At 43.5% G+C, this 115,205-nt stretch overlaps 5 protein-coding genes across 6 annotated transcripts; 2 read left to right on the top strand and 3 right to left on the bottom strand.

Annotated features, from left to right (window-relative positions):
* The first annotated feature begins 33,432 nt into the window (after positions 1–33,432).
* Positions 33,433–58,261, top strand: col1a1a (collagen, type I, alpha 1a). The gene is made up of 49 exons (XM_033645844.2): positions 33,433–33,660; positions 35,532–35,723; positions 36,177–36,199; positions 36,469–36,504; positions 37,687–37,779; positions 40,683–40,751; positions 40,874–40,918; positions 42,762–42,815; positions 42,904–42,957; positions 43,059–43,112; positions 43,213–43,266; positions 43,360–43,413; positions 44,307–44,351; positions 44,463–44,516; positions 44,625–44,669; positions 44,785–44,838; positions 45,397–45,495; positions 45,617–45,661; positions 45,833–45,931; positions 46,164–46,217; positions 46,322–46,429; positions 47,679–47,732; positions 47,852–47,950; positions 48,053–48,106; positions 48,194–48,292; positions 48,412–48,465; positions 48,575–48,628; positions 48,770–48,877; positions 48,978–49,022; positions 50,350–50,448; positions 50,554–50,661; positions 50,748–50,909; positions 50,994–51,047; positions 51,148–51,255; positions 51,346–51,399; positions 51,641–51,694; positions 51,791–51,952; positions 52,194–52,301; positions 52,630–52,737; positions 52,839–52,892; positions 53,649–53,756; positions 53,944–53,997; positions 54,102–54,209; positions 54,301–54,354; positions 54,477–54,584; positions 54,724–55,003; positions 55,097–55,287; positions 55,415–55,657; positions 56,693–58,261. Exons 1-49 carry the CDS (start codon positions 33,579–33,581, stop codon positions 56,837–56,839), a joined length of 4,344 nt encoding a protein of 1,447 aa, XP_033501735.1. The 5' UTR covers positions 33,433–33,578; the 3' UTR covers positions 56,840–58,261.
* Positions 58,262–67,042: 8,781 nt separating this feature from the next.
* LOC117268720 (T cell receptor beta chain MC.7.G5-like) lies at positions 67,043–72,372 on the top strand. The gene is made up of 6 exons (XM_078161062.1): positions 67,043–67,066; positions 67,363–67,399; positions 70,225–70,572; positions 70,666–70,689; positions 70,779–70,885; positions 71,832–72,372. Exons 1-6 carry the CDS (start codon positions 67,043–67,045, stop codon positions 71,856–71,858), a joined length of 567 nt encoding a protein of 188 aa, XP_078017188.1. The 3' UTR covers positions 71,859–72,372.
* A 2,151-nt stretch (positions 72,373–74,523) lies between these two features.
* LOC117268886 (complement C1q-like protein 4) lies at positions 74,524–79,105 on the bottom strand. Its single transcript, XM_033645630.2, has 5 exons — positions 78,975–79,105; positions 78,768–78,839; positions 78,004–78,034; positions 77,559–77,803; positions 74,524–75,953 (listed from the first exon to the last, which is right to left on the bottom strand). Exons 1-5 carry the CDS (start codon positions 78,987–78,989, stop codon positions 75,648–75,650), a joined length of 669 nt encoding a protein of 222 aa, XP_033501521.1. The 5' UTR covers positions 78,990–79,105; the 3' UTR covers positions 74,524–75,647.
* Positions 79,106–82,555: 3,450 nt separating this feature from the next.
* On the bottom strand, positions 82,556–93,770 carry LOC117268966 (uncharacterized). The gene is made up of 6 exons (XM_033645761.2): positions 93,672–93,770; positions 88,252–88,668; positions 86,673–86,818; positions 86,115–86,283; positions 85,673–85,835; positions 82,556–83,771 (listed from the first exon to the last, which is right to left on the bottom strand). The coding sequence occupies exons 2-6, from the start codon at positions 88,555–88,557 to the stop codon at positions 83,479–83,481; spliced, it is 1,077 nt and encodes a 358-aa protein (XP_033501652.1). The 5' UTR covers positions 88,558–88,668; positions 93,672–93,770; the 3' UTR covers positions 82,556–83,478.
* Positions 93,771–95,804: 2,034 nt separating this feature from the next.
* On the bottom strand, positions 95,805–108,771 carry cyb561 (cytochrome b561). Of its 2 annotated transcripts, none has more exons than XM_033644381.2 (6): positions 108,650–108,771; positions 105,923–106,130; positions 100,765–100,863; positions 100,496–100,599; positions 100,246–100,403; positions 95,805–99,771 (listed from the first exon to the last, which is right to left on the bottom strand). In XM_033644381.2, exons 2-6 carry the CDS (start codon positions 106,125–106,127, stop codon positions 99,579–99,581), a joined length of 759 nt encoding a protein of 252 aa, XP_033500272.2. In that variant the 5' UTR covers positions 106,128–106,130; positions 108,650–108,771; the 3' UTR covers positions 95,805–99,578. The 2 variants fall into 2 exon arrangements, with proteins under 2 accessions (XP_033500272.2, XP_078017861.1); XM_078161735.1 differs by lacking the exon at positions 108,650–108,771 and adding an exon at positions 108,473–108,491.
* Between the last annotated feature and the right edge of the window lie 6,434 nt (positions 108,772–115,205).

A 115,205-nucleotide genomic window follows, 5' to 3' on the forward strand; every position in this document is an offset into this window, starting at 1 on the left:
TCCACAACCCACACCATTTATAATATTTTAGTCGTAGTGATTTTGAAAGGTTTCAGGTTGAGGTGAGGGTCCAGAGGAGCACACAGACAGACAGACAGACCCCTTATGAAAACTCCTGTGACGGTGAACACAGAGGGTGTTGTGGTTATTTACACGTTTGCAGCAGAGCTCCGCCCATCTGGTACTCCAGGGGTGATAAAAAGAACACCTCAGATTTAATGGCGTCGTCCTGAGCCTGGAGCTGAGGCAGCTGGGAAAGCTTTCACCGTGTCAGACGGAGCAACTGTTCCACCCCCACCAACATTTACCAGCCCTGACCTTTGACCTCCGACAGGGGATGAGCAGTGATGTCTCTCACAGTGACCTCTGCTCTCATGTGGAAGTTTGTAGACACACACACACACACACACACAACGTCTCGTTCCTCTTCTCTAACCAGGACCCTCATCATCATCATCATCCGGGGACAGGAGCAGAGGCGGATTTACACCGCCACTTTGTCCATCGCCTGGTTGTAACCGTGGCAACGCGGGGCTGAGCGTTTCCAGATGTTCTACAAACAAAACCTTTGAGAAAAAAAGTCAACAAAGCGATGCTGTTGTGTTTCTCTGCAGCGGCTGAAGAGACAGAGAACTAATAAAGGCCAGAATACACTCAGGGAGGAACGAGGAAGTGACCCCAGATTATAACACACTCACACACTGTCAGCAGGCTCCTGTGGATCCTTTAAAAGTCTTCATTAATCCAAACATTTAGACCTTAGCCAGAGTTAAAATGTCTTAAATCACCTTTACAAAATGCTCAGACATGTGAAGTAGGATTTTATGAATAGTTTTCTTCTGGTGTTGCGTCGTCAAATCTCAAAATGAAGTCCTCTCACATGACATCACACAGAGCAGCACAGTGGGACCGAGGGGTGGGCGATACCACGAAATGTGGTTTCAGTTCAACACCAAGTAAAATGTAGCCAGAATCACCGATATCAACACTGAAACTTTTTATTATCAAAAGTATTGTAGGGGAAAGCAGTGTGTCGTGATTTATGGGGTGAATAATTGAAATAATTGAACTGTTAAATTTACCAATGCTGAAGATCTGATTTGACGAAAATATTAATTTCCGTACCATCCCTGCTGACAGCCAACATCATTACATACTGATATATTGTGAGGTCTGGTGAAACAAAATTCAATGTCAGGACGTTTAATGCCGCCTTCAATTAGACGTAGAACACTGACAACAGATGATATTTTGTTGGTTGTAAGTTGTGCTGTCAAGCAACCAAAATCCAGCATCTTCCGGGCGTCTCATGCTGACGTCATCTTGACATAGAATAACAACCTTTAGACGTAAGTTATGGAGACAAAACCCAACTTCTGCAAAACATCATAATGTCCACACAATGTAAAATTCTAACGTGTTAGACATTTAAAATATTGTCAATGTGATTTCCATCGTCATATTGACGTCCGGTACCAGCTGGGATACACCTGGATGTTTTGGTTGCCTGAGCCTCTGTGAACAGACTCGTACCAGTGGACTCTGTCTCTGTGTTGGGGGTCTGGATGCTGATGTATTTCCCTCCTTTCTCTGTTGCAGCTCGAAGTTCGAATCCTCATGTTTTTTCACTCCTTCGTTCTGCTATCATTGCATTGATGTGATGCACTAGATGTGTTCATGACAGCAGAACACTGCTTAGTTTTACTCTTGAAATGCAAACAGGTAAAACGTAGAAGAGAGAAACTGATCCCATTTTTAGTATCGATCCTATTGACGCTAGAATTGATCCTTAAAATCAAAACATAGTATCTGGGGTATCGATATTTTGGTATTGATCTGCCCTCCCCTTGTGGAACCAACAACACACATATTTTGTTTCTGACTGGGATGCTCAGAGCAGACGAGCTGTTGTCGAGACAAGGCCATGCATGAGGAGGCGTCAACATGATGTCAGAAAGATGTTGGACTCTTATATCAGACAGATGTTAAAGTTTGTTTGGAATTAAAATCGAGTTGAAGGTATTTTAAATGTCTAACAGCGTTAGTGTGGACGTTAACATTGTGACATTATGCAGGTGTTGGGTTTTGTTCTTTATACCTGACAACTGGGTGTTGTTGTTCTACGACAAGATGACGTTGACATGAGACATTTGGAAGATGTTGGATTTTAGTTTACAGCCCAACCTAGAGCCAGCAAATTATCAGCTTCATCTGTCATTCAAGCTTTGAGGTCTTTCTGGCAGCTGTTGCTGAGCCACCAGCTCATCCTGCAGGACAACACGACACAGCCAGGCTCTGTTGTTAGGGAGCAGGTCGAAGTCTGAAGCCCTTTTTAAACAGGAGTTGTGCAAATTTGCAGTAAAGTCCAATCAGTGTTTTTTCAGCATTGGCAGTATAAAAACAAAATCGGGGAGTGCAGCAAAATGCCGCCTACCTACTTTTGTTTATACAGAATGTGCCTTTTTCAGGGCAATGGGGGGCGTGAGCAAGTAACAAAACGTGTAGCTCAGCGTGTGACGTAAACAGTGACGTGGGAGGGAAGCCGCGGCTGGTCAGTCCTTCGGTGATTCTCTCATAAGTCGGCCCGTCCTTCATCGTCCCCGTCATCTGACGGTTAACGGCCTCTTCGTTTGCGAGGACAAGGAGGGCGCGCAATTCCTTGTCTCCCCAGTTGCTCATCTTTACAGTGTCTGTCAGGTTTGTGTTTCCCTCTTGCTACTAGCTGCTCGCTAATTCCTGCTATCAGCTGTTTCCTGTTTATCCACCGCCAGTGGCTCGCACATGCAGTGTCATCAACAGCTCCTCCCACAAGTCATCAACAGCTCCTCCCACAAGTCATCAACAGCCCCTCCCGTTGCAGAAGGCCGCCTCGGTCTGTTTAAACTAAAAGGGTTCCGCCAATATGTCTACCCTATGAGGCGGAAAATTGGGCACCTCGGATCAACTCACCAATCCAGCTCTGTGTGTCTAAATGCTCGCAGCTTGCCGGTAAAATGGCCCAACATTCGCCGAAAATCTGGCAGTGTAAAAGGGGCTAATGTCTGCTAATTGTTGAGTGTGCAGATGACGTAGTGAGCATTGTCCATAACCACAAACTCTGTGCAGTTGTTCAGTTTGTCAGACTCTTGCAGCTGGGGTCAGTTTATCCTCTGGGTTTCGGAGTGCAGGTAGAAAGCGCTTATCTGTACTGAACGGCTGAACAGAAGCCTAATGTCTATTTCATCTACTTTATCACAGAAACTGTTGAACAAATTAAATTAAAATATATGTAAATGTTTCTATGTTTGACCAGTTAAAGAGTTTTATTAAATCCAGACTTCTGTGATCAGGATCTGATTGTTTGGATCAAAGGTTTGACCAACACATGCTGAAGGTTTGATCCTGGTTTACATGATCTTATCTGATTTCTGAATCTTTTTGTTCCTTTAACAAACAACCCATTCTTAAGATTTCTTTCTGAACAACTGGGCCCTGGAGAACTACACAGACAGAGAGCAGCAGTATTTTATATCTACAGAATATAATGGTTGATTTGATCCAACACACAGATTCAGGTACCATAAACATTAAAACATGTGCTGACAGACACACTCTCTGTCAGCCGACATTAAAATCACTCATCACTTTTTGTTACCTGCTGCTTTGACTGTTATCTGCTGATGACGGGATACGTGTGTGTGTGTGTGTGTGTGTGAGTCTTATCTGTGTTTGTTTGGGTGCAATAGGTGTGTAACCACAGAGGTGCTGCAGATAAATGTTGCTGTGTCTCTTCCTCATCCTGCGCTGTGGGTTTGGCGAGCAGCCAGGGGAACAACATGAGCTAACGGAGCAGCGGGGCGCTGGAGAGCTGCAGCTCTGCAGACTGGCCTCCGACCGTGGAGGAGTTATCTGATCTGAATGTAGGGGACGGTTTAGCTCCGCCCACTCCTGCTCCACTTCGTCCTGCTTCTTCTAAAATGGCCCAGAGAGTGATGATACAACACTCCAACACTCCAGCCTCACATGAAATGACTGAGTTATGTGTCACCTTATTGAGTCTCTCTACTGGCTGCTGAGTCCTCAAAGCTTTCCTGAGATGTTCATCCACTAAATACTACAACAGACTGTAACATACAGAACACACAGGCCTGTCAGAGACATGATGTTGATGTGGTAAAATAAAATGAAATAAAGTCCTAAATCTACGAGAATAAAGTCACAATATTTCAAGAACAACATGGAACAACAAGGCCCAATCCCAATACCCCCCCTTGTCCACTACCCCTTGGCCCTCGAAATGAAGCAACGAGGGGTAGGGGTAGAAATCTTTCCCTAGGAATTGGGACACCACTCTCTACGTCACCGCGTCGGTTACGTTCACGCATATGTAACTATTAAACAGGAAGCTGCGAGCCATCTACATTTCCAACCGGCATCTACAATGGAGTCTCCAGTTGAGTTCATCCTACTGATCCCGTTTGCTGCATTCATCATACTTCGTTTAATGAACGACAGACAACAGGGGACTTCTGCCAGCTAGCTAAGCAGCTAACATTACGAGGCAGCATAGTTATGCTAGCTGGCGTGTTATCGTAATGTGAAAAGTCTGACAATTTTGCAGAACAGGACAGATGACAGACGCCAGATAGTACGAGCTAGCTAGCTAGCTAACAAGCAACCTGACGACGGTAACGTGAGCTATGTATGAACTTTTTTCCCTGTCTCTTGCTCGATGGTAGCCATGGCGACATCTACCCCTCGCTGGCAAGTCAGCATCTGAAATCCCACGCTCTTAAGGGCTAGTTTCATACCCACTACCCCTCGTTATGCCCCCTACACCTACACGCAAAAAGGAATTGGGACACCACTACCCCTCGTGGGAACGCCCAAATGTAGGGGTAGGGCTAAGGGGGAGTATTGGGACGGGCCCTAAATCTATAAGAATAAAGATGTAAATCTAAGAGGACATATTTGTAAATCTATGTGAATAACGTCATAATATTTCAAGAATAAGATCGTAAATCTCCTAGAATTAAGTCAAAGTATAACAAGATATAACTCGTTATTTTATGAATAAAAAGTCACAAATTAAGACCTTAAGTCGGTAACATGGTGTAAAAAGTGACAAAGTGTGTACAAACATGTACATGTACATAAACAAGAGTGAAAAATACCAATACATTAAAATAATGATAATGATTTTAATAATATTTTTTTAAACACATAAATAATACTCAAATAATTCTAGTGAATTAAAAAAAATAAATAAAAATGTTTTGGAAAAACAAAAAGTAGAAATAATTATCAAATGTATGATTTTATTGTTGGAGTGATTTCAAAGGGTTTTTCTTGTCTTTTCTGCAGCAGTAAAAATCACCACCTGCAGCTTCTGACCTACTGATGTGCAGCAGTCCCTCATTCTTTGGTTGATTGGAGGTTTTTCAGATCACCTGCTGCACAGGTAGGAATTGAGAGCAGCTTGGTGCATTTCCCCTCTGGACCAATCAGAGTGTGACGACACCCTTTCTCAAGGCTTATGAGAGGTGAGGAAACGCAGGTAGTGTGAGTGAAATGTTCCTGCAGTGAATGTGTCACAGTGGGACTAACACACCCAGATCATGTGACTCCTGCATGTATACAGTCAATCAGAACCAAACTGGCCGAGGCGCTCTGAGCATGCTCCACAGTTTCCGCCCCGGGCTTTGACCCGGAAGTCCAATAGCATTAAATGTGTAAGAGAAGAAGAAGCCGGTAACAACATGGAGAAATCTACATCCAGAGCCGTGACTTTTTGGACGGACCAAATGTACAGAGCTGTAAAGTTGTCCACCATGGTAGCAGTTAGCTGCTAGCTAACCGTAGCTAACTTGTTTGTCCATTGTTTGGTCTGTGACGTAATAGGTCAACAGGAAAAAGGTCCAATACTAACAAGCTGAAAGGGGGCATATCTCCACCTATCGTAGAGGAGTCGCACATACTTGGCTCAATAAATGGATTCCCCTCCCGTGCTTGTGTACTGGGACAAGGACAGTTTTCGGCCTCAGAGGCTGCTTGAGAGTGTTTCAACTGTTTGTCACTTCTGCTGAGATTATAAAATGATTGTGGCCGTTTCCAGAGTTCATCCATCGCTCAGATTACTGGATCTTAATCTGATCACTGTTTCCTCCAACAACTCACCTGAAGCCTTGCAGCCTCTGGAGTTTTTAACCACAGTTCTGTTGCATGGTTAGCTTAGCCTCATCAGCTAAACCCGAATTTAACATCACCTCTGCAGTCTGCACACAGCGGGACTGCCTTTGTAAACGCATGCAAATGGCGCCTGAATGCACCATGAGGTGAAGACACACGTAAACACACACACACACACACACACACACACACACACACAGGTGTGACGGGAGACTGGAGGCTGTGGATTTACTGCACAGGAAATGAAGGGCGGCAGGAGGTTATGACACGTCATTAACACACACACACACACACACGTCTAATTTGCTCTTCCTTTCTGTCACACACATTCACAGTGTTAATACAGAGTGATGCAGAGCTACAGATAATAAAATGTGATGTAAATTAATTTATCGGAGCATGTTACATTAAGCTGCATCATCAGAGGACAGATGGACTGTTGACCTGTTGACAACATCCGTATATGTGTTTGTTTGATGCATGACGACCGGAGCAGCAGACTCCACTCTCTCTGAATGAAGACACACTGATTGCATGCTTGTATTTCATACCAATTAACATCACCTTATCATTACCATCATTACGCTCTGCCTGGAGGTGTGTCTGTCTGTCCCGGGGGCGCGTGCTGTCTGCACACGCAGCCAGATCTGTTAAAGGGATAGTTTGGATTTTTTGAAGTGGGGTTGGATGAGGAATTTATCCACAGTCGGTGTGTTACGTACAGGAGGGGGTGGTCGGTATGACTCCAGTTTGGAGCAGCAGGAGGCTCAGCGATGTGTTTCAGCTTTACCCCACTGTGCTCTTTCTCTACCTCCAGTTTGCGGAGAAGTTTCCCCTCTTTCTGTCTCAGCCTGTTCAGCCTCTGTCTGCAAAAGTCCTTCTTCTGCTTCATAAAAGTTTCCTCCTGTCTTCACAGTGAGCTGCATTTTGTCTTTGCTGTCATAGTCACTCTTTTTTATTTTCTTGGATTCGCCTCTTCAGTAAACGGCTCAAAGTCGGATCCAAACAACCGATCTGCAGCGTAATAAAGTGCACGGCACAGCTGTGCTTATGTGTAAGAATATGGAAGTTCTACAGTTAAGAAAATGTGGTGCCAAAGAACAGGGCTGTCTGACGGCAAAAAAATAGCATCCACCTAAAGTTACATGGACTTATTTCCTCCCTTTCCTCCCTTATACCCTTTTCCAACCAAAATTAGCGCATGTATTTTTAAACATTTTGAGTTAGCTGCTAACTGCTAACAGCTACTCTTTAAAGCTCCTGCGGTGGCTTGCACTCATGACACGTAGTCAAAACATCACACCCGAGTCTGTTCTCATTCTGGAGTCATCAAATACCACTGCTTTGTCAGTGATTTCAGTGACAGACACCGACACCAAAAGCCACCTCTCACATTGATATGCCGCCAGGTGGTGTCACTTTGTAACGCAGCTGGATAGAACCTTTCGCTGTGTTGTGAAACGCTACCAACCTGGAAAGTCCTTACAGGGCAGACGGGGTGGTGGATGGCCCCAACAAAACCCGGACCCCATATGACAAGCCATGATGTCCTTGTCTTAACCTTAACCAGGTGCTTTTGTTGATGTCCCTGCGTTGGTAGAATAAAAGCGAGACAACTCTGTCCCTTCACTCTGCAATAGGACCTTTTATACAGAACAGTGGGGCAACATAACGGCATGAAAGTCTTGCCTTGAAGAGGCGGTGTAAACAGGGGCGTCTGTCTCTTTCAAACTTCGTACAGACTACATTTGAAATGATGTTTGAGCACTGCTTGGATGAAGACGGATTAAATTTGTTGCCGTGCGTCAGTGTATTGAGCCAGAAAAGGGGTGAAAAGTTAATGTCCATCCAGGTGTTGTCTTTCCTTCACTACCAGTGGGAGATGATCGACACTGGAGCCAATAAACACCCGTAACTACTGCGAAGTTTTTTGGAGTGAATGCTGATTATAACCTTTACCATTAAACAAAAAGAGCAGATGTTAGCAGGTGTTGGTGGGTTTTTTGTCCATTGTCTTCCGTCCACAGCAGGACATTGCTTAGCTTCCTGTGTGCTTCTCCAAACTGGAGGCGTGTTGACTGACATCTGCTGTAGGTAACACACTGACTGTGGACAAATAACCACAGTCAATACATCTGAACTGCCCCTTCAACATACAGACGGATTCAACTCCAAACAAATCCCATTTTAATGTCACCACAATCTGATCAAACCTCAGCTCACGTTTACTCTGAGTCCACGTCACTCCTTTTCTTGAATCAGAAAAGTAGAATAGAATAGAAGAGAAGAGAAGAGAAGAACCTGAGTCAGAGCTTTACTGGATATTTTCCTTCTGTGGATCATTTCTCTCTCTGCTGTCTGGCAGCAGCTCTGTGCTCATAGTTTCCATCCTCAGCCCGTCTGCTCTGAGTGTGTGTGTGTGTCAGGAGTGGGGGATGGGTCTGATATTCTTTGCATGTTGGGAAACAGAGAAAGTTAAGTGCAACAGAGAGACCTAAAGTGTGTTAAACATTCCCCTCTCTCTCTCTGAGTCACTCCTCCGTCTGCTTTTCCATCCATCCGTCCGTTCGCTCTCAGCCGGCCTCCTCTCCTCTTTTTAATCCGTCCCATCCTTTACTCAGGACTTTCCTTCTTCATTCCATTGTCTCTCTTTCACATTTGATTTTTATCACCGGCCTCTCACTGTACAGGGAAACTGTGATGACTGCGGCGTTACTGTCGGAGCGTCACGCCTCACAGCTGAGCCAACATGTCCTGCCAATGTAAAGCATTCTAAACATTTACTGCGAGCATGTGATTGGCTGCAGATGGGTGATGTCACTCGTGTTGCATTGTGACCAGAGGGTCTCCCCATCCTGATGTAGAGCCTGTGAGGAGTTTACATGTTCTCCCCGTGTCAGCGCGGGTTTCCTCCAGGTGCTCCAGCTTCCTCCCACAGTCCAAAGACATGCAGGTTAACTGGTGACTCTAAACTGTCCGTAGGTGTGAGTGTGAATGGTTGTCTGTCTCTATGGCCCTTTTTAAACAGGAGTTGTGCAAATTTGCAGGAAAGTCCAATCAGTGTTTTTTCAGCATTGGCAGTATAAAAACAAAATTGGGGAGTGCAGCAAAATGCCGCCTACCTACTTTTGTTTATACAGAATGTGCCTTTTTCGGGGCAATGGGGGGCGTGAGCAAGTAACAAAACGTGTAGCTCAGCGTGTGACGTAAACAGTGACGTGGGAGGGAAGCCGCGGCTGGTCAGTCCTTTGGCGATTCTCTCATAAGTCGGCCCGTCCTTCACCGTCCCCGTCATCTGACGGTTAATGGCCTCTTCGTTTGCGAGGACAAGGAGGGCGCGCAATTCCTTGTCTCCTCAGTTGCTCATCTTTACAGTGTCTGTCAGGTTTGTGTTTCCCTCTTGCTACTAGCTGCTCGCTAATTCCTGCTATCAGCTGTTTCCTGTTTATCCACCGCCAGTGGCTCGCACGTGCAGCGTCATCAACAGCTCTTCCCACAAGTCATCAACAGCTCCTCCCGCTGCAGAAGGCCGCCTCAGTCTGTTTAAACTAAAAGGGTTCCACCAATATGTCTACCCTACGAGGGGGAAAATTGGGCACCTCGGATCAACTCGCCAATCCGGCTCTGTGTGTCTAAACGCTCGCAGCTTGCCGGCAACATTCACCACGAGGACGACATTCACATTTGGCCCATGGACACACATGTTGAACATCACTGTTGCACCATGACTTTTTCTTGCACACCAAGCTGCCAGGAGTGTTTCTGTCCTCTCCATATTGTGTTTTCTGGGTAATTCATAATAATCTGCAGAGACAAAAGAGGTCTTTTTTGCTATACGTTATGGTCTTGGTGTAAACGTATCTCCTTCTCAAAGGAAAACTGTTTTGTTACGTCATCAAGCTTGGAAATCAATCTCATACCCACTCTGTGTCTCTGTCTGTTTGACAGGTTTGAGAAAGCCAAGAAACACTGAAGATTAATCTTTCAAAGAGAGAGAGAGATTTCCATACAGGAACAATTTGAATACAGGGATTTTTTTTATTATTTATTGTTTCTTATCTGTGAAATTATAGTAAATCAAAGCTTTGATTTAGCTTGGAGTTGCATTTCTGGGGAGGTGCACGTCAGGCCTAGGGCGTAGGTACAGGGTTAATTTGACGCAGAAGTATAAACCCAGCTTTAGACCCATCCACCATCTCTCACACCTGCTCTTATGGGACTTCCCAGCTCCTCACATTATGTCGTCACCTGCAGCATTTCAAACTGACGATACCTGGTGGCGTATCTCACCAATGCAACAGGTGATGTCTGACCAACTGGTGGCATATCAGAACAGTGCGAATGCTTCCTTCTGGAAAACTGACGATGCCTGGTGGTGTATCACACCAATGCAAAAGGTGGCTTTGGCGGTGGAGTCTGACACCAAAGCCACTGACAGAGCGGCAGCGTCTGATGACTTTGGGATGAGAACAGGCTGAAAACTCACCTTGTATTCAACCTGAACGCACTTTTCATGTATTCTCTTAAAGTCAGTCGTGCCCTTTTAATTTAGTTGTTTTATGTCTTGAGTCTGTTTCAGTCATTTCTCAAGGCGCATTTGCCACACACACACACACACACACACACATATATTTAGATGCCAGACACCCCCCTCCAGCCTGTCTGGGTTTACCTTGGCAGGAACATCAAAAACACACCGTGGTTAACAGAGAGGGAACCAGCTCCTCTTCAGGGGACACTCACACACACTCTTTACTACAGTGATAATTACTGCAGTCATAAGTTATGACACCACATCTATACTGTGTTCCTCCTGATTCAACGACTACAGCGGGAAGCATTGATACTACTGTGATCAGTAAACAGTATTTTCTGTGAAACTGTTGCAGCTCTGAGTTCAGTTTGACCTCGTTGACAGAGACAGCAAGCGGCGGAGCGTCACAGAGTTGTGGAGCAGAGGGAGGGAAGCAGAGTGACTCATACATGTGGACGTGGCTTCCCTCTCTCTCTCTCTCTCTCTCTCCCTCTCTCTCCCTCCTCTCCTCTCGATCGCTGCGTCTTGCTCTGCGTCCGGCCCTCCTCCTGCTTCCCAAACCAGAGCGAGGCCTTCAATTAGCAGTTTTTAGGGCAGAGAGAGAGGAAGAGGAAGAGTGTGGACTAACCAGCCTTCATCTCAGCACTGCCCCTCTCCCTCTCTCTCTCTGCGTGTCTCAGCTCAGGAAATTCCTCGATAATGTTCTTTGAGATTAAACTGATTTCCCCTCCCTCTCAGTCAGCTGTAATTCTAGTAGATGGTTTTAATGACAGGTGGCAGCAGCGTGTCGCCCGTCTGGCCCACAGGCTGCACTCTCACACCCTCTGAATTCACTTAATACATCATTACGGCAATTTGATGTCTTTCTATAGCATTTTTCATGTCTGTCACTCGTCTGTCTCATGCAGCACATATGTCTCAGTGTCTATAAATGTAACCCTGAGACATGCGTGTGACACGACACGACTCCCTGCTCTGTCTAGTCTTCCTACTTTCCCCCTCTACCATGTTTACACGTATACAGACAGTCAGATATATACAGCAGTCAGAGACCACAGCACAGAGGCACCTTCCCCACCAGTATGATACGTATCAGGTGCGACAGGTTTAGAGGCAGCAGGCAACAACCCCAGTCGTTAAATTCTGCTGTTTCGCCAGTGAACGTAGGCAGAGTTTGTTGTTTTGCACGTCACAAGTAAGTCTTAAGTCTTTGCGCTCAGGTCCCAAGTCCTAAACTTTGAGTTTCAAGTCCTAAACAAGTCCTCCAGGTGCTCCGACATGTTCTCACATTTAGCATACAGACATAACAGTCGTCTCATCTACCTTTCAGTAGACCACTTTAGACCAGAGAGCACGTCTTCATACGCAGGTCTCCACTTGGAGTTAGAAATGAAAAGAGCTAACAGTCCCTCTCCTGTGGTGATTGTGACATCATAACCAACCTGTCATGGTTTGTTTTCTTTGAAGAAGCTGAAGAACGTTTACGAAGAGGAACTTATGCACTGGCACCACGCTGGAGGAAACAGCAGACGAAGAACGGCCAGTTAACAGGTGGTCACTTCCTGTCCACCACTCAACACACACACCCAGGTGAAACATGATGATTAGGTGTAAAACTCTGTTTCTACCAAACACACACTGGAAGTAAATGATTATTAGCAGGGTCACACACACACACACACACACACACACACACACACACACACCGCATAAAACCCTAAAATCCTCTCCTCCTGTCTTTGCCAGTAGCATAAACTTCAAACAGCCAATAGCTTCCGTTCATAAAGAGCCCGTTACACACACACACACACACACACACACACACCTTTGCAGAGGCTCTGAAAGGCAGTAATGAGAAAGCAGCAGGTAGGCGATCCTTTTCATCCTCTCTCTCTCTCACACACACACACACACACACACATGCACACACAGAGGCCGTCTTGCTGTGTGTGATGACAGACAGCTGTGTGTTCAGGTTTTACAACCTGAGAGGAAGTGCAAAGTCGACAACGGAGCGACATCAAAGCAGCTGCTCAGTGTACAGTGAAGTTACAGTTTGATTCTGCACAGGCTCAGTTTGGGTCAGCTTCATCTCAAACTGTGAGATTCACCACAAACTAACAAACATTAAAGCATACAGTGACGACCGATTCAATTCGGACTTGGACCTCTGCCCTCTCCCCAGCTGACCTCTGACTAAATTGACCTATGGCTAAGCCACGCCCCCTCCACTCACCTGGACAAACTATCAACATTCAGTGAGCGGTGCTATGGCAGGTGTCACAGTACACGACATTTCACAGGAGGCAACTGATGATTTTTGGAGACATAACGATCAGATGTCATTGAGAAGTAACCAAAAGGGCCTAAACTACGCATTGGAGGGATATATTCATCATTTTATTGTTGAGAAGGTCGATGAAAAGCTTAAATTACAAGCCAACATTTACAGGTCACAGTGTACGCTTGTGAACCGCATCTGGTTGCCGTCACCATCAAAGACAACAAGTTAAAGTGCCACTGAAGTTAAGGTTTTTGGCTCAGAATATGAGAAAAGGATAACGGCCTTTTTACCATCTTTACCAAGAGTGTCTCTCCGTTAGTTTGGTGCTACAGTATTTACACTGAATCATTCAGCATAACGTTTGCCAACCTTTGTTATCTCTGCCATTATAGATAAGTTAATGAAGCTAAGCTCCAGAAGTTAACGTTAGCTTAACTAGAGCCCTTTGGACAACAGCTAACAATGATGTACGATCACCAAAGTACAAAACTAGAACAAAATAGGCTAATGAACTCCCAGCAAACAAGGTGACATGATGAACAACGCAGCTAGGAACTAATGTTAGGCTAACTTTAGCTAATGTTAGGCTAACACACAAGGTCAAAATAAACGTTAGCTAACGTTACAAAATAGGCTAATGAACTCCCAGCAAACAAGGTGACATGATGAACAACGCAGCTAGGAGCTAACGTTAGGCTAACACACAAGGCCAAAATAAAAGTTAGCCTAACGTTAGCTAATGTTAGCTAGCTACAATAAGGGCAATACCCACACTTCCCCTAGAAATACCCACTTGCACTTGGTTGTGCGTGTTCACGTTTAGGCTAGTGGTGTCCCAAAACAGAACGGAGGCAGTGGAAGAGGTTTCCAACACTTAAAACCCGCCCTAGATTCCAAGGGAGCCACGACCCACATTTTAAAAGAAGTGGAAGATGAAATTTCCTGAACCCTTTGTGAAGTCAGCAACTTCGGCAAGTTTTGGAAAACAATTTGTTACTGTATGATCGTAATGTAGGCTCTACAAACAACAGGTTGAACACAGCGCCAAAATATATAAACAAATCGACTTACCAGAACAAAATCAATCAGAACTAGAAGACGTCGTAGGCGCCTCCTGTTTTCAGCATTTTATTCTCCGTTGATTCATCAGATGAAGAATAACATAGCACACGCCACAACACAAGTGCTGGAGCCGGCATTTTCAAACCTGAATGACTACCGGTATCTTGCGTCGCTACTACGCGTGACGTATGCCTGCACGTCGGCCACGCCGATTTGCATGAAGTGGTGTCTTGTTTCTTAGGGAAAGATCTCTACCCTAATATTTCTCACTTCCCTCATCAGGGTTATCTCGCAAGCGAGGGCACTCAATACCAAGTGGAAGATTTAAGGGGTAGAAATGGGATCGTGCCTAAGTTACAAAAGCAAGGTTTAGAGAAAGAAACATGGTGACACAGTTCTGAGCGCTGGTCTCCTGTGGGAAAGTCCTGTGTTTTGTTACCCATCCAACCGCCTGCCTCTTCACAGTATCGCTTCTGACTTTACTCCCGTCAGCAAATTGATAACGTGATTGCAGCCTTCCCAAGTACGTGGGTGATGCATGAATTACTGCCTCATGATATACAAATATTGGTACATAACTTTTTGTGGGGAAATGTATGAGCAGTGCACGAGAACAGCCTGGTTGGTGAAATTCTTATGTAAACTGACAATCGTGCAAACCCATGTAATAATCGTGACAGACCTATGGACACAATAATCTCACCACAAGGTCCACTGAGGAGAAAACTATGGAAAGCACCAGAGCAGCTGTTCAGGGGTCCTTGTGCTGAGAATATTTTGATCACCGCTGTTTCCAAGGTCAAAATAAATTTGATCACCAATCAATTATTTGTCATCCATCAAACAAAACTTTATTTTTTCAGATTGTTAAATGTGAGAACGTGTTGCATCTCTCTTTTTGGATCTCTTTGGGTTTTGGACTCAAACTTTTTGACTCTTTTACCATCAATGAAAATAATCATGAGCTTTGTTTGATTTGTTAGCTGACACCAGAGGCCACCACGTCTCCACCCCTCATGATGTCATGTTGCACAGCTCCTCCATCACTCAGGTGTGTTTAGGTGTTGATGATCACAGTAGTAAAATGTGACGCTGCTCCTCCGGTTTGTGCCTCACCGAAATTCAAGAGTCAGATCTGCTTTGTTTGCTTTTACTTGTTGCAGCATCCTGACTGAACTGAGACTGAAGCTGCCAACTGTGTGTGTGTGTGTGTGTGTGTGTGTGTGTGTGTGTGTGTGTGGTTACAGTGAAGGCAGCTCCACCCTGCAGTCTGACTGACCACAGGACATCATGAATACAGCAAGAGAGGCAGACAGACAGTCAGTGAGAGGGACGGACAGATGGACAGGCAGGCAGACAGGCAGTAGGTCGGTCAGTTAACAGTCGCAGCACTACAGGAAGTAATGACTGCTTCTATTTCTGCTTCTGTTTGGACAACACACAGCCGAGGACACGCACGCCCTTTTCTTACTTTGAATCTGTCTTTTTGTCGTCCATCTTGATTTATTCTCTTTCGGTCCTTCTTACCTGCTTTCCTTCATCTTCCTCCTTCTTCCTCCACCACCTCCTCTCCTCCTCATCGCCATCTCCTGATACACGTCCCTTTTTTACCCTCCTCACAGCACTCCACTTTCTTTTGGCATCATCCTCCTCTTCATCAGTCCTCTCTCCTCCTTCTTCTTCTAATCTCTATTACTCTTCTTCTTTCAGCTGTGGTCTTTTCCATGTCCCTGCCCAACACAAATGATGCAGCATTTAATATGTTGATGTGTCAGTTATTTAAAATGTAGATAAAGGTAAATATGTTTTAAAGAAGTTACAAGAGTGTCAGGGAATGTCACCATCTCATTTTCCAGGCCTGAAAAAGTCACAGTATTCATAAAAATGATTGAAAGTTTTTGAAGACCGTGATGAAGTTAATTGTTACAGTAACCTTCCACATGATGTAACACACTGGTGAATTTGTTTTTTGTCAGTTAGCCGTTGACTTAGCGTAGCTCTGATATGCGTCAATGTAGGGCTGCATGATGTTTTAGTTCCAGAACTGACGTTGCAACGTGCAAAAGTCACATCGCAGACCGTGCAATGTCAAGTAAGGCAAATGAACTCGACTTATTTGATGCCTGGTCCAAATGGAAAACCTGCACAGTTCTCATTTTCCAGGACTTATACTGGCCGAGCCCTCTGCTTTTACATGTTACTTGTACATTTGATGTGGTTTTGCATTTGTGGTGAGACTCTCCTGCGTGTGTGTGTGTAGAAAAGTACCGTAACCTCGCCGCCAAGTGCAGCAGACACAGTGAAGTGCATGCTGTACGGAAATGAAATTTTTTATCATGGGTCCTTGAAAAGTCACAGAAAAGTATAGAAATTTTGGGCTCTACTTGACATGTTCAGCCTCACCAAGGGAAGATTTATTCTGGGTGAAGGAATACTCAGAGTTCCCACAGTCAAGGAACAGACATGATCAGTTACTTAAGGTCAGGGAAAAAATGTGCCTAAATATTAATTGTAGCATCAAAAATGAGTTCTTTGTTGGGTTGCAGTGACGAGGGTGGAAAGAACTGGAGGATATGTTGCATTTGTGAGTGAGTTTCTGTAGCATTTTGTCTTACTTGATTTTAGTCCTGGCAAGTTCAAAAGATTTTTTTGCATCAAATGCACCAGTCTTGTATGCAATGCCTTGTACCGGTTTCAGCCATGTTGCAACATCTTCGTTAAACAGACAATTTTGCTTGTATTTGCACCTTCCCATGTGGTCTGGGGAGCAGTTGGTAGCTAGCAGACAGTGGATCCTCTGCTGTGAGCATCGCGCCCAGAAGGTGTTGTTAATTCTACTGTCCTGATCTGAGTGATGTTAATGTGAGAGACGTTCGGTACGAATGTTATGAATTCTTTAAGCATTTTAAAGACTATTGAAAGATGATTTAAGACATTTAATACCAATTAATTCCTTATTTTCAGATGAATTTAATCAGTTCCTTTGAAGACTTTTTAAGGATCTTCGGGTACCTGATGGGAATAACTCTCCATGATGGTCATTAGGACACACTATGTTCCTGCACACTAAAATCCCTCCAAACCCAAACTCAGCTGGCACCAGACATCAAAATGAGATGAAGGACTCACATCGAAAAGACGTTAAAATTTGGTTGGAATGAAAATCAGGTTGAGGATATTTTAACAAACATGATCCACCTGCAGGCTCAGACCAAGAGGGAAATATTTAATCATCACTCCCCAATATTCTCATATAAACAGACCTGCAGGAAGTGTTGAGGCCAGAGTCTCGACGCCAAACTCTAACTATGATCTGCTGTTGAAATAAACATTTAAAACGTCAGTTGTCTGGTGCACTGAATGTCAAGATGACTTCAAGATGACGTTGGCATGAAACATTTGTAAGACACTGGATTTTGGTTACTTAGGGCCCGTCCCAATACTCCCCCTTGGCCCTACCCCTACATTCGCGTGTTCCCGCGAGGGGTAGTGGTGTCCCAATTCCTTTTTGCGTGTAGGGGTAGGGGGCATAACGAGGGGTAGTGGGTATGAAACTAGCCCTTCGGAGCGAGGGATTTCAGATGCTGACTTGCCAGCAAGGGGTAGATGTCGCCACGGCTACCACCGAGCAAGAGACGGGGAAAAAGTTCATACATAGCTAACGTTACCATCGTCAGGTTGCTTGTTAGCTAGTTAGCTAGCTCGCACTATCTGGCATCTGTCATCTGTCCTGTTCTGCAAAATTTTTGGACTTTTCACATTACAATAACACGCCAGCTAGTATAACTATGCTGCCTCGTAATGTTAGCTGGTTAGCTAGCTAGCAGAAGTCCCCTGTTGTCTGTTGTTCATCAAACGAAGCATGATGAATGCAGCAAACGCGATAGGTAGGATGAACTCAACTGGAGACTCCATTGTAGATGCCGGTTGGAAATGTAGATGGCTCGCAGCTTCCTGTTTAAAATAGTTATGTATGTGTGAACGTAATCAACGCAGTGACGTAGTGAGTGGTGTCCCAATTCCCAGGGAAAGATTTTAACCGCTACCCCTCGTTGCTTTATTTTGAGGGCCAAGGGGTAGTGGACAAGGGGGGGTATTGGGATTGGGCCTTACAGAATTTAAAACATCACCTGTTGTCAGTATTCTACATCAACTGATGCTAGCATCAGATGTTGTCCTGACATTGACCAACCTAAATTCAACCACATATTAACTTCAGACATCGTTGGTGACCAGATAACTCTCCATTATACAACACTACACACACACACCAGTGTAGCTCTCCGTCTACATTATCCTCAGAGTCTTGGTTCCAAACTAGAGGGATAAAAATATATTTGTGAGGAATTTTAAATGTTAAAATGAGGGACCCGCCGGTACAACTTCCTCTCAGTCCCAGCCAATAAGGACTCAGAGCCAAGTGGGAGCTAATCTGAGAGTGTTAACTGTGCTGTTTTGTGGATTTCAGGAATTCTAAGACAGATTTAGTTCTTCAGTCAGATCGCCGCTTGATATTACAGTAAACTTCATGTTACAGCTCACTCCACCCGTCACCCTGTCTGAAAGGTGGAGAGAAAGTGCATGTACTGTACGTCAGGTTACACAACAGGTTGATGGAGGAGGGTCGAGGACACGTGGGTAATGATACTGTTCAAACATCTCCATCTGTAACTGTGATTTATTGGGAACAACTGAATCCTTCCAGCTCCTCTTCCTCCATCCCTCCTCTCTGCATCCTGCTGTCATCCCTCCATCACTTCTCTCACATTCTTCCTCCCGCCTCCTCGCCTCCGCTCAATCTGGTTTTTAACGACACAGTCGACAACCAATGCCGGGAAGAGCCTCGCTCCCAGGGGGGAAACAGCTGGAAGTGACACAAGATGAAGGTTTAGGACCCCGGCCCCTCCTCATGCCTGCTGAAAGAAGAGCAGCAGAAACCAAACAGCGCTCACACCTGGACTGACAGCCGCCCGTCAGTTAAACATGTGTGTGTATGTTCTGTTTCAATGTGTTGAAGATACAGGTGCACTCGCACTCACAACACAGCTACGGAAACATGAATACATTTCATATTTTAAAATGCAGGTAATCAGGAAAGGAGTAAATAATCATGATCATGATTAGGCTCTACATTCATACGAAAAGTGAACACCTGGCTCCAGGGTGAAAGTCCAGGGTTTGTTGGACCCATACACTCCCCACCCCGCCGCCCTGTGGGGTCTTTACAGCTCCTTATATTATCTTATTACTGACAGCATTTCAAACTGACACAATCCTGTGGTTGAACAAACTGCTGCAGCAGGGAGCTTTTGGCGTTGGTGTGTGACGCCAGATCACTGACAAAACAGTGGTATTCTACGACTCTGGTCCTTTACATAAACGTCAGTCCAAAGGCTGCTGTAGGCGACTGAGAAAGTCAATGAAGGTGTCAGTTTTTAAGTCACGTTACAATCCATTCACTCGTTGGCAATAAAAAATTATTAAAACATGTAAAAAGTTATGAACAGAAACTTTAATTCTATTAAACTTAGTAAATGAATGAGAGGAATCAAATCATGTTTTATGCCTCCGCATCAGTGATAGCCGTGGCTGGATGCATTATGTTTTTGGGTTTACCGTGGGTCCATCCCATCCTTGTGAACACGATATCTCGAGAACGCCTCAAGGGAATGCCTTCAACTTTGGCACAAACGTCCACTTGGACTGAAGAATGAGCTGAATTTTGTGGTCGTAAGGTAAAATGTTAAATGGTTTTACCATTACTCAAGAATTCATACACTATGACAAAACTTGACACAAATGTCTATCAGATGTCTAATGAAGGTCAAAAGGTCAAAGGTCAGCTTGACTGTGACATCATCATGTTTTAACGTCATATCTCAGGAACAGAAGGGGAGACATTTGGTCAGATACTGAATTGGTGACTGAATTTTAATGTTCATAGGTCTCAAAGGTCACTGTAACCTTGTCTGTCTCATTCATGTGATGGCAAAATCTCAAGGGCACTGAGAGAGAATTTCTTCAAATTTGGCACAAACGTCCACTTAGTATCAACAATGAACTGATTCAGTTTTAGTGGTCAAAGGTCAACGTGACCTCATCTGTCTCACTCTCGTGAACGCGATATTTTAAGAACACATGGAGGGAATTTCTTCAAATTTGGCACAAACGTCCTCTTGGGTTCAACGATGAACTGATTAGATTTAGGTGGTCAAAGGTCAGAAAATATGTATTTGGCCATAACTCAAGAATTCATATGCTAATTCTGACAAAACTTGACAAGGTCAAAAGGTCAAAGGTCAGGTTGACTGTGACATCATCATGTTTTAACGTCATATCTCAGGAACAGAAGGGGAGACATTTGCTCAGATACTGAATTGGTGACTCTAATCTTGAAACTGTGCTGATTGTATAGATCTTCTGTCTGTGAAGCATCCATGTACAACCACAGGGTGGACTGGTGGGCGGAGTCATATAACCACAGGGTGGACTGGTGGGCGGAGTCATACACCTATGGGGCGGTAATTTAAGTTTGTTGCATACTGAAATAACCAAAAATCAAATTCTGGCCTACAGTGTAAATCCTGTCTAATGGACAAACAGAAGCTTCACGTTCTCTCCTCACTGGATATGTGGCACGCTGCGTACTGGAGGAGGTTTGTGACCTCTTTAACTCGTTAAGTCCTGATCATTATTATTATGACTGGTGGCACTATGACTGTTATTAGTCTCTGCTCTCCAAGAAGAACCCCTCATTTCCCCAAAGCTCAGTGTTTCTGGAATTCTGAGGCAGTTTTATGATGGATGAGTGAGTGAGTATTTCTAAAGTTACATAACAATCTTTGGACAAGATTCATGACCGTGAAACATACCTGTAAGATTTGTCTCCATGCAGCTCACAGTGTCTCTGCCTACTGAGCGTTTGCCTCCAGATGTCTGCAGTAAGCTGTTATCTCTTCAAGGGACAAGGCTGACTTACAGTTGAGCCTCCACACAGAGTCTAGGCTGCTGTGAGCGTCTAGTCTTGTGTGGTAGTGTGTCTGCATCGCTCTGCAATTACACCTCCAGGATGCTAGTTGGTGTTTCTATACCACTGTGTTGAAGTGCGGTAAAGTTTGATTGATCCAACTAACACACCGAAAACACCAATAAAAGACAACATTCAACAGAAGTACAAAGTTTGGCTCCATTATAACTCACAAGGTTCACAATTGTCAATACAATTGTCTTATAATGCTAATGTTATTAGCATACGCCAAGACATTTTAGACTGCATAAATTAGCTTGGAGGCTAGCTGACTCATCATCATCCTCACTGTGACCTCGTCACATGTCCACGTTTGCTCATGGACTTTCCACGTCCACATATGACGTCCAAGGTACCCTGGGTGTGTTGGTTGTTGACGTTCTGGGACGCCGTGTCAACTTCAGCCTGTTACATGCATTGTCTGTTTTCAAAATACACTTCTGTTTTCACAGGAAATGTACAGTTTGATACAGTCTCTTTCAAAATAAAAGCACTATGTCGGTACAACACCGCCAATGGTTGAGTTTAGGAAAAAGAAGAACTGGGTTTGGCTTTAGAATCTTACAGGAAGTGAACACCGGCCTCCTGGGTGAAAGTCAGTGGTTGTTGGACCCATCTAACACCCCTCCCACCCACCATACTTGGACTTTCACCCCCTTAACTTGTGCTGTTGTCCAGCTGGGTTTATTGAGGTCCCTGGGTGCTGTTACAGAACTGGTTACGTATAATATCAACATGGAAGGACGGCTTTTATTCGTCAGTGTCTGATGCCAGAAGTCACTGACCAAGCGCCAGAATTCGTCGACTTCAGAGTGAGACCAGGTTGCATTTTACCATCATTACTACTTTTTGTTTCTTACATGCGAAATTGAAGCAAATCAAGCCTTGGTTTTCACTGAGGAAAATGGTTTTCACTTTATGACAATCAGCAGAAGGTCGCTATGATATGTAGTTAGGTAAACATCAGGCGACAGTAGGGTACACCTTTACACAGAGCCTTCGTTGTAGGTACGGCATTGATTTACCACAGAAATATAATGTGTTCACACCAAATGCGACTTTTCGCATCTCGTTGCTCGTTTGAGTTTGAACACTAGAATTTTTTGTGCTGACTCACTTCATATGCACGAATAAGTCACGTCATACATGCATAAAAACAGCTGAATCAATGACTGAACTTCGGCTGGTACGTCCTCAGCGTCGTACATCCCTGGAGGATCTCAATGCTGATTGGCTATCGTGATGCAAATGATGTGCTGAAGTTTCAACCCTAGTGAATAAGCGTATGACTGAAATCGCACTACTTCCTTCATTTCACATCATTCACGTTGCGTCCATCGCGCTGCCTGGCGGGACTTTGTGTCTAATGGCGTCTTTATATTGACTTTACATACTTGAGCAAAAATTCATGTAGGAGATACGACTCTGCGCTTTTTCACGCACTGCAACTATTCTTTATTTAATTGATTGTAATTGATGTCTCCCTTACCTTAACCAAATGTTTAAGTAGTTGTTGAAATAAATTTTCGTGTCTCTAACCTGAAGTGAACCTTCTTCTAACTTCATTGAGACCAGCAGGTGAATCTTGTGAGGAACCAAACAACCGCTCGTCCGTCTGTCACCACGACAGTCACATTACTATCAGCAACAGAAGCACCAGTAATGACAGCACAAGTTGCTCAACTAATATGAGGCCTAAAAGAAAAACACTTATAACTTGCAGCTCTTAAGGAAGCAGGAAGCATGTCATTTGTCTGTTTGTCGGGAACTGAGGGGACGCTGTGTTAGCATGAGAAAATATTCGAAGCATCCTCGAGTCAATGACTGTAATCTGCACACACTCGTGTTAGCAACAGGTTTGAGACGTTTGACACAGAGAGCATGAGCTGAATTATTCCTGCAGCACAGAAATAGTATGCATACTTTTAATAAGTTTTTTAAAGTTATGACTAAGAGACAAGCTTTATTTTTATTGTGTTAATCACAGCTCTGAATTCAGGTCCAGAGTCATTCTGTGGCCTTGTCATGTTCCAGTGGGAGCCCATGTTGGTCTGTGGCGATGATGTGGCAGTGATGCCATCGCAGCGTTCATGTCATACAGAGAAAAAGACGGATAGGAAATACAGTTGTGTTCAGCTTTCAGAGGGGGAGAGGGTTTCTACATTGGGTTTGTGAAACATCTGAAAGGGACTCTGATTTGCAAAGACTTCAATACTTCACTGATTCATTTGTAATGACTTTCAACTTGTGAATGCATTCTGTAAAGTGTGCATCTGTAAAGATGTTGTATCACTTCTTAGTGTGGAACTCTTGCTGTTATCTAATAGTGGAGGTATCTTATGAACCATCTTTGGGTTCTAACCTCTCCTGAACAATGTCCTTACTTTAGATTTCTTCTACCTTAACAGTTGTAGAACTCCCTTTTGCCTCTCGTCCCTCCATCAGTGGTGACGTGGAGCCGAGCTGATAACACTCAGCAGTCAGATACAGCTGCTCCTCTTTCACCATTTATGGATGTAAGCTTCTCTAATGACACCTGAGCATTTACTGAAGTCGTAAGAAAAGTTGTTGTACAACTAACATGAGTGGGTTAAAGAGACTGGTTGCCATGGACACAGACACACAGACCAAGTACATTTATTTATTCAGTTTATTTTCTTGTTTGCACACACACAAAGCTGCATAAAATCCCAATAGTAAAAAAGAAAAAAAATTAGAGATGTGTCAGGAGAGGTGGAGGAGGCCACAGATTTATACAGACGCACCTCTCCTCAACTTCAGGAGACAGTCAGTGTCAAAAAAGGTAAAAAAGTAGAAAAGAAACTAAACTAACTTTATACAGAAAAATACAACAAAAGATAAATGGCAACGGGAAACACACCGAGCAGTCAGTGAAAAATAATCCAATAAAAAAACAATAAATACATAAAACAAACAGCAGAGAGAAAAGAAAAAAGGGGGGAAAATATATATTATATTTATTTATATACGAGTCATAATTAGACTAACTTGATCCTGTTTATGGGTTAGCCATAGACCTTCCCATGGACTCAAATCCAGCTGTTAGCAGCTGTTTGCAGTGGCATGGATGCAGACTGAACACTGTGTGTTGACGTCAAGGTGTCAGATGTATTAACAGGTAAAAGTGAAACAAAGTTCTCAGCTTGTTAACAGTTGTCTCTGCCATTTTCTCACTTTCACTGCAGACTGTGAATGTGCAGAGTGTGTGTGTGTGTGTGTGCTGCGCCTTTTTATTGTTGCCAGGCAACCACGCCATCACCTCCTCACCCTAACCTTCCTGTGTCATCACTCTACAGTTTGTGTATCCTGCAGTAATCAGTGTGTAGCTGCTGCCATGTTGAGGCAGAGGGTGCTGTGTGTAGCTCTGGTTGAGGGTGAGAGGCTGTCAGCAGATAAACAGAGATCTGTGTGGGTACATGAGACCCTAAAAAAGAGGCTGGATCATGGGGAGTACCACCAGTTGGTCCAGGAGCTTCTCCTCCATCATGGACGTTTACAGGCAGATTTTAGGATGACTCAGGGGCAGTTTGACAACCTATAGCTCTGGGTATCCAGCAACCACTACCACCAGTTTCTCCTCCATTGTTTACCAACTGTGAACTTGTTGTCGTGACCACCACAGAAGCCCCGCCTCTCAGATCATCCCATTGGACAATGGGGGGAAAGCGGAGATGACGTGGGGCTCTTTTCTGCTCTGGGTTGATGTTTTTTAACTTGAGGAGTTCAGAGCGCTCTGGCGAAAACGCCAGGAGCTTAGAGCGCAGAAACTGGACCTGCTGACTAACTTTTCACACACTCAGATTTATTTATTTATTTATTTCAATAATGTTTCATTTTTGTTATAATAAAAATATAATAAACTTGTTGATTTTATTACATCTCACTTTATTTTTCCGATCAGTCCAGAGGGTGACCACCTTTTTCCATACACTGTCCTCACACATTTACACACAACCACACTTTTTAAATCTACTTTCACCTTTTAATTCCACCAATCTCAAAATAAGCAATATGAATTAATGAAATACCAAACTAACTAGTTTCCTCCTACTTTTAAAATATAAGAAATGAGGCCATTTCCAATGAATATCCCTCAGACTTCTTTATACGTTAACTATCTAATACTTTAAAGGTCAAATTGTGTCTGTTGGATTTCATTATGCTGCATATTTCTGTGAATTAAGGGGAGTTTATCGGTGTGTCAGTGTTGAAGGAAATGATTTGAAAACGTGTCGTGGCTTCTCGAGTTTGTCCTCGAGATTTTCCATGAAAAAGAATTTGACTCTTCTTCTTTTCAAAGACATTCAGCCAACATTTCCCTCACCTCACTCTGTGCCAGCGTTCAACCTGTGCACGATTCCTGCGTTATATAACGAGTCACTTCACTGCAGATAAATGTGAATAAATGACAGAGTTTTGTTACCTTTTCGTAGCATTTAAAACCGACCAAGAATAAACATAAAACTTCATAAAGTCCTTCCTCAGTGCGCAGCCTTCCCTCTGGACACTTTGTCTGTCATATAAATTAGTTATGGTGGTTGCAGTCTTTGCAGAGAAAAGTCTTCGTCTAATGTTTAATAAATTTGATAATGAGTTGTCATTTAATAACGAGATGTTTGCACATAAACCCAGTAAAATCATTCATCTCTTCTTCCTCTTCCTCTTGTGCAGGAATCCCAAACATTTTCATGGTTTTTCTGCAGCTCCGCTCTGCCAGGGAAATTACAGAGTTGGACATTTTGCTCCACTGATCACTCAGACTTTATTGCTATACGGCTGTGCAATGTGCTTTAATTAGATCTTACATGATCTTACATGATGAGCATCTGCAGAGCTGTGTCCCTCTCTGGGGCCAAATGTGCTGTTCTGCATGAGCAAACTGATCTGACCTCCCAACATGCTAAACTTAAACCTCTTCAAACTCTGAACCAGCCAATCAACTCGCAACTAATTACCGACAGCTCTGTGAATGCAGCGTCCGCTCGGAAGGGCTTTTCAGGAACCAAAGCCTTTGTGTACATTTATAGAGCTGAGGAGAAAATGCTCATGATTCTGCACCCTCTAATTTAAGTCCCATTATTTTTTAGGTTCAATCATCAGCTTCACAACAGCGACGTATTTAGTTCGGACTTCACAGAGAGAGAAAACATCATTGTATTGTGCTGGATCTGAACCCATGGGCTTTATTATCAATCAATCAATCAATCAATCAATCAATCAATTGTATTTATAAAGCCCAATATCACAAATCACAATTTGCCTCACAGGGCTTTACAGCATACGACATCCCTCTGTCCTTATGACCCTCACAGCTGATCAGGAAAAACTCCCCAAAAAACCCTTTAGCAGGGAAAAAACGGTAGAAACCTCAGGAAGAGCAACTGAGGAGGGATCCCTCTTCCAGGACGGACAGACGTGCAATAGATGTCGTACAGAACAGATCATCCAGGTGCTCATCCAGGTTTTTATGTCTTTAAGGCAGTTATGGAGTTTAGTTAATTGATTACTTTCTTCTGGCTTCATCGATAAATACAACTGTGTATCATCCGCATAACAATGGAAATTTATAGAGTGATTTCTAATGATGTTACCTAAAGGAAGCATATATAGAGTAAATAGGATTGGTCCGAGCACAGAACCTTGCGGAACTCCAAAACAAACTTTAGTACGTAAGGATGATTCATTATGAACGTCAACAAACTGAAAACAATCACATAAATAAGATTTAAACCAGCTTAGTGCAGAACCTTTTAGGCCAATTATTAGAGCGTGTAAAGAAAACGCTGCTCATATTTTAGCATCTCTTTATTTCAGACTGTTTTAATCTGCACAAACTTTAATTACAGCGAGTTTATTCACACACACTTTATTCTAAACATCATAGAAGCTTCGTTCTAATTTAGTCAGAACAGTGTCAGAATTTTGATATTAAGATTCAAGACAATTATTTTCACCGTTTCATGTTGCATTTAGAGGCAGGGGAAGATGTAGTGGTTGCTTTCACACTTCTTTAATTCCTGCTCAGATCGGCCAAGAGAGGGTCACCAACATGGGGTCCTTTGATCAGATGTGTGCTCGGTACCCAGTATCCTTCCACTTGTATAACACATCAATTTCGAAGAGTAGAACAAAGCTGATTAATTACAAAACTCTATTAAAGACTTCCTCTAGTGGAAATGTCACGTGTCAACTGCCAGAGATGCCACCTGCAACTGCTGTAGTATAAAGAGCAAGAAGGGTGGGTGGGAGGTGGATGTGTCAAACTTTCACCTGAGAACCCGCTGGTCATATTCTGTGTGAAAGCAAAAGTCAGTGGACGTGACCTTACATCAGCAACAACCGTAACAACCACATTCTTTTGCTGCCTGAACGTAAAGAAATAATCCCAATAATCAAATGATTCTGTATGTTGTGAGTTTATTTTGAAACAGACTGTATGCATGTAACAAGCATTAACTGAGGTGCCGTCTATGAACGTTCAAAACTGACACAAGGTACCTAGTGTGTCATATTTTGATGTTCAGGTGGTATTTGACGAGTTGGGATGAGAACATGTTGGTGAGGCCGCTGTTTGAAAGGCGTAGTAACTCAACAGCGGGGGTTAAGTGTAGGCAACAAAACTACTTGGTTAGGTTTCAAAAATATATGTTTTGGAGAAGCGAAGTGAAGAGAAGAGAAGAGAAGAGAAGAGATGATGACCATGGGTCGAGGGAGCGTCCCAGGACAGAGTTGGTCCTCTTATCAGTCTGAGTCTCTTCCTGTCAGCTGTCGAGATGCTGCTGCCTCAGCAGACCACTCCATAGAAGATGGCTGAAGCCACAGAGTCTTAGAAGGTCCTCAGGAGTGTCCCCTGTCCTCCAAAGGACCTGAGTCTCCTCAGCAGATACAGTCTGCTCTGTCCTCTCTCGTGTATCAAAGCTGTCTGTTCAGTCCAGTTTATAGCTCAGGTGAACACCCAGGTGCTTGTATGATTTCACCATCTCAGTGTCCATTATCGGGATTAAAATAAGTTCTTATATCACAGGGTTAAACACATCATGACGTGAGAAACGTAATCTCATGATAATGTTACATTAAAACTATTTTGACTTTGGTTTCACGTGGGACACAAACAACAATCTCCTGGATCAAAGTCCTGTGTTTGTTTGACCCGTTTACTTTCTATTACCTTTACATTATGAGGGATGAGCAGCTGAGGATGCGCAGGTACGCTTGAGCTGCAGGATAGCGGCTGAAGGAGACGGAGGCGGGGTCTAATTTGTACGTTCATCGATCTTGTGGGGCAGCAGTAGCTCACTCCACAGGGACCTGTGCTACTGCTGCCCCACACTGGCTCAGGAGCCCATCCAGACCAAATATGGAGGGTGGACTGGTAGCTGGAGAGGTGGCAGTTTGCCTCCTGGGCACTGCAGAGGTGCCCTTGAGCAAGGCACCAAACCCCAAACTGCTGGGCGCCTGTCCTTGGCCAGTCCTTTCACTATGACGTCTCTGCATTTAATGCATGTGTAGATCCTGTTTGTGCATGTGTGTGTGTGTATTTCAGGTGTGTGTGTGACAACAGAGTAAAAAAGGTGCAGAGTTTTTAGGGGTTGCATCAAAATTAATTTCATGATTATGAATGTCCCAAATTTGTAAGCCAACACAAGTGATGATGTCATCAGCCTCATCGTAACACGACTCAAAACAGTTTCCTAACACGTTCTATAAGAATAAACAGTATAAGATACAGTAAGTGTTTCTATACGCCTAAACTCATTTACTTAACGTGCTGTAACTCGACTGTGCGTCTGAACTGCAGTTATTATGATGTATAATTGACTGAAAACACCACACAGTGAAGACACTGTAGCTGTGAGTAAAGTCCATGTGGAGCGCTGCTGAAATGGGACTGATGTGTTTTTTTCATCAGAAACACTCTGGAACAAAAGCTAAATGTGTGTATATGAGTGTGTGTGACGCTCCGAGGATCCGATCAGAGCTGGAGGTCGATCCGGGGAATGATGAGGTGGCGCTTTCCTCCCTTTCTTCTTCTTTTCTGCCTCGTTTTCTTCCTGAAAGACAGATTGCATTCCATCCCCTTCCCTGTAAAAAAAGGAACAGGCAGACACATGGATAATGTGAAGGTATCTGCAGTGTGTGTGTGTGTGTGTGTGTGTGTGTGTGTGAGGGAGGGAGAGAGAGAGAGAGAGGAGGAGTGAATTAGAGGCTTGCTTGGCCAGCTTCAGACTGTGCAACGTGTCTGCTGCTGCTGGATCAGATGGCAGAAAGCTGCTGCTCTGTGTCTCCCTGCAGATCTTCTGCTCCATAATGGCTGCTTTCTGCCTAATTACAGCTCACCTGCAGCCCGGCCGGCGCTGCACTCAGCCTGCAGCGGGGGGGCAGGCCAGAGAATCGCCCATATAAACCTTTATTTGGACTGGGGGGGAAATGCAGCTGCTAAAAAAGGGCTTTTATTATTGAGAGCCAATAACAATCATAATGTGTCCAAACCCACAATTGTGCAGGTATTTCAAAGCCGACTGCGGCCCCTCGCTCCGAAACATCTGGTTCACTCAGGCGAAACTGTGAAGCTCTTTTACAGTCTCTACATGTCGATCTATCTATGTTGGATGTGACTATGTGGAGATAAAGGTGCAGCACTTGTCACCGTGCACTAAACAGAAGGGTCAGTCTGGTGTTGGATCTTAACAGGAAGTGTTTCCTCTCGTCACTATACCATCTACATGAGTTTCCTTCAGCTTCAGTCTGCAGGTTCTCACCAAGTAACAAGTTTCTTCACATTAAGTCTCTGCACCGACTAAAATACTTCCAGTGTAAGCATGTGGTCGACTTAAAAGCCAAATAACCTGCAGTAAGTTTATGTCCGTGCATCGTCTGTCCAAAAGCAACAAGCTGGAGCACTGAACTTTGGGTCGTGTGTTCACCGGGATGTAAACTGTGAACCTGCTGAATTAAAAATGAGCCGTAGTTTGTTGACCTCTGGTTAAATTCTTAGGATCATAATATCGTCAGTGTGGTCCACTGATTTCAGACTGTGGGGGGTTCAAACCTTCAGGTCACTTAAAGGACTTTTTGTTTTGTTGTGTCAGTGATTCAAAGATTTGCAACCCAGGTGCCAGAAAAGTGTTGGCATTGTATGTTTCTGCAAACCATGTGGATATTTTGACACTTGAGGTTTTAACAACTCCATGGTTAATGTGGTGTTAGGTTCAGTGTCACGCAATCCACCATCCCCTCCACCTCCTGACGACAGAGTCACTTTAGAAACGTTGATATGACACGTATGAAACATACAAATGTAACATACTTGTGGAAACGTACCATGTCAACATTTTCTTCTGGCAACTGGGCTGAAATTTGTGTTGTGCTAAAAATCGGAACTCCCACCGAACCAGTTTTACACATCAGAGTGCGAGGGAGTGCTACTGTGTGTGAAAAAGTTGTACGAAGCTTTTTGTGACTCCAGGGGGAGCTCTGCTTGAGTTAGCAGCAACTAGCGTAACAGAGTGGAATCCCCAGAATTGGCCACTGACGTCATTAGACTGTGATATTTGGTTAAATTTAGGTTGTGATGTCAGGTGACCAAAAGTCAGCGTCTAATGCCAATGTCAATTTGACGTAGAATATTGACAACACATGATGTTGATATTTTGTTGGTTTTAAGTTGTGTTTCTATGTAACCAATCCAACATCTTCTAAACGTCTCATGCTGATGTCATCGTGACATAGATGGCAAACATTTAGTAATGAGGTATGGACAACAAAACCCAGCGTCTGCAAAATGACAACATCATAATGATACGTCCACACAACATGAAATCCTAACGTCATTAGACATTTAAACTATCGTCATCGGATTTTCATTCCAACCAAAATTTAACATATATCTGACGCAAGAGTCCAAAATCTCGTTGACGTGTCATGGATGTCCAGTAACAGCTGGGTCCGACCAACCGGTCAAGTTGCATTGTGGGTAATGTAGGTGGCATTTTTTGACAAGGAAGAAGAATGTGACATAGAAAGACGATATCTCTGGTTCTGCTGCATTGATTTTAGTAATAACTGACCATTGACAAACGTCCCCATCTTTAGCCCCACTCTTTACACAACACTAAAACCTCCGCTTCACCAGATTAGCTCTGGTTCTTGAACCAGTTCTGTTCAGGATTCTTAGAACCTCGGTGCCATCAAATGGACAAGCCCACATTTCCACTCAGCAGAATCATTGTAATCAAGAATGTGTTATCACAGGGGGCGTTGCATGATGCACAGTGGAAAGTAATCAGTAGTAGCCAGGTGGTGGATCACATTTACCACCTGTCTAACTTTTGTTCTGTTTCTACAGATATTTGTTTTACCCCAAAACATGCATCCACCAACTATTAATGATAAGATGATTCCTCATTTCCATCCTCTCTTTCCAACCTGTAGACGATGTCATGCCCACTGATGTCATCAAGGTTCACACTTCAGCTCAAGGAACGTGCTGTTGTTTTGGTTCCAGCTGGGAACCAACTTTTCAGAATCCAAACCAATGTATTTTTGGTCCAAAGGCTCCAAATGATTTAAAAGTAGGTGTGGGAACTGGAATGGAACCAGTTCCATGTTGGTGGGAAAGGGTTATACGTGCTGTAGTAACCAGCTGAACGTAACCTGGTTCCAAAACCAGAACTTGAAGCCCACCTTGGCTCAGGTCACATGACAAGGAAGCTCACATACTGGTATCAAACCCCCAGGAACAGCACCAGGCTCTGAAGCCAATTTGACGTTAAGATTTTGACTTCTAGGTCCTTTGCATGATGCCATGTGGCCCAAAAAGACTGTTTCCCATTGACTTACATTGTGAATCAGGGGATACATTTTTTATTTGTGCATCTCAAAGTGCGAAATGGCTTGATTCACTATCCAGATTTGATCCATTTGGTCTGATAACATTTCAAGAAGAGCCGCACCCATTCAAGTTAGCAAGGGGCTAAACAGGAAGTTAGCCGTTCAGCTGGCAGAAGTCCCCCATACGTCTACATTATGGGCCCAACAATTCAGAAGATCTTGGTAATTTTACACCCAGGAAGTTGAACCTTTTTGGCTTCAGGCGCCACTGAGGCCCCGCCTCCAACTCTTTATCTAGTTCTCTTCAAACATCCATGGCTAATATGGATCTGAGAGATCAATAAGAAGATCTCGGCTACACAATTAACATAACGGTCCTGTTCTCTTACAGAAACTCGCTGTTGATGAGTCACTGATCAAGATCGGAGTTTCCGATGTACGATCCGGCGACATCTTGTCAGATGGCAGTTAAAGGGGCACTGCAGCAATTTAGAAGAAGAAGAAGAGGCCGAGATGTCCTGACTCTCTGTCCCTAGTATGTGCAACTCTGAAAATGCTGGACCCTACAATTCCCATGATGCAACTTGATGGTGTCTTTTCATTTGACCCTCCCTATCTAATAATGCCTACTTGTCTCTAACTCTCTCACGCCATGTTTGTGATGCACAGATGGAAAGTAAAGCAAACATTTTGTCAGTATGGTGAGAGAAATGTCATAAACTGAAAATATACAGACACGTTAGTTTTGGTGCTGAGCCTGTCACATGATGACAATCCTGAACATGATACCGGGTCATCTGAAGTCATTAAACAATGCAAACAAGGAGGCTTTCCAAAGCAGAGGTCAAACTTTTACCCTGAGCAGAAATAAGCTCAGCTAACTCTACTAAAGAAACCAAACACTTCAGAGCCCTCAGACATGTTCAGCACATGTTCACAGACTGTCACCTAAAACTATAAAAGCAGTTTGGAAACCTAAAACAACAAATCTACAACCCAAAGCTCATTTAAAACATTCAGGAACCAAAACTGGACGAAAGCTGTGATCCGCTCAGACATTAGTTTGTCAACTAACCCTAAAGCTGAAGCTCCAGAAGCTCTACAGCTCCACTGAAATCAAAGTGAATCAGGAAGTAGAAATATAAAATGTGGATTAAAGCCGTGGCTGCTGGAGAGAGGAGAGGAGATCCTCCTCCGACCCTCCGATGCTCTTCAGGATCAGGTTTCCTCCGGCTCAGCCCCCCTTTCCTCCTCTGATCCAAGCTCCAACCCTTCCACTGTAGAATTATGGAAGGAGGGACCTGCTGTTTTTTCTCCTTCTTTTCTTCTGTGTGTGTTTTTTTTTCTTTGAAGGAGGGGTCCATTCTTGTCTTCCCTAAACGTGAGCGGCAGCAGCAGGGTAATGAGGGTGCGTCCCCGGTCGGTCCAGTCCCCAGCACCTCCCAGTTCTTCAGGCTCCCATATAAAAACCCTGGTGGAAAGTGAGTGTAGGCAGTAGGGAGTTTTCTGCTGGGGTCAGGAGGACTGTGAACAGACGAGCGGACCCTGCCCCAAACACCCGTGTATGAGTGGAGTGTAGCAGGAAGAGAAAACATCCCCAACTTTTTTCCTCTCTTGCCTCAAAGAGTCTACATGTCTAGTGGCATCTAGACATGTTCAGCTTTGTGGATTTGCGGCTGGCGCTGCTGCTCAGCGCAGCGGTGCTCCTGGTCAGAGCCCAGGGCGAGGACGACCGTAAGTCTCATCACTGTTTACTGGAGCTTCTCAAGCCTTTTTTTTTTTTAAACTGGTTTTTGAAAATGGATTTTCTCTTCATGGGTGGACGGCTGCTGAGAACTTAGACAGAGAGAAGAAGAAAGGAAAAAGTTTGACTCAGAAATAAGAACTTTGATGTGTGCTGCTCGTTTGTCTTTAGACAGATCAGTAGGTAGATGAGTGTGTGCAGCAGTGTGAACAGTACAGGGTGTACATAATGCATTCTCCAGAAGGCCCCCCTCTTCCTCTCTCCTTGCATTTGTCTCTGTCTCCCCCCCCCCCACCTCCCCCATGCATGCAGAGCGAGTTGCTGCAGGTTTTCCAGGCTTTCCTCCAGGCGAAGCTTTCTAACGGAGACTAGCACAAATGCATGTTTGATCCCATTTGAGCCCCAAAAAAGAGTTGTATTCTCAGAAAAACATGCACCTTATATCCGACTAGCCTGATCCTCCCCTGGCATTTTATCAATTCGACACCCTTAACTTCACTGGCGGCCCCCCCGACCATCTCAGCCTTGAAACTCTACAGTTCTGGATGTAAGACTGGAGGGGAAACGTCTTTTGTGCACCAGCAGCAGCAAAGATTCCCCTCTCCTCTCGCCGCTGACAGATAGGGAAAGCTTTCCACAGGCCTGGTTGATGTGGCAGTAATTCACAGCCTGGAGCCAAGTGTCGAGTTGGCCAGGTGAGCTAAAGAAAGGAGGCAGGCGTAGTCTTGTCTGCTGGAAACATTTGACCTCTGCAGCTTCAGGGAGCCTCCACTCTCTGCTCTGTGGCAGTTTAAAAAGAGTGTCGGGCTCCGTCAGGCCTCTGTCGGGGTTTTTAGACTCATCGTGCACAGAGACAAAGAAAATCAGCTCAGCTCTGGAAACAAGAAGCGAGGAGCTGAAGTTCAGTTTTTCCAGATGTTCCTGCTGTCTGGAAACGACTCAGCTGTCTATGTGAAGCAGATGTGGTTTGACCCTCTGAACGGTCTCCCAGCGCCACCTAGAGGCCTCATTCCGCACCTGCAGGCACATCTGGCCGCCACGTCCCCCACACCGCCTCCTTGCCCCTCCTCCTCCTCCTCTTCTTCTTTTTTCCACTCTTTTTTTTTTGTTTCCTTTAATTACAAACACATGCGGACCGTGTTTCCACCAGCTGTTGCCAAGCCGACAGTCTGCAGCGGCGCAGCTTTTCCCTCTGAGCTCAGCGCTTTGGCACGCTGGGAGACTGAACCCCCTAAAAGGAGCCCCAGCCTGGGTTCACTTTTGAGCCACAGCAGCAGCAGTGATGCAACTCAGGTCGGAAAATGTGACTTTCAGTCTGAGCAGAGGGGGGGTCGGTTTTTACTGTTCTTAGAGTCGGGGACGTGTTTGCTCCGTGCGTAACGCTGATGTGACCTGCATCCAGACGCAGCACGTCGGTGTCCTCTCCGTCACCTCAGCCTGTGCTCCCTCTGGTCTGATTCTGAGGCCTTTCACTTCCTGTCCAAACCTCTCACAGCACTCAGTCGTCCTCCTGCTCGGTGTCTTGATGTCACTGCCACGACTCTGTGGTTTTGGGTCATTTGTGTTAAAATATGAATTCTTTATGTGCATTTTCTCACTTTAAACTTTCTTTAAATGCTTAAGGGGCTGAACAGAACGAACACTGAAAATATGATAATAAAATATATGAAAAATAGACATTATTTAAATTATATTCTGATTTAATTTCAGGAAATTCTCAAATTTGCTGAAAGACAACTAAAAATTTAGTTTGTTGTCTTTTTATTTATATATTTCTCACTTCCATCCTGGTCTTTTCACTAGTTCTTTTTGTGCGTGTGTGTGTGTCTCACCTGTGTCTCACCTGTGTCGCCCCCTTCAGAATTGGCCGGAAGCTGTACCTTGGACGGCCAGGTGTTTGCGGACCGGGATGTATGGAAACCAGAGCCATGCCAGATCTGTGTGTGTGACAGCGGAACGGTGATGTGCGATGAGGTCATCTGCGAGGACACAACTGACTGCCCCAACCCCGTCATCCCCCATGACGAGTGCTGCCCCATCTGCCCCGACGACGGTATGATCTCCCTCTCTGCACCTCTCCTTCCTTCTCCTTCTACATCCTTTATCCTGACTGTCACCTGCTTTAATTCTTCATTTATAAGAATAATTCTTATTTTTTATTTTTTCTGGTTTCTTGTTAAGAAAAGTCAAATCCAAACATTCAGACACTTCCAGTGCTGCTCATCCATCTCTCACACCTCTCCTCACCTCCTTCACATGTTGCTCCAACATGATTGAACATGTCTGCCCTCCATTCATCCCCCAAATACACACAAACACACTCACTCTGCTCCACCATCAGACACACACCTCCCTGCTGCTGCAGTAAAGTCCTCCTCTCCAGGACTCGTTTTGAGGGATTATGCTTTAAATTTTTTGCCTCTACATTTATTAGAAAAGATTTTTTTGTGAGATCCTTTCCGTGTGTGTGTTTCCTGACCTAACTTTGTGTGTCCTCTCTCTGCAGGCTTCACGGAGCCTCAGGTTGAGGTAAATATCTATTATTTCATTGATCACCATTCATTTAGTGATGCTGTAAATTGGAAATAATATATTTATCATCGTCACACGAACACTATCAGGCAGTGAAACAGAAATACATATATCACAACCTGTAACTGTGACGATGAGGTGCAAGATTATAATTCTTTAAATCTTAAAAATCTTAAAATGATCTGAGATCGGACACATCATCAATCACGTGAATCATATTCTGACAGATTAATGATGCCACCTTTTTCTGTTCTCCTCTCTCACAGGGACCCAAGGGAGAGCGTGGACCCAAGGGAGACAGGGTAGGTTGACACTCTCCTCCGTCTGTCACTCACTCACTAAATCTCCTGATCTCTGGTCACCATGTGGTGCGTTCACTGTCTGGCACTCTGAGAGGATTCCTGTGTGTTCATGGTTGCAGTTGAAGCATCGATACTGTCACGTGTTGTCAGTCCAGAATCTGACGTCAAAGTAGCTGAGTGAAGGATGAAAAGTTACTGATGGACTTGAGTACTTGTTGGCAAATAGCGTCATGTTTAATAATGGATTTTGCATTTAAATATTTTATTTCTGGCACAGACGGAGGTGAAAGTCCCAGAAAATAGTGATGCAAAAGTAAAGCTGCACTGCAGAGTTCAGCAGTTTGTAACCTCCTCCTCTGAATGAGGTCAGCGTCTCCGCTCTAGAAACCGTTCTGAAGCAGCAAAGTGAAATAAGGGCACGAAATTTGCTGGACTGAAAACACGCAGAGGTCAGGTCGGAACATGCAGACTGAGGAAGTGAAGGGAAGTTAAAAGGTGGGAGGACTTTTATGTCAGTAAATTGAATTACAGTCTCAAAAAAATTAAAGATGGCGTAATGTGAGTTGGGTTGGGGTTGCTTTTGAAGTTATTGAAATCTATGGAATCAAATTAAATATTGAAATTTAATTATTTATATTTTTTGCAGCCCTTTATATGTAATAATCATTGTTATCATAGTGGGAGCTGATTCAGGAGCAGAGTTCAGCTCTGAAACCCTAGAGAACACTTTATTTTGAAAACTGTAACTGAGCTGTGGAGGGTACTCAAAATTATTTCTTTTATAATCTCATAATCTTATCCAACTATCAGTCATGATTATTAAACTATATTGAATTTATTATTTATTTTGATGATGTAATTCACTGCAGAATGTGCAGTTTCTGACTGTCCTTACCCACTTCCTGTATCTTGATGTCACATGATCAGTCTCATGGGGGGTAAACTGCACCTCCTCCAGGTTTAGTGCTGCTCTGAGCCTGCCAGGACACACATAGGAGATTAAACATTATACACCAGGATCTGTTGATGATGATGTAACAGGCAGTCATGTGACTCGTTGTTTAAACAAATCAATTCTCAATCAAATCATCTCGTTGTCTCCGAGCGAGTTAGTATCCAGGTGAGCCTTTCATTCAGACTCTTGAGCCTGACTCTTCTTTGTTTCTGTCTCCTGATCTGCAGGGTCCTGCTGGTCCCCCCGGTAACGATGGTATCCCCGGCCAGCCTGGTCTGCCTGGACCTCCCGGCCCCCCTGGACCCCCCGGCCTCGGTGGAGTAAGTTGGAGATTTTTATTTTGTGTTTCTGGGTTTGACCTCCGTGTTAGCGTCCAAACTGAGCAGTTCTGAACCTCTGTCAGTTGTTCGGGTCCCATCCTGACCCCAAATCAGGTTTCTGCTACAGATCGAGCAGTAACAGTCAGCCCCTGTTCAGCGTAGTTTTCCTTCTGACCCCCAGAACTCATATCCCACTACCCATAAGTCCCACTGTCTCCTGTTGCATTCCCACACCACCTCAGTGCTCCTGTTAGAAATGTTAGAGACTCTAAAATGTCTTTTTTGTGATGTTTTAACTGACGTGATGGTCCCTCTGACTTTGGCTCTCAGTCTGGGGTCAGAAGGTCAGAAGGTCATGAGGTCATGAGGGTAGATGCTCAGGAAGTGGAAGCTGACATGTTCTGCATGCTGGTCTTTGTTTATCAATTTGTTGTAGAGTGGACAGATTGACCATGCTAATAATGTGTAGAGCTCGTCAGTGATGCCCATTGACTTCTTTTATTACTCTGAGCAGGCTACGCTAACAGTCCTAAGGACTCACAATCTAATTTAGCATGCAGTGATTCAGATGACCATTGACTTCCATCATAATTTAGCATTCTAAACCAACATTCCCACTGATTCCCATTGTAGATTAGCATTCTGAGCTAACATTCCCAGACTACTTTTGCATTCCTATGTAGAATTTGTCATTGACCCACATGCTAACTGACTAGGCTAAGCTAACACGACATATCATCCCAGTTTAATTGACCATGCTAATGTAGGAGGTGTCATTGTCTAACATATTTCTTTCACATATGGCTAATAGTGTTGCAGTCTGATTTAGCATGCTATGATGCAGTTTGCTGCTGACGTCTTTCCTATTGTTTTGCCTTCTGAAGAAGAATTTATCATTGACTCACATGCTAGTTCACTGGGCTAACATGACATATCACAGTTTAATTGACCATGCTGATGTAGCAGCTATCGTTGACTAACATCTTTCTTTAGAGGCTAACCAGTAGCATCATAGTCTAATTTAGCATGCTTTGATTTTGTTTTTCCATTGACTTCTTTCCTAATTTGTGTTCTCATGTAGAATTTGTTATTGACCCACAAGCTAATTTATTAAGCTATAATTACGTGTCATCAAATTTAATTGATGATGCTAATGTAGAAGCTATCATTGGCTAACAAGCTTCTTCCAGTTATGGCTGATAGCATTAAAATCTAGTCAGTTTATCATTGACTTGTTTCCCATAATTTTGCATTCTTATGAAGAATCTATCACTGACTCACAGGCTAATTCACTAGGCTACGTTAACATGACGCATCATCCCAGTTTAACTGACCATGCTAACGTATCACTATCATTGACTAACATGCTTCTTTACCATAAAGGCTATCGAATAGCATCTAACGGAGCATGCTTTGATTCTGTTCCCATTGACTTCTGTCCTGATTTTGCATACTTATGTAGAATTTGTTATTGACACACATGCTAATGTTGAAGCTATCATTGACTACCTTCTTTGTTACATATAGCTAGCAAATAGTATCACAATTTGATTTAGCATGCTACAAGTCAGTGTGCCATTGACTTCTTTTCTTTAATTTTGCATTTTATGTGAATTTGTCATTGACTCATATGCTAATTCGCTAATATAACATGACATTACCAAAGTTCAATTGAACATGCTAATGTAGAAGCTATCATTGACTCACATCCTTTATCACACAAGCACAAATTAAGGATGTTCTGATTTAGTTTACATTGACTTCTTCACACTAATTACCCATAATTTTGATTTAATTCACCATGCTAATGTATTTTTGTATTCTCACATAGAGTTAGTCATTGACACACATGCTAATTCACCAGGCTAAGCTAATATGACATACCATCCCAGCCTAATTAAGCATCCTTGTGTAGAATTTACCATAGACTCCAATGCTTTTTGCCACATGTAGCTTGGAGGTTTAGAATCTAATTAAGCATGCTATGGTTCACTTTGCTCTTGACCTCCATCTTAAGTTACCACACCAACTGACCACAACAGACTTCATGCTAATTAACCATGCTAAGCTAACAGAGACTCTAAAGCTAACATTTCCCGAGATGCACCTCACTTCAGAGTGCGTATTGTCAACGTCCTGTAGAGCTCAACAAATCCTGCAGCAACAGAGTGATGAGGTCAAAGGTCGTGGGATGATCCTGGTTTAAGCGTAGTTGTCGAGCGAAGTAGAGAACAGGAGACAGCGTTAGACAGAAACCAGCTGCAGCAGACCAAACTACAGATACTGGATCTGACATGTTTTGCATGGATCTTAATTTTCAGGATTCAATTGATATATAATGGAGGATGTTTTGGCTGCAAAGCCCCAAAATCTAATATCATATTTAGTGGTGTTGTGTAACTACTAACTAATGAGGTGGATGTACTAGTAGGTAGATGAGTATACCCATATATCTGCGTATAGCCTCCACTAAACCACCGAATTTAGTTAGATTTAATATAAACCTGACACTTCTTGCACGAGGCAGCTTCTGCATGAATCTTAATTTTCAGGATTTAACCAAATAATTGAGGATCAACAGGAAGCCACTCCAGAAATATAGAAAGCCAGGAAGGAAATATTAAAAACCCTTTAAAATCATTGGAAGAGCCGATATATTTCGACCACTGCAGGTCTTCCTCAGGGCTTAAAAACATACAACACAGGTATGGCCACACCTATGTAGTAGCAGGAACCAGTAGGAGGCCATCACATGACCCAGATGATAACACGACAGGTGAAACAAATAGACAATAATGGAAAAATAGGAGGGATGTTTTGGCTGAGATGCCCCAAACTCTATCTATCTGTCTTCAACATTTTCAGACTGGAATATTTATATTTCTGTTTGCTTTTCTTTCCAGAACTTCTCCCCTCAGATGTCTGCAGGCTACGATGACAAATCACCTGCCATGCCTGTGCCTGGACCTATGGTACGTCTCCCACACACACACACACACACACACATACACACACACACACACACACACATACCATGACTCCACTGTCAGTGTTGGTGATGCAGTAACTGACCTCGCCTCTGTTTGACTGACAGGGCCCAATGGGACCCCGTGGACCTCCTGGATCTCCTGGTGCTAGCGTGAGTACACCACTTCCTTCTCCCTCAACTCAAAATGTTTAATGTCATTTACAATGTCATGTGGTTGCACACAAAGTCAATGGAAAGACGTGAGTAGACGTGGATTCTCAGTTCAGCCAGAGACTGAGCTGAACACGAAACACAACGAGCTTCACTTGTTTCCCGCTAACGTCCGTCGGTTGGTGCTGGAGATACTAGACATTTTTGTTGGGAATCCTGTCTGTCACGGGATTCCCACGGGACAGTTTAACTATTCATCACATGACTGGGACGGGACAGGAAACAAGTCAACGGAAGCGTGCAGGGAGGGAATCACCATCAGTCTGCAGTTCTAATATGAATAACACAACATGGGACAGGACTGGACGGGAATTATTTTGTGGGAGGACATTTGTCATTCATTTTCAGTTTGAACACAATTCATTTGCACCAGTAGCTCGCACAGGCTGAGCCGAGACATGAGGCCAGATAAGTGTGCACGCTGCAGCTTCAGCCAAAATGCCAGTCAAACAGTATTTTGTCTGCACCTTGCAGTGTATATCCTCCATGCTTCTCACTAAGATGCAGTCTGTCTGCACCAGGAGGTATCATTCAATTAAATCAAATAAACACAAGAAGTTTGTGCTCTAGAGAAAGGATCAGCACTCAGTGAATAACCTCCTAAGCCCTATGATAAGCTAATATGGCAAGGCTTAACTATACAGACCAGTGAGCAGTGATAACTAACATGTCTTTGGGGTCATCAGGTGGGAACCTCCTTTCACCAGTGTTTCATCTAGTTGGTCCCACGACACCTCCAGGAGGCTAGACAGTGATCTCTGGCGTCCCAGAGACACTCCCCTAATGCCAGGTCTCACTGCTCCCCACACTAACCCAACAACCTCCTTTACCTTACTTACACATGGCTTTCTCAGCCCAAACAGCACTGCCACCTTCAACAAACCCAGGCTCCGTACATGCGAGCTCCAGGTAGAGACGGTGCTGATACTACCTTTCCTAGCACATTCACCATACTCTATTTCACACGCTACATAGCATAACTACAATATAAGCTAAAGTTAAAGGAGATAAATAAACTCACAGGATCAGCAAACACACTCACCTTTAATGTGGAAGCAGATGACTGACTGCACCTACAGGACTCTTTTTCTTTAGTGTGTGTTTCCACAGTTTGGTTGTTGCACTGTCGAGCATTTCCCCTACTGGGGAAAGTAACTGCAGAGAACTTGAACTGATGCTCTTTGGTAACTGCAGATAGTTACCAGGAGGAAAAGAAACTCTCTCCTCTTCCTGGTTTTGTTTCACAATGGTTGACGCACTTCTTTTGTGCCGTAAATGAAACCAGAGAGATTGTACCTGGTGCCAGACAGAACTGGATGTTGACACCTTTATTATTATCCTATAGCCATTACATTGTGCTGCAGACTCCATGATGCTAAGCTAAAGCAAAACAACGTGTTTATTTCCACTTTATGCTAGTGTGTTAGCTTTGAGCTTCTGTGATTCACCTACAAAATCCAAGGCATTTCTTGAGGCAGGACCAAACCTGGACTCTGAATGTAGTTGAAGCGAGCCAGGACTCACTCCAAATATATACAAATGATTTACATAACAGGTCACCGAAAGAGAGTCCTGCCATAAAAGGAGAGAGACAGTTCTTCTCCTCACAGCTCCGTTTAAAGTTCTGCTACTGTTCCCACCCGAGAGAGCTGATGAAACAAAGACACCCCGCTGACTCGCAGACACATAGATGCTTGCATGTGCAAGCATGGATGAACATTTGTGTAAAGTTTGGTGGCATAAGCGTGGTACTGATGGTGTTTGTGTGTGTCTCCACCTACAGGGACCTCAGGGATTCACTGGCCCCCCTGGTGAGCCCGGAGAGGCTGGACCTGCTGTGAGTAATAGGAACATGGATACACACCTATGTTGCACCTTGGTAATCTGTCGTCATCCTCACCTTGAGTGTGTCTTTTTCTCCACAGGGTGCCATGGGTCCCCGTGGCCCCGCCGGCCCCCCTGGAAAGAACGGAGAGGATGTAAGTGGGCTGGACCTACTCATATTCACCGTCTACATCTCAGGTTAAAGTACAGAATGACTTCATATCTACATTCATCCCCTTCTGCCTCTTTCTCTCAGGGTGAGTCTGGCAAACCCGGTCGCAGTGGTGAGCGTGGACCCCCTGGCCCTCAGGTAGGTTGTCATGGCGGTGTAATTCTTAGTGATGTCATTTCCCCCCAAAAAATGAAAATATGTGATACATTGTGCCTTCTGTCTCTTTTCTTTCCCTCAGGGAGCTCGTGGTTTCCCAGGAACCCCCGGACTTCCCGGCATCAAGGGACACAGAGTGAGTCACAGCTCCCCGTTCGACAAACCACCGCTGCAGCATCTCCTCTCACTGCGACTGACCTAAACTGTGTGTGTCTCTGTCTCTCTGTAGGGCTTCAGCGGTCTGGATGGTGCTAAGGGAGATTCTGGCCCCGCTGGTCCCAAGGTGACTGCCACTCTTTGTTACCTCACTCTACCAAGCTTCGTCTCAGTGATGACAAATGCCCGGCAGTAGCTGTAAAAGTAGCAGTCATAGTGGTGCTAACAGTACCGCAGAGCTTGTAGTAGAAGTCCTAGTCATAGTGTCAGTGTGGTGCTCTGCACTTCCTTGAAGGCACTGTACTCGCAAGAGACAGATCTTTAAATGGATGATACAAATGAAAGGTGAGCTGAGTTTTAGTCCCAAAAACTGGCTAAAAGACTTGCCCTGCCTGGTAAATACCCATCTCTTACGAACTCCCTAACCATATTTTAGGGTTTGAACCCTAAAATACTTTAAGACTGTGGAAGTTGACTTTGCTGAATTGGAAGTTAGAGGCTTGAAATTGGAAGTATTCTTATTTAAATTCGCCTCCCATATTTAGAAGCTGGGTCAGGGTCCATCATGATCAAACCTTTTTCTTAACCTGTTGCCCCAAGTGTGCAGTACCTTCAGAACCCTATCCAAAATGTTAATGTTCATGGGGCTCTTCCGACCCCTATTGGGACTCATGCAAGGACATTTTTAAGTAGATCCCATTTAACCAGTCCCCTAGAGCCTGAGCCCCTCCAGGAACTCTTTTCAGAGTGTTGTGTTTTAACCCCAACTCCAACCTGACCCTGACCCAATACAGGTTCTTGGGAATAAAGTGACTATATGTTTTTCAAGTCCAAGCCAAGATGATTAGCACTCTTTATACCTAGTGAACTGACCCTATGAGTAAGTCTTGTAGTGTTGGTAGTGGTCACAGTAGCAGTGTCAGACAGCGGCAGCCATATTGGCTAATAACATTAATAACAATGGATGATGCTACAGTTTGTGTCATTCCCATCACCTCACCTGCCTGCGTGTATTTTCAGGGAGAGAGTGGAGCCCCTGGTGAGAACGGAACCCCCGGCGCTATGGTGAGTACAACAAACACCCCATCTCTGCCATGTAGCTGCCATCTTGGATTTTCCCTCCGTTCCAGCTGATGCCAGTTTAGAGCTGACTGACTCTTTGTTTCTCTGTCTCAGGGGCCTCGTGGTCTGCCCGGTGAGAGAGGCCGTGCTGGTGCTGCTGGAGCTGCTGTGAGTCCACGCACAAACACAACAATACTCCAATCAATCCATCAATCAATCTATCGGTCAATCGATCAATGAACAGATCGATCAGTCATGTTTGTCTTTGTACTGCAGGGAGCTCGTGGTAACGATGGTGCTGCTGGCGCTGCTGGACCTCCCGTAAGTCTTTGATTCTCTAAAGTTCAAACAATTCTCGCCAGTTTGTCCATTCGTCACATTTTTATAGCTGTGGCTCAATGGAGCTTTGTCTAAATCTCTTATTGTTTCCTCTCAGGGTCCCACCGGCCCCGCTGGACCTCCTGGATTCCCCGGTGGCCCTGGAGCCAAGGTACGACATGATCCATGCCAATAATGTTGATCAATCCATCATCCACAGCTTTGCCCATCCAAAAAATGCACCATGCACGTCACTTTATTCCATCTTCTCTTCTCTTCTCTTCTCTTCTCTTCTCTTCAACATATCATGTGACCTTTAATTTGATCTTGTAACAGAGGTCACATGGGGTGAGGGGGTCATAGAAGGTCATCAAAGCAGATAATTTACACGTTTATTTGATAGGGAACTTGTATAATAAACATACATTTCAATACTTGAAGTTGAAATGTATCTGATGCATGGAATATGGCTAAAAGTTATTTTTCAGTTGGTGTCTTTGATCAGAAATTATTTCCTTTCAGAAAGCTTAGAAATGCTCCTGAAAACTCCACCAAGCTGACTGATTAATTATTTGTGAAGTCCTCTGTTCTCTCACTTTATATTTCCTTTCTACAAATTCTGCCTTCAATTTCCATCCCTCTATTATAAGTCTTCATCGGTGATGGATCGAAGCCTCGCTGTTGGTTTGGACATGATTATCTGACTCTGCTTTGTTTCCTCTCTACCCAGGGTGACGCTGGAGCTCAGGGTGGTCGTGGACCCGAGGGCCCCGCTGGAGCCCGTGGTGAGCCCGGTAACCCCGGACCTGCTGGTGCTGCCGGACCCTCTGTGAGTACACACAGTAACCTTCAATGACAGACTCTTTATGATGACATCATGACATCTGTATCCTCCCTCAGAACCATCTGGCCTGTAGCTAATTAAATAATCCTCCTCTTTCTCCTGTCAGGGAAACCCCGGAGCTGATGGAGCCCCTGGACCCAAGGGAACCCCTGTGAGTATCTCTCTCAACACATTTACTTCATCAGCACGTCAGGGTTGAGGGTTTGAATCCCTGTCTGGCTCAAAAGGTTGAGCCTGTTTCATAGTAATGTAACTTTATAGACTCATCACTGGCAGAGCAGCACGATGTGACCGTGTTGTTGGTCTGTGCTGCCCCCTGCAGGGTGCTGCTGGAGTTGCCGGAGCTCCCGGTTTCCCCGGACCCCGTGGACCTTCCGGACCTCAGGGTGCTGCTGGTGCCCCCGGACCCAAGGGTAACACTGTGAGTATGAAACTCTCTCAGAGCTCACCAGAGACAGAAACAGTATTTTCTGAGATCTGTCCCAACATAATGTAGTGAAGGTAAAACTACAGAATCAGCAACAAACAGTGTTTAACTTTAGTTTTCTACCAGTGTTTTGTTTGTTTGTTTTTTGTTGTTGAAGTTGTTATATGTTTGTATTTTTTGTTTTGATTGTTTTGTTTATGTTTGCTTATTTGCTTGTTTCCCTCAGGGTGAGGTTGGTGCCCCAGGAGCCAAGGGAGAGGCTGGTGCCAAGGGAGAGGCTGTAAGTAGAAGTTCACCACAGTCAGCGTGGCGGGCAGCGCTGCACACACATGTACTAATAATACATGTTCCATCACTTATACCGTCCATGTGTGTGTTCTCCAGGGTGCTCCAGGAGTTCAAGGACCCCCTGGACCTTCTGGTGAGGAGGGCAAGAGAGGAGCCAGAGGAGAGCCTGGTGCTGCAGGAGCCCGTGGAGCTCCCGGAGAGAGAGTATGCATCACACCTAATTTTCACTATATTATACTGTGGACTGTAAAAGTCTGTATTTTGAAGTGTGACAGGGATGGAAGGTGATAGAGTCGCCCTCTGGTGGGGTACTTCCACCTCAAAGACAAATAACTCCATATAGAACTTGATTTATTTTTAATCTCTACTTAAATGACCATTTTAAAAACCAAATCAAAAGACGAATGAAGAAAAGAGGTCAAAATATTACCAACCCATAAAATACAAGTATCAGGGGCATCACAGTGGGGGGAGGGGGGGTAGGACTGACTTCCTGGGAGGGGGCACTGAAAAAAGCATGAAATGAAATAATGGTTTTGTTTGCAACTTTTTACTTTTAAGTGCCATAACTAAAATTGGCTAAATAAATCAGTTAAAGATGCAAAATGGTTCAGTCCGCCCTAGCACTAGGCTTTGTCTCTAAACTGTCATGTCTTTTCCCAAGAAACGGAAAACAGGCTTCCAAAAAAGAAAAGAAAGAAAGCAAACTGACTTTGCCTCGGGTCCAAAACTTGGTGCTACATCCCTGACAAGTACATAGAGTAGGCCACAAATGATACAGGCGCCCTTTTGGCTCATCAGGACCTTGAAAACAAACTCTCTAGCACCCCCTGCTGGTCAGAAACCAGAACTGTAAATGCAGGAACAGAGCATCATTGCCAGATATTCTAAAACATTATCACTGATACATTATCTCACATGTGCACGATGCATGGACAAAAATAGGAACTGGAGCATGCCTCATGCCTCAGAGTGCTTCTGGCAGTCTTACAGTATCCTGAGTTTAGACAATACAGGAACTTTCAAAGGAGGTTTAGTGGAATTTCTCCAGAATACATCTGAGCGTACATCACAGTGTCAACACGGACTGACCTCACAGTACAGGACAGCTCATGTTAGGATCAAGGTAACAGGCCATCCCTGTCTACATCAAGGTCATTATAGTTTAGCAGAAACTTACACTGGGTGTGAAAACATAGTCGTTACCTTTCTTTTCTTCTTTTGAGTCTTATGATTAAAATTTGTCAACACAACAGGGATGACGAGGCTTTGGTGCATCTGCACGACTGATCCCCCCAAACTCTGCACCCACTCTGGAAACTAACTGAAACTATAAACAAAATTAAAAAATGAAAGAAAAATTAATGAAATAAACCGATAAATCTGGTCTGCATGGAACAATGTTGACCTCTGCTCATGGAGCTAAGCAAGATGTGGTTTGTTTTCTCTACAGGGTGGCCCCGGAGGTCGTGGTTTCCCCGGTTCTGATGGCCCTGCCGGACCCAAAGTAAGTACATCACGCACACACACACACACACACACACACACACTTGTATTTCACTTATAAGCACTGAGATATCTCTGATCAGTTTTGATTTAACTAACTTAACTTCTTCCCCATCATAGGGTGTCACTGGTGAGCGTGGTGCCCCTGGTGCTGTTGGACCCAAAGGTGCCACTGGCGAGCCTGGCCGCACTGGTGAGCCTGGTCTGCCTGGAGCTAAGGTGAGATTCCCCGCTATCTTTTTATCACCTTATTTTCAGCTACATCATTTATTCGCTGCAAAGGCCCTCCTCTGACCTCTGACCTCTGACCTCTCCCTGTAGGGTATGACTGGTAGCCCTGGCAGCCCTGGACCTGATGGCAAGACTGGACCTGCTGTAAGTTCATGTTCAGTAGAGCACATTTAATCTTAATCTCATCAAAACAAAGACATTTGGTGTTCATATTATAATTCTACCTACCAGGGACCCTCTGGACAAGATGGCCGCCCCGGACCTCCTGGCTCTGTTGGAAGTAGAGGCCAGCCCGGAGTCATGGGATTCCCCGGACCCAAGGGAGCCGCTGTGAGTGATTTGTTTCAGCTACTACTCAGTATTATTGATCATGGATTTCTTGTGGATTACTGATTTGACAAATGGCATCCATATCTCTGGTAACAGTATTTTTCTACTCCCGTCTGTAGGGTGAGGGTGGAAAGCCTGGCGAGAGAGGAGTAATGGGACCCACTGGCGCTGCTGTAAGTTTCCTTCACTGTGCTTTCTTATTGAATCCAGTGTGTTCTGCTTTCCTGTAATGTCTAAAAACTAGAGCCTGTGTGTCTAAAATCCTGCCATCTTTCTACCCAGGGTGCCCCAGGAAAGGACGGTGATGTTGGTGCTCCAGGCCCCTCTGGACCTGCTGTAAGTAAAGGACACATTAACACCCGGCTCCTGAGCCTGGTGGTCTTCACACGCTGCTACTGAGAACAAGTCGTACCCACACAACACCTCACACCTGGTTATGACGTTAGCTCTAACACTCCTTTTCTTGCGCACCCTCAGGGACCTGCTGGTGAGAGAGGAGAGCAGGGACCTGCCGGAGCTCCTGGATTCCAGGGTCTCCCAGGACCCCAGGGTGCCATTGGTGAGACTGGCAAGCCCGGAGAGCAGGTACTGACTGAGATATGATCGACTCAGATACGCGATCAAATTAATACTTAAGTCTTAAGTCTTGTAAATCAACACGTGCATTGTCTTTCTGTCTATCTAGGGTCTGCCCGGTGAGGCTGGAGCCACAGGACCTGCTGGAGCTAGAGTAAGTCACTTATCATTATCACATCATTATATTATTTACCAGCCAGTAGTATTTTCAAGATACTTACATTTTTTACTTTAATACAATGTTTTGAAAAATATCGTTATCTGATACCTTTCCTTCCAATATCATGGAGACGGTGATGACTTTTCTTTTCTTGGTTACTAGCAAAGAACAAGCGTTAACAATACGATGTGGTACCAGTGTATCGATACTGCAGAAAATTTGTTTTGAAACTATTTCAAATATTCAGAATCTGTACCCAGGGTTCCCACAATTATGGAAAACCTGAAGATGTCATGGACTTTAACGCTCACATTTTCTAGGTCTGGTAAAGTCATGGAATTAGTCAGAATCATTGAAAGTTTTAGAAAAGTTACGTAGCTCTACTATGCATTGATGTGTTACGTTTTCTTTACCATCGTTTCATTTAGTCCTTTTCTCACTGGATTCGTCTTTCATCATGTGTGCTAACTGCTAACTAGCTGAAATTGTTTGAATAGAGTTTAAATCTGGTGCGTTTCAAACCTCTGAGCAAATGGGGCAAGAAGCAAAAAAAATCTTTATCATGGCTTCTTAAAAAGTTGTGGAAAAGTTTGGAAATGTTGTCCATGAAAATGTGTGAGAACCCTGGGTATTGATAAATCAATATTTTTTCCAAAACTGCCAACCAGGCTACAAACAGTTAAAAAAAATTGTTGTTGATTGAACTTGATGGTAATGCTAACAGGCTAAAGCTAGCTAACAGCAGGCTAAAGCTAAGGGGGTATCGTAGAGCTATGCAGATAGCACGGCTAATTTTCAGTTAACAATGTGTAAGGTCGAAAGGATGAAAGGTCCTTGCTAATGTTTTAGCAGATAGCTCTTCATATTTCGAAAATATATTTCTGCGGACTGCATTTTTGTAGCACCCTTATAGTCTCTCGCAATGCTTTACACCACAGGCATCATTCACCCACTGACACACACTTTCACACCCTGGTGGCCAAGGTCAGATATTCATTCACATACACTCACACACCAATGGCACTGCAAATGTGGGGCTCAGTATCTTGCCCAAGGAAGCTTCGACATGTAGAGTACATGATGTCGAACAACTGTCCTTCCAGTGGGTAGTTCCTGATCCACCTCCTGAGCCGCAGCCAGCTCAAGTATATCAGAGAAATAGCTCAGTGTTCTGGGATGAAAGCTTCCCACCTCACATTAGTGCCGCCCTTTGCGACATATCATTGACCTTATAGATAAGTGATCCACAGTTGGATAAATTCTCATACTTTCCACTGGTGGACTTAAACTTACCCGACTCTGTGCCACCTCTTCCCCTCAGGGTGACAGAGGATTCCCCGGAGAGCGTGGTGCCCCTGGTGCTATTGGACCCGCTGGTGCCCGTGGCTCCCCCGGATCTCCTGGAAACGATGGTGCTAAGGTAAACCCTGGTAGACGTGAAAGAAAATCACTTGATGTCTTGTGAAGTTTTCTGTGATTTGTTGTGTAACCCTCCTGCTTATCTTCTCTTCCCCTTCCTTCTCAGGGAGATGCTGGAGCCCCTGGTGCTCCTGGAGCTCAGGGTCCTCCTGGACTGCAGGGAATGCCTGGTGAGCGCGGTGCTGCCGGCCTTCCAGGACTGAGGGGAGACAGAGTGAGTCGCCACAACAGTATTCCCAATATTCAGAATAGCAGTGAAAAGGTCTCTGCCTCACTCCCTTTCTCCATCCTATAACCCAGGGAGACCAAGGAGCCAAGGGTGCTGATGGAGCTCCTGGTAAGGATGGCCCCCGTGGTTTGACTGGACCAATTGGACTTCCCGGACCTGCTGGAGCCACCGGAGACAAGGGAGAGCCTGGCCCTGCTGGACCTGTTGGACCTGCTGGAGCTCGTGGAGCCCCTGTATGTACTCGTCTGCTCAAAGTTCTCTGGCTGCTTGAATCTTGAAATCCTTGACTGACTCTCCTTTCTCCCTCTTCTCCTCAGGGTGAGCGTGGAGAGTCTGGACCACCTGGACCTGCCGGATTCGCTGGACCTCCTGTAAGTCGTTCTTGATGAATGTCTTCTTACCCGCTGTTTTTCTTTAGCTTGAAGCTTCAATACAGAGTTTACTGAATGCCTCTGTTTCCTCCCACCACAGGGTGCTGATGGACAGCCTGGTGCTAAGGGAGAGGCTGGAGATAATGGTGCTAAGGGAGATGCTGGTCCCCCCGGTGCTGCTGGACCCACTGGTGCCCCTGGACCTCAGGTTTGTAAACTATCACACCCCATTTAAAAAGGCCACATTGCCTGATACTGGTTCTTCCATGTTGACTGATGATATGTTGTGTCCTTTCAGGGTCCCGTTGGAAACACTGGCCCTAAGGGAGCTCGTGGAGCCGCTGGACCTCCTGTAAGTCACCACTCTTCCTCTACTCTGTGCTTCGCATCCTCTATTACATTTACATTAATTATGACTTTAGCTTCAGTAGTGTAGAGGTCAGAGGTGACAGCCAAACTGAGAAGAGACTATGAAGCATGTTTCCAGACAGATGTATTACTTGAAATGCAAGAAGCCCAACTTCATTGCACTGGCATAATACAGCCATTATTCCAGCCACAGTCAGCAAATGGACCTCTGTCTGTCTCCCTAGGGTGCTACTGGCTTCCCTGGTGCTGCTGGCAGAGTTGGACCTCCCGGCCCCTCTGTAAGTCACTCCTTAATGTTATTAGTACCTCTTGTTGCCATGGCAAGACTCTACGTCCAGGATTTTTTTTTGAACAATGTTGTGTGCACCCCACAGGGCAACCCTGGACCTCCCGGACCTGCTGGAGGCCCTGGCAAAGAGGGACCCAAAGGAAACCGTGGTGAGACTGGACCTGCTGGTCGCACTGGTGAGATCGGTGCTGCTGGACCCCCAGGACCTGCTGGAGAGAAGGGTAGCCCTGGTTCCGAGGGTGCCACCGTAAGTTAACCTTCAAAACAACCTTTCCATTTCAGTCTACCACAGAACCTAGAGAGTGGTTGACAGTTAAGGATTTGAAAGCAGCTAAATTTTCCTCTGTCAGTAGTAGCACTGAATCAATTAAGTCTCAACATTCTCACTGACAACATGTAGACATTGTTTAGGTGTTGGTCACTCTCTGCTGCCAAGCACCTTGTTGTCTAACCACTTTCTCTTTGTCACTCTCTGTCGCCCCCTGCAGGGAAGTGCTGGTCTGCCTGGACCTCAGGGTATTGCTGGACAGCGTGGTATTGTTGGTCTGCCTGGACAGAGAGGAGAGAGAGGTTTCCCTGGCCTGCCCGGACCTGCTGTAAGTTCCTATTGTTACTCTACGAAAATACAAACTGCCAAATCTGATGGAACCAGAAAACCAAAATGTCTTTAACCAGCTAATATGATGTTTAGAACCAAACATGACTCCAGATTCAGAAATATTAAGCGATCAAAAACCACTATGTGACCTGCAGCAAGCAGGAAGCAAAGTTTCTTAAATTTGTCCTCAAATATACTTAGAAGCAGTGCTAGACTTTAGCAACTTCCTGCTTTAAACCCTTAAACACTGACACACCCAGATAATCAATAAGGAAAGAAACCTATGGTTGTTAGAAATGGACTAACTGTGGCGGTGTTAACCACAGGGAGAGCCTGGAAAGCCTGGACCTTCTGGCCCTGGTGGTGAGCGCGGACCTCCCGGACCCATGGGACCCCCTGGACTGGCTGGTGCCCCTGGTGAGCCTGGACGTGAGGTATGAAGAAACACCACCTGTACACTAACTATCCTTCTGACTTTTAGATAGTGGCATAGGTGTTTGCTAATCAGCTGACCTGCTCTGTGTTTGTGTTTTAGGGAAGCCCCGGTAACGAGGGATCAGCTGGTCGCGATGGAGCCGCCGGACCCAAGGTAAGTTAAAATGACGTCATTGCTACGTCACCCGAGAGTGAACTCCTTCTCTGTCAAGGTGAGCAACTTGCCGAGCTGGATTTGTTTCCAAATGGCACAGCGACACGGAGCTTGTGTGGTGCTCCAGCCTCAGCTGCGGAACTGAGCTTGAGAAGAGTCAGCGAGGTTAGCCTGAACCAAAACAAAGCTGCCTGCAGGGTCATTTAGCCGGCAACATGCTAACCACAGTGGCTTCTGCTAGATACAGTGATGCATAGCTGAGCGTCTACTGTAGGTAGCTAGCTAAAAAGCTGCACACAAAATCAGTTATACCATCTGTAGGTGACGTTTTGTCAACACTGTGAAAAGAGAGTATTTGTCTTAACTTTGAAAAGTTAGCGTCCGTACTACCTCAATTCAGTTGTAGTTATGTAACTAAAGGATTTAAATACAACTGAATCAATATCAAGTTTAATTGTTGCAATTACCTCAACTTGCCCTCTCAAATGCAGACAACTTAAAACTTTAACCTCTTGCTTCCTCATGTGAGGACATTAAATTTTAGGATTGCTGCACCTTGTACTTCATTCTGCTGAACTTGGACACTTCCCATGCCATCTAGTGGTAGCAAAAGCACAATACACTAATCCATGTAAACACAAGATGGCAGCCATCTCTGCCAAGTCGGTCTACACCCAATCCCAACGCACAGGTCGGACAATGGTAATAAAAGAGATGAGATCAAAGCGGGAATAAGAAAATGATTTTGTGTTTTAGGGAGACCGTGGAGAGAGTGGCCCCTCTGGAGCCCCCGGTGCCCCCGGACCCCCTGGTGCCCCTGGACCCGTTGGACCCGCTGGAAAGAACGGTGACCGTGGAGAGACTGTGAGTGACAAAATGATTTCTCAGTTTATTCGTTGTCATTTTATGAAAATATCCTCAGTATTCAGAACATACTTCGGCACATGCTGATGAAAATTATCCAGTGATATTAGATCAATTGTAGATGAGCGCATAGATTGTGTTTCGCTGCTATCTGCCTTGACATCAAACTGATTTTCGTACATTTCAGGGACCTGCTGGCCCTGCTGGCTCCGCTGGCCCTGCTGGACCTCGTGGCCCTGCTGTAAGTAACAACATTCACACCATTCTTAAACCTCTAAAATAGATGCAACGGAGTGCACAGGGAGGCTGAAACAACACTTTTTCTTCCCTTCTTCCCTCTGACAGGGAGCTCCTGGCCTTCGTGGAGACAAGGGAGAGTCCGGAGAGGCTGGAGAGAGAGGCATGAAGGGACACAGAGGATTCACTGGCATGCAGGGACCTCCTGGACCCGCTGTACGTCACCTCACCTCACACCTACACACAGCACATACCGTACAATACACACACTTAATGTCTGATTCCTGTTTTTGTTCTGAACCCATAGGGATCTTCTGGAGAGCAAGGACCCGCTGGTGTCGCTGGACCCGCTGGACCTAGAGTAAGTTGACACCTCACTATTTTTAAGAGCTCTGAGCCATTTTAGGTGATTTGGATTTCAGTGTTTAGTGATTTTCATGTCTCGGAGTGAAACTTTAAGGTTTCCCTTCATGCTGTTTGCAGGGCCCTGCTGGATCTGCTGGATCCCCTGGTAAGGACGGTATGAGTGGCCTGCCTGGACCCACTGGACCCCCTGGACCTCGTGGACGCTCTGGAGAGATGGGACCTGCTGTAAGTCAAGCTGACAATCTGTCCATCCATTCATTCATCTGTCTTTACTTTGTGTCTCTTCACTGAGGGAATGTAGAGGCCTCTACCAGCGATGACCAGCAAATAAGCAACTTCTTCTCTTCTCTTTCTTGTCTCTCAGGGTCCTCCTGGACCTCCTGGACCTCCCGGAGCACCCGGTGCCCCAGGCGGTGGATTCGACCTTGGCTTCATTTCCCAGCCTCAGGAGAAGGCCCCCGATCCCTACCGCATGTACCGTGCTGATGACGCTAACGTTCTCCGCGACCGCGACCTGGAGGTTGACAGCACCCTGAAGAGCCTGAGCCAGCAGATTGAGCAGATCCGCAGCCCCGACGGTACCCGCAAGAACCCCGCCAGGACCTGCCGCGACCTCAAGATGTGCCACCCTGACTGGAAGAGCGGTGAGTTTTTAATCCTCAAGTGGTAGAACACCTCAAAGATGGAGTTGGAGTTCTGATTTTTCTGACCTCGTTTTCCTCCCTGAACCTCTCCAGGCGAGTACTGGATCGACCCTGACCAGGGCTGCACCGAGGACGCCATCAAGGTCTACTGTAACATGGAGACCGGAGAGACCTGCGTATCCCCATCTCAGCGTGAGGTCGCCAAGAAGAACTGGTACACAAGCAAGAACATCAAGGAGAAGAAGCACGTCTGGTTCGGAGAGGCCATGACCGACGGCTTCCAGGTAAGCACGCTGAATCTGCCAAACAGAGCACTTCCCCACCTCCCAGTCAACTACCGATTCCTCTTCTCACTCCTCTCCACTGTTCCTCAACTTACCTCTCCACTTCTTACCCTTCTTTCCTCCACAGTTCGAGTACGGGAGCGAGGGCTCCAAACCTGAGGATGTCAACATCCAGCTGACCTTCCTGCGTCTCATGTCCACTGAGGCATCCCAGAACATCACCTACCACTGCAAGAACAGCGTCGCCTACATGGACGCCTCCGCTGGCAACCTCAAGAAGGCCCTGCTCCTCGAGGGCTCCAACGAGATCGAGATCAGAGCTGAGGGCAACAGCCGCTTCACCTACAGTGTCCTGGAAGATGGATGCACGGTGAGAGAATTTAGCCTTTATTTAGCCAGGTTTGACAAAGCACTCTTTTACAAGAGAGAACTGGCCAAGTATAGCAGCGACACGTCGCCATGTCATGAAGCTTAAGCTCAATCTGCAGACTGGTTCATGCAGTGCCACTTTGGGCACAACAAAACACGAAACAACCAAGTCTTTAGATGATACTTTGATCCCCATCTCTCTGACAGCTAAATTAGCATCAGATGCTAAATAGGAAAAACCAATACCTAGGAGTTCCAGAGTTTCAGAGGTCACATTTCAGCAGGCATATACACTCTTAGTGCTTCTCAAAGTCAAAGATGCTTCTCTGACAGGATGGTCCTTCCTACTCGGGTCACACAGAGCCTGGGCAAGACTCCCTCCTAGCATTCAGTGTACACACATTGTAACAGGCTTGCGAGTGCCCAGGTGTGTGTCATTGAAGAGGCCCCGCCTTCAATTCGGGCAATTCGTGCACAAGGAATTGTGGGTACTTCCTGTCTGCTAAGGATACACACACGCATCCTTGAAAATTCTCTTAAGGATGGACTTGGACTTTGGTAGAATTCGAAGGTCCTTCTGCGGGATTCGATGACATAAACTCCTCGATATTTAGCCGTTTAAGGATCCGTCTTTGACTTTGAGACCTGAGTCAGATAGCAAAGACTAGGAGAACATAAGACATCAGACATGTTAGCTACTGTAGCTAGTCTTGCGCTTCATGTGATCTGAACAAAAGTTCAAGCAAAATTGGAGAAATTTCTAAATCTACAGTGTTACATTGCACAACAAATTAATAAAATGCATGGAAAAGAAAGAAACATGACAAAACCTGTTAAATAAACCTGGACTTTTTGCCAGTTTTTAATTTTTTGTTTTTCAGCAGTAGTCAAGTATGTTTCAAAATCTGTATCTTTAAAAATATGAAGGAAAGATTGCCTTTCCGGCCACATTGTTTTATGTTTATAATATTTTGCTAAACTACTAATCAAGTTCAAATTTCGACCCTAACTTTTCTGTCTTCTTCTCTCCCTGCAGTCACACACCGGTACATGGGGCAAGACAGTCATTGACTACAAGACAACGAAAACATCTCGCCTGCCCATCATTGATATCGCTCCTATGGACGTTGGTGCTCCAGACCAAGAGTTTGGCCTTGAAGTTGGACCCGTCTGTTTCTTGTAAAAAGAGAAATCTGGACTTGAAATTGTTGTTGTGTGTGTGTGTGTGTTTTATTTTTTCTAGCAGTCATCTCTCTCTAAAAAAAACCCCGACAAACATTTCTCTAATGCCATTTTTCTGAAAAATCTGACCCCTCGCTCCTGATTCTACATTCGGCCATTGTTCCGATGGTCCACTTTGCCTAAAACCTGCACTTCAACAAGATGGCGGTGATGTGGCGGAGTCTGCATCGTCGTGTTTGGGACCACTACTTTTTTTTTTTTTTGTTTCCTGACTCTTGATTTTTTTTTTTGTTTTTTTTTTGTTTTTTTTACCATCACCAACACCAAGGATCCTATAGAGAAGACATTTTGTTTCACTGGCAACAAGAAAATAATATATGCTTCTGTAAAGTGTAAAAATTGACTTCCCCTCTTCATCCAGCCAAACCAGGCCTCTCTGGAGTTTACAAGAAACACACAGGTGACTTTTGTATTTTCATACACCACTGTGGTGAGAGGAATGAAAGGACAGTCCCAACAGACAGAACCCAATTGCTTTGTACCACGTTTCAGGTGTTGATGAATAAACGGTGAAACTGACAGCCATGTTTGTCTCTCTTGTTCCCCTCCTCATCATCCGCTCATGTTGTAGCCGTTGTGATCTGTTTGTCATTGTGGTTGCTTTCTTGTTTCTATTTCTCCCTTTTTTTTTATTTCAAAGAAAAGTCACATTAAAACCACCAGCAGTGAAACATGGGTTTAAACCTCTTTTTTGAAAAGCCTACCTCAGAAAAACAAGGAATACCAGCTGTTACAAAAAAAGGGCCCAGTGTTTGTGAGGCGAAGCCTGCAGTTGTTCTGGCAGTCGGCGGGTAGTCGAGGTTAACTAACACTTTACCAGAAGCAGTAACAGCTTAAGGTGCTATTCTTTCTTTGAGGTCTCCTGGCTGTCCAGCGTAGCTGTTCTGTTGTGTTCAGGGTCCTCTTGGTGCTAAAATGAAACCGCAGTTTTTTATTCTTGGTGTCCAGAACGAGACAGACTTCCTCTATCTGCAGCCACAGTTGTGCTGCCGGCGCTCAGACTCTTGAGTTCAAGTGATCCGCATCTCTTCTCACACTTTTTTTTTTTGTTTTTATGTTTTCAACCTCCCCTTCACTTCTCCAAATTCTTCTTCATCCACACATCTGTTGTAGTTTGTTTCATGTTTTCTTGTGCGAAGGGTGAAATTTTCTCAACAGCAACAAAAAATAAATAAAAATTGGAATCAGTGATTTTTAGAAAGAGAGCCATCAGCAAAGAGTTTGTGAGAGAAGGCAGACAGACACACCCATGGGGGGAAACACCACAAGGATCTGTACCTATTTTGTATATGTATAATAAATTGAGATGTTTTTAATTATTTTGAATGCTGAAATAAAGCATGTTAAGTGGTCTAACGTTGAATCCTGCCTAATTCCCTGACTGACTCTCTGACTGGCCCTGAATTAAAGCAGCTTTGTACCAACTCACTAGTTGTGTAGTGACTGATTGCAAAATTAAAGGAAGCTCTCAGAGACGCTCTGTGTCTTGTGCAGTCAATACCTCTGATGCCAGCTGAGCCAGAGAGTGTGAGTGTGTGGGAAGATGCAGCTGAGACTAATCCCAGAGAAAACAGAAAGAGGACCACAGCAGATCTTTAACTTCCTGGATTAAAAGCTCAGACTGGATTGGAAAACATTTAACTTTTGCTTTTAATCTGAATATCATTTAAACATCATTGTTTCCCAGAGTGATCAGTCGAAAAAAAATGTCAGCATCCTCTCATGTTGACGACACTCTCTGAAAACAAAGCCTGAACTCTCTCAGTCAGAAAAGAAGGAATAGCTGCGGCCTACCTCTCAGTCTGCGGAGACTCCTCATTCTCAGGCGATCCCAAAGAACTGCTGAAGTTTTATCATTAAATCCAATTTGAAAAGAAAATATTGAACATCCGTGATCCATCAATAAAACACACATATAGCTCTGATAATCCAGCACTGATGATGATGATGATACTTGTCCCAAATAATCCAGTGTCTCCAGGCCGTCTTTGCAGGCCATGTCTTTGCAGCCTGTGTGCACACAGCTCCAGCAGCAGGACTGAGGGCTGCACGGTGGACCTGCTCCGGCTTCAGCCTGTTGGCATCAGCTTCACAAAGACACTGATTGTCCACCTTGAGGGAGGCAGCTGCCCAGGAGTGGCGGATAGGTTTGCAGTCCCAGCGGGAATTTGGATTATTTCTGTAAGAATTTGGGTCTTTATTTGAGGCCTGTGCAGAGGAATGCTGACCTCTCCAGTTTCACACACAGAGGAGGCTCTGTTTGCTGAGAGGAAGCCCCTCTCTGCAGGCGAGAGGCACTCAGCAGCACACTGAGGGTAAATATCAGAGAGATGGGGATGAGGTGAGGCCAGGTGAAAGCACGGAGATGGACACAAAGAGGGACTGGGGGGTTTAAAGCACTTTAAAGGCTCAGTTTGCACAAATTACAAAAAGAAAATATATTTTATCACTTATCATGAAAAAAAGTTTTGGATTTATTGCGCAGAAATTTGTCACTGAAATGTGCCATCATGCCAACATTAGAGGAGAATGAAACTCACAAAGCGTTAATGAAACAGCAATCTGATTTTCAGGAGAAAAACTAGAATCACCACCCTGTGGTTGTCTGACTCCGCCCACCAGTCCAGTGTCTCTGACAGTTTCAAGATTAGAGTCACCAATTCAGTATCTGACCAAATGTCTCCCCTTCTGTTCCTTAAAACATGATGATGTCACAGTCAAGCTGACCTTTGACCTTTTGACCTTCATTATTTTATCCTGTCAGACATTTGTGTCAAGTTTGGTCAGAATTTGCGTATGAATTCTTGAGTTATGGCCAAAAACATGTTTTGTGAGGTCACGCTGACCTTTGACCACAAAATTCAGATCAGTTTATTCTTCAGTTCAAGTGGACGTTTGTGCCAAATTTGAAGGAACTCTAAAAGCATTCTTGAGGCAACAACTTTACTAACTTATAGTACAAAGAAACATTTCACCTTTGTTACTGTTTCTCATTATTAAAGTCATGATAAAGTATGTGTGCGTCAGGGCCGACCTGAATGCTTCCATGGTAATCAGTGTCAGAATCAATATTCAAATCCTCCATTTATCCTCCAACCATCAGTCAGAGACGCCTCAAGTGACTGAGACTGCTTCAAATCCTGCTTCTGCCAGTCAGTGTGCTGTGTATCTCTGAAACTTAAAGTAACAGCTTAGACGTCTTGTTTTTTTTTTTTTTCTTGCTTTTATGGCTAATGCTTCGTGCTGGTGAAGTGGCTACTTGTCTAGTTATTCCAGGCACATCGGCTGATGTCCTCGTCTCTAAGTTACTCCCTCAAATCTTCAATTAATCACAAATATTTCTCTCTGAAGCTTCAATGCCCCAAAACTGTTCATCAGCACAGCCTTAGTGTGGGTACCCTTCCATGCTCACAGCAATGCTCTGACACCATGATGGCCCACAGTGTTGTTTGAAAGGGGGCGTGCCAAAGTGATTAGGGCTGATGATTGGGCCCAGGTGTGGCACTGGAGAGATGTTTCTGAAGTTTCCTCCTTATCAAGTTTTTGTTTAAAGATACTGTCCACGTGTTTAATGTCTACAACTGAGCGGTCATTGGAGCGCTGACTCTCAGCAGACCACGGAGAGTAAGCTACTGAGAGACGGCCTTCGGATCAGTGTCGGAGCAGCAAGGCTGAAGGTTGATAAAATAACTAACTTCAATATCTCCTTTAAGGTGTCATTTCTAGGGGTTGCTTCACATTGTGGAACTATGCTTTGTACTAAATATGAATAAATATGTAAATATTTTCTAGATTTTGTATTTTTTTACATTTAAAATAGATTTGTCCATCAAGCTAGCTAACGTAGCTAGCTTGACCCCCTGGGCTCAGGCTTACCTTTCCTGTGGTCCTTCCTTGTTGGTCAGTGATGGAAATTCGGACGCGCAATCGCAACGAACGACGTTTGTGAACGCAAGGTTTGAAATTTGACTCCCGCACACACACTCAGCACACACTCCTGTGTGACATACCTCAGGCGGGGTTCGAACCCGCAGGTTGGCAGTTCTCTACGTTGGTGGTCGGCGTCCTTCACCACTGGACCGTCTCCGTTGATGATCAACACAATGAACCAGAGAGAGATGAAGATCAGACTGAAGCTGCACAAACTTCACCTTCATCAACCTGCAGAGAAACAAAGTTTACAGACTGAAACATGTCCTGGTGTTCTTTAACACTGTTGTAGAGGTTCTTTAGGTGGTTCTAGTGTTCCTTTAAGATGTCTCAGTGTCACTGAGGAGGTTACAGAGGTCCTGTGGGAGGTTGTAGAGGTTCTGTAAGATGGTCTAGTGGTCACTGAGGAGGGACAACTGGTCTTTAAACACAGTCCGCCAATCCCAAATGGATCCCTTACAGACTCGTTGACTCAAGCCCTAAGCCCTTACAGACATAGGACCAATTCCATTTCTTCCCTTTAGCCCTTGTCTTGGCCCTTCCCCTTGGTTTTCCTTGGTTTCCACTGAAGGTCTGTAAGGGCTTAGGGCTTGAGTCAGCGAGTCTGTAAGGGATCCATTTGGGATTGGGGGAATGAAACAGATTCACACTGAGAGAGTGAGAAACTTCAATTCTTGTGTGTGTGAGACTCAGTTTATCTCTGGAAGTCCTGACAGCTCAGCTGGTAGAGATGTAGTTTTACTGTGTCAAGGTTGTGAGTTCAAATCCCACTTTGCTGTTTGTATTTTCCTTCTGTCAACCATCAGGGGACATTTCATCAAGATATGTCTTATTGTGAAAGGTCTGTTTCATGAAGACACTCAGAGCTGATCAGAGTTCAGACTGATTTTATGTCTGTTTGAATCCATTTTCAAGTAAAGTGAAGTTACTGAGCACAAAGCAGAGGAGCGTCCTGTGTCTGGACATGGTGCAGCTGGTAGAGAAGCTGCTCCATAGTCAGAGGGTTGTGAGTTCAAATTCTTCCTGAACAGTTTGTCTCTGTGGAAGTTGCTGCCGTCCTGATGCAGTCAGGTCCTCTTCCTCTTTCATGTCAGATGTCTGAGACACTGAAGGAGGTCAAAAGTCAAACATGGCTCCACTGAGCAACGGCAGTGATCCAGCATGCACGCACTACCATCACCCTGAAACTGACTCAATCATTTTAAATGTCTTCAGTAACTTCCAGAGTCAATATCCTTTTGGAATGATGCACTTGCAGCTCCGAACCTTGAACAAACCAATCATAACATCTGAGCTTTGCCATTGCCAAAACTGTTGCTATTAAAGTGAAGAAGAGCAAATGTACCTGATTCAGCCAACAGATGGAGACACAGTCCATGACATTAAAGGCTGGGGGACTGAAATCTTAGATGTCAGCTGGGTATAAAACCTTACCCTCACCACCCGGATTTGTACTGCAACAGCAGCAGCAAAGACATGGTTAAGCTAGCTCAAAACAGTCTGCAACCTGACGATGTCTTCATGTGTTAAAATGTCCTGTGAAGCAATTGAATAGGAAAGGCAATGGGCAGGGCGGCCCCTCCCCCAGTACCGGGGGCACTCGAGCTCTAGAGGTTGATACAGTCAATAGTGTTAAAGCCAACTCAAAATTTTTACCTCAATTGAAAATGGATTCAAACATGAATCAGTCTGATCTCTCCAAGAGCACAAGTGAGATTTGAACCCACACCCTTCGGACAGTAAAAGTAGATCTCTACCAGTTGAGCTGTAAGAACTGTTTAGAGTAATGAGTCTCACACACACAAGACTTAAAGTTTCTTATTTTGTCAGTGTCAATTTGTTCCATTGTGTTTAAAGACCAGTTGTCCCTCCTCAGTGACCACTAGACCATCTTAAAGAACCTGTACAACAGTGTTAAAGAACACCAGGACATGTTTCAGTCTGTAAACTTTGTTTCTCTGCAGGTTGATGAAGGTGAAGTTTGTGCAGCTTCAGTCTGATCTTCATCTCTCTCTGGTTCATTGTGTTGATCATCAACGGAGACGGTCCAGTGGTGAAGAACGCCGACCACCAACGTAGAGAACTGCCAACCTGCGGGTTCGAACCCCGCCTGAGGTATGTCACACAGGAGTGTGTGCTGAAAATTTTAAACCTTGCGTTCACAAACATCGTTCATTGCAATTGCATTTCAATTTCCGAATTTCCATCACTGACCAACAAGGAAGGACCACAGGAAAGGTAAGTCTGAAAAAAGTACAAAGTAACATTGCAATCAAAACCCTTTAATTGATTTAAAAATGTATTTATTCATCTATTGAATAACCTGAAACAGGAAGTTCCACAATGTGGAGCAACCCTTAGAAATTCCACCTTGATAGAGATATTAAGGTGCTTCCACAGACTCCTGAGAGCTCAGCTGGTAGAGGAACTGCTCCACAGTCAGAAGGTTGTGAGTTCAAATCCCTCCTGAACAGTTTTTCTTATGTGATGTCTTAAACCATGCAGATAATCTATTACAATCCTTTGATACCCTACCCTACGTTGGTGGGCGGCGTCCTTCACCACTGGACCGTCTCCATCGCTGATCAACACAACGAACCTGCACCTGAACTTCATCAACCTGCAGAGAAACAAAGTTTACAGACTGAAACATGTCCTGGTGTTCTTTAACACTGTTGTACAGGTTCTTTAGGTGGTTCTAGTGTTCCTTTAGAATGACTCAGTGTCACTGAGGAGGTCACAGAGGTCCTTTGGGAGGTTCTAGTTCTGGTCCCGGTGTTGTTATGACGTTTCTGCTGTGATCTGTTTCTCCTCCCCTCGGAGTGTGAGTGAATGATGCAAGGCAGGTGGTGACTGCTGATTGGCTCACTCGAAGAGATTGCTCTCACTGGATTGGTCCAGCAGGTGACAGGAGACTTTTTGAAGCTCTTCCCTCCTTTACCTGTGCCAACAAAGCCCTGCATTCAGACTGTGTGTAGATTTGTTTGTAGGTAACTGCAGACAAACCAGTCGACTTTGTTCATGAGTGTGTTCAACTTGTTTACTTTGTGCTTCAGAGCCTTTTGACCAGTTTTGAGTTTGTGAATTGAGGTTTGTTTCACAGTTACTCTGTTGTGTTACTAGTTGGTTTTCTGGTATCTTTTGTTTGGTCACTGTGAAATAGAGCACTTTAAGAAGATTTGAGTCGCAGTGAAAAGCCGACTGTGTGTCGCCACGTTCTTTTCTCTTGTAGGAGTTTAGGTTAAAAAGTAGAACCTAGAAAGCCTTCATTGTCACTGCGCATGAATACAACAAAATTAGTTGTGACACTTAAGTGATGCATTCACAGGACATTCAGTGAATGTTTGTGCTACAGACTGTTCAGCTGACTCTGCAGGTGACAGAGGAGCTGATCACGTGACCTTCACCTGCATCATATATTTATATATATATATATATATATATATATATATACATATATATACACAAATTAGACAGTAAACCTGCTTATTTATAATTTTAATGTATCATCTGCATGCTCTCAGTTAGCCCTAACGAGTCAGTGTGATTCATAAAGACTCTCAGAGCTGGAAATCAGTCCTTACTGGACAAAAGTCGGCAGAGTTACACGCTTGGTTCTCCTTTTAGGACGATATCAAGGCATTTAGTCTCGGACCCGCCATTTAACATTTCTGTTTTATGGGCTGTAATTCTACGGAGCCCCTTAAAGGTCAAGTAGGGAGAATTTTTTTGGACTGACTTTTGCATCCCCTTGCAATACTTTTTGCGTTCCCTCGTAATAAATTTTGTGTTCCCTCGCAATATGTTTTGCGTTCCCTCACAATACTTTTTCATTACCTCGCAATACATTGCGTTACCTCGCAATACTTTCTGTGTTCCCTCGCATTACTTTGGCGTTCCCTCGCAATACTTTTGCGTTCCCTCGCATTACTTTTGCATACCCTCACAACACTTTTGTGTTCCCTCGCAATAAATTTTGCGTTCCCTCGCAATAGTTTTGCATTCCCTCGCAATAAATTTTGCGTTCCCTCGCAATAGTTTTGCATTCCCTCACAATACTTTTGCGTTCCCTCGCAATAGTTTTGCATTCCCTCGCAATAAATTTTGCATTCCCTTGCAATAAATTTTGCGTTTCCTCGCAATAAATTTTGCGTCCCCTCGCAATACTTTTGCGTTCCCTTGCAATACATTTTGGGTTCCCTCGCAATCCTTTTGTGTTCCCTTGCATTACTTTTGCGTCCCCTCACAATAGTTTTGCAATCCCTCGCAATAAATTTTGCGTTCCCTTGCAATAAATTTTGCGTCCCCTCGCAATACTTTTGTGTTCCCTCACAATACTTTTGCGTTCCCTCATAATACTTTTTTGTTCCCTCGCAATACTTTTGCATTCCCTTGCAATACTTTTGCGTTCCCTCGCGGACGCAAAACTCATTTCAAAAAAAATCTCCAACTTGACCTTTAAGGGACTCTGTATAATTCAGACTACAGACTCTTGGTGCTGTTTGCAAGTTTTAAAACTCTGGTCTTATTATTGATGTTTATTGACACAAAAGTATTTGAGTCAAAATGACTCAGTTTGTATTTTCCTGTCACTGTATTGGCGGCTCAAGAAGACGTGATGTGTCATAGAGTGGAGCAGAGACAAGCTTGTTTCTCTTTAACATGAAAGGATGTGAATATGAGGCACAGCACATCAGGTTCATCTCTGCCTTTGACGTAAAACCTTTTCATGCTCTTCTTCATGGGATGCGTCTGTACTGAATCACTTCCACTTCCTGCTTCAGACACGTACAGTTCAGTGTTCTCAACATGCACAGCGCTTTAATTCCAATTATTCTCCTGCTCTTCTGGATCGAAGGTAAATCAGCATATTTGTTTTTGCTTCATCACTATAAGTTTGATCGTATGGCTTTATCTTAATTTAACTCTTCTTGCTCTTCTCTGCAGGAATATCACCAAATGAAAGTCACAGTGTTCGTCAGACTCCAGCCGATCTGCTGTGGGAGACAAAGTCAAAAGTCAAACTGACCTGCAAACACAGCGTCAACAACTACGACACTGTTTTGTGGTATCGGCGCACAGGAGAAGACTCTACTTTAAAGCTGGTCGCTTTCACAAGTTACACAAGAGTTCAAGTTCTTGAGGAGGGCTTTGAGGGCAGCTTTAACGTCAGTGGAGACGGTGAGAAGGAGGCTTTCCTCCATCTGCTCAGACTGAGGCATCCTGAAGACAGTGGGCACTATTTCTGTGCAGCGTACAGTCGCACAGCGATACAAAGCGCCAGACTCCCCAACAAAAACCCTCCAGCACACCTGCAGAAAACCACATGAACAGGCACCCTGAAGAGCCGGCTGCTCAGCGGGAGGAGCTGAGGAGGTGACAGCACAAACACAGCAGCATTCTGACGTCATACTCAAACAGTTTGGCAGAGATTCAGCTGGTTGATAACTCAACTTTATGTTTTGTCTTTTATGAGAATAATTACTCATGCTTGGTGGAACTTGGGGACTTAAAGACATCGCCTCTCATTTATCAATCAAACCTACCAACCAGCTCAGGTCAGTCAGCTCACGTAGGGTTTTCATGTCATTCTATGAAAGGCGCTATATCAAATAATTTATTTATTATTATTACATAAAATAGATTATGATCCTCATGCAATATGCTAATTAAATCAGTAAAGGACGGAAAATAATTCCACCAAAGTTTAGACTCAGCCAGTAGATGGAGGTAGAGCTCATGGTTCAGTGTTTTCACTGCCACAATAAACAACTGAAGGATTAAACACAAGTGCTGTCTGGAGAAGATTATATCAGGTAGGAGTGGGTGGGATAAAGAGGTGTGACCAGTGAAGATGTCACTTCCTGTGTGCAGCTGCTGCACAAAGAGTCACACTCTTGTCTTTTCCTGCTCACCTCTTTTCTTAGCTGTCTCAGAAATAGCAGCAGTGATGCTGTACAGAGCTCCCGTCAGTCAGACCGAGCTGCACAGCTGCTCTCAGACTCACAGAGATGGAGGCTGAGATACGAGACAGCCGGGTGGGGGAAGGAGAAACAGGAGAAGTCAGGTTTTTGTGTAATGCTTTTTCGCTGTGAGGACAGGGGGGGCACGGTGATACAAACCAGCACAGCCACTGTACAAAAACCTCCTCCTGCATTTAACACACTCACTGTGGAGCGCTACCTGTGACCCAGTAGCTGAAGCTACTCTGGACATGGAGCTAAACTCACTGGTCTGGGTAAGTCGGTGCTCGCACAACTGCACTTCATCATGACGATGAAGGATCAGATTTGTCTGAAGACTTTGAGAGATGATCCAAACCAAGACGACCAGTTGAGCTACGTGTTTCAGTTGAATATTGTATTTTGGGATATTTGAAATGTCTTAAGATTCTCAAAGCAAATTTCCAAAACATGCAAAGACTCCTGAGAGGATCTAGTGATCTGGTCACCTTCAAAACAAACGATGATATCAGAGCGGAGCACAGAGACATGTTTGTGTCACAGGCTGAGAGCTCTGTGATGATTCGCCGAGGCTCGTTTTGGAGCTGGAACTAAACTGACCGTGTTGGGTAAGAAAATCGGCAGCAACACATCAAACTGAGTGTTTCACTGTCAGTTTATCAGACAGACTGTGCAGCTTTAAGGTGATTTTATTTGGTGTCAGTAGATGTAATATTCACCCTTTAAATTGTGGAAGAAGTGGCGGCATGTGCCGGTCTTGTTTCGGTCCTGAGCTGCTCTAAAGCAAACTGCTGCGGCGACAAAAGAACAAGCTGTTTGTCCAAATGATTGCTCTCAGTGTGACTGATTGTGAAGCTAACTTTGGGACGGAAAGCAAAGTGACTTATACCTGAGGCAGTAAGGTTAAAAACAATACATCAGCTGTTCTATGTAATATTTTTAAAAATATAATTCAAAGCTCAGTTTGATATCTGTGAGGGACGTGTTGAGGTTTTATTCTCTAAAACTGTCGGGAAATTTTTATGTTTATTTTACAGATTGAATTTGGCTCTGCCAGAAAATTATGAGCATCAAACACTTAATTTCCTTAATTCTGTTGATTTTAAACACTGCTTTGATCTCTTTCTGCATCAATTTATGGTGTAAACATCTTCAATTTTGTCAAAATAAAAGACAAATACAAGTGTTCTAAATATTAAGGGGAGGCGTGTCCCCTGAAATCTACACCTCTGCATATGCAACTGTTGGAATACAAAAAAAACAAACAAAAAGAAGCTGAGCAGAGTGTGTCAGTTGATCATATGAACACTGTTTTAGATAATGAGGACAGGTAAAGGGGACACATTTGAAAATTAGTTGCAACCAATGAATGTCTCGTTCAACCATGAGAAAACCAGCTGAGTCTGTCATACGATGTGCAATGACAAGAAGGAAAAAGAGATCCAAGGACAAATCTAAAAAGGCTACTGTATGCTGCATTAACTCTTGCACTCCACCCCCATTCTGTAGCAAAAACGCCTAAAATGACATACCCAAATTAAAATGACTGTAGCTTCTGAACCGCTCTGACTACATGCATGCATGAGGTCTTGCCAGAAAGAAAACTCTCTGAAGTTTCTTGTGAAAGTGTCAAAAACACTCTAGGTGATACAGAGACAGAGTAATGGGCCTCTGAAGTCAGTAAAAAGTTGAAGATTTTGCCTAAAATAAAATAAAAAATGATTTTCAGGATGAATAACTGTCTGTGGCTTCATCTGAGCAGGTAAATGACACTGTGGGGCTGTAGGCACACTATCAATGAACACTTGTTTCAAATTTGAAGAAGACTGCTCAAAGTATGACCATTCTACAGTGTTTTTACCATGAAAAGATCCAGGCGGAGCTCCAAATGACAAGTGGGTCACTCTGCTTCAAAACAGTACTATCAGTGATCAAACAACACTCAGCCAGCTTCAAACATTGTACCTTATTGAAATCAGGTGTGATTATGATAGCTGATGTTGTTTATGACACAGAAACACCATAAAATATCACCAAATAAAGCCATATGAAACGTGAAAGTTATGATCCCACTTTCTAGACGGTATATCTCAGCCAAAAATAGTGGTAGGAGTGAGACTCTTACCTTTTATAAACCAGCTAAGTCCCCGCTAACAGCTCCACATAAGATCGCGAGTAATCCTTTAACTTTTCCTGTCGAGAAAGGCCATGACATGACTTGTCACCAATCATCGCGATTTTGGACTTTGTGTGTTTAGGCTGCTCTGGTGCGAAATACATAATAAATAAAAGAAAAACAATGTTATTTTTGAAAAGTCAAGAGCTTCCTGAATCCGGCAATACCAAACATCACATGGTTTGATGATGTAGTGCGCCTGGGAGATACCATTAAACAGAGGAGGGGGGGAGCGAGGACGTCGGCGTCCTGGCGGAGTTAGAGAGGTTAAATGCGGGAAATGTTAGTTTGAGCATTTCAATAAACATCTCTCAAAGTTGTAAAGCAAGTTTCTTTCTGATAGTATATATTTCTGAAGTATAAAACACTGTCTAGATCAGTAAATAGCACAAATAATTTTCAAATACTAGAATTCAAAACAATTTCGCCACATATCTATACATACATATATATATATATATATATATATATATATGTATAGTTAACTTTTAAATATTAAGTAATTGTATTATATTATACTAACAGCATGAACAACAATTCCTAAGAGTGATCAGTTTTGTTGAAAATCAAAGGTCTCTTTTTGTACAAAGACACAGAAGAATCCATTAAATGAACATTTTCATTCCATAAAACATCTCCGCCATATCTGATATAAAACTGACCGCAGGATGTTTTATACAAACAAAGATTCAGAGCTTGTTCAGTTGTGTATTTATGGACTTGTGAGTTAGTAACAAAATAATATCTACAACTACAGGGTAAATCTGTAATCTTATATTTCACTTTAAAAAACAAATGAATATTGATGAATATCAAACAATATTAATGTCAAAAATAGCCACTAACTGCAGTTTAAAAAAGGGAGGTGCCCCAGGCTCTGTTTTGTACCAAAAGCCATTCTGTAAGATTTAGTTTTATTCATTAGTCATTTTTTAGATTAGAGACAGTTTTGTTTGATGTAAACACCAGATTGTAGGGAAGTTTGTGTTTGTCAGAAATAGAGTTTAGAGACGTATATCACTGTATCATCTGCATATAGACGAACCGAGCAGTTAGAACAAATTAGAAAAATTGAGTTTAGCTGTGTCCCCCTGTTTCCAGTGTTTATGCTAAGCTAAGCTAACCAGCTGCTGTCTCTGGCCACATAATTATTTTGCAGACATGAGAGCAGTATCATCATCATGCTTCTGTCAAGAAAGGCAGTTAGTGTATATCCCAAAATGTGGATCTAATGATTTGTCTCTTTTGTCACCACAGATTCAAAGCGCACCGTCACCCCACCGACAGTCAGAGTCCTTCCACCTTCACAAAATGAGTGTCAAAACAACAAAGACAAGAAAAACAAGAAGACATTGGTGTGTGTGGCCTCTGGTTTCTACCCGGACCATGTGAGTGTATTCTGGCAGGTCGACGGGGTGAATGTCACAGATGGCGTGGCGACTGACGGCACTGCCCTATGGGAAGAGGAACATTACAGCATCAGCAGTAGGCTGAGGGTCCCGCTCAGTGATTGGTTCACACCAGGCAGGAGGTTCAGCTGCAGCATCGGCTTCTTCAACGGGAGCCAGACTGTGTCCACGTCGCACTGGGTCGAAGGTGTTAAAGGTTTGTTTATTTGTGTCTCAGAGGAACATCAACATGTTTTTGATGATGTCAAAGTCGTGACTGCACTGAAATAAAAACTTTGTTTTCTGTCAGGACCAGGAGCTGCAGCTATCAGAGGTAAATATGGATATGAACCCACAACCTCAAAGCTTTGACACAACTCAGACACGTCATTAAAATTATGCTTCTTTTTTTTTTTTTGGCAGAGAAATATTTGAGGGTCGTGCACGCTGCCTTGCTGTCCTACGTTGTTCTGATCGTCAAGAGCATCGTCTTTGGAGTCTTTGTGGTGTTTCTGGTGTGGAAGCTTCAGGTTCGTCCAACATGAGTCATTGATGTGTCACTGTACCACATATATGTGTATACATATAATATAATTTAAATGAAGGTGCTCATGGTCAGACAGCGCATTAAAGGAACAGTGTGTCAGATTTAGGGGGATTTCGTGACGTCTAGCATCAGCTGAAACTTCTCCTGGTTAGAATTCCTTCAGTGTTCATTGTTCAGCTGAATTATCCAAAAAGGTCTCTTCCTCTCTAACAAATGGACCAGCTGATTTTAGCTGGTTTAAAAAAACACTGAATGAAGCAGCAGGTAGATATCAGTGTTTTTTATGTTGTTCACACCAAATGTGATGCAAGTTTTTGTGTCACCTTACCCCCACAAGTTTGAACGCTAGAATATTTTGTGTTGACTCGCATCATATGCATGTGAAATCACTGAATAGATGAATGAACTTCAGCCGGTACGTCCTCCCAGGAGGATCTCAACTCTGATTGGCCATCGCATCGCGAACTGATCGCTGAGGTTCAAATTTTTCAACTCTTGCAAATTAGCCCATGACGTTAAATCATGTTACTCACCTAATTCACGCTGCTTAATCCGCATTTTTTGTGTCATTCATGTTGCGTTAGTCGTGTCCATCATGGCACCCAGTGGGTTGGTAACATGTTATATTACTTCAGTACTGTTCAAACGTATATTACCGTCACCGCTAACACTGCTTGTACACACTTTGTCTCTTTTTATACCATGTTACCAACTTCTCGTCTTAATCTGTGACTTCTTTCTCCTAAAAAAGTTTAATTTCGTAATATTTGAACTTTATTCTCGAAATCTAAGATTTTTTTTTTCTGTAACATGGCCCTAATCTTTGTTCGTGCTTCAGTGAAGCAGGTGTTGGTGTTATTAATAATGATATTATTTTTTAATAAATCACTTACGGTGTGTCTTTCTCTCTCTCTCTGTCTGCTGCACAGGGCTCATCTGGAAAACACAAGGACTGAGAGCTGAGCAGCACACACCAGATTCTTTGACTTTCTATAAATGCTTTGCTTCCAGTGCTCATTCATCTCGTCAGTCTGCACAAGTTACAGGGTTCCCACAGTTATGAAATTCCTGGATAAGTTATTAAATTAGAAAAGTGTTTTCTAGGCCTGGAAATGGTTTGGAAAAGTTTGGAATAAACATTGTTTTGACTGTAGTTTAAGTATGTACATAAAAAATTCCCAAATCCTGTTCAACATTAAGTGATATATGCTCCTTTTATTACCAATTTATAATCTAGTGCTGATACACAGACCAGACCAGCAGCGCATCATCGCCAAGGTCACTCCCCCTTTGTGGGAAAGAAATATTATGGAAAAGTTCTAAAATTAATAAAATGTGTGGGAACCCTGTTAGCATTGATTTGATCTCCATTGCTAACTGATATTTTCCATCATGTCTGTTGGTGTCGGTGTTTGTGAAGTGCTTCATGCTGAATATAAATCTTAATAAAAGTTTGTCAGAGGAGACCGACTGTACGGCATCGTTATTCCTCATTAGAGTCCGTCTAAAGTAAGACGTTGTTGATGTTCTCACCTGTCAGATCACACAGTCTTTATCCACTGTCGGCAGTTAACGTGCTTGTTGTGTCAGTTTCCGTAAAGACAGGAAGACGCCGCCCACATATCTCAGTCTGCGGGTATTTTTAGCAGCTTGCTTATCAGTAGTTTTTCTGAGAATTCAACCTTTTGTCTCTGACGTGTGTTTTTCATCTACAACACAAAGTCCTGGCTCAACAAACTGGGTCATCTGGTTTGCAACATGAGACCCACCAGGCCGCCGGTGTTCTAGCTAGAACAATGATACTGGTGTCATACGAAAGTAGAAGAACAAGAACACTGAAGGCCTCTACAAGACGGAACAGAGCCACCTCTACAGTATATTCTGAGGAGGCTGAGGTCCTTTAACATCTGCCGGACAATGCTGAGGATGTCTCATGAGCCTTTGGTGTCCTGTTTGCTGTTGGGTGCTGGAGCAGCAGGTTGAAGGCAACCTAGGAATTGCTGCCATATCTTATGACACATAATTGATCATGTGAATGTGCATCATATACTTCATATACTTCCATCAGAATGTTCTGAGTCCCTGTACACTCTAAACCTGTAAAATTTGAACAGGCGTATAACTAAAACAAAATGTTTATTACAGATTTATGACGAGAAAAATCGACACACAGCGCTGAGCTGCATCTCAAATTAATCCTCAGGTTCCCAGTTTTCAGATGATGTAAACCACGTCTATGTGGCATCTACTGTCGACCTGCTGTCTCCCCATAAAGATCCCTTGTTTCCTGATTAACTTTCTGATTTCAGTCACTTTCAGAACAGAAGTAAACGTTGACATGTGAGTCGACCATGGCTCATAACAACAGGAAGTCAGAGTTCTCGTCTCTGAACAGGAGAGGAGAGGATGTGGTCACAGAGCGACGTCTTTGTGCAGAGACACGAAGAAGCTGCCGTCCTCCTCTTCACCACAACCTCTGCATACGACACCTGCATCTGTGCAACGACCCGCACCCTGAACGCCTCTGCAGCAGACAGCTGTGTGTGTGTCAACTGAAGGTCCAGGATGACCTGCAGCTGTCTGAACATCACAGCGTTCGCTCTGTCACAGTCACACAAGTTACGCTGTTGAACTGCTTTTCAGCATTTCTGTGTCCTACTATATAAAAACTATGTTACTACTAACATTAGAGCTCATAGCATCAATGCTGTTTCTTTCACCCCAGCGGTGAGGTCACTACGTCCCATGTTCCACCTCAGGATGTATGGACATTATCAGTCAGGTGTCTCCACCTGCTGGACGGTGAGGACTGTTACAACACTGACTTCAGCTCTTCACTGAACGTCAACACTGATTCAGCTGAATTCCTGCAGTCAGTGTTCATGCACATTAACTTAAAACTGACCCGAACGCCACAACAAACATGTCGGTAAAATACAAGAAATTCAAAAACAAATGTGATTTTATTTTACTGTAGATTTCTATGGAGCCCCTTAAAGTTCAAGTTGGGAGATTTTTTTTTTTTTGACTAACTTTTGCGTTACCTCGCAATACTTTTGCGTTACCCTGCAATACTTTTGCGTTACCTCGTAATACATTGCGTTACCTTGCAATACTTTTGTGTCACCTCGCAATACATTGCGTTACCTCGCAATAACTTTTGTGCCCCCTCGCAATAGTTTTGCATTCCCTTGCAATAACGTTTTGGATTCCCATGAGCCACCACTGTCACTTCCTCTTAGATGCCCGCATTGATCAGTGACCAACATAAACTTGTATAAACCTGGTGAGATCTCCTTTTAAACTGTAGTGTTGTTATTATTGTCTTTCATGCCGTTGTAAGTAGCTTACTTAATTAGGTTCGGGAACCTAATTAAGTAAGCTCCTGGGAACAGGGAACGCCAAATTTATTGCAAGGTAACGCAGAAAGTATTGCGAGGGGACGCAAAAGTCAGTCCAAAAAAAATCTCCTGACTTGACCTTAAAGGGGCTCTGTAGATTTCAACAGATGCATACATGCAACATCAACACAGTAACTGAGATAAGAAACAGAAACATCAGGGTGATTTTAAAGCCAAATATTACAGCTGTGTAAATCAATATTTTTATGACATCACTGAATAAGAGCCACTTTTTTTTTCTTTTTATTACTCAGGAGTTTATGAAAACCAAAACAGATATTTAAAAACAATAATGAACAATAATGAACCTTTAATCCTCCTGAGACCTTCAGCTTTAGTTTGGTACACATGTCTAATGTCTCACAGCTGTTTGGGATCAGTCGGACCTGATGAGTCTAAAAACTAAACGCTGTTTTTGAACAGGAAGTAAGATGTCCTCAAATGAGGACATTGGGTTAATCTTATTAATTACAAGTGTGTCATAAAGTATAAATCCGTTTATTTCAATGTCTGTTGTGCAAAAACTAAATTTCAAATAATACAACATCTCTAAAAGTCTGTGATTTGTTCATTTAGAAACTCTGCATGAATTTTCCATGTTCCATAATGTTTTGTCTGCAGGAACAGTCTGACGTCCCAAACTGGACAATAATAAAGTGATATATATATATCGATGAACACTGAAAAAAGTTTCAAGTGGTTGTAATCTGTAATCCTCACCGCTAGACGCCATTAACATCTCGTGAAATCTGACACACTGAACCTTTAAATGTCGAACAAAAAGAAAAGAAAACACTTTAAGTTGTCACATATAAACGTTTGGTCATGGACTTTCTACATCGAGATATGATGTGCAAGGTACCCTGAGTGTGTGTACAGTCGCTGTACAGGCAGAGTTTTTGTTTCTGTCACAGATCCAAAAATCTGTGCAGTAAATAATGAGAAAACTGCTGTTATCGTACTTTATCTTAAAGACAGGCTCCCTGGTATTCAGGGCAAACAAGATCTGTCAGACACTTGCTGCTGCTTGATAATGTCACTTCTTTGAGCGCACGGTAAAACGACTCAGATGAGTGAATCAACATTTTTATCAACTCCCCAGCTGGCAACGCACGTCAGTATGACGTCAGAGAGACATTGGACTCTTGCGTTGGACAGATGTTGAATTTTGGTCGGATTGACCACGCGCAGGTATTCAGCGACTTCGGAGTGAGACCGAGTTGGAAAGTTTGACACTTTAAAAAAGGAAGAAAACATCAAGTAGATCTGGAACCTTTGAATAATCAAACAGCATAAAGTCATAGCTTATAAAATACACAGCAGGTGTCTGTGTGTTGGCTCTCATTAATCCCAGAGGAGGCAGCAGAGCAACAGAGCGAAGGCCACACTGTCCAGAGACACTCTGCAGCCTGCAGAGGGGGGCACAATGTCCCTGCTGTGTCCCAGGCTGGGCAGTGGACAGGAGCTATACTTCCCTCCCAGCGTGGACACACCCTCAGTCGCCAGCAGGACACCAGAGAAGGTGATAGTGTTGGAGATGGTGCTGGCCCAGGCGCAGCTTCCCACTTCCTGCTTCACCCACACCTGGTCGCCTTTCTTCAGCTCCTTCATGTAGTAGCAGGTGTTGAGGGTTGTGTCAAGACCAGACACCTGGAGGACAGGAGGGGAAGATTGTTCTGTTACTCAGCTTTATCTCAAAATCAGCCAACCCTTTCCAGTAGACCCTCAAAGTTTTTACCAGAGACAACAAATTAGTTTGTCTAATTTTGGTTTGGTTTTTGGTTTCAACCAAACCGAATGGTCTCCGAAATGGGACAATCTAGTCTGCGAAGATTTCCCAGTTTTATCAGTTCTCGCCTCAACCCGTTAGCATTCCTGTTACCTAGCAACCAGCTGTGTTTAAAGAAAGAGGGAGTAAGCTAGTAAGTCAGTTAGCTGTAAAATATGGACCCAGAGATTGTTATTTTATTTAATCCTTGAGGAGATGATTCACCGCCAGAGATACCGCCGTTTTCTTATTCAATTAAGACTGTTTAAGCTGTGTGCTTTTAGCTAAGAGTAATATTAACAAGAGTTAACCGTTAGCTACTCAACCACTGTTAGTGAACGTAACATATGATCATCACCAGCGCTCAATGCATCTTGGGATAGGCTGGGCCTCGAAGGATTTTGGTGCATTCTTTTGTACTCGGAGGTCGGAAGTTGGAAGTGGGAATGACGTCACCTCCGAGTTGACAACAGTTTTTGCATACTAGTTGACAACGGTGGACAAGTTGGAAAAAAACATGGACGCCCGCAAGAAAGCCTTTGTTGCTCTTACACTTTGGGAGTATAGACAGCTTCAAAACCATCATGCACTCCAACTGATGAACGCTGCAGGTGAGGCTGACCTGATGTAAAACAAATAAGATAAAATTGCTATAAACAGTACTTTAGCAGAGTGTTGACTGACTATGTATGTGACCGGCAGCCATCTTGAATGCGTAAGTCGGGGTTGATGCGGTTGCTCCGAGTTTCTGAGTTGGAAATCCGATCTCAGGGCGCGTTCAAGTTTAAACTTCCCACTGGGAACTGGGAATTTCGAGCCTCCGAGTACAACACGAACGCACCATGAGTCCGTTGCACCCTCCAAATTCTGGGAAAGAGGCTGCATTTGAAGGAGCCTTTGAATTGGGACGGCCTTGGTCGCGCCAATGTGACGCAATCTGTCTTCAAATGCTGCCTTTGAAGGCTGCAGCCGCTGAATTGAGACACAGCTACTCTGGGAAACACCTATGCTAAGATAGTTCATTACAAGATGGTCAGTAACGCCATTATCAGACTGGAAATAGAAGATCCTCCAATAACCTACAGGTCTGCTGTTTGGAGCCACTTTGGTTTCGATATGAATGAGGACGATGGTGAGACTGAAAACACACCGAGCCAAAGAAAGAGCCGCCGCACAGCTACAGACTCTCATCAGCAGCACAGTAAAGCCGAATTCAGACCAAAGATTCAAGACGAGATGAGTTCAAACAAACAACTGCTGTCAACGCTCCGTTCTGTAACGTTGTAAAAAGCTGCCGGTTCACACCAGGGCCTTGTATTTCAATGAACTGTGCAACCAACAGCTTAAGTTTTGACCGCCTGCTCTGACCTGAAGCAAAGTTAAAAAAACACCTGCTCCCATGAGATTTGTGTGGGTCCCACGTCATGCTGCAGCCCTCTGATGTTATCTGTATCTGTATTTTTAGAGTCTAGTTCAGTTTTGTGTACCTGAGCGATGCAGGACATGCTGTGGACCCCGTTGACCATGAAGCGCCAGGAATTGTCGTGGTCTCCGCGGCACAGCTGGGCAGCAAACACAAACTGGTAGATGCCAGGGACAGGTGCGGTGAACACTCCCGTGTCGTTGTTGTAGCCCGAGCCCTGGTTCACCACCACCTGGTTGAAGATGACTGGGTTGTACAGGATGTCTCTCAGAGAGCCCTGGAAGGCTGCGTAAAAGAGAACAGCGCCTCCTGGGACACAGAGTCACATCTCAGTCAGGTGTGTTTCCATGTCATGTTGCACAACACATGAAATGCTGGTTTTAAAGAGAGAGTTTTTGAAGTGGGGTTGTGTGACTGACATCGACTGTAGGTCACACACTGACTGTGGATAGGTACCTCACACAACCCCACTTCATCTCTCTGTCTCAGACACATGGATACAAACACACCTTGTTGTCTGGCTGCTCTCTGACGAGGGATCTGTGGAGAGAGGCAGAGACCAGAGGTTATGTTCAGTCAGTGTAACGTCCAGAATACATGAGGCACGGATGCACAGCGACATGTAGTCAGTCTGTGTAGAGAGAAGGTCAGGAGGTGGACGAGTCAAACAAACACAGGACTTTCACCCCGCAGACTACTGCTTGTGTCCTGTGTAAAACTAAAAGTCAGTGTGGACTTCTTTTAACTTCACCTGTTTGGGACATAATTACGTAACTTTATGAGAAACTCATGTCTGTCTGTAACAAGCATCATTTTTTTTTACCAAAAACGTGATCTTTTTCTGAACCTAACAAAGCATCCTGGTCTCACTCCGAAGTCATCAAAAACCAGCCGGTTGCTGTTAGTGTCAGGGTAAACGCAGCATGCCAACAACAAAACTTAAGGCGGCGGAAGTCTGAGTAGGGTGGGCGAGAGAGGTGCTGGATGTATCCAACAACCACCGACTTTCATCAGGAGGTCAGTGTTCACTTCCTGTAAGATTCTAAAGCCAAACCCTGTTTGTTTGTCCTAAACCCAACCACATGTGTGTGTTGGCTAAACGTAACAACCAAACATGTGACGAGGTCGCAGTGAGAATGCGCTGAACAAAGTAGTTTTGGCGCCTAAACTCAACAGTGCCGCTGCCACGTAATGTGGTTTTAGGAATTTCTGGTCATTTCACCTAATTCTGTGTGATTACATTGGGTCAAGGGTCAAAGGTGAGTTCACTTACTGAGTGCACCGGGCCGGCTTCGACCAAACCGGTCACACATAATGCCGTCAGAATAACAACAACAGGACGAATCTGTGAGACAAAGAAACCAAAAACTGTAACCGGAAAACATCTGACACATTAAGGAGCAGACAGACAGTTAGACGGACAGACAGACAGACAGACAGACAGACAGACAGACGGACAGACAGACAGACAGACAGGTACCTCGGTGGAGCTCATCTTCCTGCTGAGGGTTATTCAGCTCTGATACACTCTGCCAGGATCCTGTTGAAGTGTCTCTGTGCTCAGCAGACAAAGTCCACCTGCTGCTCTGTTACAAAATCTGTTTGACTAACTCATGCCTACCACACACACACACACACACACACACACACACACACACACACACTGTTAATGTTGACAGCTATTTTAGATGTAGTCTGAGTCTTCAGTTGAAAATGTTTATTAGTTTAATTATCCGGTGGCGCGGCTCTGCAGCGACCCGGGCTCGTGCTACTTTTTCTTGCACTTTAGACGTCTCTGTATGTTTCTGTGTTGTGATTGTTAAATGTAGTCCATGTCTGTTTTATGTGATAGAACTGTCATTGTGATGATGTTTTTATCTTGTCCTGTGAAGCAATGAAATGTAGCACTGTGCCCAAGATGGATTTCCCATAGGGGACAATAACGTTTACCTTACCTTATCTAAAGTCACATTTTAGTCGATGAAAATTTCAAATGTCTTTGACTTTCGACTTTTTGTCCTGATGTATTCTGTCTCTTTTTTTACCTTTAAACTCATCCTCCTGGATGAGTTTAAAGGTAAAAAAAAACATGTTAATTATGCTATAATTAACACTTATATAGTCTTATTAATGGTAATGAGCTTATTCTGTCTTATAAGTGCTCATTAACTGTTAATTGGTGCTTATTAAGCATTAATTAACGCTTATTACAGTACCTTAATATAAAGTGTTATCCAGTAATATATCAAAGAAAAACTTGACATGAGGTGATTTTTCAAAGACAATATGTTTGAAGGACTGAGGTGCAACAAGAGCTGTTTTTGCTTCCTGAAAACGACACGTTTATGTTGCAGTGATGATAGAGCCCCCTAATGGCTGCAGTTATGATGACGGGGGCAAAGGATGAAGTCAGGTGACGTTATTATAAAGTCTGCACAGGGAGGAAGGCGTGGACGATGGATGGGTCAACAAAACGTAGGACTTCAGCTGAAGATCACTGTTTGTTTCCAACCAAAATCAACGTTTTTCTTGGAGATCCTGTAGCAGTTGTCATTGTCACTGTTGGGTCTGTGCGTGAACGTACTCGGTGTGATGCCAGAGTTTAAAAACAATGATGACAGTAACACAAACAGGAGCTGCTGCTGTTCCTCCAAACAGTCCGGAGCAGTGTTGTCCTCAGAGCGGGAGCACTGACACTGTTCAGGTCAGAGGCTGCAGGAAACAGTTTGTCCTCAGATCTGCTGAAACAAAAACAGTCCGTCACAGACCTGTGACCCAGTGAGATGAACCTGGCACTGATCCATCCCGGGTTTTACAAGTTCACATTGCACCCTTTCCAGTCAGGTCAAACGCTCCTTTACTGGAAGTGAATATGTGGTTTGGAGACAGGTGATTCTCAGGGAAACATTTAGGATCCACTTCAGTTGATAAACATACATTTTATCAACATTTTATTAATATTTTTCATGCATTTTATTGACTTTTTTTGCAACATGAAAACATTTTTTCTGACATTTTAATATGTTTTTTTTATATGTCAGCAACATTTTTTGGACTTTTTTGAGAAATATTTTTCAGACATTTCATTTTTATGGATATTTTGATAATATTATTTGGACATTTTATTTTAACAAAAAGTTGACTTTTTTGGACATTTTATGCAATTAAAGAGACTCAAGTTGCAGCCTTGGAAACTGTAGCTGAATGGTTTTACATTGTGAGATTGAACGTGCCCTAGGTGTTGGCAGGTTGGACTGTACCAAGTGGAACCATGTGATGGGGGAGGAATCAGTTGGTTTTCTTTTTACATTTTGTTTCTTCCCAAACTCAGTAACTGAACTTCAATCTGAATAATGTGCTGTAACATTTCTGTACATCTTAATACCTCGAAGGAGGAACTGAAGTGACATACATTCTTAACAGCTTCAACTGTCAGTTTGATTTCACCCCTGCTGTTAGCAGTGTGGTTCAACCAGGAAGTATTTAAAGCTGCTGGTGGATTCATCCTGGTGTTTGAAACATCCTTCAGGATCATGTGAGCGCTGTCACGCAGAGGAATCAGAGGAACATGTAGTTTTGCCCAAAGTGTTCCCAAGAACGTGAACATTAAAGATGGAGACAAGGAAGCTGGGAGTGGACGAACTCAGTGTGGTGTTGGAAGACTGTTCCAAAAATATCTGGTCTACACTCCCAACATACTAAGTGCTGGTGATGCACCTTAACGCTGGCTGCCTCCCGCCATAAAACCAAGAAGAAGAAGAAGAAGTGTTTTGTCTGTGAGCTGGAGACCTCTCTTCATGTCAGTGAGTGACCTTTGTTCTTGTGTTTATGACTTTTATTTTCTGTAAATTGATGTTAAGGAAACAGTTAAACGCTCTGAACCCAGTTCTTATATCTTATATCACTTCTAAAACAAGTAATATGAGATAAGATGATTTATTATTCGTCCCACAGCGGGGACTTGCAGGGTGTTGCTGTTCCCTACAAGCCAGAGATATTAAGCCATCATCATCCTCACTGTGACCTCGTCACATGTCCACGTTTGGTCATGGACTTTCCACGTCCACATATGACGTCCAAGGTACCCTGGGTGTGTTGGTTGTTGACGTTCTGGGACGCCGTGTCAACTTCAGCCTGTTACATGCATTGTCTGTTTTCAAAATACACTTCTGTTTTCACAGGAAATGTACAGTTTGCATACAGTCAAAATAAAAGCACTACGTCAGTAGTGTTGTGGAACACCAACATTTAACTTTGAAATAAATAATTCAAGTGAGTCAGTTTTTCTGTGACCCATCCACCAACCTAACCTGCTTCCATTCAAGCGCTCAGGACTGCTTCTTTGTTTACTGCTGTCAGTGCGTTGGTCACGTGATCGCAGGGATACGTACGAATTAGGGTGCATTGCTTTTCATAAGAAAACATATGAAGAATCTGTGACAGCAGCCTGAACATTTTGCTAGGAGTTTGAAACCTTCAAAAAGTTTTTAATTTAATTTTTTAAAGTCGATGTGGCACTGTTTGGTTTCTGCTGCTCATCTTTCAGTTTTTTTGACTCCTTACAAGCACTCAGGACTACTTCCTGTTTACTCCCGTCAGCACATTGGTCACGTGATGTCAGCCTTTCAAAATACATGGAACATGTATTAATATGAGTGCGCTGCTTTTTGTAGGAAAACATATGAAAATTTGGGAGAACAGCCTGCAGTTCAAGGATAGAGACAATCAGTCTGTCTGGTCTCTGTCTCTTTAATACCCCAAACACACACACACACACACACACACACATACACATACACACACACACGTTTAATAAAGTCCAGCAGTAATCATCTTGACATCTGGCCTCTGACCTCAATAGGACTGTTTCACTCTGTCTCTGTCCCTCCAGTAGTCCAGCAGTAATCCTCTGGTGTCCACACACATATGGTCCTCATAAAGGACTCTGTCTGATGCCGACTGTCAGACTGTGGGGTGAATGCTTCAAATGTATTTGGATGTTTTTAAATATGTCATCAGTGTCAAGTATTTTTGTTATTGGCTGAATAATAATCAGAAACAAAGACTCAAACACATCACATTTGTTTAGTACCATTAAATGTGGTAATTTGTTTTTTTGTCTGTTTAATATACGCACCAAAAACCAAAGGAGATTCCAGTCAGTCCAGTCACAGTGAAGTGTTTCTACAGTCCCAGCTGGACGAGGACATCTAACTGGCCTACTGTCCTTGTCCCAGTATACAAGCACGGGAGGGGAATCCATTTATTGAGCCAAGTATGTGCGACTCCTCTACGATAGGTGGAGATATGCCCCCTTTCAGCTTGTTAGTATTGGACCTTTTTCCTGTTGACCTATTACGTCACAGACCAAACAATGGACAAACAAGTTAGCTACGGTTAGCTAGCAGCTAACTGCTACCATGGTGGACAACTTTACAGCTCTGTACATTTGGTCCGTCCAAAAAGTCACGGCTCTGGATGTAGATTTCTCCATGTTGTTACCGGGTTCTTCTTCTCTTACACATTTAATGCTATTGGACTTCCAGGTCAAAGCCCGGGGCGGAAACTGTGGAGCATGCTCAGAGCGCCTCGGCCAGTTTGGGTCTGACTGACTGTATACATGCAGGAGTCACATGATCTGGGTGTGTTAGTCCCACTGTGACACATTCACTGCAGGACCATTTCACTCACACTAACATGTTTACAGGGGTTTAATAAGACTGACACAATAAATCCATTTCCTCTGTCGTCATGGAAACACACTGAATGAAAACCTACTTGGTAACAAATCTAATTCTGATTCTGATGTTCCCAGTAACCATTACAGATGATGTATTTAGTTGACTGAATGATATTGAAATTATTAAAACAGAAAGAGGAACCTCTTCACATTTACAGGGCCCAGATTTGTATGCTCTTTTTGACATATATGTCAGCTCTCATCCTCTCGCTGTTTGTGAGGACGACTCTCAGGACAGACGGCTCTAACTTTGATTCTGTGACTCAGTGTCCCAGTTCTTCCCACTGTTCCTCTTCCTGTTCCTCTCTGCCATCACCAAAGCCGCCACCACGGTAACCAGCACAGTGACAGTGATGACGAGTACGGTGGCGGTCTCTGCGATGCAGAGCTGGCTGTCCACCCAGGCCAGCGAAGCCCCCGCCAGCTGCGGTGGATCCTGGCACGTCACGTTGCGGTAGTCGTCAATGTGAAGGTGGCGAACGTGCAGGATCTTACTGAAGACGCGATGCAGGTCGCAGTCACAGCTCCACGGGTTGCCTGGAGGAGCAACGAGAAGGTCAATGTAAAGATCAATGAAAACGATAATACAAAAGTGTGAGACGATTTTGACCTGAAAAACAAAAGAGTAAATAGTTCAGCTTTTGGAACGCAGCAGCATGCACCACATGTCATGTGACGAGGACCAACCAATCACAGCCCACAGATATCTTTCCTTCCTCAGTAAATATCAGTGTGTGATAAATATGGAGGAGGAGTTGATCATCTTGGTGCAGAGCTGTCAGAGCGTCACATCTGTCCCACAGACACACAGGAAGTAGATCAGCTCTGACCTCAGGGTGTCTATTCAGTGGGCTGTGATACAGTGCTGGTTATGGTCACTCTGAAACCTCAGACGCAACCAGCCTCTGCACCCTTGACAGTTGGCACAGAAAAAGCACAGAAGTAGCACCCAGCACTCGACCTGGCAGTTACGGACGCGGCATGTTTACAACCCCTTAGTCTGCACCGAGTTTTGATGAGGAACTGAAGTAACAGATATAAAGGCTCTGACACACCAAGCTGACGGTCGGCCGTCGACCAAAGTCGGGCCGTCTGTGAGCGTCTGTCGGCCTAGTTTTTGCGGTGTGTCCCGTACCGTCAGCACTTTGGCGTCGGCGGCTTTTTGGCCGATTGAGCATGTTGAATCGGCGGCGGAGCTTGTCGGTGAGAGAGATCACTCTGATTGGCTGCTCAGGTTTTATTTCCTCGCCCCTGTAGCGAGTGAATCTGCCTGTAGTGAAACCGGGGCTAACCGGTGCTTCCTCCTCAGGCTCCACTTCACTCAGCTGCCCCACAGACCCGCTGCTTCTTCACACTTTAACCTGAATAACAAACCGGAGCTAGCTGGGAGCGGCTAGCGGAGCGTTAGCCGCAGCATGACCGGAGGGAAGCACAGCCAGTTAGCCTCCGCTAGTCTCTGAGCTAGCCCCGGCTCTCCGTTTGGATCCAACCGGAGCACCGAGCCCTGGTTTGTTATTCAGGTTAAAGTGGGAAGAAGCAGCGGGTTTATCGGGCAGCTGAGTGAAGTGGAGCCTGCGGAGGAAACACCGGGACCGTCTGGATGTAATAGTCCGTGGAGGTGCTGCGGTGCTCGGCTGCACAGATAGGAAACCCCTCGGCTGACAGGATGTACCACTCTCTCTCACGCAGGCGCAGAACGTACGTGCTACTTGGCCGTCGGATGTAGTCCGTGTAGTGTGTTCAAATGCAACTGACACAGGGCGACGTGAGGCGACGTAGACGACGCAACAGTTGGCTTTCGTCGCTGCTAGTTCTTTGATGTCAGTTTCGTGTGTCCGGGCCTTAAAAGGAAGTAACCATCATCACATTTCACTGGCCTCTGTGCTGCTCTACACTGTTTACTAACCTGTTTTCCAGTGTGTTTGTGACTGAGAGGCAGTTGGAAAGAAATGTATCACCTGTTTTTAATGGGTTTTTCCAATGTTGAAAAAAAACAACCAACCTCTATATGTGCGCTAATATTGGTGGAAAACATCAGGGCAGAGCAGGGTGGGTCATGCCTTTGCTATATTTTTGGCCCTTTGGAGCAACATGTTTATTTCATGATACCAGGCTCTCAGTGGGATATTTTTTCAGACTGTTGGGATTTGAACAATGACACGACACCCGGTCGTCACAGCTGACAGACAGAGGGTGGGATACGAGGCTTATGAGAGAGAGGCCATGAGCTGGATGTGCATTAAGTGCATCATTATTCCTAAAGCCATCTGGCCCTGTGCGTATTGCTCTCACTGGCAGGACGGTAGATGTTCATTGTCAGATGCCATCTGGGAGCCAACACTGCACGCATCACATAACAACACACAACGCGTCTGCAGCCGTGATACATGTTTTAATGAGAACACAGTAGCAGTAACAGTGGTTAAGACATTTGACACCTGACAGCTGGATGTGTGTCGCTGTTGTATGAAGGCTGATGAAGGTCTTAAACTTTAGGTGATGCAGGTTGTTTCCTTCCAGAGCGAGGATGGCCAGGCTGTAGAGAGGCGCCAGAGCATCATTGTCGATCTGAGAGATGTTGTTGTTACTCAGCTGGAGCACCTACACAGACAGACAGGTGATCAGACAGACAGACAAGTAACTTGGGATACACTAAACCAGTCGCCAGAATAAATGTTGGCATTGCCATTAAAACTTGACATTAAAACTTGGGTGTTAGGAGATCATATTTCGGCTTAAAATACCCAGTTTTGGTGGCACAACCACTGAAAACACCCACACTTGATGCCTCAACATGCAAACCTGTTTGTGGTTTACAGAAATGCGCAACAGTGTGCGACTGAGCTTTATCTACACGATATTTCAGCATCACATATTCACCTCCAGTCCAGGCAGCATATCCAGGCTGCCCTGCTGCACCAGAGTCAGTCGGTTGTTGTGCAGGTAGAGCTGTCTCAGCCTGGAGAGGCCCCTGAACACACCGGGGCCAACCATCACCAGCTGGTTATAACTCAGGTCCAGTTTCTCCATGTTGTCCAGATACTCCAAGCTGACAGAAGGAGGGAGAGAACATGACAGGGTGAGACACAGACGCTGATAATAGTAGTTTCTCTCTCTCTTGAGTGTGTGTGTGTGTGTGTCCTACATTGTCTCACAAAATCACGTCTGCTGTCCTGCAGCAGGACGATAATGAGGTGGTGTCTCTATCTGATCCACTCATGGTAAACTGGTGTGGGGATGTCCACCTGATAAATGTCAGTCCACCACTCTCACTCTTTTAGCTCTGTTTTTGGTCTCCACCACCTCCCGAGACACATCTGTCTCTTTAGCTGCTAAATGCTCCACTTGCTTTCCTACCTAGTGGCTAACTTTGTCTGCCTGTCGTTTGGTGCTGGGCAGGTGGTGTCTGGAGTACGATGGCGGAGGACAGACAGGTACCTGTATCCAGATATGTGCTGTAAGTTGTTGTGTTCCAGTCGCAGCTCTTTGAGCGCAGACAGACTGGCTGAAAAGTCGACAGGTAGAGACGTTAACTGGTTCCAGCTGAGATCCAGTTTCTCCAGGAAGGACAAAGAGAAAAATGCCTGTGGAGATTTAAAGAAAGAAAGACAGAGAGAAGGACACATGTAACTATACAGCATACATCTTCCCTCACATCCTAGTTTGGTTTCCATCCAACTGTATTGCAGAATTTAAATAAATGGGCAAAAGAAAATAAAAACGTATGTGCTGTTCTGCTCTATGGGCCCAATGATGCGCAAACAGCATCATCTGAGTAATTTAATAAGCAGCATTTGAATGTTTCAGCTTAAAGCGCCACTGAGCATCTCCCATAGAAATGAACACAGTCCTGCCAACTGTATTCCGTTCTCTTTTACATCTATGGGACAAAGGCAGCCCATACCAAATCTACTTCCATTTATACCTTTCAGAGTAAAAGCCCTAGACATATACACTACAACTTTCTGATGTTTTGTTCACACTGAGCGCAAATGAAACTATTTGTGAATTACATAAAAAGTCAATGTAAAGACGTGATGGACACAATGTGACGTGTGTGACGTGTATTAGCGAGTTTCTTTATATTGCGTTATAAACTTATTTGCGAGAGTTGAAAAATATGAACTTCAGTGACCAATTCGTGCTGCAATAGCCAATCAGCATTGAGATCAACCAGTGACGTATAATGCTGAGGACATATTGGTGAAAGTTCATTTATTGATTCAGCGATATCCCCCATGTATGACGCAAGTTTTTCGTGCATATGAAGTGAGTCAACATGAAATATTCTAGCGTTCACACTCGTGCAAGTAATGCAAGGTAAAAAATCCCATTGCGTTTAATGTGAACACATTAAAATTCACTCAGAGAATACTCAAAAACATATCTAACAGAAGTTCAGGCTGCACAATAACTGACCTCAAACTGACACGGTACTTGTTGCAAATTCACCTCGCTGCAGGCGTATATATATTCACATCAAAACCTTTAATCAAACGAGTGTTACAAGTATTGCAACGAACACACACCTCACACTAAAACGACAAAGTAGTGAAGGATAAACTGCTAGGACGCACTCACGGGCTGCACAGGACTCACAGGTGCAACAATGCTTCCAGTTAAGTAGGTGGTGGCAGTGTGCAACCTCAAAAACTGCAGCTGCAAACTGCCATGAAATGGAAAGCAGAAGAAGAAACTGCATGGTTGAAACAGAAAGTACCACAACATTGTCACCATAAATTGGTGCAATAAAAATTACCACCATTTCTTGGAGGAGAGCTGCCTGCTTAAAATGTGTCCCTCCAAATGTAGAAAAGAACCCTTCAACTGCTTTCAGTGATGACACTTCAGCTGCCACTTCACATCCTATCAGTGCTTTGACTGGCACATTAACTTCAACTATACCTCTCGTACAACAGCTCCAAAGTTCATTCTTTCAAATGTTCCTGGTGCAATTTTCAGGAACTTTCCCCAGAAAATGGTTGCTTTGAAAGTTCCTCCGCCCCGTCGCTCCTACCTGTGGTTGTATTTCTTCTATCTGGCTGTTGGTCAGCACCAGCACCCGCAGGGACCACAGTCCAGTGAAGGCTCGGGTCCCGATCTCGCTCAGATTGTTCCCTCCCAGCTCCAGCAGCCACGTGCCGTGTGGGAGGCCCCTGGGAACGCGCTCGAACCCAAGGCTGCGGCAGTCCACCAGGTCGGCGTGCTCGTAACAAATGCAGTGGTGTGGACACGACCGCGAGCCCTCGGCGGACGGAAAAAGGGACGGCGGGGAATAACAGGCAAGAAGGAGGAAGGCAAAGGCCAGGAAGAGGAGACACATATTTCCCTGGACAACAGGAAGAGAAGGAGGAGGGAGGGCAGCTCGTTCAGAGGAGGAGTTAATGTTTGGAAAGATGAATGAAGCTCCTCTTCTCCAAGAGCCACAGTCAGCCTGGAAATAAGAAAGTAGAGTTTTTAGTTCACAATCTGTGGTGGCGACATTTATAATAATCAACTGATCATTTGTTCGTCACATAAAGTCATACAAGGTACAACTCTAATCTAACTTTTCTAAGTCTTCTTGCGTCCATGTCTTGTCGGCTGCTGCTCTGTATTCGTCCATGTTTTCAGATGTTTCTGGTTGCAGATGATTTAACTGTAGTTTTGGGAACAGTCTCGTCTTTTGTTTTACGAATTGAATCCACCAGAGACCCACTGAGTTCACTGATGTCCTTGGTGATGTTGACATTGTGTCGTGTCACTTGGGGCATGTTTCATAGTTCGTTTACATATCTTGACCTCAACAAGATGGCCTCATAGACACACCTTACGAACACGGGTAGCAACTCTGCTCTGCAGCTGCCTCCGAATGATGTACAGCAGTGACCCAGGACAGGAACGGGACAGCACCATTTGTCACATTGAAGTATACAAGGTACAACTCCAGTGAAATGTGATCCATCAGCTTCTTCTGCTTGTTCATGTAAATTAGTCCCTTTTTACGTCTACGTCTTGTTGGCTGCTGCTTTATAATTGTCGACATTTCTGGACATTTCCGGTTGTGGAGTCACAACAGTCATGTCTGTTTTTAAAGATTGAATCCACTGACGCCGATGTTTTCTTGAACAAGCTCCACTCTGATTGGCTCCATCTGTTCATCATGCTTCATAGTTTGTTAACATATCTTGATCTCAACAAGATGGCCTCGTGGTCACACCCTCTGAACACAGGTAGCAACTCTGGTCTGTAGCCGCCTCTGCAAACCTATAGCAGCGATCCAGAGCAGGAACAGGACAGCACCTCACATTTCCAACGTCACACCGGTCCTTATTTACCATAAAGTGCAGGATTTAGCCAAGTTTCAGTGAACCTAAGGATGTTCCAGTTCCCAGTGTCCCTTTTGAAACTGATGCGGCACGGAGATTGTCCAGATTGTTTTGCAACGCCTGTACAATGGCTAGCAGGATGTTAGTTCAGCTGGAGCCCATCTTCTCCATCTTTTCCTTGATGTTTAGAGAAGACAGATCAGCCTTTACTGTTATTGTCTCCCTCTGGAGAAATTTGTCTTCGACATTCAAGAGAATACAGCCGACACACTTCAAAATCAAACTACAATCAACATAAAGTATACATACTGTACACCCCAAGAGTACTGCATGACACCCTAAACCCAAGTGTTGCACAGATGTCCTACACAAAGGCCCTACACCAGATATTGTACACCCCTTCACCTCACACTCCCATGGTTTGACTCAACGACTTTCAGGCCCTCCTTCCTCACTGTCTCCTCATATATCTCTTGGAGAGAAGACGGGGCAGCATGTCGTCTTATCTCTGACAGATATCTGAGGAGACAGTGAGGAAGGAGGGCCTGAAATACTGTTGTTTACATTTGAAAGCCTCGGCATGGCTGGTGAGTAGAAGTCAGCAGGAGGAGAGTTTTCAGACTGGTGAGTTGATTTCAAACTATAGTTTTGCATCAGCTCTACACATAGCGTACACCACTGTGAGCATTTATACTTGTGTATTAGTGTCTGTGTCACTCTACAGTTACACCTCCAACACACTAGTTGGCGGTAAGATTTCTGTGAAGTGCTGTAAAGTTTAGTTGATTCAAAACACACATTAAACACACATTACACACACATTAAACACACATTACACACACAATAAACACACATTAAACACACATTACACACACATTAAACACATTAAACACACATTACACACACATTACACACACATTAAACACACATTACACACACATTAAACACACATTAAACACACATTACACACACATTACAAACATATTACACACACATTAAACACACATTACACACACATTAAACACACATTACACACACACTACAAACACATTACACACGCATTAAACACACATTAAACACACATTACACACACATTAAACACACATTACACACACACTACACACACATTAAACATACATTACAAACACATTACACACGCATTAAACACACATTAAACACACATTACACACACATTAAACACACATTACACACACATTACAAACACATTACACACACATTAAACACACATTACACACACATTAAACACACATTACACACACATTACACACACATTAAACACACATTATACACACATTACACACACATTACAAACATATTACACACACATTAAACACACATTACACACACACTACACACACATTAAACACACATTAAAAACACATTACACGCATTAAACACACATTAAACACACATTAAACACAGTACACACACATTACGCACACATTAAACACACATTACACACACATTACGCACACATTAAACACACATTACACACACATTAAACACACATTACACACACATTACACACACATTAAACACACATTACACACACATTAAACACATTACACACACATTAAACACACATTACACACACATTACACACATTAAACACACATTAAACACACATTAAACACACTTTACACACACATTAAACACACATTACACACATATTAAACACACATATTAAACACACACATTACACACACATTATACACACATTAAACACACATTACACACACATTATACACACATTAAACACACATTACACACATTAAACACACATTACACACACATTAAACACATTAAACACATTAAACACACATTATACACACATTAAACACACATTACACACACATTATACACACATTAAACACACATTATACACACATTAAACACACATTACACACACATTAAACACATTAAACACACATTACACACACATTAAACACACATTACACACACATTAAACACATTACACACATATTACACACACATTAAACACACATTACACACACATTAAACACACATTAACCACACATTACACACACATTAAACATACATTACACACACACATTACACACACATTACACACACATTAAACACATTACACACACATTAAACACACATTACACACATTAAACACACATTACACACACATTAAACACACATTACACACACATTAAACACACATTACACACACATTACACACACATTAAACACACATTACACACACATTAAACACACATTAAACACACATTAAACACACATTACACACACATTACACACACATTAAACACACATTACACACACATTAAACACACATTAAACACACTTTACACACACATTAAACACATTACACACACATTAAACACACATTACACACATATTAAACACACATATTAAACACACATTAAACACACATATTATACACACATTAAACACACATTACACACACATTATACACACATTAAACACACATTACACACACATTAAACACACATTACACACACATTAAACACATTAAACACACATTATACACACATTAAACACACATTACACACACATTATACACACATTAAACACACATTACACACACATTAAACACACATTAAACACACATTAAACACATTAAACACACATTATACACACATTAAACACACATTACACACACATTAAACACACATTACACACACATTAAACACACAGTAAACATGGCTTAACAGAGACAGTTTCAAACACAAATCAGCTTCACTATAACTCGCAGCATTCACAGACAAACACTTGTCTTTATCTGGACACATTTTCCCCACAAATACAACATGCTAACATTATTAGCACAAGCCTATGGCATTTTACATTGTATAAATTAGCCTAGTGGCTAGCAAACTTTCCCTCTTCTCATATAAAACCAGGGACAACAGCAACATTTAACAAAGGTAACGTTACAAAATTCAGCTCCATTACAACTCACAAGGTTCACTGACAAAACAACTGTCTGATACTAAACACGTTTTATAAACAAATACAACATGCTAACTTTATTAGCACAAGCCTATGGCATTTTACATTGTATAAATTAGCCTAGCGGCTAGCAGAGTTTTTCTCTGCTCATATGAAGCCAGGATAAATCACACACAAGACTTAAAATGTCTATTTTTGTGGAGGCTTTATTGTCTTCACAATTTATTGTTTTTCCATGAAACAAACGCAAATAAAAGCTTCATTACCACTGAAGGAAATGGTTTCAGCTTACAAAAACATACAAGAGGTCTGCATCACTGTGACATGTGGTTACAAGTCTGGGAAGGTGCATGACAGGCTGTGGCGTAGGGTACGCATCTATGCAGAGCCTAAGCCATAAGCAGAAGTATAAATCCTGTTTAAGTCACAATTACCTTCAAATTGAGCAACCTGCCGACGATTCCCAACTTCATAAATATTTCAGCACCTCTTCTTTTATTTAAATATGATTTAATATGCTAAACCTCAACCAAACCACTACATATGCTCAATACTGACACAATCTTTGACCCCAGTTTCCCCTCTTCACTCACATGCCCTCTACAATCAAGTACAAGCATTAAAAAACATTCGCCAAATTTTCATCATTGCATAACTGACTGATTTTAAGTCTTCCTCATAACTGTTTTCCTCCTTTTAACACAGATTTTCATCCGTTTCATTCCTTTCCCCTCCAAATGTAATTACATAATCACAGTCATTAAGAGCAGAGCAGCAGAAAGGATTAAATCCTGTGGGCCGGTCTGACACACACAGCGATGTGGTTTAAAAGCATTCAGCATTTATGTCTTATTCACTTGATAGCAGGGACAGAACGGCTTGTTTTTACTCCTAATTTGTTCACGATTAATTCTAATAAATATTTTCTTTATGATGGACAGAATTATCAAGAAAACAACATAATTTTTTTCCAGATTGGTCAAATTTCAACACTCAAAATTGAAGGAAAATTTAAAAAAAACAAACTGTTGAGCTGTTGCATTTTTACATTTCTAAGATAAACTGATTAAAATCACACAAACACGAAAAGTAAAATCAACGTCCACATGACAGAAACATTGTCACATCCTTCCCCCAAACATCTCACCTCCTCTGCTGATGAAGACTCCTGACACCTCCATACTGGACCGTTAACTTGTCTGTGTCCTCTCACTTCACTGGATCACAGCTGTTGGCGAGTGCAGTTCAGGAGATGATGGACGCAGAGACACAAAGACAGAGCGATGATGCTGATGCAGTCAGCTGTGTCGGTAATCCTCTAATCCCGTCCAATCACCAAATGTTTCCTCTCATCCACTAAACTCTGGCAACTCGTCTGATGTGAATTTCATCATGTCTCTGTCTCTGTCCCTCTTATTTCCTCTTAATACCAGCAGGGAGACTTGGCCTCGCTCCATCCGTCTGTTTCACTGACTTTAATATTAAGTAAAGAATCAGTATCTTGTGAGGAGTTCATCTGTGTGTGCAGGCAGACAGAGATCTATAGGAGGTCACAAAAACACAGCTGATCTGCCGACTAAAATTCAAACATAAGCATCAGTGCTGGTCTCATGTGAAGCAAATTTACAACCAGGCAGAACGCACATTTGCCCTGATGACTCCAAAGTCCCTGAACACACCAGTTGTACTGTGTTTAAACTGTTTGTTTCTTGAACATCAGAGAATATGCATGACTAAAGAAAGTTTCCACTGACATCTGGCCCCAGCTGGGTCCTGACCCATAACCTGTTCTCATTCCCTTTTCATCAAATAGCTTGTTTACAGTCATGTGACCAGACCCTATTGTTAGTAAACAGTATGATGTTTTTTGGCGGGCGGGGCTTAGCTGGAGGCAAAACAGTTCTCCACAGACATTAGCTAGCACATTGTGTTGTCTTGTTTTAGACGATGGAGGAAGATGATGTGAGTGGTGCGTTCAGAAACACTCATTGTGAGTGTGGGAGCGCACTCTGACACAAACTGGAGCGTTGATAAATTGGGAGCGCTGTCTGAATGTAGCGTTGGGTTATCCAGAGCAGCGCACTCTCAGAGTGGCAGAGCGCACTCTGGACACTCTGTCTGTGGAGACGGAGCAGCAGAGCGCCGAGCGGAGTGAATGTGTGATTAACTTAACCGTTGGTTCATTCATGTAGAAATATAACGCTGCGTTTCTTCCACCAACAGGGCTCTCATTTTAGTGTAGAGCGTCAGACTGAATTTACCAACGCACCATGTCAGGTCACTCACTCTCCGGGACCGCCAGTGTTACTTGAATAAGTAAACACTGACCAACGGGACCAGACTGGCCGACCCGTATGCTCTCACTCAGTGGATGGATGATGTCACAGGAAGCCAATCTTACAAAGGAGGACCACACTTGTTTGTTTTGCTATGGAAGCTAATGTTAGCTAATGTGCTAAAAAGTTAGCGTTGCAGAGAAATCCAATCTTCCTCTTAATCCCTCCCCAGTTTCTGATGAGGTGGACATGATAACCCTTAATACACATAACCTTATTCATCCCTACAACAGGAAATACTTTTTCCCTAACCTGATATGAAGTGTGCGCTGCACATGTGAGCATTTTTGATGATGGCCTCCGTCCAGTCCTTTGGTCTTATCACATTTAACCATAGTTGTCTTTGTTTTTGTTGACGGGCAGTGGCGGCTGGTTTTGAGCCATGACTCCTTCTATTCTGGCTCCCAATAACACAACAAGACAAACACATTTTAACACTCCTATGGCGTCCTCCTTGACTGAGCTGTAACGTTAGCTAGCGCAGTGGTGCTAGGTGAGCAGATGCACACTTCCTTCTGCACAGGGATACAGTTGGCAGGTGTAGTTCGGCAGCAAGAAAATAGTTCCTACATCAAACTGCTCATAACAAGGTCTGTGGATTATTTTGAGTAACCGGGTCATGATTTCTGCAAAATAAACATAACTGTTGACTTTTGCAATTTTTATTTATTTATTTTTTTGGGTGATTTGAGCACCACAAGCTGAGAGTCTACCTCCATTATGTTGCAAAGACTTCAGACATCTCTGTAGCTGGTATCTCCAAAACTCTGCAACCAAGACAAACCAAAATTACCTAGACACATAAGAAAGACTACAGGTAAGAGGAAAATATGTAGTTTAGACTTGGGACTGAACTGTCCCTTTAAGACTCTTAAACCTATAAAACAGTAAAACAACACTGGGAATTATATCTGAGAAAAACACAAATGGACCAAAACACTCGGTCATTTCACACATTTTTATTTACAGATTAAGAGATTCAGACTTCCCTTTCAAAGATGGAATTATCAAGAAGTACATAAGACAAACAACGTCCAGTAATTTCCAGTAAAAGCTTAGCATTAGGCACTAGTGCAGAGTCCTGAAGTCAAGACAAAAACTGTAGCTACATGTGATATATATCGTTTGCTTCAACACATTCAAAGATATGAATTTAACACCTTGAAGTAAAAGTGCTGCAAATAACCAAACACACACATCTGAACACACACACACAACAGATATATTCAACATGACAGTTAAATACAAACAGCCTAATACACTGTGTTTAATGCAGTTTGAAACACTGATAAACTGTCGATACTGCGGGGCATCAAATAAAAGGACAGACTTTATTTTAGTGTCATTAACAGTGTTGAGACGTTAAAGGTAGCGTGATAGAAATTATTTCATTTAGGAGACATTATCCATCAGTTTAATGAGGACTGGATCTTTACATTTTTACGTACACAGGGATGAATTATTCAGATATTTTGTCCTTTTCAAAAAAATCTATTAATTTCTAATCTTTTTATTTTAAGTGATTTATTAAAAGTAGTGAAAATCAAGATGGCAGATGTGTTATAAATAAAAAAAAATGTCTACATAGAGGAGATGGTCACTGGTGAGTGCAATGTTTGGCATCAGTTTGACTCGTAGTGCGTAACGCATGGGCCACAGTGCCTGCGTGAGCAGCGCTGCTCAGACGCATTTGGAGGTTCAAAGTCTCCCCTGTTTTTTCCACGTAACGTGCGATTTTCAACAACATGGACAGTAAAAATTATCTTTTGATCATCATATCGTCATCTTATCACCTGTCACTATAGTTTCAATGAGAAGAAATATCTTAACTTGACACTTCCTGTTTCTTTTGTTGAGCGGCACAGTGGTTAGCATTATCGCCTCATAAGAAGAGGAGGGTGGGGGGGTTGTCTCGGATGTCCCCCGCCTCTCGTCAGCTGGTATAGCCCCCCCCCCCCCCCCCCCCGAACAGGATAAGTGGTTACTGAATGAAATGAATGAATGACTTCCTGTTTCTGTTTCAAAATAAAAGCCCTCTGTAAATGTTTCTATGGACAGAATACTTTTGTTTACACAAGGCTTTTTATTAAATATTTGCAGGATCGTGTTGTTGACATAAATAAGTGAAGTACCTGCCTTTAATTTTTCGAAATACAGTAGTTATGGCAGCAGCAACCCTGCCTGTGTGAACACCACATGTGTGCGAGCTGCAGCAGTTCAGCGAGGTAGCTGTCACACACTGCTCACGCAGGCAGTGTGGTCCGGGCGCAACAAAGCCAAACTGTTCAACAGTGTCAACCAGGTTCAGACTCCTCTCTGTGTTTAGGCAACAAAAGCACTTTGGTTAAGGTTTGGGAAAGATCCTAATTTTGGTTAAATGTTGTCAGTATGAGTGGATACTGTGTTACAGATCACCATTTTGGTGGAAAGCAAATGAAATACGTCGTCAACAAACCTAATACATTCAGATAACATTTTTGCGGCTTCCTACATGTAGGTACGTTAATTAGCAACATTTCCTCATTATGTTGACATGTTGTAATTCACTCAGCACTACATTTCCCTCAAAAACATTTTTGCTGTTTACATAAATGTTAATTAAAGGAAACAGATCTGTTAATATTGATTATCTGCTGATACAGTCTGATTAGACTGATTTACCTCAATGACAGCCACCCAGTGAAAACTAAAGCAACAACTTCATTCAACAGAAAAAGAAACGTTTGTGCCAAAGAAGCTCAATACACACAGTTAAAATAACAAAATACATAACATATCCAGTGCACTGAAGAGTTGACTACGAACTTCGGCATGTCTTATTTTTTTATGAGCTTTGATTCAAATACTGATGGTCCTGGATTAAAACTATAAAGTCGATGAATATAGATCATTCATATGATAGGAATTAAATGTTAAATAGGAGAATTTGACTCCTGAAGTGATCAGCTAGATTGTTTTTCTGGAGAAGACGGCAGAAACATTCAGTCCTCTCTGATCGTACAGTCGGGTTACAGAGTCATGTCACCATACTTTAGTAGTCGATACCAATATCAGTTAAACTCTGCGATTCTCTGTACCAGAGATTCTCTGATACCAAATTCCATACCAATAATAAATAAACAATGAATCACATGTACTTTAGGATACGCTCCTTTATTAATCTTGAACTCCACCCCCATTTTGTAGCAGAAACGCCTAAAATGACATACCCAAATTAAAATGACTGTAGCTTCTGAACCGCTCTGACTACATGCATGCATGAGGTCTTGCCAGAAAGAAAACTCTCTGAAGTTTCTTGTGAAAGTGTCAGAAACACTCTAGGTGATACAGAGACAGAGTAATGGGCCTCTGAAGTCAGTAAAAAGTTGAAGATTTTGCCTAACAAAAAAAAAAAAAAAAAAATGATTTTCAGGATGAATAACTGTCTGTGGCTTCATCTGAGCAGGTAAATGACACTGTGGGGCTGTAGGCACACTATCAATGAACACTTGTTTCAAATTTGAAGAAGACTGCTCAAAGTATGACCATTCTACAGTGTTTTTACCATGAAAAGATCCAGGCGGAGCTCCAAATGACAAGTGGGTCACTCTGCTTCAAAACAGTCCTATCAGTGATCAAACAACACTCAGCCAGCTTCAAACATTGTACCTTATTGAAATCAGGTGTGATTCCTGATTCCTTCCTGAATCCGGCAATACCAAACATCACATGGTTTGATGACGTAGTGTGTCTGGGAGACCGAGGACGTCGGCGTCCTGGTGGAGTTAGAGAGATTAAAAAACATATTAAATTTTATAATTAATCCCTGATGGTCCGCCTTGAACGCAAAGTCGTAGTCCATGTGGGTTCATGACATTTTGTCAGTTTTGACTTGTACCATTGTGTTTTCAGAATTTTGGCATCGACATGGTATCAAAGTATCCGTTCTCGTGACATTTCTAGCAACAGAGTTGAACCCAACAAACAACCAAGTTTAATTTTGGACTCATGGAATTAACGGTGGTGACATTCGTAAAGAAAGGATCAGAATTTGATAGGTTTTATTTTTCACCAGTACCATCATGTGGCCAGTGTTCAGGGCTGACCTGATGGCTCCAACAAAGTCGGTGACAAGTCAAGTAAAGCAGAAATAAAGCTCTGGGTCAGATTCAGGTACGAGAGGGTTTGGGTCTCAGTTTCAGGATCATGCAGAGCTCTAGTGGAAGGCTGTAGTTACTGCACATCTGCAGTTACTGAAGGACTAACAGGCACTCTCAAACTGCATGTAGGGGTTAAACTGTACACGACACAGGCGACATTTACATGCTCAAAAATGTAACTACAGAGGCACCATGTGGAGAGAACAAGAGCTGTGATTGGTCAGTTTTGCTTAAAGGCGTATGAAATGAGGAAGCGCCAGACCCCTCGCCATGTCTCTATTAATTATTCAATCTGATTGTTGTGATACTATTTTATAGTGACTGGACTTCTGTTCATTATCAAATGAAATAAAGTAAAAATAATTTGGGGTTGAAAGTCGGCTGATCCACTTCCTGTCCCTGATTTTATTGACTTCACTAAACATTTGGAAACAGTCTTTTCTGACCACGTTCACGGCCGTGTGTGTTTAAACTGATGATGCCTTTGTAACTTGGTATTGACAGAGACTGGTGCGACAGCTCGCCTGTTGGCAGGACACTGTTTGCATCCAGATGAGGGTGTTAGACATCACTCTGAGGTCAAGGCATTGTGGGTGACCCGCCCTCTGTCAGGGTCTTGAAATGGACAGACAGAGACTCTTCCTCTGGGTTCGGTGGACGTCTGTACTCCTCTCTGGTGATCAGGAAGCCGAGCAGCACCCCGAAACACACCAGCAGGATCCCCAAGATGTTGGCCAGCACCCCCTCTGGAACCAGCTGAGAGTAGGTCGACCTGGGTCCAAAGAAGGAGACACAGTCAGTACGTGAGCCAAGTATGTGCGACTCCTCTACGATAGGTGGAGATATGCCCCCTTTCAGCTTGTTAGTATTGGACCTTTTTCCTGTTGACCCATTACGTCACAGACCAAACAATGGACAAACAAGTTAGCTACGGTTAGCTAGCAGCTAACTGCTACCATGGTGGACAACTTTACAGCTCTGTACATTTGGTCCGTCCAAAAAGTCACGGCTCTGGATGTAGATTTCTCCATGTTGTTAGCGGCTTCTTCTTCTCTTACACATTTAATGCTATTGGACTTCCGGGTCAAAGCCCGGGGCGGAAACTGTGGAGCATGCTCAGAGCGCCTCGGCCAGTTTGGGTCTGGAATACTTCACATTAAAAGTATTGTGACTGGCAGTGATGCAAATTTGCAACGGTAAAAACTGGAGATGTCAGTGCCACTAATTTTGCTTCTGACAGACTTACATGATGCTGAAGAGGAGCTTCTCCGTGATGCCGAGCAGGCTGCTCCCGATGGCCATAACCAGCAGAACCAGACCGCAGAACACGTGAACGGGGAGGTACGAGGCTCGTAACCATGACGACGCAACAGGAAACAGGAAGAACACCAAACCCATGACCCACTGGGGAGAGGGGGGGTGAAAAGTTAGTTACCATTTGAGTCCACATAACACTAGAGATATACAATATACTGTGTGTGTGTGTGTGTGTATACCTGTATGCAGAATAAGACTAAGGTTGCCATGCCACACCAGCTGTGTAGAGAGTACATGTCTGGGATCTTTGCTGCTTGGTGGAAATCAAACACAGCTGCAAAACCTACACACACACACACACACACACACACGCACATGCGCACACACACACACACACACACACACACACACCCACAGAAACAATAGGTATCTTTTTTTGTCCGTCTTTCTCGCTCTCACAGACACACACATACTGTCATTATTCACACACACACTCCCCATCTCTCACCGACGATGCTGATGATGAGGGCCAGCAGGTGAATGATGCCGTGAAGCAGCTTTACGTTTCTCTTCGCCTCATTTCGAAACACTCTGTACACCAGGATGGCTGCAGGGAGACACAACAGACCTTTTCACACAGAGGTGGCGCCACAGAGCCGCTACACAGTCCCATCTTTACGACGGCGGCATCACGTCGCTCCAGTGTGTGATGTCAGACAGCATGATAACATCACAGGATCAAGTGAGGCGTGACATATATCACACGCGTCAGCAGCGTTTCATAAACAATAACAATGACATCACATGTCAATAACAGTCATTTAGCGTCCCTGTTATATGGCAGCTGATCTTGTCCTCTGCTCGGAGAGTAAGGAGCTCCTGAACCTCACTGTTTGAGTTAGCTGCTAACTGCTAACAGCTACTGTTCTTATTTGAGTTAGCTGCTAACTGCTAACAGCTACTGTTGTTATTTGAGTTAGCTGCTAACAGCTGTACGCTGCTTTTTAAACCTCCTGCGGTGGGTCGCACATGTGACATGTCATCAAACGTCACACCTGGTCACACCTGCTCGGAGGGTAAGGAGGTCCTGGACCTCACTGTTTTCACCTTTTCAGCCACTGTTCTTCTTCTTTGAGTTGGCTGCTAACTGCTAACAGCTACTTTTTGAATCTGGTGGGTCGCACTGTGACGGCTCCTGAGCTGCTGCTGTTCACCTGTAACTGTTTTTCCCCTTCGTTACTGACTGCGTCACAGGAGTGCAGCGCCTGATTCGGAGCACCTTGTTTGGTTTTCCTTTTGTTTCGCTTCACATCACATTACACTTAACTACACTATTTTTCACTCACTCACATCTACATCACTGACTCACTACTGATTATCCACACTATGTAGTTCTTCTTTAGATGTTTGCTTTGTTACAATAAATACCTTTTTATCTATCACCACCCACTGTGTCCCTTCATGTATTTGTCATGGCTTCGACTTCTTCCCATTTGTGCCACAACTATTACGTACAGTAATTTGCTCTTCTGTATGCTTTAGACATTTGTTACCTCGTTGTGTGGTTTAGAATTTGTTTGTTTGGGAACGTTTGGGTCATTCAAAACAGTAGAAACTGTTTAAACAGCTGTGTGGGATCTGGTCCTTTTGGTCCTTTGTTTACCCTGGCCGCTGTGCCAGTTAGTTATTGTCTTCTCATATGTGTGCAAGCAGTGGTTTGAAGGAAAGGACAATGCATTCTGGGATAGCTCTACAGGATTAGGAGTTCTGTATGGTTTTGGTTTTGTTATTGTGTCGTACTCTGAATTTGTGGAGAGTACACGTCATGGAAATGTGACACTCGTGCTGCCCATCGTCCTGTCCTGTTCATACAGACACTGTTTGAGGGATCTGCTTCAAGACAAGTGCTACAGAGAGCAGACAGCGCGTACACTGTGTTTTGATTTTCTCTGACTGTAACAAAACTCTGAAGTGAACACAGCTGCTGGTTGTGTAGAGTTTCAATCCTCTCTGTTCATCACCTGTGCCAGCAGCTTTGCACCATTTCCACTAAGCAGCTTGACATTTTTTACAGTGTGCAGTGCCACAGCAGTGTGTCTGATTCCAAAATATTGACCATGTGACGATCACACAAGGCTTTTAAAAAGCTCACGTCTCATCATGATTCAGGTGTGTGAATACGAGTGAGGGTCCAGACTGTGGAGGGAAACCATCTGTTGTTAGATATATTAATGTGGACGTGGCCCGAAGCAACAAAAGCAGCAGAGTTAATCACAGCGAATCAGCTTTAACGTGTGTGTGTTTGTGTGTATGTGAGAGGACAAACGTCCCCCTTGTCCTCCTGTAATGTCCAGCTGACCTTTGTTTTTATCGCTCTAATGTAATCCAGCTCTGGAGCAGACAGCTGTGAACCAGTTGAACTAATCTGGTTACAGTCATTAGTAAAAGTCCCCCGGGCTACAGGCGTGAAGCAGACGGCAGGGAGAACAGCAACATCTGACTTTGTCACTAGGACGTGCTGCAGCGTGAGTACAATCTGACAGAACTCATCCCAGAACTAACGAGTTTAAATGCTCTCAGATCAGCTGACAAGATTTTATCAGGTCATGTCAAAGGAACACTTATTAATCACTTTCGGACTTTTTAATCAACATTTTTTGGACATTTCAAAGACATTTTTCGAGCATTGAATTAATAATTTTCTGACTTTTTAATCCACATTTTTTGTGCATTTCAATGACATTTTTCGAGCATTGAATTAATAATTTTCTGACTTTTTAATCAACATTTTTTGTGCATTTCAATGACATTTTTCGAGCATTTAATTAATCATTTTTGGACTTTTAAATCAACATTTTTTGGACATTTCAAAGACATTTTTCGAGCATTTAATTAATAATTTTCTGACTTTTTAATCCACATTTTTTGGACATTTCAGTGACATTTTTTGAGCATTTAATTAATCATTTTTGGACTTTTAAATCAACATTTTTTGGACATTTCAAAGACATTTTTCGAGCATTGAATTAATACTTTTCGGACTTTTAAATCAACATTTTTTGGACATTTCAAAGATATTTTTCGAGCACTGAATTAATAATTTTCTGACTTTTTAATCCACATTTTTTGGACATTTCAGTGACATTTTTTGAGCATTTAATTAATCATTTTTGGACTTTTAAATCAACATTTTTTGGACATTTTAAAGACATTTTTCGAGCATTGAATTAATACTTTTCGGACTTTTAAATCAACATTTTTTGGACATTTCAAAGACATTTTTCGAGTATTTAATTAATCATTTTTGGACTTTTTAATCAACATGTTTTGGACATTTCAGAGACATTTATCGAGCATTTAATTAATTATTTTTGGACTTTTTAATCAACATTTTTTGGACATTTCAAAGGCATTTTTCGAGCATTTAATTAATAATTTTCTGACTTTTAAATCAACATTTTTTGGACATTTCAAAGACATTTTTCGAGCATTTAATTAATAATTTTCTGACTTTTAAAATCAACATTTTTTGTGCATTTCAATGACATTTTTCGAGCATTTAATTAATACTTTTCAGACTTTTTAATCAACTTTTTTTTTGGACATTTCAAAGACATTTTTTGAGCATTTAATTAATCATTTTCGGACTTTTTAATCAACATTTTTTCGACATTTCAAAGACATTTTTCGAGCATTTAATTAATCATTTTCAGACTTTTTAATCAACTTTTTTTTTGGACATTTCAATGACATTTTTCGAGCATTTAATTATTTTTTGCCACAATATATTTTATTTTTAAAGTCAGTGACACCAGTGTAACCTTTGACCCCGTGGTCACATTGGTCACCGACGTGGAGGACTCCAGCCATGAAACTTTGCAGCCCGAGGATGAGGTGGCAGCCTACATGGAGTTCAAGACACCCAAGGAGGATCCTTTGGAGGTTTGATGGCAGATTTTGGTGCTTCAGTGTTGACTTTATTTTTTAGCCTCGGGGGCTGCTGCTTGCATGGGCCACAAACTGAAATTGGGCCGCCACAAAGGAGCATGTGACTGATAGTTTAGCTTCATCTGAACAATATTCACTCCTCAGATTTCCTATCAGTTGGCTTCACACAACAGCAGGACGAGCTAGAAGGTCCAGTTTGGCCTGATTTGCTGAAGCCTGGATTTAGTTTCTGGACAGACTGGGTGGACGCTTCCTGCTCTGTGCTGACTGGCTCTTCCTGTGTCCCGAAAACACACACACTCAGACTGACATGTTCAATGATCCTCCTCTGTTTAAATCAGACTGGTTGGGCTGGGGGGGGTGGGGTGGGGGGCGGACTGGGTGGGGAGGGGGGGCCGGGGGGTGGAGGCAGGTTGATGGGGTCTGGACAGCGTTAGCTTAATGCAACAGGTCAGTGCCTGAGGCTGAGGCACATGAGACACACACCAGCAGGGTGACCACAGCGTCCACGCTCTGACCTCCGCCTCACTCAATTTACAGAGCATCATCTGAAAATGATTTATCGTGACTGTGAATACAAACTGATGTTTGATCAGTCGGGTTTGATCTGAAGATATCAGCAACGTTGGCTGAGGGAAGATCACTTCCTGCAAACTTGAATCTGTTTTTACGTTTTTAGCCACACTAATGGGGAGATGCTAAATATGACTTGAGATCCCTCCAGTGTGTTCTGGGTCTGCCCCGGGGCCTCCTACCAGTGGGACGTGCCTGGAAAATCTCTAACAGGAGGCGCCCAGGAGGATCCTGATCAGATGTTGAACCACCTCAACATGAAGGAGCAGAGGCTCTACTCCGAGCTCCCTCCAGATGTCTGACTCCTCCCCCTATCTCTAAGGCTGAGCCCAGACACCCTACAGAGGAAACTCATTTCAGCTGCTTGTACCTGTGACCTCATTCTTTCAGTCACTACTCAGAGCTCATGACCATAGGTGAGGGTTGGGACGCAGATGGACCAGGAAATGGAAAGCTTTGCCTTCTGGCTCAGCTCCCTCTGAACCACAACAGGCTAACACTGAGCCTAATCCATCTCACGCTCCATTTTACCCTCAGTCATGAACAACAACAACAACCCCAAGATACTTGAACTGTGTTAGGGTAGATTCAACAGATTCAATACGCCAGTTAGCCAGTTAGCCAGTAACTCCATGTTGGAAGAACGAATGATATTTATCGTACGGTAGCAAACAATAACACAAATAACTGCAAATCCCTTAAATAATCTTACCTAATATAACCATTTGTTTTCGTACCTCTGGACGTTAGCTCTTTGTTTACTTTCCTCACTTCCATTTCACTTCTCGTGCACTGAGCTGTGACCGCCAATCAGAGTGATCTCATTCAATGACGGGCTCCGTCGTCTCCGATGCTGATTCAACATGCTGATCGGCCCCAAAAAAAGCCAACAAGGGCTGATAAGGGACGATGAGTGACAATGGTGCGGGACACACTGTAGGGCGACAGGCGCTTATTGACAGCCCGACATTAACCAACAGCTGACCGTCAGCCAGATGTTTAAGATGTTTAAGAAACTAAATGACAGGAAGGTGAAATAAGAACTTGAACAGGAATTGAAATCGTACCACACGTTACATCGAGTGAACCTGGTGAGTGCTCTCAGCATCAGCTCAGTGAACAGTTTCCTGTTGGTGTGAACTCACCGTCACCGTGCAGGAAGACCAGTCCCAGCACCATGCACAAAGGGTGCAGGTTGAACTCCCGCGATGAGCCGTCCCAGGCGAAGCCCCCGTGGTAATGACCCATCCACACGCCGGTCAACACCACCGCCGCCAGACCCAGCACCTGTGACGCTCCCACCAGCCACGCCAACGAAGAGTGAGCGGTACGTGGAGCAGCGTCGTCCATGATCTGAGACAGAGACAGAGACAGATTACTGAGCGCTGTGGGGAGGACAGATCACTGAACTGAACTCAGATGAATTAAATTAGGAAGCTGAGGTAGAGACAGACGAACACAGAACGTCACATGACTTTATTCTTGTGATGCTTTGTTGTTGTAGTTTGAGTCATTTTAAGGTAACCTAACCTCAGTAACTTTACTTTTACTGTACGTGAAGGACATAACGTCATTCGTGCGGCACAAACTCGTAGATATCATCCGAACCATTCTATGAGAATATGTTGCGTTAGATTTATCTCCACGCTCTCGTCCAAATATGGTCACTTCTGGCTCCAAGAATCCAAGATGGCGACAGCAAAAGTGCCAGACTCATGGCTTTAAAACAGAAGGCCACAAACCAGTTGGTGACATTTATGTCCATTACTGTCTACAGTCTGTGGCTGTAACTGCTGAAGCTAACGAGCGTCATCAACAACACCCTCCATGAATGAACCAGAAACACCTCCAGCAACAGGCTGATGCCACGACACCACGGTGCAGGATGACCCCTCCCCCCAGGACGCCATTAGAGCTGTGACTGTTTGGATTTTTACAAACTGCTGTGAAAATTCAACGTATTTTGAGCCGTTAAACTTCTCATTATGTTGAGAAAAGTAAGGCTTCTTTTATTTTTAGATAATTAGTTGTTATTTGGAGATACACATTTTAAGATACTACAACCTTTATTTTGGGATAAGTAAGTCCTTATTTTGAAAAATCCCGTCAATATATATTTTTTTAGCTAATTTGTCATTATTTTGGGATACTGAGTCATTACTCTGAGGAATGTATTTTGAGGATATCCCATCACTCTTTATCTGATGACATAGTTTCTCTAGATGGCATTGCTCTGGCCTCTAGCACTACCGTAAGAAACCTCGGAGTAACATTTGATCAAGATTTGTCTTATAATTCTCATTTAAAACAAACCTCACGGACTGCATTTTTTCATCTGCGTAATATTGTGAAAATTAGGCCTATCCTGACCCGAAAAGATGCAGAAAAATTGGTCCACGCTTTTGTTACCTCAAGGCTGGATTACTGTAACTCTCTATTATCAGGTAGCTCTAGTAAGTCCTTAAAAACTCTCCAGCTAATTCAGAATGCAGCAGCACGTGTACTAACAGGAACTAAGAAACAAGATCATATTTCTCCTGTTTTAGCTTCTCTGCACTGGCTCCCTGTAAAATCCAGAATTGAATTTAAAATCCTACTGTTAACTTATAAAGCTCTAAATGGTCAAGCTCCGTCATATCTTAGAGAGCTCATAGTGCCATATTATCCCACCAGAACACTGCGCTCTGAGAACGCAGGGTTACTCGTGGTCCCTAAAGTCTCCAAAAGTAGATCAGGAGCCAGAGCCTTCAGCTATCAGGCTCCTCTCCTGTGGAATCATCTTCCTGTTACGGTCCGGGAGGCAGACACCGTCTCCACATTTAAGACTAGACTTAAGACTTTCCTCTTTGATAAAGCTTATAGTTAGGGCTGGCTCAGGCTTGCCCTGTACCAGCCCCTAGTTAGGCTGACTTAGGCCTAGTCTGCCGGAGGACCCCCCTATAATACACCGGGCACCTTCTCTCTCTCTCTCTCTCTGTCTCTCTCTCTCTCCTTCTCTCTCTCTCTCTCTCTCTCTCTCTCTCTCTCTCTCTCTCTCTCTGTCTCATTGTGTCATATGGATTACTGTTAATTTATTATGCTGATCTGTTCTGTACGACATCTATTGCACGTCTGTCCGTCCTGGAAGAGGGATCCCTCCTCAGTTGCTCTTCCTGAGGTTTCTACCGTTTTTTTTCCCGTTAAAGGGTTTTTTGGGGAGTTTTTCCTGATCAGCTGTGAGGGTCATAAGGACAGAGGGATGTCGTATGCTGTAAAGCCCTGTGAGGCAAATTGTGATTTGTGATATTGGGCTTTATAAATAAAAATTGATTGATTGATTGATTGATTGATTGACAGTTTCTGACTATTCTGAGAATGTTTCTGATCATTTTTGAGATACAAACTCTTCACATGGTTCTTTAACATCATACAGACTAACTGGATAAACACTCCGCTCAGAGCTCCTTGAGAATGAAAACACACCCTGAGCCCACATCAGCTGTTTTTATCGCGTTTTCCATCAGCTGAGAAACAAGCGGCTCCAACATGACGGCAGGAAGTGTCGCACCGAGCTGACGGAGTTACATGAGGACATGAAGACATGAATCTCTTCAGCCCTGTCTGCTGCCTCATTAATGTCTGCAGACTCATTATATCGTTCTAACATTATAAGCATGGGCTGTAATAATAATAATAATAATAATAATCATTATCACCTCACACCGCTGGTCACCTGTTACCTGTCACAGATCCGCGCTGTAACTCACTCCTCATGATTTGTAACTTCAGCTCGTGCCCTGATGACGTCATTAACATGAATGAAGCAGCTCTCAGATGAGAACATGAACCACAATAATAATAATAATAATAATAAAGGAGAGTTTGATACTCACTACGCTGCTGCAGGCTGAGCTCTGCTCCTCTGAGGAAGTCCTGGAGTCTGGACTCAGATCCGCCTTCCTCCTCCCTCCTCCCACTGTGCACACTGCGCGCGTGCGTGTGTGGGTGTGTGTGCTTTGGATGCCCTCCTGAACAAACCCAACCCACGTGACCGCGAGACTGTGACGAGCAAATAAGAAAATGCACTCTCATAACCTGCTACTATCATCATTACTATGAGCAGTTGTGATTATTGTAACTGTTGTGATTATTATAACTGTTGTGATTATCATTATGATCATTATCCTTTTATTATGTTACCACATTATTATATATAATAACATCGGGGGGCCGGGGGGGGGGGGGGGGTGACTACGTGGATTGATGACTAACAGCTCCAGTTTAAAGGTTTGTTGCCATGACAACGCTGAGGGAGGAGATGGTGGAGAGATAAAGGAGTCTGTCAGTGAATCAGAGCGACTCGTTAGAGGACCAGCAGCTGATTTAATGTACAACACACACACACACACACACACATATATATATATATATATATATATATATATATATATATATGTGCCATCACAGCTGACACACAGCTGCGGGAATGAGTCCTGAAACCTGCAGATGTTTTGGTGACAGAAGAAACACAGTGCGTGTGTTTGTTCATGCCCTGTGTCTCAAAGATTCTGGTCTGATATATTAATCTTTCCCCTCGTATATTTTAAAAAATAAAATAAAATAAAAATCATTTTTTATTCATTCATTCATTTCCCGTAACCGTATATCCCGTTTGGGGTCGCGGGGGGTGGAGCCTATCTCAGCTGACACTGGGCGAGTGGCAGGGTGCCACACTAATATTTATTTATTTATCTATTTATTATTTTTAATTTAATTCTATTTTATTTCATTCATTTATTTATGAATTTATTATAATTTTATTCTATTTATTTATTTTTATCATTTTTATTTTATTCTATTTTATTTATTTGTTATTATTATTATTATTTCCTCAGCTTCATCGAGGTTGACTTTTATTCTGCTCTGTATTTTAATAGAAGGAACGTCATCTACAAGATGTCGTGTTTTTGCTCTACAAATGTTCAATAAAAAATGTAAAAATAAAATAAAATTGAATTAAAATAATGATGATAATAAAATAAAAAATGACACAAATTTGCAAGACATTTGTAAAATAAATAAATAAATATAAAGAAAGAAGAAAGAAAAAAGAAAAAGTTTAAAATGAACTAAAAAAAGTGTTTAAAATTTTAATAATTCTGTATCATAATTGTAAATATATAATTTATAATTATAAATGTAGTTTGTCCCGACCTTTTTACCTATTAATTCTTTGCAATTTGTGGGAAATTTCTCATCAAGTTCGTTGCCTTTTCCCCTCATGTGTTTGAAAGTAATCTCACACATTATCTCAGGGCTCAAAGGAAAGGCGTATTTTTATCTTATTTTATCCCACTTGTGTTTGTATCAAAGGTGAAGTACAGACAAAGTTGAATCTGTCTTATGTGTTGAGCCTGAACACAGTAAGTGATTAAACTTCCTGGTTGAAGCACAGCAGTGTTTTTGGCTGCAGCATCCCTCTGTGTCCTCTGGAGGGCGCTGCAGACTTTAATACCTCAGCTGATGATGAGGATGAGGTGCAGCGCTCAGTCAGTGCAGCAGAGCATCAGCAGTGTTCAACCTGAGGTCTGAGGACCTGCCGAGGGTCTCAGAGGGGGACACAGGAAGACAGAGGAACTTCCTGTCTCAGTCAGACGCTCACCTGAAGTCTGATGAGCTCTACTCTAAACTCTAAAAATGTAATATATTACTCGTTGCTCTTTAACAAAAGTGGTAATATCCCTGCCAACATTAATCAGTTTCACTACTTGCTATATTACTTTTCTGTGACACCTCATAAAAGTGCAGCTGAGGACAGACAGCTTCTTTTTACCTGGAGGTCTTCAGTTACCTGTGAGCGGTGTTTTCGCAGAGATCTGTCTGACAGACGGAGAGTCACTCATGGAGCAACATTTCATCCAGCACATATCCAACCACCAGCTTCATCACGTCTCTGTGTCTGCAGCTGTCCACCAGTAAAGTCCAGTTTGGCTTGTTTAGCCAGTGCAGAGCTACAGCCGACCTCTGCCGCCAAGGAGGGCTCAACTTTGGTGGGGTGTATTTCCTGGAACTTCAAGTCATAGTTGGTGTTTCAGAGTGGAGGTTTGAGGACGTGTTTTAGTCCGACTTCCTGCAGCAGCAGAGTTCTTGTCGTCTTTCCGAACTTACTGGAACTTTCCAGCTCCTTATATCCTGTCCTTCAAACTGACACCATCCTGTGGCGTATTGTACCACCGCGACAGGTGGCTTTTGGCGTCGGTGTCTGACGCGACTTCGGAATGAGAACGGGCTGGTTCATGGTGATGAAGTGGCATGTCACACAGTGTGGTTCACTAACGTGTTTTTCACAGCGATGGATAAAGGAGATACATCAGGTTTGTTGGGTCCGTCCAACACCCCTTCCACCCCGTGTGGACTTTTCAGGTCATTACATTTGTCGTAGCGTTTCAACCTGACGCCATCCTGTGGTGCATCACACTGCAAGAGAGGTTCCATCCAGCTGCGTTACAAACTGATTTGACAACATGTTATGCGTACGACCCACTGTGGGGGATTTAAAAAGTATCTGATAGCAGTTAGCAGCTAACTCAAAGGAGAAAACCATCTCTGTGTAAAAAGTGCTAATGTCTCTTCAAGGCGTTATTCTGCCTCACTGTGCTGTATAAAGGGTACAGTCGCTGAACGGGGGGACAGGTGGTAACAGCACTGAGACAACTTGTGTGTAAAAGAGACAGTCAGGAGGGATGGGAGGGACAGGTGTGACGTTTGATGACGTGTCACATGTGCAACCCACCACAGGAGATTTAAAAAGCAGCGTACAGCTGTTAGCAGCTAATTCAAAGAAGAAGAAAAGCAGCTGTTAGCAGTTAGCAGCTAACTCAAAGAAGAACAGCAGCTGTTAGCAGTTAGCAGCTAATTCAAAGAAGAACAGTAGCTGCTAGCAGTTAGTGGCTAACTCAAACAGTGAGGTCCAGGAGCTCCTTACCCTCCGAGCAGAGGACGAGATTAGCCGCCATGTAACAGGGACGCTAAATGATTGTTATTGACATGTGATGTCATTGTTATTGTTTATAAAGAGCTGCTGACACGTATGTTACATGTCACACTAGAGGATGATGCTGTTGTGTTACATGTCACGCCTCTTTTGATTCTGTGATGTCATCATGCTGTCTGACATCACACACTGGAGCGACATGATGCCGCCGTCGTTTGGTTCTGTATTAAAATGTAAAGGAGGTGTAAAGAAGCGCCACCTCTGTGCCATGAAGACAACTGTCAAGGCGTCCGTCATTAATGTCATAAACTGGAGGCTAAAGCTGTGTGTGTGTGTGTGTGTGTGTGTGTGTGTGTGTGTGTGTGTGTGCTCTTTTTTTCTGTCTGACATTTCTGATTTCTCCTGTGACTCACAAGAGGCTGACTCACCACTGCTCCCTTTGCTGTGTGTGTGTGTGTGTGTGTGTGCGTGTGTGTTACATATTGACATGTTATTTGTTCATCTCTCTCTCTCTGTCCAACTTTAACGACACCGGTGGGCCCAGTCTTTGGCCCGTTCTTCAGGATGACTGGACACATTTTTTTTTCCTACCTGTGTGGGTTTGAACCTGTGACGCTTCCATTAGTCTGAGAGTTTCTATCCGCCCACCGCTGCAGTATGAGGTCACAATTAAAGAAACACTTATTTCAGGATGGAGCAGAGATGGAGTCCCGTTCTGCTGCTGCCTGTGTCTGCTGGCTGGCTGGTGTTGGGAGGTGGCGTTCAGTCGATTTTTCAAGGCGTCTTTTGGTTGCTCAGAAACGACATCGTGGATCCACTTCAGATCCAGTGACTGCTGGTTGGTTGTTCCATTTCACAAATACAAACTTGATGTCAGACATATACTCTAACACTTCCCTAAAGTAACGAACCAGCACAAAGCGTGGACGGCAGTGGTCAAATGACGCCAGAAGTCACTGACCAAGCAGACTTCGGCGTGAGACCAGGTTAGTTTAAAAAGTCCCAAGTCGTCACAGAGTGAAAGAAATAAATCATGTATAGAAATAAAAAAAATTCAATGCATCATGATGACATCGTATAACTATGATGATGCTCAACCACTCCATTGGTGCATCCAATGATCTGCCTCCCTATTTCAAACTACTTACAAAAAAGGTGGTAAGTGGGAATGACGTCACCTCCGAGTTGACAACAGTTTTTGCATGATAATGGCGGACAAGTCGCAAAAAAACATGGACGCCCGCAAGAAAGTCTTTGGGTGTGTTTGAATTTAAACTTCTGACTGAGATTGGATTTCCAACTCGGAAACTCGGAGCAACCGCATCAACCCCGACTTATGAATTCAAGATGGCTGCTGGTCACATACATAGTAATCTCTCAAGACAGATTCTGCAGTTTACATTGTAGAATCTGTCGGCAGCCCTGTGTGAAAGACGACTAGAGAGGGGGGGAGGGCGGGGCTTTGAGTTTGAATGATGCTGCGCTTTAACCAATCACAATGGAGGGGGCGTGGCGAAGACGTGCAGGTGTCCCCAGGAAATGTGTACCTACAGAAACAGCAAGCTCCGCGTTCATAGCGACCGCTCCACCTAAAACGCCGTCTCATCAACGTGAAAAAATTATTTTTTTTCCAGCGGATGTCTTAGTTACAACATGACTGAGCTAACTGGAGTAGTTTCATGTCGTATCCGACAACGGGAGGCTTTTAACAGATGACGTCCTGATGTTAGCTTTGCTAACTGTCCCTGTCAGCTGCAGCCACTTTCTAGACATCGTGATTTCCCATAACTGAATAAATACCACACATAGCAACACAAAACTGCTTTGCTAGCTCAATCATGTTGTAACTAAGATATCCGCTGGAAAAAATATTTTATTCACGGACTGTTTATTGAGTTATTACCTTATTTTTATACAGTCTATGTTTATTACAGACACCGCTAACGGCTAATGTTAACAGCTAACTGTTAGCCCAGTTAATCTACGATAACCATGTTATTAATTACAAAATGTGCACACAGAAATAGTAACGTTTGTTCAATCATTGTGTTTATAGACTTAACAAACATCAGATTAGTCTACATGGTGATACAGTGACGTGAAAAATGTGATATAGCTAAACTCTGCTGGTTTTCTACCCAAAGTATTTGTAAACAACACGACGATTCCCTGGGGGCTCCGCCGGAAGTGAAGGGCGTGAGCGATCGCCGAGGCCCCTGCACTTCCGTTAGTCGAAAAACACCGGGCTGTGCCTCCAGAGGTAAAGGAAGAAAAAAAAAGTTGTTTTGTTTTTTTTTTGTTTTTTACCGATGGATTTCCAGATTGCATACACAGTGATTAAACACTCTGCTAAAGTACTGTTTATATATTTGTTTTACATTAGGTCAGTCATACCCAGAGTACTGTTCAATTTTTATCCGTGGGCATGTTGCTACGCTGTCTGTATGTGCAAAATACCACATAGAGCATTGTTATCAACTGATATTGCTAACAGTGGCTACGGCTAGCCCAGCGTTTTTTTTCCAACTCAACTAGAATGCAAAAACTGTTGTGACATCATTCCCACTTCAGACTTCCGACCTCTGAGTACAAAACGAATACACCAAAAGTCCTGGAACAAGGTCAAGTATTACAGGACAGTTTTGAAAATTCAGTTTAAAAATGTGCAGGAACCCTGCATCAATGTAGTGCAGTAAAAACCACAATATTTCCAACTATAAAGTCGCATAAAATGCAAAAACTCAAAGTACCAGTACCTGTCTGACGCCGGAAGTCACTGACCAAGCGGCAGATTTCGACGACCTGAAAGTGAGACCGGACTGGGAGCTGTACAATGTCCTTGCTGCATCAACTGTGGATTTGATTCCAGCCTACGGCCCTGTGCTGCATGTCATCCCCTGTCTTTCTCCCCCTTTCATGTTTAAGCAGGATTTACACTTGTGCATCAACTCTATACAGAGCCTTCACACGTGGCCTACGCTGTTGTGAGCATTTTTACCTGTGTGATGGTGTGTCTGTGTCACTCTGCAGTTACACCTCCAGAACACTAGTTGGGGACAGGGTTTCTGTGAAGTGCTGTGAAGTTTAGTTGAAACAAACTCACAAATACAACATGCTAACTTTATTAGCACAAGCCTATGGCATTTTACATTGTATAAATTAGCCTAGCAGCTAACAGACTTTTCCTCTACTCATATGAAGCCAGGGACAACAGCAACATGTAACAAAGGTAACGTTACAAAATTCGGCTCCATTACAGCTCACAAGGTTCACTGACAAAACAACTGTTTTATACTAAACACGTTTTCCAAACAAATACAACATGCTAACTTTATTAGCACAAGCCTATGGCACTTTACATTGTATAAATTAGCCTAGCAGCTAGCAGCTCATATTTCAGCCAGGATAAATCACACACAGTGTGTGGAGGCTTTATTGTCTTCACAATTTATTGT

The sequence above is a fragment of the Epinephelus lanceolatus genome, chromosome 18 (assembly GCF_041903045.1).
Source record: "Epinephelus lanceolatus isolate andai-2023 chromosome 18, ASM4190304v1, whole genome shotgun sequence".
Lineage (NCBI taxonomy): Eukaryota > Metazoa > Chordata > Actinopteri > Perciformes > Serranidae > Epinephelus > Epinephelus lanceolatus.

Bases quoted from the DNA above. Each gene is read 5' to 3' on its own strand.
- LOC117268886 (XM_033645630.2), bottom strand. The intron at 77,804-78,003 runs GTGTGTTTGTAT...TCTGTGTCCCAG, and splicing joins GAGAGCAGCCAGACAACAAG to GAGGCGCTGTTCTCTTTTAC. The intron at 75,954-77,558 runs GTACACAAAACT...CCTGTCCTCCAG, and splicing joins GCATGTCCTGCATCGCTCAG to GTGTCTGGTCTTGACACAAC.
- col1a1a (XM_033645844.2), top strand. From the start codon at position 33,579: ATGTTCAGCTTTGTGGATTTGCGGCTGGCGCTGCTGCTCAGCGCAGCG. The intron at 51,953-52,193 runs GTAAGTTAACCT...CGCCCCCTGCAG, and splicing joins CTGGTTCCGAGGGTGCCACC to GGAAGTGCTGGTCTGCCTGG. The intron at 52,738-52,838 runs GTATGAAGAAAC...TTTGTGTTTTAG, and splicing joins CTGGTGAGCCTGGACGTGAG to GGAAGCCCCGGTAACGAGGG.
- LOC117268966 (XM_033645761.2), bottom strand. From the start codon at position 88,557: ATGTGTCTCCTCTTCCTGGCCTTTGCCTTCCTCCTTCTTGCCTGTTAT. The intron at 86,284-86,672 runs GTACCTGTCTGT...TCCTTCTGTCAG, and splicing joins CAGCACATATCTGGATACAG to CTTGGAGTATCTGGACAACA. The intron at 83,772-85,672 runs GTGTCAAATGTC...TTGCTCCTCCAG, and splicing joins GACACACATCCAGCTGTCAG to GCAACCCGTGGAGCTGTGAC.
- LOC117268720 (XM_078161062.1), top strand. From the start codon at position 67,043: ATGGAGCTAAACTCACTGGTCTGG. The intron at 67,400-70,224 runs GTAAGAAAATCG...TTGTCACCACAG, and splicing joins AACTAAACTGACCGTGTTGG to ATTCAAAGCGCACCGTCACC. The intron at 70,690-70,778 runs GTAAATATGGAT...TTTTTTTGGCAG, and splicing joins AGGAGCTGCAGCTATCAGAG to AGAAATATTTGAGGGTCGTG.
- cyb561 (XM_033644381.2), bottom strand. From the start codon at position 106,127: ATGGACGACGCTGCTCCACGTACCGCTCACTCTTCGTTGGCGTGGCTG. The intron at 100,864-105,922 runs GTGAGTTCACAC...GTCTCCCTGCAG, and splicing joins GGTCTTCCTGCACGGTGACG to CCATCCTGGTGTACAGAGTG. The intron at 100,404-100,495 runs GTATACACACAC...CCCTCTCCCCAG, and splicing joins TAGTCTTATTCTGCATACAG to TGGGTCATGGGTTTGGTGTT.